Below are 118,091 nucleotides of genomic sequence, written 5' to 3' on the forward strand. Positions count from 1 at the left end.
TTTTATGGAAATAGAAATGTCTGCATGCAAGCAAGATGAAAGGATGAGAGCTGCATTCTGCAGCACCTCCTTCTTGCAGGTGTCCAAAAGGTAATGGAGATTGTTAATCCCCAAACCCAAGAAGAAGAAGGAAGTGGAAATCAGGTGACCCATGTGACATCCCACAAGCACAATAGAGATGCATTTACTAGGGAGACCCCCTTATGCTTATGAGACAATGCTGAGTTGACCCCTGACAATTCCAACACTCTTAAAATACAACAAATGATCGCTTATCCCATCTCTTATCTATACACAAATCCTTAAAGCCTCATTGTTTCAGTCCTGATCAGCAAGAGTCCATTAAGGGTTACCATAGATAACATATCTGTTTTAACCTTGATCAAATAAATCAACTTTATATTCCTTCCTTTTACTTTTAACAATCTTGATCTTTGGCCCCTTCAAATAATGACCTAGAATTTGATTCCTGTTCATTTTTTCTTTGTCCCTTCTCACAAAATTCTTCAAAGCTTCAACAAGCCTCTTTTGTAAATCCAATATAGGGAAGTTATCCAGGCCACTCTTTTGGTTTGTTATTTGTGTACACCGTTTAATTATTAAGACATCAGCTGGTTTCTTTTGTATGTCCAGTGTAACATCTTATTCCATATCATTCTTGTAGCCTGTCATTTTTAAATCCACTTTCAAATCAGTCTCAGTCTTGTCTGGTAAAACTTGTTTCTCTTCCAAAACATCTTTTAAACACAGTCTATCTATAGAGGCAGACACTGTTAAAATTAACTTCTGGGTCCATTGTTCAAAAATATCCTTCAGTATGTCCAATGTTAAAATATTTTGCTTCATTCTGTATTAGTAAGTCAAAATTAAGTGTTCTCCTTTAATTGTAATCTTTAGCTCCTTCTGGTTCCCTCTAGCGTCCAACCTTCAAAGTCTCATCCTATCTTTTTAAGAATTCAAAACAAAAGCATTTTCCCATGGGAAGGATTCTTATAACTAATTCCAAAATCTTATTTCAAATCCATCTGGACCCTTAGTCTTTTGTAACTTTCCAAAATCAAATTCTAATGATCCTTTTGCTTTTTATTTTTTAAAAAATTAAGTCCTTAAACTTATATTTAAAACTTCTTTCACTAAGGATTGAAGGAAACTCACCCGGTGTTTTCAGACGTTGATCCAAAGGTTCTTAATAGCTAAAAAGCAGTTAATAAGCAATTTCCAAAAGTGATTAGAAAAGAAAGTATGTGAACCCAGTATCCTTAAAGTTTGAGCAACATAGTATTCCCACATCTCCCAGAGTTCTAAACCTGCCAGAGACCACTGCCTCACAAGGCATGTCTGGAAAGGAATTACGAAGAGCTGGTCTACTCGCCGGCTCTTCATTCTGCTGAGGTCAGTTTGCCATTTCTTCCCCCAAAGGGTAATACTTAATCTATCAAGATTCTTCCCAAGAATCACTGCACTCAGGCAGAATCAGCTCAAATAATGAAATAAACAGTTATGCATTTGGAACTGCAGCTCCTTGCCTCATCTAAATGTATTCTCTACATGACTCACAACTGAAATAATTAATCTCTGTGTATAGCACTTTATGCCAAATGTGGATGGAAAAAAGTAGGTAAATTGCTTACTAGAGGATATCCTATGGCAATATGGGCTCTCCTAGAATTTGATGGAAAGAGTTATCTCTTCAGAGTGTTAATGCTATAAATGATGGGTTTATATTTGGATTTTATATTTATTTATTGCATTTTATATTTGTAATGTGTTTGATTTTTATGAGATTTTAACATTTATTGTTGTAGCTTGATTTTATTGTAAGCCACCCAGAGTCCCTCTTTTGGGGGAGATGGGCAGTAATAAAATTTGAATAATAATAATAATAATAATAATAATAATAAATGCACAAAATCCTATATTTTTTAGCATTATATCATCCTTGCTATGGTTTATTTTATGTTACTAAAGATTATTATTATGAGTAAAAATGCAAAAAGAGTTCTGATGGATCATATAGGAAAATCTTTTAATTTAACATATTTCCCATGGTGACCAAGCCAGATGCCACTGGAAAGCCCTAAGCTGAACAAGACATCAATCCTTTCTCCTGTTATTATTCCTCAACAATTGGTAAATAATCCTTCAAGGCCTAGTATTGCTTAGTCGTTTTCTTTATTCTGCTTAGCCTTGTCTCTGTTGTCATTCTTATTTTATACATATCACTATGCGTAGAACTAAAAATAGCAGCAGCACCAGTGAAAAGCTATTGTGGTTGCTTTTCACCATGATATCAGAAGAAGTAATCAGGCAACATGGTGTCCACAGGGGGTGCAAAGAGGGAGCAGGTGTCATCATGTGTGACATGATGTCATTATGCAAATGAGAAAAAGGGTGTGCTGTGTATCATTCACATCATGCCATGACTGACACAAATAACTTAATTTGTGTTATTTGTGTAGCAAAGCCCTAACACATGTGAAGTCATCTCAATATCTACTGAATGTCCATGGCAGCCAGGAAAGTGATGCATATTGATTACAACGATTATATTCATATAACATAATAAGCCATATACAGTAGTTTATTTGCTTGCAGTTCAATATGCTGTATGAAATCAGCCATATTATGTTACTTAATCTTGATTAAGCAATTCATGCTTTATAAAATATGCGAACAGAATCAAATGAGAAAGAAGGCAATAGTGGATGGGTGCAGAGTTGGTGTTTCCAAACTGTGTTGGAGAAGCAGGATATGTCTGAGATTTTATTTAACTACCAAGAGGTATGGTAGCAATCGACACCTTGTTTAAAAGCAATTGTCTTGGTATTCTCCTTTTAATGACATCCAAATTGATATCTAACAAATATTTGGAAATCACATTTCTGTTGTTGAAATACACACTACACAAAGAAGTATTTTTGCTTGATTTTATACATATTTCATAGAAATATGTAAATTAATTCATAATATAAAAAAGAGAGAATGGTAAAATGCAAAAAGCATGAAGGAGGCCCTAATCATATTGTGACATGGCTGTTAAAAAGTGGAATTAAAACAACACTTATCATCATTCTCCATCATTGCCTAAAGGGGAACGTGCCCCATATATTTGTTCCTACAAGAAATTGCCTGTGAGATTATGTGGAGGAAAAAAAAGAAACCCTAACGGTCTTAAGCACAGTGTTTTTCAACCTTGGGAATACTGGGGAATACTGGGAGTTGATCTCCACATGTCTTAAAGTTGCCAAGGTTGAAAAACACTGGTTTACAAGATTGCTTTAAAGTTTAATCTATGTATGTGAAGCTACCATGTTAAACTATTCATGTAATCAGTGTTTTCCAACCTTGGCAACTTTAAGATGTGTGGACTTCAACTCCCAGCATGCTGGCTAGGAAATTCTGGGAGTTGACGTCCACACATCTTAATGTTGCCAAGTTTGAAAACACTGCTTTAGCATATCAAATCAATGAATTCCTGCTTTTCCAAAGAAAAACTCAGCTTCAGTCGTTCTACCCTTTACCCTCCAATTCCGTTCCCCCCAAAGCAGCAGCCGACATCTGCTTGTTCGAGCACCAGAAAAGACGCGTGCTAATCCTCACGAGCCAATCTGCCCCTCCCTTCCACCAGCGGCGCTCTCAGATTTCAAAGCCGCCGCGCACGTGCGCTTTGTTTTGATGACCACGACAGAGAGAGAGAGAGAGAGAAAGACAGCCGTTGGTGGGGCAGCGCGCCTGCGCACATGGGCAGGCGGCGCCCCGAAGGGCGGAGCAAAAGGGGAGGAGCTACGTGCGCAGGCGTAGAGAGGCACGCTTTCGTGCGGGAGGTTGAAGTCCTCGCCTCCGTCCTCTCTCCTGGGTGCCTGGTTCGAGGGGAAGGGCCAGAGGTGGAGCCTCGGGCTGCGGCCTGACTGAGGCTCGGGCAGGCTCTGTTTCCCGGGCGGCGTCGGGGGCGCTCCCAAAATGTCGCAGACGGCCATGTCCGAGACCTACGGTAGGGAGCGGTCGCCTAGGGTTGGGCTGCGAGGGAGGGAGAGGGGCCGCGAAGGGTCTGCCTTCTTTGCTCCCTAGAGAGCTGCGGGGAGAAAGCTGCCGCAGAAAAACGGGCTCCAGCACTACGCCGTCCGTAACAGCGGAAGATCCTTTCCATTGGCTCGCCGGGGATGTGCTGTGCGTAATAAAGCCGTCCTTCTGCTTTCTGACGAGTGTAAGGTGCTTCCTGTCCGTGAGAGGATCACGCCTGGAGACGCGAAAGCCCAGCGCATCTCTTCCCATGCTCCTCCCCTTTGGGGTGGGATGGGGAAGGGTTTCAGCTCTTCGCTATTAAGCAAGAAGGGAAAAGGTAGAGGGGGCTTGTGGAGACCTTGACTGTTTGTTTGAAACTGGGTTTTCGAAATGGGCGAGACTGTGTGCTTCCTTACATTTTGACCTGTCTGATTTATCACTTCTGCTATCTCCATATTAGGGACAGTTGCTTTCAACCTTTTCTAATAACCCATGATCCAACTTCGACCAAGGATGCATTTAGAGATGAAGCTTTACATTGTATCCATTGTGGTGGTGTTTGGGTTGCAACCCACCTTAGGTTAGAGGTAGACTGTGACCCAATAACAGGTCTCACCTCGTAGTCGAAATTGCTACTATTGCTACTAGTTCAAATGAAAATTGTCACAGTATTAGGTAGTGGTTTGGGCTTTGGGAAAAATAAGGTTGTGAAATATATTTTGTATTTCTGGATGAAGTAGAAATTTCCAGTTAACATAACTAGTTAAAGACTTCCTTTTGCATATGGCTCCTTAAAAATGCTTAATCCTGTATGTATAATAAATGTAGCTATGTAGTAAGCTCTATATCTGTAAAGGAATTTAGAGCTGACCTTGCGGAAGATATGAGAAAGCTGTTAAGGGAGGGGAAGGAAGGAGCTGGCCATTAAGGGGACTTGGAGAAGAGATAACATAGTCCTGAGATAGTGAGAAGTGTGAAAAAAACTTAAAATAGTGGGCCAGAGAGAAAATTGGACAAGCTTTCAAGGTATTATTCTGCCTTACTACAATAAAAGGTATTCCTGGAATCCCTGCCATGCTTGTTCCTTGACCAGACCTACCTCAAAGAACTGACAGTACTGTAAAACTTCTAACCAGTGTCAGTTTATCTGTTCAGGGAAGCTAAATTATCCCAGCTCATAACATTTCTTCTCATTGAACATTTTTAGTTTACATTTCACCACTTGCTTTGTGTTATGTTATGTGATAGGATACAGCCTCTGACCATAACATAAGACCCAAGTTAATTGTTACATGTTTGTAAAGGAGAAAGTAATTTCTGTACAAATGGAAAAATTATTAAATAATGGTAACAGTAGTTTTCAAATGTGGTGTATTATGATCTTGCAGTATCATAAGTTTCAAAATGAAAGAATACTGTGCCTATATAATCAAGAGAATAAGAAAACAAGACTAGGGACTGAGTATTATTCAACTGTATCAGGATACAAAAGTTCAACTGTCTATATAAAATAAGTGCTGCATGTTCCACGTTTTCTTCATTCACTTTCTTGAACAAAACAGTAGTGTAGTTTCATTGCTAAGTGCCAGATATCACCATAGCTCAGTGCTCTCAGCAGTGAAAGTAAGTTGCTGGATGTGCTATTTAGAGAGAACGTTTATTGTATTTTTCTTTTCCTATGTCAACATTCTTCATTAGTATTTGTTCTGTTTATGAGTCAGACAGGATTCTGAGAATTAGTGTCCTTTATTATAGAGGCACAGTTTCTTTGTTTCCTTTCACATCAGTGTGTATAACCCATGTTCTTAAAAATGCATTGAAATTCTAGAGGGTTGAATATTGAGTTGGAATCTGTTAGAGGTGTTCCTGGGTTTTATTATAGCTTGAAGATTTAGAAGAACAAAACCAGTGTCACATAAGCAGACATCAGTTCAATCAGTATGATTTTTACCACTTCTCTTCTTTCTATACAGTGTCCCATACTCAAATCTAGTTTCAGATCTCCAGAGCATGTTTTATGGTTATGTGGGGTCTAAAGTGGAAAAGAGATGTCCTCTTGGTAAAAGGAATTAATTCATTTTGGGAAAGGAACTTTGGGCAGCAACAAAGCACAACAGTGATAATCTATTCTATCCAAAGCTAGCAGAAATTTCTGTTTCCTGGTTTTAAATTTTATTACCTACAAATTAGGTGGAAATAATATACAGAGTTTGTTTTGTTTCAGTTTTCTGTCCTTCCCTGTCTGATTTCTTTCATGAGGCTGCAATCCTGGTGTTTATATCTTCAAAAGTTTTTAGGTGAAATATGTTTATGATTAAGAAAGAATAAAAACCATAAAATTTCTAAGTTTAAGAGAACTGATGACAGACTATATCAGGTAATACATTAGTGAATTATGGTATAAAATGATACTCTTGTTTGATTTATGGTATGTTCATAATTCAAAAACAGCTTTAAACTTTAAATAATGTTGTTAAATTTAATTTTAACATTATGCAGTTATATGTTTAATACTCCTTTCTCTATATTCCAAATAGTATTATTCCAAATATTATGTAAAAGTTTGATGGCTGTATTTTACAAACTTCATATTTCTAAAACATGTTTGTTATGAACACTTGGGTTCTCGGGAAATGATCATACATTCAGCATGCAAAATCCTTCTTGTGAGTTTTTTCCCAGGTCAACAATATCTTGGAACTCAAAGCTTTTTTTTCATTGAGGAAAAAGAGAGAATAAACTTTGTAATGAAATGCCTTTTAGAGCTTTTAGTCCCATGTGGGAAAACAGTTCAGAGTTGAACATTTAAAACTGAAGCAGTAAGTTCTGTGAATTGCTTTCTTTGTCAAGGAACCTATCATCTCTTTTGGAATCAAATAATTTCATTTGGTGGAAATAGCATTTTGTCATGTCGGCCAAATGAAATGCAAGAAAGGCTTCTGGCGAGAGTGACAACAAACATGCCAGAAAGAAAGCACACATTCCTTTTCCTGGTGTCTAGTGGTTCCATGGCAGTGAACCCAGGAAGGATAATAAATTATGGTGCCAAAGTAATTGTTTCACTGGGTGTTTTTAAGATAATGGACTCCCAGAAAATTAAAGTCATAAAAAGAATACAAAAAAAGGCACTGAGAGTTCAAAATTTAGGGCTGTGATCTTACCTACATTAATTTGCCTTTTTTTAAAAAAAAAGTTAAAATGTTTGATGCAAAAATACTTTCTGATATATAATCAATCTTTCAATTTAACTCTCCACTATCTGGCAAAGATGAGTGAAGCTAGAATTAAGGATATTTTAAAAAGCAATGCACAGATACATTCTATGTTTGTTGTTTATTCGTTTAGTCGCTTCCGACTCTTCGTGACTTCATGGACCAGCCCACGCCAGAGCTTCCTGTCGGTCGTCAACACCCCCAGCTCCCCCAGGGACGAGTCCGTCACCTCTAGAATATCATCCATCCATCTTGCCCTTGGTCGGCCCCTCTTCCTTTTGCCTTCCACTCTCCCTAGCATCAGCATCTTCTCCAGGGTGTCCTGTCTTCTCATGATGTGGCCAAAGTATTTCAGTTTTGCCTTTAATATCATTCCCTCAAGTGAGCAGTCTGGCTTGATTTCCTGGAGGATGGACTGGTTGGATCTTCTTGCAGTCCAAGGCACTCTCAGAATTTTCCTCCAACACCACAGTTCAAAAGCATCGATCTTCCTTCGCTCAGCCTTCCTTATGGTCCAGCTCTCACAGCCATATGTTACTACAGGGAACACCATTGCTTTAACTATGCGGGCCTTTGTTGTCAGTGTGATGTCTCTGCTCTTAACTATTTTATCGAGATTTGTCATTGCTCTTCTTCCAAGGATTAAGCGTCTTCTGATTTCCTGACTGCAGTCAGCATCTGCAGTAATCTTTGCACCTAGGAATACAAAGTCTTTCACTGCTTCTACATTTTCTCCCTCTATTTGCCAGTTATCAATCAAGCTGGTTGCCATAATCTTGGTTTTTTTGAGGTTTAGCTGCAAACCAGCTTTTGCACTTTCTTCTTTCACCTTCATCATAAGGCTCCTCAGTTCCTCTTCGCTTTCAGCCATCAAAGTGGTATCATCTGCATATCTGAGATTGTTAATGTTTCTTCCAGAGATTTTAACTCCAGCCTTGGATTCCTCAAGGCCAGCTTGTCGCATGATGTGTTCTGCATACAAGTTGAATAGGTAGGGTGAGAGTATACAGCCCTGCCGTACTCCTTTCCCAATCTTAAACCAGTCTGTTGTTCCGTGGTCTGTTCTTACTGTTGCTACTTGGTCGTTATACAGATTCTTCAGGAGGCATACAAGATGACTTGGTATCCCCATACCACTAAGAACTTGCCACAATTTGTTATGGTCCACACAGTCAAAGGCTTTAGAATAGTCAATAAAACAGAAATAGATGTTTTTCTGAAACTCCCTGGCTTTTTCCATTATCCAGCGGATATTGGCAATTTGGTCTCTAGTTCCTCTGCCTTTTCTAAACCCAGCTTGTACATCTGGCAATTCTCGCTCCATGAACTGCTGAAGTCTACCTTGCAGGATCTTGAGCATTACCTTACTGGCATGTGAAATGAGTGCCACTGTTCGATAGTTTGAACATTCTTTCGTGTTTCCCTTTTTTGGTATGGGGATATAAGTTGATTTTTTCCAGTCTGATGGCCATTCTTGTGTTTTCCAAATTTGCTGGCATATAGCATGCATTACCTTGACAGCATCATCTTGCAAGATTTTGAACAGTTCAGCTGGGATGCCGTCGTCTCCTGTTGCCTTGTTATTAGCAATGCTTCTTAAGGCCCACTCAACCTCACTCTTCAGGATGTCTGGCTCTAGCTCACCGACCACACTGTCAAAGCTATCCCCGATATTGTTATCCTTCCTATACAGGTTTTCTGTATATTCTTGCCACCTTTTCTTGATCTCTTCTTCTTCTGTTAGGTCCTTGCCATCTTTGTTTTTGATCATACCCATTTTTGCCTGGAATTTACCTCCAATGTTTCTAATTTTCTGGAAGAGGTCTCTTGTCCTTCCTATTCTATTGTCTTCTTCCACTTCCGCGCATTGCTTGTTTAAAAATAATTCCTTAGTCCTATAACAATCCATTTAAAATGTTCATACATTCTGAAGGATATTCACTTTATATTTTATGGAACAGATATAATACTGCCAGTCCTGATAAAAGTAATTATTTCCTTCTTTGTTTTTTAAGCACATGAATGTCATCAGATAATTTTTCAAGCAGGGCTAATGATCAAGTCTTACTAAATAATTTTTCAAGTAAAAGATTATCCAAACATTTCCATTAGTGAGCATTAATTAACTTTCACTAAAAGCAGGAAAACATTAAGATTTGTGCTTCGTAACTTTATTCTTTCCATTAAATAAATATATGTATTGTATATATTTGGTATATACAATTCTTACCTAAACTTGGTAAGAATTAAATCCTTTGGTTAGTTATTGCTATCATTTCGTTAAAGACCTTCCTCCAAAATTTTGAATTTTTATCACATTCCCACCAAAAATGGAAGAACATCCCTGTTTGATTACAACCTTCCAGTACCTTGCAGACTATTTATGCAGTGTTCATGAGATTTTTATAGGGGCTGAATGCCTGCAATGTAAGATATATTTCTTACATTGAAGCAGATAAGAATTCTCCAGATTTCCATGGGGGTTGCCATATAACATTCAATTGCTTGCTTCAGTCTGACTTCCAGACTTCTTTCATGCTTAATGTAGGGTTAGTTATATTTATTTCCAACAAAACTGAGTAAATTTTTGATAATGTTCCTTTGGGTTGTATGAAATAGTTGATAATTTTTTGTCAAAATTAGTGAACAGTTAACAATTTCCAGCATCTTCTTAATTCATAGAAATGAATTTGCTTGAGACCAGAGTAGCCATGGCAAATCTTTATTAAAAAATCTCTCATTCTGTATAAACCAGAAATGTAACAAACAAATGCAACAAATAAAAAACAACTTTCCCTGCTTTTATACTAACTCATGTGAGCCTATGACATGTTCTAACATTTCAGTGGTTTTGATAGAGGAAGTTCATTGTAGACAAGATTGTTATCTAAATTAGGCAACAACTAGTTCTCACAGTAACCCGATATACTAGCCCTTCAAAATGAGAAATGACAAAATAGTTTATAATCAGGATATATGAATGTATTTTTTAAAAAAATCTGTGCCCCTGTTAATTTTTAGCCTGTGCAAATATAAATCCATGTTTGCATTTTACAACAAGCTTTTGATTGATTATATGCCATCAACTGTCAACGCTTAGTGACCATTTAGGTAGATTTTCTTCATGCGGATCTTTCCTTAACCTGGTTATTCAGGTCTTCCAACAGTGCGCTCAACACCTCTGTAATTGAGTCCATCCACTTTGCTGCTGGTTGTCTTCTTCTCTTTCCTTCCATCTTTTCCGGTATTGGTTAAGGAGCTGGGTCTTCACATAATGTGTCTGAAGTCAGATAATTTCAGCCTGGTCATTTGTGCCTCAAGTGAGAACTCTGGGTTGATTAGTTCAATAATCCACTGGTTTGGTTTTTTGGCTGTCCACGGTATTCTTAGGAGTCTTCTCCAGCACCAGAGTTCAAAGGCATCAGTTCTCTTCCTTTCCTGCTTTTTCAAGTCCAACTTTTGATTCCATAAAATTTCACAGGGAATACCATGGCTTGCATGATTCTGGTCTTTATAGGTATAGACACATGATAGTGTTTGAATATCTTTTCCAAAGCCTTCATGGCTGCTCTACCAAATGCTAGTCTGTGGCGTCATCAGCATAGTGCTGAATATATATTGAGAAAAGCTGGATTGGAAGAAGATGCCTGTGGTTTTAAAATTGGAGAAAGAAACATCAATACAGGTAGTCCTCACTTAGTGACCACAATTGGGACCGGCAGCTTGGTCACTAAGCTCCAAATCACGTGACCGCAACTTAGATTTTACTTTTGCCTTCTCCATTCTGATTGTTGCAAGCCTATTGCAAAGCACATAAATGGTAATTGCGGGATGCTGCAGCAGACATAAAAATGAGGATTGGTTGCAAGTTGTCTTTTTTTTTGCTGTCGTAACTTCAAATGGTCACTGCATGGGGCCCAATTCCAGTCCCAATTATACTGTTGTTACCCGAGGACCACCTGTATAGCTTAAGTTTTCAGATTATGTCAATTCTTATATATCAGATATTGTACTTCATGGATTTAAAATAAATGTATCTTCCAGCTGTTTAATTTTGTGCTAGAGTACTGTGATATCTATTGAGTATAAATATTGATTATTTCAATATTTATTGATTACTGTTGTAGTGTCTTTATGAATGAGCTACTGAATTACAGCTAAACAGATTTTCTGTTCTGCATCCTTTTGATATACCTTTAAGACAAAATAAAATATCAGTTATAGAATGGTTCTATATTTAAAGATACTAATTTAGGTACTCTTTATTTACAGATTTCCTGTTTAAGTTTTTGGTCATTGGAAACGCTGGAACTGGCAAATCCTGTTTGCTTCATCAGTTCATTGAGAAGAAATGTAAGTAAAATTGCATTGTTTTGCAGCAAAATCCTATCCACATTGGAATTTGTAGGTAGTAGCATTTACTAATCTTCATATGATGACATTTTTTAAAAGTGTTACTAATTAAGTATGCCATAAATCTATGAACATGGTTGTAGAAGGGTATGATTTATTCCAATTAGTTTCTTTTTGACCATGTGAGGTCATCTAGAACTCACTCTCATGTCTTCATTATGAAATCAGGATATATGACCTTACAAGTCAAAACAATCTGTGGAGGTATATCCAAAGGAATGTAGGACAGTCCACGCACTTCATTTTTGTATCATTGTGACTTGCAGTTAAAGCACGATAGAGGTGATTTTAAGTAATGGGTTGGCTAAATTTAGAAACTCTGTAAAAATGTCTTAAGACAAAAAAAAATTCAGATATTGAAACTCCTTACCACCCAAGATGAGACATGATGTGTAGTGGGGGACTTTAGTTGCTCCAATATTTGTTGGGAGAGAAACTTGGCCAAGCATGACCTTTCCAAGAATGTCCTCCCCTGTCTTGCTAACAGCTTTCTCCTTCAGAAAGTAGAGGGAGCCCCAAGAGCATCAGCCATTCTTGACTTAATGCTAAATAACAGGGAAGTCTTGACAAGATCAAGTGGCAGAAATGTTTGAAGAAAATGGCTGTGTTTTGTTGGAGTTTGTGATGGTGAAAGAAACTAAAACTGTGTAATGAACACTGTCTTGGACTTGAAGAAAGCAGGTAGATTAGGCAGAGAGAGAGTGACTTAACTTCTAGCAAGGACCCTTATGGCTAGGGTTTTTTTTTCTTGTCATTCAATCATGTCCGATTCTCGGCAACTGCATGGACTAGTCTCTGCAGTTTTCTTGGCAAGATTTCAGAAGTGGCTGGCCACTGCCTCCTTCCTAGGGCTGAGAGAGAGTGACTGGCCCAAGGTCACCCAGCAAGTTTTGTGCCTAAGGCGGGACTAGACCTCATGGTCTCCCAGTTTCTAGCCTGATGCCTTAACCACTACACCAAACTGGCTCTCTTATGGCAGATTTGAATTTGGTCTCTTGGACCACATCTTAACACTACAACACACCAGTTTACTTCTGTGTCAAAACTTGTTTCACTCTAAGCAAGTGGACAGAATTCAGTATGATAAAATGGATTATAAGCAGCAGAAATGACTGATAGCAAATGTGATAGCTCAGAAAGTGAACTGATCAGACAGTGTTTGTTTCTTTTAATAAAATCATCTTTCAATTAATAGCTCAGAAGTTAAAAAATACTGGTCTATTATGATTTATTATATATTCTGTCCAGAATGCTTACAGATTTAATGTCTTACTATTCATATTTTCTTCTGATTTTTAGCTTTTAATACCTTGGCAAAACAAAGATGTTCTATTTCTTAGAGTTCATAGTCACTTCTGACTTAATTCAGTTTCCAAGCATCTAATTACTGTATAAATAAAATCACCATGGTGACTTTATGAGCATTCCAACTTTTATGTAATGCATTTTATATTCTGACAATAACACAATGAATTTAAATTTGTATAGGTGTTTTTTTTAAGTATTTCAGGTTTTCCATTTATTCTTTTTCCTGGCTTCAAAAGTTCCATAATGTTTGCATCTCTACACTGAAGACAATAAACTGTAATGTAACTTGTTTGGGTCCTTAAGTTATATGTAATTTAAATCTACCATACTTTAGTTCTTCATTAAATGATCAAATGTACTGTTTTGAGTGAAATAAGTAATATTTTATAGCTGCCATTATTTATAAAGATTTAAACTATGACCCTTGCCTTTTAACCGGAGTTGAGTACTAATTAAGACTTTTTCTGTTATAGTCAAAGATGACTCAAATCATACCATAGGAGTGGAGTTTGGTTCAAAGATAATAAATGTTGGAGGCAAATATGTAAAATTACAGATATGGGATACAGCTGGACAAGAACGGTTCAGGTATAATTTCATGTTAATTAAGTAAGGAAAAACAATTTCAAGATATATGTATTTTCAATATTTCTGTTAAAGTGAAGGCTAATTTCCTTCTTGTGACCTTATAACACTTTTATTGTCAACCAAGCGTAGTTGTGCCAATAGAACAGTAACAAGAATAGGCTTTATGTCACCTCAGCAGTGGCTGAATAACAGTAGAAAATGCTGTAACTAACAAGTAGCATCCTAGTTGTGTTGCAATTATCTGAGTAATTCTGACCCAGTCCAGCTAAAAGGAAACACATCTGGAAAGTTAATCATACTCTTACTGAAATGGTGCAGTACGTAGATGTTTAACTCTAGTTTTGTCCTGCAAGTGCAAACCTAAGCAAGCACTATAGTTTTTGCTTGCAATTTTAGCACTGCATCGTAGAACTCAAATTACTGTCATTTTAAGTACTGTGATTTTTTTTCTTTCTTTACAGATCTGTAACACGAAGCTATTACAGAGGTGCTGCAGGTGCTTTACTTGTTTATGACATCACCAGGTAAAAGGAAAATACTAGAGAAATCTTAGATACAACTAAAATCTGTGTAGTCCTTTCATATTCTTTGGGGGATATGGAATTTTCTTACAGCTGATATGTATTCTGCACATATATCAAGGGAGCGGACACTGTCTCCATACCTTCTCTCTAAGTTAATTTCACAAATGTCCATAAAGTAACTTCACTCAAATCTGCTCCCTCCCCCAATGCTTTTGACAATTAGCGATACAGGTACTAATCTATAATATGGAAGTCTGTTTAAAACTTCCTATGTATCTAACTGCATGCATGCATGCATCTGATGATGAGAGCGAGTTTGGTTTAGTGGTTAAGGTGCTGGGCTAGAAACCGAGTCTGAGTTCTAGTCCCGCCTTAGGCATGAAAGCTGGCTGGGTGACCTTGAGCCAGTCTTACACACACAGCCCAACTCACCTCACAGGGTGGTTGTTGTGGGGAAAATAGGAGAAGGAAGGAGTATTAGGTATGTTCACCACCTTGAGTTATTTATAAAAATAATAAAGGCGGGATAAAAATTAAATCTGTCTGGACTGGTTAGTCAAATAGATAAAAACATCTATGGATTATGTTTTATCTATTTTTGAGAATTTTTCTTCGATGTGACTCCTCACCAGAAACTTCCTCAGCTCTTTGATCCTACAAATGCTTCTCAGAATGCTGAGATCTTCCTGGGAATTGAATACAAAATATATATCCAGGAATCATAGCTGAAAGCATTGGATCAACATTCAGTTACTTGCTTTCTGATCTAAGCTCTTCTGGCTATCTTGCCGTTATCATAGTTTCAGCTCCCATAATGCATTAATCTAGGTCTCGATGTAAGAGTAACACTGAATATTTTTGTGACATCTGCAAATGCTGCAGTCTACCCTCAGCTGTACCTGGAAATACTTTACAGCTTTGTATCTTGTTGTTGTACAATAGCTTCTTTGCAGACTCCTACCAGATACATATACAAGTACAGTGAAATATTACTATGAGGGTATTGTGGGTTGTAAATATTAATACAAAATAATTTTGCATTTGATTTAGTCGAGAAACCTACAATGCACTTACCAACTGGCTTACAGATGCAAGGATGTTAGCAAGTCAGAATATTGTAATAATATTATGTGGGAACAAAAAGGATCTTGATGGAGATAGGGAAGTCACTTTCCTAGAAGCATCCAGGTTTGCTCAAGAAAATGGTAAGTAGTTTTCATGATTTCCAATATTTTCCTGATAAAGGACTGTAATGAAATCCCCCCCATACACACACAGAAATGTTCAGGGTGAAATGGAGGCTTTAGGGAAGAAATTTTTTAAGTCTTCCTTGTTTACTTTTTCCACATGTTGCTTGTTTTCAGGTACTATTTTCCAGTCTGCTTGAATGTGTCTTTTTTGTTTAAAACAACACAGCCAGTCTGAGTGATCATATAGGATTTTGGCTTGTGCCTTGGTGCATATACTGTTCTAACTGCTTAGTCATATGCTTGTTATATTGTTATGCGCTCGTTACCCTATAATTGGACTCTTGATTCAAGGCTATAGCTGAAAGCCTCCAGGGTTAAAAAGTAGGAAATTAAATCTAGTTAGCAGCAGGATTCTATGGAGAGAACTGCACTACTTGAAAACATTTATATTCTTTGTGCTGTTGCTCCCCAATTCTTTACACTGGAAACTTGGAATCAGAGCTGTTCCTGCTGTGCTCCAGCTGGTGTGTAGCAAATTCAGCTCTATTCTGAATGTGTCATGCTTTCCCAGACAGAGGAATGAGCCATATTACACCAATGCCACACTTGAAAGGGCTTTAGCTGCTTTATGTAATTTCTTCCTCAGTGAGGAAGAAGTAAGCATAGCATAGCATAATCTGACACTGTCTCTGTAATGGCTGCCTATTCTGACAAACTCAGTCTCACAAGCAGGTGCTTAAAGGTAACTGATTTATTGAAAGAATAGTGTGCAAATACAAAGAAAGCTGAGAATGAGCAAAAGCGCGCCAAATACAAGCTAAAAACCCTCGCTTCAAACCCGGTTCCACCCTGCTAGCAACCGTTGCCCACATCGGCCTGAGAAAGTAACCTTGAACACATTCCATAACCCAAACATACATTCCACAGTTACAGCAAGGAGATTACAGCCTGGCACGGCTGGAAATCTCCACCCAGCAAACACGGATCAGGAAAGTGACATGCGAAACGTTACGATGTATTCAGAACATTGGAACGATGAACATGACATACCGCCCCCCTTAAAAAACAACAAATTAAGGAGCAGGTTTAGCAGGATATGCAGCATGAAAACGGGCAACTAAAACAGGGGAGTGAACATCGCGGGCAGCAACCCATTCTGGATGAGGGAAATGTTTCCATCGGACCAGGTATTGCAAAGTAGAACGAAGGCGTAGAGAATCAAGAATCTCCTGGACATCGAAGTGTTGCTGCCCATCAATCATAATGGGAGCAGGTGGTGAGGGTTGTGGGTGCCAGCGATCAGATTGGTGGAAAGGCTTGAGCAAGCTGCAATGAAAAACGGGATGCAAACGTTTAAGATTATGAGGCAAATCTAATTTAAAAGTAACAGGATTAATTTGAGCCACAATAGGAAAGGGACCCACGAATTTTGGTGCCAACTTTTTAGACGGTTGGGGTGATTTAATGAACTTCGTGGAGAGGTAAACTTTATCCCCAACTTTGAAGGGTGGCTGAGGTGCCCGTTTGGTGTCAGCATGGCGTTTGTAAGCAGCTTGGGCATCGACTAGAGCCTGTTTGATTTGAGGCCAGGAGTCCCCCAGATGTGCTGCCCAGTCTGTAGGGGAAGATGGAGGAGACGTTGGTCGCGGCAGCTCTGGGATGGGCACAAAATCCCGACCAAAGACAATGTGAAATGGCGCCTGACCAGTGCTCTGATGCACTGCATTGTTGTAGGCGACTTCAGCAAAGGGCAGGAGATTGACCCAATTGTCTTGTTGATAGTTAACAAAAGCACGCAGATATTGCTCCAGTGTGGAATTAAGCGCCTCTGTAGATCCGTCAGTCTCAGGATGCGACGCAGTGGAGAGCGCTTGTTTGGTACCCACCAATTTCATAAAAGCCTGCCAAAACTGGGAGGTAAATTGTGTGCCTCTGTCAGTCACCAAACGGGAGGGGCTCCCGTGGAGCCTGTACACGTGTACAAAAAAGAGGCGGGCGAGCTGCTGGGCTGAGGGAATGGAAGCGCATGGAATGAAATGGGCTTGTTTCGAGAAAAAGTCCTTCACAACCCAAATCACAGTTTTCCTCTGGCTTGGAGGTAAAGCAACGATAAAATCCATAGAGATCTCCTCCCAAGGGTGAGAGGGACTGGCCACTGGCTGGAGCAACCCCTGGGGCTTACCAACCTTCCGTTTTGAGCCAGCGCAGACAGGGCAGGAAGCAATATATTCCTTAACATCTCGCCTTAGTGTTGGCCACCAGAATTGGCGTCTAACCAAGTGGAGTGTTTTCACAAACCCAAAATGTCCAGCCAGTTTGTCATCATGGCAACGGAGTAAAATGTCTTTGCGTAAAGTCTCAGGTACATAGAGACGATCGTTTTTCCAGGCAAAATCACGGTCAAAAGTAAGTGTGTGTAAATTTGCTTGCAACCAAGTGTCATATTTCAATTGGGAAAGAAACTGTTGTTGGAAGTCTGAGGGAACTGGCAAACGTCCGGGATGGGGTGAAATTGAAGCGTCTGGCTGTTGCGCGCGAGTCTGGCTGCGGGTCCGTCCACAGTGTACCAACTACATCAGGTACAGTGCTGGAATCCTGGGGTCTGCGGGAAAGTGCATCAGCCAGAAAGTTTTTCCTTCCCGGAATAAATTTCAACTTAAAATCAAAACGGCTGAAGAATTGAGCCCATCTGATTTGCTTTGGGTTGAGCTTACGAGGTGCACTGAGTGCTTCGAGGTGCTTGTGATCAGTCCAAACCTCGAAAGGGTGGGTAGCCCCCTCCAACAAATGGCGCCAAGTGTCTAAAGCCGCCTTGACAGCAAAAGCCTCTTTCTCCCAAACGTGCCACCGCCTTTCAGTCTCAGAGAATTTACGGGAGAGATAAGCACAAGGCTTCAAACATCCCGACTCATCTGCTTGTAGCAGGAGCGCTCCAGTGGAGAAATCAGAAGCATCCACTTGCACCACAAATGGCTTGCTAGGATCGGGATGCTGTAGAATGGGTTCTGCTGTGAATAGCTTTTTAAGCTGGTCAAAAGCCACCTGGCATGCGGGCGTCCATTTCAACAACGCCCCAGAATTCTTTGCCCTCTGTGTATCCCCCTGCCCTTTAGTGTTTAGGAGCTCAGTGAGGGGCAACACTATCCCCACGGACCCCTGGATAAACTGGCGATAATAGTTCATGAATCCGAGGAAACTTTGGAGCTGCCGACGCGTGCGTGGTGGCTCCCATGCTAGAATGGCTTCAGTCTTAGCTGGATCCATTTCAATACACTTGTCTGAAATTCTATAGCCCAAATAGTCAATTTGAGATTTATGAAAAGCACATTTGGACAATTTAGAATTTCAGACAAGCTTTATGTAATGGCTGCCTATTCTGACAAACTCAGTCTCACAAGCAGGTGCTTAAAGATAACTGATTTATTGAAAGAATAGTATGCAGATACAAAGAAAGCTGAGAATGAGCAAAAGCGCGCCAAATACAAGCTAAAAACCCTCGCTTCAAACCCGGTTCCACCCTCGCTCGCGCTTAGCAACCACCCCCTCCCAGGTGCTAGCAACCGTTGCCCACATCGGCCTGAGAAAGTAACCTTGAACACATTCCTTAACCCAAACATACATTCCACAGTTACAGCAAGGAGATTACAGCCTGGCACGGCTGGAAATCTCCACCCAGCAAACACGGATCAGGAAAGTGACATGCGAAACGTTACGATGTATTCAGAACATTGGAACGATGAACATGACACTCTTAGTCTTTTCATACAATATTAATTTTTGTGCTTTTTGAGTTTTTTGTTTTTTTTAAATGGGCTGTACGCTGTCCAGAGTCATGTCATGTGAGATGGGTGGCCATATAAATATGATAAATAGCAAAGCAGAGTTGCATTGGAATGTTCTCCAGATACAATGCAAGCAAGTGCAGCTATTTGCAATGTTGGTTATATTTTCTCTGGGGAAAACGTTGTGCTTGCAAGAGTCCAGTCTGAGAATACGTAAATATGGTTCTTAGTCCTCTTGGCTGCATACTGTCTTCCCCCTTTTGGTGCACAGCAGTGTTCCACTTGAAGATATTTCATGTAGGTTAGGGTACTGGAATATCCAGTACATGTGAACCTTGCTGTAAGTGATAAAGAGAAGATTTTGGATGGGAGCATCGCTTTAGGGAGGGGTTCTTGTTCAAGGACTAGCAGCTAGATCTTCCCTATCTATGTTCTAGGATCCTCTTAGTTTGAGGAATGGAAGATATTTTCCTGGTTAGAATTTTCTCCTAAATCTGTTTTGTTTCCTCCAATGTAGGCTGCAGTATTTGGATGCTCTTCTCTGGGAATCAGTCCTGTTGAATTTAGTGGGGTTTACTGCTAAGTAAACATAGATAGACTTGTCTTAGGGATCTACAATAAGTAGAATTGATAAAAATTGGTCAGGGAAACCTTGTATGGGGAGAATGTGATAACGTATATAAATACATGGCGTTTAAAGATGAAAGAGCATTACTGAGTCATTTTGAACAATGATCAAACAAATTTTATCTAATTTTTACTGTTACAGAGTTGATGTTTTTGGAAACAAGTGCATTGACAGGGGAGAATGTTGAAGAAGCCTTTGTACAATGTGCAAGAAAGATACTTAATAAGATTGAGTCAGGTAATCATAATCCAAGTTTCTGTTATCATTAAAATATTTTTACCTAGGATTAAACAAGATTTCTGAAATGATAAAATGCTCCTGGATTAAGTGTGCTTTTTCTTTGTTGTAAAATTCTACTTGACCATAACCTGTGTCTTGTCAAAGATGTTAAGGAAGGTAAGCTTACCCAAGTAATAAATTTAATTCCTGGTCATATTTAATGCTTTCTGTTGAAGCCATGCCCTCAGTTATTTTCCGAGCAGAAAGTGTATAGATTCGTTATGAGACCTTGTATAAAGGGATTTGTCATAAGAAAGAAAAATCCTTTAGTCAATATAAATCTTTTGACAGATTGACAGATGTGATTTTTTTAACACATTGCTGGCAGCTTTTCTATGTAGCATCTGAAAACATTTACAAACAATATTTCTGAACCAACTGTTGCATAAAACATTAAGACCTGGTGCCAAGGCAAGCAGTCTTAGATTCTAATCTCCCACCCCCACTATCATGTGCTGCCCCTTTCTCTGTATCTCTCAACTAAGGAAGGAAAGCCCTTTCACTTTGTGTGATAGATCAGGCTAGTGAATATTATTAAACAGCAGTTAACCAAAAAAATACCCCAAATTCATTAACATAAATTACAGTTATGGAGAAAAATGTATATGTTTTAAAAGTAAAATGCAAGCTTTGTGTGTCATTGCTTTATATAATGCTCCTTAAGTGTGATGGATATCTTCTTAAAATTTAAGTTAAATTCAACATGGTTTTTAATCTTGTGTATGGTTTATGACCTATATAAGAAAAAGAAATTGTATTTTGTTTTATCAGGTGAACTGGATCCTGAAAGGATGGGCTCAGGAATTCAGTATGGAGATGCTGCTTTGAGACAGCTAAGATCTCCACGGAGAGCCCAGGCTCAGAGTGTTCAAGAATGTGGCTGTTAAAAGCAAGCAACGGAGAAACTTCTTGTTCTATGGGGAAAAGGTTAGTATTACCTTTGCTTCAGTTTAGTACAATAAAGAATAGTTTGTAATCAATACTAAAAATCTTTGAAAAGCTATCATAAAGCATTCACATACATTTGCTTGCAATGCAGGAATTAATTTCAGTGCCTCTTATTATTTCAGTTGAAACTGGTTCATAAGTTCTTCCAGAAATCTTAGGAAGGGTCATTCTTTCTGGCAGTTTTGTACTTAATACTTTTTTGACAATTTCATATATCTGTGTATAATTAACTAAAAAGAGAAAAATCATCCTTAACTACAAAAAAGTTGAGACTGAAGTTTTCAAGCCATTATTTAGTATTAGTGTAGGCTCCACAGTTGAGAACAGTCAATCCAGAAGGAATTTGCTTTGAGGTTACCATTTTAATCCAGTTGAGATTCAAAGTCAGCAATGTTTCAGGTTTGTCTTCCATCTCTTATCCATCTTTCCATTCATTTTAGTATGTGTCACTTTTGAACTTAATAACTGAAATAATAACTTAATAACTTCAAGTAATAATTAGTCCAAAATCTCTCTGTTAAAAACATCAATAAGTGAGATGAACTCGTTAATGTAAAAATCCTGTAATTTTATTCCTACTCTGTCTGGACATTTTGAATATAGACTTAGTATGAATATAGAATGTTGGTAAGAGTGCTTTATTTTTGTGTTAAAAATGACTTCAGCGTTGCAGTTACGATCAGCATTGAACTATAATCTCTATAAGATTCTTACCTGAGAAACTTAGTTTTATAAGACGTTTATCTCCACTTTCCAGAAGAATGTGTCCAAGTAGTTGAAAACAATATAAAATAAATAGCTACATAAAATGTATTACAATTTTAAAACAGTGGTTAACCAACATAAAAGAACTTGAAGATTCAGTAAGATCACAGTACATGTTATTTCCCACAAGGAAGAGTATACCCTTTGTCATTTGAAGTATCCATCACATTTCTGTGTCACCTTTTCCCTATCATGCTATCTTCCTGAAAGTAAATTTTGATGGGTTGAGTATTAGGTGAAGAAATAATAACCAGTCCAAAATCATCCAGTGAACTTCATTCACTGTCTTTTGATTTTTTTTTTCCTCTATTGATTAATGAGTTACACAGCTGATATAATTTCTGATATATTTTTCAGTAATGCTGAAGGATTATCACCTTGATCTAAAATGTGCTGTTCTTGAAATAATAATTATTCCTAGAATATTTACATAATCACCTACAGTGATTTTAGGTACACCTAGACATAGTATACAATATGTTAAGCCTCATGTGGTGCAGAGTGGTAGGTGGCAGTATTGCAACCGGGAACTCTCCCCATGACCCAAGTTTGATCCCAGCGGAAGCTGGATTCTTTCTCGGGTAGCTGGCTCAGGTCGACTCAGACTTCCGTCCTTCCGAGGTCGGTAAAATGAGTACCCAGCTTGCTGGGGAAGGTGACGGCTGGGGAAGGCAGTGGCAAACCACCCCGCTCTATAGTCTGCCAAGAAAATGTCATGAAAGCGGTGTCCCCTCAAAGGGTCAGACATGACTCGGTGCTTGCACAGGGGACCTTTCACCTTCACACATAGTATATACATAACATATAAACACTTGACAGTGACTCAATGGAAACGTGGAGAATGGCATACTGTCAACACATAGCACAGCCCGCCTCCATTTTTCTAATTTTAAAGACAAGTCTTTAAAAGGTTCCCTTTTTGCACCAATAAAAGAGGGTCATGCCTTAAGCATGAAAGACAGCTGAATGATTTTGGACCAGTCGCTCCCTCTTAGCCCTAGGAAGAAGGCGATGGCAGACCCCTTCTGAAAATACTGCCTTAAAAACTACAGATAGTCCTTGCTTAACATCCATTCATTCAGTGACTATTCACAGTTTACGACAGTGCTGAAAAAATGGGCTTGCAACCAGTCCTTACGACTGTTGCAGTGCTCCGGTGGCCACATGATAACAATTCAAGCCCGCCTGCATTTATGATCGCTGCCCCGCTACCTCCCCAGCTGACCTTCATCATCTTCGCCAGCCTCCCTTCTGCTGGGCTTACCATCCCAGCCACATGCAGGGAGGTGCTGCGGCTTGGGGCCTTCTTGCCATGGCTCGGGGGCTTCTTGCACCCTCCCCCATCTGGCAGGAATCATCCCCAGCCCTGCCGTGCCTTGCCTTGCCAGCCACCCATGCACCCTCCCCAGCCCCTCTGTGTTGCACCTCACCAACCACCCGTATACCCTCCCCAGACCCTTGGCGCTCACACTGTGCCTCGCTGGCCCCCGCACACACCCTCCCCCAGACCCTCTGCACTCACGCCTTGCTGGCCCCTGCACACACCCTCCCCCACCCAGCAGCAACCACTTGCCTGCCTGCCTGCCAGCCTGCTTGTGAGCTGCCTGGGACTTGCATCCTCATGCCAGCTTCCCCACTGACTTGTCTGAAGCTGGCAGAAAGTTGTGAGGAGGTCCTCGCTTAATGATCTACAATCCTCACTTAACGATGGCAATGGGGACTGGAGGGATTGCCATCACAAAGTGACACAGTCATGTGATGTCATGTTTTATAGCCTCATCACTTAGCAATGGAAATTCCAGTCCCAATTACCGTTGTTGACCAAGGACTACCTGTACTTGGATTTGTCCGTATAGTTATCAAGAGTGAAAGGCAAAAAAAAAATGCCCTTCCTAAAATGCAATTTACTTATTAATTTTAGTAGTGTAATTTAGGGGATCTCTGGGCTTTACAAAAATGTGACCTGGAGAATCACGTGAGGCTCCAGATTGCCCACTCTATTTAGGAGATAAAGTTATGTACAAATGCATACATTAGTTATCTTAACCTTGATTACACTTGCCAGCCTTTCCCTCTAAATTTAAACCTTTTAACATTGAAATACTGTTTATTTTTCAGCTGTCCATTCAGATGATTAATGAAAAACTGCCATTGCTGCCAGGCTCTGCATTTTTAAAACTCCTTTTTGATTCAACAAAACATACGGTATTTTTTAAAAAAAAGTACAGTGGAATGGCAGAGCGAGACTGCAAAAAAGAACGTTTGGTAATACAGTGGACAATACTGAGACTTATACCTGTACGTAAATATTTTCTGTTACATCTTTGTGTTTCTTATTGTTACTTAAAAACACTGGTGTATCACGTGTATATACAATGTTGTCATTAAATTTCCAAAGCATGATATACTGACATGATATTGCACTAACACTGGTTTTTGTTTTTTTTTAAATGAGCTAAAATTTTAACTCTGGTAGGCATTATCATGTTTCAGGGTGTTTTTTTTTTCTTTACAAAAGCTTCTATTTATGAGTTGACATTGAAAGCTACTGGCATTGACTGCCAGTGTTTTATTTGCCACTTTCTACAGGGGCTTACGTGAACTATTTTTTGAAAACTGTTAGGTCATATGTTTACTAATCTGCATACTGAAAAGATTTTTTTTTTACTGAAGCATAATTGTTCTTGTTTCTTGAAATTCTTAAATGTATTACCACTTTGTCAAATGTAAGCTATAAATACAATTGTGAACTCAGAGCTTGCTGCTGTCTGAACTTCACTGGGGAAATTATTTTTTTCTACATTTTAGACTAACTAAGAATTGTAGTTTCAAGTGAAAAGATAATGCCTACTTGTTTTGCCACTCCAGAGAAGTGTTTGAAGTTGTCAATCACCATTATTTGATTTTTTAAAAATTTAAATCATTTCTATACATAAGTCTGTTCAGGTTATACTCAGTTAAAAAATAATTTTTCACGAAAAATAGGATAGTTACCCCTGAGAGGGAATTGCTTCAGTACTTATGCCTCTTACAAACTGTAGGTTTGTGGAAGTTTAATCTAGAAATGCAACATGGACTAGACAAAGTTATCCATTTATGTACTAACCCTGCACAAAGCTCCACCTTCTCATGCAAATCTTTCTGTGCCGCTGTGAAAGAAAAACATTTTGCTTTCATAGTAGAGAAGTGGACATTTCTTAGAATCACCTGAAAATATGAAATTTTGACTTTTCTGAAGGGGCTGTAAAAATGGCCTCTTTGAATATTCCTGTCATATCTGAAGAGCAACATTTCTGGTTTTGAGAACTGAAACAGCATATGAGATTTCTGGGTAACTGAAGGTTTTGGTGTGTTTGAGCAAGGAAGAAAGTTCTGTTGGTTCTATATCATCAACTAAAAAAGCAGCCTTTCAGCTGCCTCATACCTGAAAGAATGTAGATGTTAATATTGATGTCAGCTAAAAATCTTACTGCCTTAGAGCCAAAATGGATGAATCCACATGGACATTCTTTGTATGGATATTTGAAATGCAGCCATAATGAGGCGGTGAGTGTGATTAATGCTGTGGGTCATTTTCAGTGGTTGCTGGTTAGCCAACAAGGAAAGATTTAAGCACTTTTCACTTATCAGCTGTTTTGTTTGAAATTTATTTAATAGAAATATTAGTATGTTGCTTTCCCATCCTCATACCATCCAGGGCATTTTATAACAAAAAACAACTTGAAAAAAACTCTTAGTGAAAGTCCTAAAAACTCCATTCCATTGCTATGAAATATTTCAAGAGCTGCAACGTCTAGCAGCCAGATGTTAAGTCTAAAGTGGATATTAAATACTTTAATCATTATGGTTATTGTTATAAAACAGTACAGGAAAATTAAACTGAGTACCAAAATAATAGGCATAATTAGGCAGATTTTGCCTGGTACCTAAAATAAAATAAAAGTAGCATTAAATTGATCCCTGTTAGGAATAAGTTCCATAATCAGTATGCATCCATAGCACAGATCACCCAGTAACCTTCTGGTTTATAATTTAAGGCATTATTCAGATGAAACGTTCAAATATACCTTTACTTGTAGAGAGATTTGTACCTGTCCATCAAATTTATAGTCCCTTTGTGGTTGCAGTTCAGTAACATAGCTCCCGGGAGCTCATGATTTTTTAATGGGCATCTGGGTGAATTTGGTTTTGATCTTTGTGGTCAAGCTGAATTGATTATACAGGTTACAAACAAGTTAGTCACTAGAGCAGCCTTTCTCAACCTTTTAATCCTGGAGGAACCCCTGAAATATTTTTCAGGCCTCGGGGAACCCCTGCACATTCAGGCTCAAATATAGGCCACAAGTTACAAAAGTAATATATTTGTTTCATGGGTAGGCCTGTATATATGCATTAACAGTGTTCTTAAACTAAAGAATGAAACTGACCTCTTTAATGTGAAGTTGCCTGAATTTGAAATAATTTTTTAAATCGTGATCTCCCCAGGAACGCCTAGTGACCTCTCACAGAATCTTAGGGTTCCTTAGAACCCTGGTTGAGAAACCCTGCACTAGAGTATAAAATGGCTGTTATAGTGCTTTGAGATAAATGGGAATCTTCACTTGTAGCGATTCATTTTTCAAAAAATTAATGTCAGCAAGAGTAAAGTGTGCTGATGTAAGAAAAATAATTCACATCACAAGAGTATGTTCCTCTGGAACAAAACTTGAATTCTGGCACTTACCAATTTAAAGAAACAAAAGCAAAATTTACTAGCATGCAGTATCTGTATTGATGTATATTTAGTTCATAGCATGAGTTCATACAGCATGGATGTTTTAAATGGCTTTCAGGAAGCACTTTTTGTCTCCCCTTTTTATTGTGGATTTGCTAATGCTACAGTTCCTAATGTAAAAAAAGAAGAATCCAAAGAAGATTGGAAATAGTCTCCATCTAAGGGGATCTCCTGATCAGTCTATTATGTATCATGGGAAGTCCTCTCTTTCCCTCTTTAGAACTATTGTAAAGCAACATTGTGTTTTTAAATTTCAGCGAAGTGCAGAACCAGGTCTTGGCTATTCTGAAGTTGTTATGGGCATTCTTGTAGTCTTCCTACACATTGCTGTTACACTTTTTTTCCTCTGAACATTCACATGCTGTAATGTTTTTTTAAAACATTATGCAGAATAAGTACAATAATGTTTTCTTTCAGTCTTAACGCTGGGTAGCCTATGAAATGAAACTCTTGCAAAGAGTGGGGGAAGATAGTGAAAATAGGACAAGAAGTGTTGAGGGTTCCTGTCATTACTATGCAGAAATGAATGTCCTTTCCTATTGTTAGCAGTGTTTGTGATGGAGACCTTGCATCATGGCTTATACTCATATAGGGATGCTGTGGGTGGGTGTTCCTTTCTTTCCTTTTTTTCCCCTCCCCCCTCCCCTACTTGCAAGTGCAGAAGCAGTCGTGATGATCTCTTACTCTTTTTTCCTCAGTTAATTTAATAAATGACATTTCACAAACTCTAATGTTGCTTGCTTAGATAAGAACTTCAGTTCCTTTGGGGCTAAAGTTAGCTTGGTACCACTAGCTGGCTACTTGCTGCAGTTCTGAAAGCACTGCTTCTTTTCGTATTGATATGCTACAGACCTGCTTATATGGAAATCAGCTATACTTCTGCAAGTTAATCTAAATGCAGAGGTGAGAGGAAGCTCTAGGGCAAGGTACAATATGATCCATCCTTTTTCATGCCCACAAATTCTCCCTAAATCCCTTCATTTTTTTTCTTATAACTAGAATTTTTTTTTGTTTTAGACAGAGGAAGAAACTAGCTGGATAAGGATTAAAACTCCCAATTATCAGCTTTCCATTGCATATGCTTTTCTTTCTTCCTTTGGAAATTTTATTTCTTTAGTTAGTTAGTTAAACATTTTATATAGCCACCCATCTTGAACCAAACTCTGGGTGACTCACAACCCAGAAATAAAACTGTATCTATATCTACAGTAAAAAAAAAAATGTTAAACAAAGACCTGGCACCAGAGCTACACTTTCCCATGCAGCCCACAACAAGTTCATCCCACCAGCCTCACCCTATCCCAGCACTTGGGGGAAAGGCCAGGTCTTAAGTGCTTTTTGGGAGGTTAAAGCGGTGGGGGCCTGCTGGACCTCTGGGGAAGGGTGTGCCATAGAGCAGTGGCTGACACGGAAAAGGCACACTTCCTAGATCCCGTAGATTGGCGACATTTAAGGGGAGGGACTAGGAGCATGCCTGCCCAATCCAATCTGGTAGGATGGGCAGATGTGCTAAGGGAGAGGTGGTCCCCCAAATAACCTGGTCCTGTGACATATAGGGCTTTAAGGGTAATAACCAGCACCTTGAATTGTACCCAGAAGGAAACTGGGAGCCAGACAATAAAGTATGGCATTGAAAAATCCTGTGCTTCCCTTGTATATAATTCCCCACTCAAGAGTTTAAAAATGGCAGTTGAATTCAGCACCGAGTTTCACATATTGGAATACTGTAGGTTTTTAATGCAATTCAAGGGTGCTGAATTGCTACCTCTGTTAGCTTAGTTCCAGAAATAGGAACTTCAGGAGTTTCAGCATTGTTATATTTGAGCTCAAGACAGTATGTACTTGGCATTTGTGTCTAAAAATAAAAGTGCATTTACATAGTATACATAAAAAATGCATGGTTCCTAAGCTATAAAGATTTTACTGTGCTGCTTAATGTCATTAGAGGAATGTTACTCAAAAGAAATACAAAGTTTTGTTTAAATTTATTAATGTGGGCTTATTTGGGGGAGGGTATGGATCAAGAATTTTATTTCCTAGCTAATCAGGCTTTTCATATCTCCATTGTGCAACACGTGCCTTCACTTGCTGTAACTGAACACTCGGTTAAATTTTCCTGAATTTAATTCCTGTTTAGAGTACTTTCTCAATATGTAAAAATGACATGCTTTACTATATTTATTGAACAGTCCCATATAGCAATTGCAGATTTCAAACCATGACTTAAGTCAAAGGGCTTTGGCAAAACCTGACAACTAGGAAGACAAGTGCAATACTGCAGACAATGATTCTGTGTCCTTTGCTATAATTACATAGAATGGATCTGTTTTACCAAAGGTTTGTCCTTATTAATGTGATTTCTAGATACTAATATTTCAGCTTTCTTTTTTGTTAATTCAGAATCCAATCTTAGAGTGGTTTTTTTTCCTTTAGTAGAACAATCACATCAGTTTCCTTGGGGAATGCAAAAAAAAATAAAGAGTGGTGGGTTTTTTTTGTTTTTTGGGCACCATAGCATGTTCCTGAAAACTGAAAAGGAGTTTTCTTTAAAAACTTTCATACAACTTACTGTGTGTCTGTGGTTGGTCAGCCCAGCCACAAAAAGCATGTGAACTGATGAATAAATACAGCTTTAATGGACTTTTTTCTGTCATGTAGGAAGAAAAACAATGCTAAATTAAAATTAGTACATTGTTTTATTTTAGAAGACAAAAGAGGTAACATGAGAATATGGTACAAATACTGAATTCTAACCAATATAATTTTCTCTTGGAAAGTATTGGCAATTTTGATAAACTGCATATTGTCTATTAAGTATAAACTTTCTGAATATTAGATTATTATTGAACTCAGCATATAGTGAAAACTCAATACAATGGACTTTGCATGCAGTGAACCCCATTTCCTTGGCAATTTGTGTAATCATGTCATCATGCAAATGATGCAATATGCACCATTTGCATGTTATGCAATATGCACTATTTGCATGTTATGCAAATGATGTCATTTGCATTATGACAATTGATACAAAATAAATACTGCAATGATATACTTTGTGGGACAAGCTAAATCATCTGCTAACATCTATGCATGCAGCCTATTGTCATTTGAATGTGGATCATTGTTCCTAGTCTGAAAATAAACATGGAACCATTTGATGAAGATTTATCTGGTCTATTTTACCTTTTAATAGTTGAATTACATATACGTCACATATATTTCTAATAAAATTGAGATGAGCCTACTAAAAGGAGAAGTGAGTGAAGAAAGGTATCTGATCTCTAAAATTTCTGAAGTCTTGCACATTTTTTTCTCAACTGTTTAGTCTCATAGTTGATTTCATATATGTAATTTAAAATAGCCATGTGATTTATTAAGAGATTGTCAGAATTATTTTTTCAAGTCAGTTTTATTCACATATTCAAAGTCATGGCTAATACAGTTATAAAGAACACAAAAATATTAGAAAAACATACCATGTAGAAACATATTCCAAGTCACATATTGCTTCAAGCTTAATTTTTCCAGGCTTTAAAGTGATTTCAGTGCTCTCAATAATTGAGAAAACTTTTACCTCTGATTTCTAACCTCCCCCCTTCCCCCCCCGCTTTTTAAATTGATTGCACATGGGGACAGTGACTGTTGAGTTTATGGCTTTGCAGCCAAGTACCCTCGCTTTGATCAGCAATTCCTAGGACTCAGGAACCAGCCCCTCACTACAGACCAGTTTGACTTCGAGCTATGCTTCCTGAAGAATTATGCTATTACCTTGGTCCAGTTAATCTTAAATCACAACCTGATACAGCCCATATATCATTCCTCCCAATGTTGATATTACTTGGAAAAGTGTCCTAACAGTCAGAAATCACGCTGAGACGAGGAGTAGGTCTCTAGTGTTTATTACTGCTACATAAAACAATCCTAACAAACTGAAGAAGCGTGGGAAAAAACCCAGATAGATAAACCCCAAAAGTTAAGGCGGGTCTGATCTGTGTCTCTTTGAATGGCTGCTTAACTCCTCAGTACTACACATGCATTTTCCCCCCTGGATAGAGGCCCCCTCCTGCTCGCCATCAGTACTCATGACATAAGGAGTGATATCAGTACAGTATATGCTGTACTTCCATGAGCCAATACAGAATGCTGTGTCTCAGACAAGATTACTTTCTCTGTGCACCTAGAGAAAAAACAGACGGGTCATCTTTAATGCCATTCTGGAATAAACAAAGGTTCCAGTAGATACCTAGATTTCACTTTAAATGCATTTCCTAATATTAGTGGTTTCCAAGTGAAGCAGGCACCACTGCTGGGGTGGGGAGGATGCACCTAGCAAGGAAGATTTTGTAGCAGTTTTGAGGAGAATGCCTGTGTTTCAAACACCAGGGATACTGTGGTACATCCACTGTTATTTTTCTGCTGGTATTAAGGTTGGCACAAGAGGAAACTTCTAGACACCTAAAATCTGAATAATTTACTACCTGTACTGTATTTTAACCCTCCAACACTAATCTTAGTGCTCTAGTCTATATGTACATATGTATATATTATGGCTTACCAGAGCATAAATGATAAATATAAAACTTCATGCAAGAAGCTGGAGAGAGAAAACAACTTTAATCATTTGTTAAAGACATTCACTCTTTAACAAAGAGTAAAGAGAGAGAAAAAATCAGAGCATTCATTCGTGGTCAGTTGCTCCAGTTAGGGAAGACTTCACTCTTCAAAAGTGACTAAGAAATGCATTAAATAAAAGGATGATTGTTCAACTGAAATATGGGAAAATATTTGGACACAGGAACATACAAAGGCAAATAGCTATACTGCACGTTATATTAAAGTACATGTCAAATTGGAATAGTTGATATATACACTTCTGGAAATACTAAAGTGTCATTTGCAAGTTCCATGCATTTGTCAACTGAAAGCCACACACTGTTCAGAAGAACCACAATTGCATAAATCAACCTTTAAGTGTAGGTAGAGAGAAAAAATTACATACTTTATTTTATGACTGTTCCCATACTAAAGCTTAGTAAACAAAAATAATCCATCTAATCAGCAGATTGAAACATTGTTCAAGCTGGGCCCCGATGTTCTGTTTTTCCAGATATTTTTTTCCTTCTGTTCCCACTTCTTCCTAATCAACAGTGCATAGTTACAGAACATGCTCTGTTCTCAAAGAGCTTGTGTTGAAGATGCCCTTTGGGGTGTGGTTTTTGTGATATTTTTGCAAATCTTAGGATTCTAGTCATTTCCTAGCCTCTCTGTGGTGCATGAGTGATACTGTTTTGGCAAAATATAAACTTGAACTTTAGACCCAGTCATTTTATGTTGAAGCCACATACAGTTCAAATTCATTAATTTGGTACACTGAAGGGATACTATAAAGACTGAGGAAACAAATTACCGTTCCAACAAAAAGCCCAACTAAATCTACCTAAAGCTGGAAATAAAGCTACATGCATACAACTATAGAAGAGGTAAAATGACACTAGTGGTATAGTGGTTGAAGTGTTGGACTAGAAATCAGTTTCAATTCCCCCATCATTGGAAGCGCACTGGATTACTTTGAGCCTGTCAGTGTCTCTCAGCCCCTCACCCACAGGGTGATTCACAGGAAAAAATAGAAAGACAATGCTATGAATGCAGGCTTTTTCTTAGATCCTGGAGAAAAGGCAAGATTTTGAATAATGAATAAATATATCTGTCCTATTCTTCAGAACGAAGAATTTGTTCTAAGCAAAAAAGAGTTGAAAAATGAGCTATTAAAAGTCTTACTGTTGGTGATTAGTGTCAGTTGTACAAAGATCTGCCCTTGCTATATCTCTAAAGCCAAAATATTTCAAGATCTGAGGAAATAGTTACTGTGACTGAAAAAACTTTTATTTCAAAGTTAAAAACCACAGGTAGTCTCACTCTGTGTGGTACAGTCTGTCATATTTGTTGTATTCTCATGATTGCCAATGGCTTCTTCCTCTAAATTATAGAAAATCACTTTTAAAAAACCAGAAATATGTGATACATTTGAGTACAGCAAAATTCGCAATGTCACCTGAGTCTTGAAGTGGAATATATACCCCAGCTTGATTAGACAGGCAAATGAAACAAATTCAGAGTTCTAATTTTGTAAAAGTCACTGTGCAGAAGCCTTATCTAACAAAACTGTTCACTGAATTCATTTAAGACCACCCAAAAGGAAGCATTTTACTACTACAAAAAAAAGTTTAAATAACAAAGCCATGTTACTTTCTACAAACTAATTGGCCCATCATAGTTAATGATTGTCTTTATCTGTCATTTGGTACAATGGGTTCATGATAGCAAATGTTTCAAAACACAGTCACAGGATAGATAATCTATTGCGCCAAAATATCTAATTTCGTATAGTCACAACATCTACAACAGAAATGTAAACCCCAAAGGTCACTATACATTTATCAAAAGGGAAGAATTTCCTATATTCTAAAAATGCTTCTAGCATTTCCAGGTCTAGGTCCTTGACAGATGATCTCTGCAAGAGCCCATATACTCATGTCTTTTAGTCTTCCTTGTGATTTATTAAGTCAGGTAAATGACAACCTCATTTTTGCAGCTCCAGAGAAAGAACAAGTTGTCTAAGGAATCCAGTGGTCAGCCCCCATAAAGCATTGTTCTTTACTTGCTAGTTTGTAAAGTGTGCAGTCCTGATATAAATTATTGCCAATCAGCTCATTCATAATTTAATGAGACCTTCATTTGTCCAGAAAAAACAAATTGCTGTCAAGTTTTCATGAGATTTTTTACAATAAATTGCATTGAAAGTTGGATGCTTTCAATGTAACTCTAGTGCAACCACTTTTCTATTGGCACAAGATTGGTATATTCAGTAACTGTAGGGAAAAAAGCATTTTCCAGAAAATATTGAATTACTTTATTTAAAAGTTTATTGTTAATTTTAGTTTTTCAGCAGAAGGTCAATTCTTGACACTTTCCTTAATAAATAAATAAATAAATAATGCTAGTAAGGGAGCTATATTGGTAAACATAGTTCCCATCAATATGGATCCTTTTTTTCTCTTCTACTGCAAAGGTTAAGTAGTCAAAATATAAATAAACGTAACAAACTGCTGGAAAAAACCCTTTTGTAAAAAATGAGAAACCCTTGCATAATAGTTGGAGTTTTCTACTGGTGTCCCAGTTGTTTTCCAATGCGCTCTGAATTTTTAAAAAGGAGAAGTCTAATTATGGTTTGAATCACCGAGCTCGTGCTGAGTAACACCTCATGTATTCTGTCATCCATGGATTGTCTGGACCTGAAGGTTTGGTTCTCCATGTTCTTTCTACTTCTACTGTGTGTATCTGTCTCTGTGATAGCTTCCTTTTTTCCACTTGTCTTCTGTTCTTTGCTCTTAATGCAGATTCATGTATCTGCAGAGATAGTTTAAAAGTTAGTTTTTTGCAGAAAATACAGCTTTGAAACCATTTGATGAAAGTCACCCCCACAACAGCCTTTCTAAACACTAATTTGGAATTCCATTACATCAGTGTTTTTCAAACTTTGCACCTTTAAGATGTGTGGACTTCAACTTCCAGAATTCCCCAGCGAGTATGCCCACACATCTTAAAGTTGCCAAGTTTGAAAAACACTGCATTATATAGATGTGTTATATACATACATACATACATACATACAATAGATGCATTATATAGCTTATATAGATATAGATGTGGCTTATAAAATTAAATGGTTACGCCTACTTAATATCATCTGCACAGAACAAAGAAATTGTCAATATATGCAAATATAATGTATCCCTATTCTGCTTTTGAACTTTGTGAATGATTATCCCTGGAGTTACCAATAGCTATTCTGTGCTAGGATTTCTTTTAATATTTACAAGTATTGCCAAGATGTCCTATATCATGTGCATGCAATATAGTTAAGACTATCAAAAGTGTTTGCAATAGGATTATTTTACCATAATTGATAATTTTAGCTACATTCTGAGAGGATCTAACCAGATAAATAAAAGAACTGTTTATTCCAGAAGCTCAGGAATCATAGAAATAAACATGCTGAATAGATACTTTCCTAAAATAAAGTTAAAATTTAAAACCATTGTATTAATAGGTAAATAATGCCTATAAATTAGCATTGGAATATACTAAGTAATGGACAGACGTACTTAATATACAAGCACACAGAAATTATGGTTTAATTTTGTATATATTACGTGTGACATTATGAAGTAACAGAATACCATTAAAAAAACGTATATGCTATGGTGCTTGTTTTAACGCCCTTGCCTTAACAGGGATTTATTCTCACTGGGAGCAAAAATAACTCCAGGAGAGACCTTCCTTCTGTCTTAAGTCCAAACATTTTCTTCCTTGATCAAAATAAACAAAAAGCAGTTAGCATCGTGCACTTGCCAAACAATTCAGTTGTGTTAGCCATTTCCATGAGAAAACAAGGTTGCTTTTGCTTCTTGTTTTAAAAAAAAAACAGTCTTGTAGGAGATAGATGCACTTTAAAGTGCTGAACTCAGGATTAATGATTTGTTTTTACAACTCTACAGAAAATAACACTGTACTCCAAGGTACTCACAAACTTCATCCAGTTACCTTGTGCATGTTCCAACTATTCTTTTCATATGCTAGATTCTGCTTGAATTGTAAATCATACTAGTTTATATTTTTAATATTGGAGATGCTGAAGTCCTTCACTAGAATACCAGAGCTATTTTTGGATCTACATACAAGGAAGGAATATAATTTGCAGAACAATCAATATTTTCACATGGCCAAAACTGTGTGTCTAAATCTAATAACAAATTTGCTGAATCCCCTTTTATCAATATGAGTTGCCTTTTCACCAGCTTGGATTTCAGTCACCTGCTAACAAATCAAACCAAAAGTTGCAACATTCTTGATAATACAGGTAGTCCTTGACTTACGACCATTTGTTCAGCAAACATTTGAAGTTACGATGGCACTAAATGAAGGTACTTATGACCAGTCCCTGAAGTTACGGCCATTGCAGCACCCCCATGGTCACGTGATCAAAATGTAGGTGTTTGGCAGCCCACCCACTGGTCGCACACAGCAGTTTCCTCACAAAACCTGGGGAAGATGACCTCACATGGCCAGCAGCTGCCTCGCGAAGGATCAGGGCAGGCACGCCTCATCAGCAGTGGCAGCAAGAAGATGGCAAAGGTCAGCTGGGGCAACAGCACAGGGTGGCAGGGGCCTCGGAGTGCTGAGTGGTGAGGGTAACGGTGGCTGGGACTGGGCTAGGGCGGCTGAGGCTTCCCAGGATGCAGCACTTTGCACCGCACTGTTGTGTCTTTGCACCAGGCTGCTGGGGCTGGGCTTTGCGCTGTGGCTTGGGCTTTTTGCAGCCCCAGAACCTCAGCACACCAGGAAGTTCCTTTGCGCCATGCTGCTGGGCTGGGCTGGGCTGGGCTGGGCTGGGCTTCACACTGCAGCTCAGGGCCATTTTGCAGCCCCAGAACTGCAGCATGCCAAGAAGCCCCCAAGCCGCAGCCTATTCTTTTGATGGCCTTCCTGAGCTCACACTGCATCACAGCACCCCCTCCCCCAACTCGTGCGCCAGCCCTCCCAGATCTCCCCCACCCACTGTGGCAGCCCCATGCTCCTTATCTGGGAGTCCTGCTTCTTCCCGCATAATGACCCACAATAGCAACTGGGATTGCCAGGGATTGCCATCACTAAGCGATGCGGTCATATGACATCGCACTTTACAACCACATCGCTTAATGACAGAAATTCTGGTCCCAGTTGTGATTGTAAGTTGAGGACTACCTGTAGAAAGCATACATAAGTTGTTAGCAGTTGTAAGAAAAATAATTGGGGTGGAAAAGTGGTAACTGTGATCTATGTTCGCAAATTGTCTCTACATTTTAATCCTTAAAGTTGCAGAACTCTGTAGGAGAACAGTGTGCTCCTGAATCCACCCTGAAGTTTCAGGTATCATTCTCTGGACACTTGGCTTTCACAGGTTAGGAAGTGGGGAGGGGGCTTTCCTGCCTTGTATTCAAGTTACAACTTCCTTGGTAGACTATTTCCCTTGTAATTATTCTTATTTAAGGTTGAGCTCTGGATCACAAACATATACGAGCTTTTCACATAGTTATGAACATGTGACATCGGCAATCTATGAGACGTTGCTCAAATAAGATCAACTGATATTCTAAGGGTATGCAAAAGGTCTTAGTTGTGGATAGCTCTGCTTCTATTCAGGCAGTAAGATGTTTTAGAGACAAATACTATATTTTGCATGCTTGGATAATCATATTTCAGCTTAATAAGTCAAAATATGAATGTCTTTTCATCCATATATCTGCTTCTTGGTATAAGCCAACTACCAACCAAGGAACTCGTCTGTTAACAGCAGTTATTGCCCTATGTTTTTCCAAACCAGGAAATTATGGTTAATGGCTACAGAACAAGACAATATAGTCAACTAACTTCAAACTCATTGAACATTCCCTCTTATTTCCAAGCTATTAATAGTTTCCTGATTTGGACAGAATGAAAAAATACAGGTATTAGAAGATGCCCTAGTCGGCAGGCTAGCTCATGTAAAAGGAAGAACAAAGAGACAACAAGCTCCTTTATAATTCAACCTATGAAGCTGAAATATGGTTTGCTGAATTCCTTCCGTTTTGTACAAATACCTTATCGGTTCATAAGGATGAGAATACTCCTCTGTCAAACCAGAGTCTCTCACATCCTCAGTGCCTACCTCCTGAAAAATCCTTACTATAGGTACCATTTCTTTCACTTGAGTAGAAATTGCCATTATGTCACAAGGACTTTTGGAAATTCATTCAAGTTAATTTATACCTAATCTTTACCTAATCAGTTTGCTGTTATTAATGTTAGTTGATTAAGCTAGCCTACATAGAAGTTTAATCAGTATATAGTTGCTGCTAGTTTTTTCTGCTCTTTTTCCTCCACAGTGCTCTCAGAAGTACAACAAGCTTCTTAACATTTCACAGATCAGCATCATTTTGCAAGAACTTACAGCTTCTCAGTGTCACTCAAGTTCCTATCATGGTGGCGTCCTCAGCACTTCAACCTTTTGTGCCATTCCTAAACTTGAGCTCATCCTGTCTTTGGACACTGACTGCTGTTTTATATATATCTTATGCTGATTTTGATAGGGGCTAAGTCATAATTCTAGCATCGAGAATTCCTTCCACAGCGGCACTGAAATGGCAGCCAAAAATAAAAAAAACAAAACAAAACTTTGCATTAAACCAGAATCAGCAGCAACCGATTAGCAAAAAATAAGGATTTAGACCCACTTTGTAACCAGTTTATAACTAACCCAGAAATGGAATCGCCCAAGGAAACAATCCATGTCTACAGAGTGAATCCTCTAGGGAAGACAGTCCCTGCTGTATTAAGCACCTGTAAAGATAGGCTTCCAGATACTGCTTGCTGGTTTTCCGTGGGCATTGGATTGTCACTGTGGGAAGTGGAATTAGATAGGCTTGGATGTGACCCAGCAAGGCTGTTATTTCCAAACTACGCTGGAGAAGCTCTTTTAAAAGGCACCATAATTTAAAAATAAATAAAGACAGATTTAGATGAAGGAAACTTTTTGGCTCCAAAATAAAGTTGGAGGAACGCCACCATCATATCATCCACATTGAGATCTACCCTTTACAGGAAAACAAGCTTGGCACAGGAAATCTTGGCTCCATAATCAGGCAATAGGTTCCCAATTCCATACCCTACTCAAAACATTTCTATGGGCCTGGGAAGCGAGGGTCTTTACTTCAAATTGTGGACACTTCAAAAGCAGCGGCAGTCTTAACAGCACAAAAAGATAGGCAGCCTGGAATAACGGGCCAGCAGAAATATAACATGGGCCTTGCTACTCTCATGCAAGTGCACAGGCAGCGAACAAGTAACTGTCTGGGTCAAAGAGACAGGCAAAACATGGCATCCCAAAGAGTTTTCCATCTCCTGGTGTGTCTTTGACAAAGGTGGGCCTGCTCTTATAGAGCAGATGCACAGAAATGGCTTCATACATGTGGTCCTCAATATGAGGGACACAATCCAAAACCTGCCCATAATCCTAGTAAAGTAAAATAAAAGCCAAGTCTACTCTTGACTGTTTAGCATGCTCAGCATCCCATGGCAGGGAAGCAGCAAAACGTTAGTTCATCTTGGATCACACACACCCCATCTAACCCAGGGCTAGCATAAGGCCAAAGATTTAGACCCGTTTTTTTCAAACTTGGCAACTTTAAGGTGTGTGGACTTCAATGCCCAGAATTCCCCAGCCAGCATCTTGATTTAGACAAAACACTTTTAAAGAGCATACTTCTTTAGCTTACTTCATTTACTGAAGCAGATGCACGGACATTGTGCGTCTTCTGACTGCCTGTATCAGTCTGCTTTTCACCCCAGCCATACAAAGCAAATGGGTGTTTTATGCCCAATGTTGTTTCTGTCCTGTGTGGGCTTTTCGCTCCTTTTCTGTCACGTTGCCCACCCGAGGCACTCCTCTGACTCAAAGGCTGTCTTTGCGGACAACTTGTTGAACTGTCGATTCCTTTCCCTGCTGGTTTCCTTTCATCTTTCTCGACCACAGCCTTCCCTTCGGATTTTTCTTGGCCATCTCCCTCTGGGAAGAAAATCACAAGTGACCTTTGCTTTAGCCTGCTAAAACTGCACACAGTAAATTCAGCCTAGTTTTGCAGCATAACTCTTTCAATTTATTTGGATTTGCAAGAAACAGCTCCCTCTTCATGTGGCATTGTAGACTTAGAAGACAAGATGGACCTCCCATTTTAGCTCTCTCTTATGCCACAATTGCACCTTAGGAGAACTAGCTCTTTGCATCCTGTTCATTCATTTAATTTCCCTTTCCAAAGGAGACAATAGCATGGTCATCCCTCCTTTTTTTTTCCTTCCCAACAATCCTGTGAGATAGGCGAGTCTGAGAGAGATTGCTCGTCCAAGCTTCATGGCTGAATGGAGATGTGAACCAGAGCTAGATCTGGTTCAAAACCAAACAGTAAGACTGTAGCAGCAAAGGAAGGGCATCAGGAAATAGCTATACAATGTTCCAGTCCTTTCCCCAGTCAGATAGCAGATCAGGAGGGGTCACAGAGTGTGTCTTGGGGGGGGGGGAGTGCATCTTCCATCTTGGCTGCTGCCATTGGGGCTGTGTTATGGTTCCTACAAAAGTCTGCAAAAATTCTGCTTATCTTTCACTGGCGACTAAAAGCTTACGCAACTTTTAAAATGCATGCTACCATGGCAATGACTTACATAAGCAGCTAGCTGTGTTTCAGTTAGAAAATCACCAATCCTATTTGAGAACTAACTGCACATGTTGAATATATGTTGTGTAAATGTGATTCTTACTACTCAAAGACTATGGGGAAGGCTATACTTCCTCCACATAATTAGTAGCAGCCAAAACTCATAATGTCCATGGAATCAGTTTGACATCAGCAAGATTACTAAGGGTCATCTAAGCCAGTATTGTATTTGTGACTTTTGTTTCTGCCTAAAATAGGTAAGGGCCATCCCCATTAGACTTCCACAGCTTTATTTAGGAACATCATCAACCTTAAATAATTAGCAAAATTGTATTGAAAATTTGCCCAACATCAAATTATCCTGCCAGCTATTTGTTAATTTTTATCCCACCTTTATTATTTTTATAAATAACCCAAGGTAGCAAACATACCTAATACTACTTCCTCCTATTTTCCCCACAACAGCAGCCCTGTGAGGTGGGTTGGGCTGAGAGAGAATGACTGGGGCCAGGTCACCCAGCCAGCTTTCATGCCTAAGGCAGGACTAGAGCTCACAGTCTCCTGGTTTCTAGCCCATTGCCTGAACCACTAGACCAAACTGGCTATCTTTATTTATAACCATACAACATATGTCAATTGTAGATGTGTCTTCCATTTGTTCTATTTACAGATCCTATGGAAACAGTCATTTTTCATACCATTAGGATTTCAGTGCCTATTTGTAAAATTGGTTTCTATCTGCCAGCAAAGTCAGTGCCAGTCTCCCCAATGTATTTCACAAATGGACTGAAGCTAGACTTCGAGTGGACCTATTGCACTCAATGTGATAGCTAATTTAAGTCCAAGTGATCCAGAAAATGTACCTGTGCCCCATCAAGGGGGCAGGATTTATGTTTATAAAACCAATGAAAAATGGGTTTGAGAACACGGTGAACAATATTTTGGCAGCCAGGGGACACACTGAATTATTTTAGGGGAAAGAGCTGAGGCATGCATAAGGTTGATTGAGGGATGTTTAAGTTATGTTAAGCATATTAAGGGCTACAGTTCACTATGTTTCCCATCTCAAAAGCAGGAAATCGTGCTGCCAATTTGCAAACCATGGAGATGGTTTCAGAGGCTATACATTCCCTAGTCTAAGGCAGGCTGTCACAGTCTGGCTTTGTCAGGAACATGAGGTACAAAAATTGATAAATACTCAGCTCTTCCGCTAACTTCCTTGAAGTTGTCTATCCCTGTACATGAAGGATGGCCAAGAACAGTCACTTGGCTGAGTTTCAGAATAAGATACTTTATTACTATTACCTATTTATTCTTTTCATGATACTACTATGCTGGCTTTGAAAACATCAGTTTCAAATGGCTTTCAGGTGTTCTGATGAAGCATGTTGGACTGAAATATCTTTCAAATTAATTGCAGGTACTTGTTTATGAAATATGTGGTTTTACATTATGATGTTTAAATCCAGCTGTGGGTGTATTGATCACATTTGTTGTAAGCTGCCCTGAGAAGATTTTGTCCTGAAATGGCAGTGTTAAAAGATATAAAGTAAATAAGGCATACCTCAATCTAGCATTGGCATTTCAGTCTAGCATCTGTAACAAAACCAGTGGGAACAACTGCTTTCTTGTTAAGCATTCTAAAGATCACAGGAGACCTTTCAAAACCTGATCTGCACCCAGCTTTGCATCAGAGCAGTCAGTCTGTTGTGTTAGTATGGTTAGTTTGTGGTTTAGAGAAAACAGGGAGCTTACCTTTTATTTACCTTTAAAGGAACTTGTTTTACCACTCAAATAAGGCCATTTTACAGTGTTTAATCTACAAAGCACAGAGAAGTTATGCTGAAGAAAAATCTTAAGTTCAGGAAGGTGCTGAAATACATAGCAACAAATACAGGGCCAGAACTGATATACCCGCACATTCTCCTCCCACCGGGAGGAGAGAGATAAATGGATGCTAATTAGGTTTAAAGCTCATAAAATGAAGGGTGAAAGGAAATAAAGTTTAGCAGTTCATCCCTGGGTGATCAGATTTCAAAACCAGCCGGTTGCCACCTTGCAATAAGGTCACCCAAGCAATAGGGATTAAGCTTTCCTACACAATCTCGCAGGCAAAAGCAGACTTTTCTTTCCACTCCTCCCACCAGTCGGGTTTCTGCAGGTGGGGTGTTGAAGCAATGTCCTGCTGCCGCTCAGAAAAAAAAAAAAAGGCAGATCCGCCTTCGCCTGTTCCCTGCCAGATGGTTTCGTTAGGAGACTCGGCCATATCCGTGCTTAGTGGCAAAAGATAGACGTCAAGACTGCAGGAGCGCCTGCCGGGTCCTTGCGCCTGCCGGTTTCCTATCAGCGAGATGCATGAAAGGGTTAAAAGCGGTAAATCAAGCCAAAACCTCTGCGCTCCTCGCAATTCGGTTGATTTAAAAGTTCAGCAGGCGCACGTGCGCTCCCGCTTTAGACAGACGTCCAGCTCCGCTACACGAAGGAGACTACTCAAAGCGAGTCCTCGGGCCAGCTGGTTTCCAGCGCCCCCATTCACAGGCAAACCGACTGCCGCCGCCTATCTTCCCGAGGCAAACGGCCTAGCGATTCGCTCAAGGTCATTGCAGAGTCTTAAGGAGGGCTCCCTGGGCCCTCCTCATCCCCGTCCGCTACAGAGCAAGAGGCTACATCCGAGTCGGCAGAGCTGTCCTGGTGTCCGGGCCGTGCACGCACAAACTGGTCTCGGGGAGGAGGGGGAGCGGCGACGGATCGGGTACTCTCCAGAGGCGCGGCGGCGCCGCAGGAGGTTGCATTAGGACTGCAAAAATCCGGATAAATTCCGGCCGGAAATGAAGTGTCAGGTTTTTTTGTATCTCTTTGCTGTCACATACACTACTTGTTTTCTAAATCAGTTCGCGCCGAGCCTGTCTGCGGCTCGCTTCCACCTGCCGCGGCGCTCCGACCCACCGCGCTGGTTGCCCTAGGCAAACGCTGGGTTCCTCGAGGGACAAAGGTCGACTCTGCTGTGGGTCGCGGCTTTGTTTTTTGTTTTGCTTCTGTTACTGACTGGGCCTGCGGAGCCCAAGCTCAGCCCCATTGCCTCGACTATATTAACGCCACTGAGTCACTCCAAGAGACTGTTACTCTACCCACCCCCGGCCCATCCTTCACTCCCCAGGCACTAGAACACATACCGGGTCCGCTGGGGGGCTCCGCCGGCGCCGGACTGGAAGCCTCACCATCTCCAGGCGCACTGACCCCGTCGAGACCAAGGTCGCCGCTGGGTACTTCCGTTCCCCCCGCCGGACCTGCCGCTTCCTCTTCTTGCTGTCGGACAACTGGAGGGCTGGAAGTGCCCAGGGACGATGGGGAGCTCCCGCTGCCGCCGCTTCCGCTCAGGCTGCTATCCTGTTCCCAATCATCCCAAAACCAAGGCCGATGCGCCTGTTCTAAGAGGCGTCGGCTCAGGCGATAGCGCAATAACTCCTGGTAGCAGGGGCCGCATGCCTCCCATTTCGGTTCCTTAAAGCGCTTCATGTATTCGCTCTTCACGCACCGCGACGGCACCATCGCGAATCGCCCTTCAATTCAACCCGTTCCGCGGGGTCGCTCTTCAACCGGGGAATTGATCACCACCCGAAAAAGCACTCCTATTTCATGCTCCTCCCCCCACCCTCCCGCTGGAACGTTTAAACACAAACAGCAGCGTCCTGTGTCCGCCTCCGCTCCCTTTAGCCAATCGGCCCACGAGTTGGAGGTTCTGTGATACGTCACAAGCAAGCTTTTAGGCTCTTTGAAAACATCAAAGGCGGTAACGTCCTGCTTCTTGGCATTTTAATAGAGGGGAGTGGGGGAAGAGACGCTCTAATTAAAGAGAAAGGTAGCAACAGCAGTTCTCTTCGATTTAATTTCGGAAAGAGAACATACCCTCTTAATCCCCAGATTTGAACCACTCACCAGTGCAGCTGGTCCTGTAAAAGATGCCTCTGGTATCTGTATCGCACGTGATCAAGGCCATAATGCAGCCAGTTGTTATGGCCCTTTCTACACTAGTGGCTTAAAGCATCACCACGGGTCGTTGTGTCAGCCCAGAAGTAGTATTGTCATAAATGGTTGTCTAGGTATTTGATTGCATCCTAGCATTATAGCAGGTTCCTCCTTAATTCTGTTGTTTTTACCTGGGATGCTAATACATCTCCCTCCTCTTCTCTGGTATTTCCCCCCTTGCCTGCTGTAAACTGGCATCTGCTGGCCAGAAACAGTCACAAACCAGGGTACCATAACAAGCAATAGCAGGGCTGCAGTTTACCTGGGCACCTTTGCACCTTTGCACCACTTTTTCACTTTGTACCTACCCTGGGGAAGGTAATGGCAACCCACCCCAGTATTCTTGCCATGAAAACTAAATGGATCAGTACAACCAGAGTTATGTCGGTATACCATCAGAAGATGAGACCCCCAGGTCGGAAGTTGGTCAAAATGCTACTGGGGAGGAACAAAGGATGAGTTCAACTAGCCCCAGACGTGATGACTCAGCTAGCTCAAAGCCGAAAGGACGGCTAGCGGCCGGCGGTGCTGGTGGTGAACAGCAAATCCGATGTTCTAAGGATCAACACACCATTGGAACCTGGAATGTAAGATCTATGAGCCAGGGCAAATTGGATGTGTTTATTGGTGAGATGTCAAGATTAAAGATAGACATTTTGGGCGTCAGTGAACTGAAATGGACTGGAATGGGCCACCTCACATCAAATGACCACCAGATCTTCTACTGTGGACAAGAGGACCACAGAAGAAATGGAGTAGCCTTCATAATTAATAATAAAGTGGCTAAAGCAGTGCTTGGATATAATCCAAAAAACAATAGAATGATCTCAATTTGAATTCAGGGCAAGCCATCTAACATCACAGTGATCCAAATATTCGCCCCAACCACAGATGCTGAAGAATCTGAAGCAGATCAGTTCTTATTTCACATGCCAGTAAGGTAATGCTCAAGATCCTGCAAGGTAGACTCCAGCAATTCATGGAGAGAGAATTGCCAGATGTACAAGCTGGATTTAGAAAAGGCAGAGGAACTTGGAACCAAATTGCCAATATCCACTGTATAATGGAAAAAGCCAGGGAGTTTCAGAAAAACATCTATTTCTGTTTTATTGACTATTCTAAAGCCTTTGCTGTGTGGACCATAACAAATTGTGGCAAGTTCTTAGTGGTATGGGGATACCAAGTCATCTTGTCTGCCTCCTGAAGAATCTGTATAATGACCAAGTAGCAACAGTAAGAACAGGCCATGGAACAATGGACTGGTTTAAGATTGGGAAAGGAGTACGGCAGGGCTGTATACTCTCAGCCTACCTATTCAACTTGTACGCAGAACACATCATGCGACATGCTGGGCTTGAGGAATCCAAGGCTGGAGTTAAAATTGCTGGAAGAAACATTAACAATCTCAGATATGCAGATGATACCACTTGGATGGCTGAAAGCGAAGAGGAACTGAGGAGCCTTATGATGAAGGTGAAAGAAGAAAGTGCAAAAGCTGGCTTGCAGCTAAACCTCAAAAAAACCAAGATTATGGCAACCAGCTTGATTGATAACTGGCAAATAGAGGGAGAAAACGTAGAGGCAGTGACAGACTTTGTATTCCTAGGCGCAAAGATTACTGCAGACACTGACTGCAGCCAGGAAATCAGAAGACGTTTAATTCTTGGGAGGAGAGCTATGACAAATCTCAATAAAATAGTTAAGAGCAGAGATATCACACTGACAACAAAGGTCCACATAGTTAAAGCAATGGTGTTCCCTGTAGTAACATATGGCTGCGAGAGCTGGACCATAAGGAAGGCTGAGCGAAGGAAGATCGATGCTTTTGAACTGTGGTGTTGGAGGAAAATTCTGAGAGTGCCTTGGACTGCAAGAAGATCAAACCAGTCCATCCTCCAGGAAATAAAGCCAGACTGCTCACTTGAGGGAATGATATTAAAGGCAAAACTGAAGTACTTTGGCCACATAATGAGAAGACAGGACCCCCTGGAGAAGATGCTGATGCTAGGGAAAGTGGAAGGCAAAAGGAAGAGGAGCAGACCAAGGGCAAGATGGATGGATGACATTCTAGAGGTGACGGACTCATCCTTGGAGGAGCTGGGGGTGGTGATGACCGACAGGAAGCTCTGGCATGGCCTGGTCCATGAAGTCACGAAGAGTCGGAAGTGAATGAATGAATAAACAACAACAAAAAACCAGGTTAGCTTTGGCAAATATATTTTCTGCTCATAATTTACCCTGAAAGTCATCACCCTTCTTTGGAATGCCTCTTCCTCATTGCATTTTGGGGTGGGGGAGAATGTCAGGAGATGTTGGGCCAAAAGACTTGAACAATCATCTGGAAGGATAAACAACTAGATCACATTAAGGAAGACTTTTGACACTAACAAGGCATCCTTGGGGATTTGGAAATACCTCTCTCTTTCTCAGTTCCTCAAGTCTACACCTCATTCCTTGGTAAAAGTATCTCATGGAAGATGGTGATAATATACTGCAGGGTTTCTCAACCAGGGTTCCATGGAACCCTAGGGTTCCATGAGACATCACTAGGGGTTCCTGGGGAGATCATGATTTATTTAAAAAATCATTTCAAATTTGGGCAACTTCACATTAAAGAGGTAAATTTCTTTATTTTGAGTTTAAGAACACTGTTAACACATGTATACAGGCCTACACATGAAACAGATATAATATTTTTGTAACTTGTGGCCTATATTTGAGCTTGAATGTACAGGGGCTCTCTGATGCCTGAAAAATATTTCAAGGATTCCTCCAGGGTCAAAAGGTTGAGAAAGGCTGTACTATAGCATAAATTTAAATATCTCCCTTAAACTTCTACTTGCTATAACACAATGCCTGGATGTTAACTAAATCATGGAATGGTGTATGTTTAATGCTGTCTGATTAATGGCATTCCAAATCCTCATCCAATCAAAAAAGAAAGCATTGGTTTTCCCCAATGTCCAGTTATGAAAGCTGGACATTGAGAAAGAAGATAAACATCTCTGAATTATGGATCTGGAGACAGTAAGGGTATTGTGCAAATAAATAAATAAATAAATAAATAAGTGTGTGTGTGTGTGTGTATGTGTGTATGTATGTATGTATGTATATATATATATATATATATATATATATATTCATTCATTCATTCATTCATTCATTCATTCCAGGATATATCTATCTATCTATCCTGGAATAAAATAAAGACTGACTGGTTTCTTGAGGTGATGATTAGCAAACAGAAGTTCACATTATGGGGCATGTGAAGCAAGCAGAAGTTGGACTAATAAAAATGGCTGCTTGACATGGTTGAAGGCAGTAAAGGAAGAAGAAACAACAGCTGCAGATTGTCCCCAGGACAAGTTAAGATGGAGGGCATTGGTCCATGCAGTCACCAGGACTCAGGGTGGGCCTCACTAAATGGCAACGAACTGTTGTTTCTAACACAGAAATCTAAAGCATGCTCCATAAGAAAAATAGCAAATATTATGAACAAGAGTAATACATGCAAATGTCAAAGGTAGGTTGATTGCTTGATTATTTTAGCTTTTCAGCTAAAACCATACTACTGTTTACCACTTAGCCCATCCCATTAAAATACTGTAGATTAAAATATGATTTATTGTAGAAAGTAAGGGCTTTCCACTTTTTAAAACTCAGAAGTCAAAGCATCTCTGGAGAGCAGAACTATAGGACAAGGATTAGATTTCTGATCTTTACTATTTGCTTTTTTCATGCACTTATGACTAACATGCAATCAAAACAAATACCAGCCGGAGAGAAACCCCCAACGAAGTTGCCATTTCTCTGATGGGAAAAGAGTTTTATGAAGTAAAAGGTTCTGGGTAATTTCCCACTTCCAACAGAAGGAAGTGGGCACCAGGTTTTTCAGGATGGATTTTTGGAACTAGATCCTTTAATCCTGAATGAAAATCCTTCATCGGTCCTACTGAAGGAGAGTTTAGGCCCCTAGGAACTTCACTGGAAAGATTTTCTTCACAAGGTAGCAATTATCCAACCTTGGCTAATCCTGAGGAAGTTAAGCAACATGAGCCCTGGTTAGTACTTTGTACTAGATTAGGCTAAACTGGGAAGTCAGAAAATGTCCTGGAGGTAGGGAACAGCAAACTACTTCCATAGTGCTCCTGAGGAAATTGCAGGAATGCAGTCACCAGGCACCATACTGACAGCATTTTCTCTTCTTTAGAGCAGTCTGGTGGCTTTTGCTCTGCAGCAGAAGTAAAGGAAAGTTCTGCTTCAATGACCCTACATTTGAGATACTTCCATACTAGGCGTTTAGTATGTGTATGTGCCATATCTTCTTAACTTATCCATATAATGCTATGTCCTGTTATATGTTCTTTGTCATCTTATTTCCTATGATCTTCTATTTTTTTCTGAGAGTAATATATAGACCAGCGTTTCTCAACCTTGGCGACTAAGATTTGTTCAACTCCCAGAATTCCTCAGCCAGCACGCTAGTACTGACGTTCCAACTTATTTCAGAACAAAACACTAACACAATACTGCCAGGTATCTTTAGCACTATTCTGTCGTGTTTGGTAAGCATGACTGGGTACTGTTGTACCAGGCTTATGAATATTGAAGTCTGAGCCACATTTGTTAAAAAGTATCACATTTTAATGGTACCATTAATTTTACAATCCTTATATCAAATGAAATGCAATTAAATATGATCATCACAAAAGAACCCAAATTTAACTTGCTGGGTTGTATCTAAATGGTGTCCCCAGAGTCTCCCCTACAGCAGTGTTTCTCAACCTCAGCAACTTTAAGAGGTGTGGACTTTAAGATGTATGGCATGCTAGCTGGGGAATTCTGGGAGTTGAAGTCCATGCATTGTAAAATTGCCGAGGTTGAGAAACACTGCCCTAGAGAATCCCAGACTCTTTGGAGATGATTTGAAAAGTGTGGAAGAGAGGACGAAGAAATTCATTCCACACAATATTGGATATAGCCCATTTTATTTTAAGATAAATTGGATTCTTTTTATTTCAGTGCTTGGAATTAGCAAATTCAATAAACAAACACAAATAGATTTTTATTATAGCATAAAATGATTAGTGTATTCACAACAAACAAATAACAAATTATATTTTGATACTGACATTTCATTTGTTATGGAATTAACATTTTTCCCTACAAGTCTTCACCTGTAGGAGATTATGCTGTTTTCTCCAATACATTGTAATTTATTTAACTTCCTGTAAATAAATAGATCCTGGGACTTGTTTATAAACAACATATTTTCACCTCATCTGTTTCTTTCAAGTAGACAGCAGCACCCAAAGATTCATCTACTTGGTCTTCAATGAACTTTCTGTGGTAAGAAAAACAGTCTAGGTTTCAAGTGGAGTACTATGAAGTTTAGATTCCTTGTAAAAGTCCCTGCATGAAGCAGCTCGATTGCCCAATGCCAAACTGATCTGGAAGCTTTTGAAATCTCCTAGATCAAATCAGATAGGTCAAGATTGTCTGTGTCCCAGGACCATTTCTAAATTTGCCCACTGGAGGTCCTCTTGAGACTTCAGTTTAATTTTCTTCCCCAAAGGATCTTTGCCTTAAAGACTGAGTAATGCTGCCTGGTCTTCAGCAGTCACCAGCATATGCAGAACATAAAACCAAGTATCTTTTTCTCTGCTGGGCTTATGAAATGACTCACTTAGCCTAAATCAACCGCTCATTGTTTATTTATTAATAAGCCTTTCAGACAACTTGGATGCTTTAGCCTGGTAAATGACAGCAACAATGTTTACTTCTGTTAACATTACTTTTAAGATTTTCTAATTATTTTTATTATGCCAGGTAGGACTTAGCCCTGAGAGAGTTTTCCGGTTGACAATGGGCAGATCATCTTTCCCTGTCTCGATAAAGATCAAGGTGACCAGATCTGGGCTGCAAAGATCCAGGTGATCAATAGATGGCAGCAAACAGAGCAATTCCAAATTCTTTGCAGCCATCTAACTGTTATCTGATGCTTTAGAGCTCAGCTGGCCCAAATGAAATGTCTCACGGCAGCAATACTGACCTATTTATTTGTTAGGCTAGTAGTCATATTTAGTATTTGGGTGCCACAAGATCTTTCTTGTCTTTGCTTGCATCATATTAATATAGTTATCCCTATGGAAATACTTGCAACTTCAGTTACCTCCAAGCTGTCAATAGAATTAAAAAGATTTTTATGAAAGAACGTAATTTGTGTGTGATAATTATATGGAAGATTTAAGCACGTCTGTATATATTTGGTTTTCAGATTAGACATATTACAGAACGGTTGGATAACGCAGTTCTGTACTGTACTCAATTACATGGAAGTAAATCCTTTGAACTGAGTAGGAATTGGACTTATGTTGCATATGTTTGTGCTGCTAGATAAATACATTAATATGCTTGAAAAAATATTTTTTATTATTTTTATTTATTATTCAAAATTTGTTACCACCCATCTCCCCCAAGAGGAACTCTTAATTAAATGCACAGCAGGATCTTCCTCTAGTAATCTTGTTCATAAATTTGGTAATTTGTTAATCAGCTTAAAGAATGGTCTTTATGAATGGGATAAATTCACTACATACAGGACAGTGAACAGACATTCATGCTTTATTAAGGAAATCTCATTTTAAAAAGCAACCAGCCAGTGTTTTCTAACACTATGTATACTGAATATTATTTATTGTCCTTGAGAGAGTTATTTTGGATTTTTTCCAAAATAATATTTAAAAACGGAAAGCTATCTTGGCTTTCCTTCATGAAATTATGGTATATAGCCTCTCTTGACTCCAAAATAATCTTGTTATCTTATCTAAAAGAGGAAAATTAGAACAGTTACAATTGTTACTCACCCTAACTAGTACAACATACATTTTACAAAACCTGAATGGCTTAAGAAATCTGGCAGATGTTTAACTGTATGATCCTATACATGGAGACCAATATCTGTCCCTTTAAACTCAGTAAAACATATTCTAATATACACAGTATCTGTATAGAATTTTACTTTAGGTTGCAATTTTGTTTATGCTTTTTTTATAATAAGTCCAGTTAAACTCTTCTGAAAAGATATGCATAATATTGGACAATTAATAATTTGCATGGTTGATAGATTTTCCTTGGAATCACACATTTCATGACTATGTGCAACCATATCCAAGTGCAATTTTGGCCATGCTGGGTGGAGGTTTTAGTTTGATACTTTCAGAAGTCATCAGGTTGGGGAAGCTATGCTAAATAAATGCCTGGGAAATTACGAATTGCAAAACCAGTGTTGTAAACCAAGTACAAAAAGGGGAAAGCAAAGGAATTATAAGAGCACCAAGAAAGGGGGGTGTATGGGTTTTTTGTAATACGGATTTTAATTTTGTAAGCCACCCAGAGTCATCATGTGTGAGTTGGGTGGCTACATAAATTTGTTTAATTAATTAATAGAACTTCCTTTCCGCCCCTAATTATAACAGCCTGTAAGACTCAGCATAAGAGCCAAACTTAACCCCTCTTAAAACAAAATCACATGGCAAGAGAAAACAAGCGTGGAGATCATTTTTCTCTAAGTCATAAATTTCTAGGAAGGCTCAGTGTCACCATGGAAAGATTATATTTGTGCCCATGATAATTTACTGCTGTGACCCACTCTATTTATTGCAATCCAGTGTGATAAAGAGATGACAACAGCTGGGCACTGTGGACACTAGTGAGGGAGGGGGAGTACAAAATTATGTGTCAGTGTGATTTCGTAAGCTGTGGGCTACTTCTATGTCAACATCGGAAAGGAATTCGTGCATGGGCTAAAATAGGGAAGAGGGGCTGCTGAACAGCTATCTTAAAGTAAGTTCAAGTAAGAACAAGCTGTAAGATGTGAAACTGCTCAGGTTCCACTGAGATCATGGTGATTTGTGGATCTTCTGTACTCTCTGGACTATATCCAATATCTTACAGTGTTAGAAAAACTAGATAAAAAGCCATGAAGACTTGTGAGCCATTGACTAGATTTTGACAGTAATTTTTTTAGAACTGAAATGGAAGAGTCATAATAATAATCTCCTAGAAATATTTGGGGTGGGAGGTGTAATCAAGAGCAGATCTGGGATCCTTAACTTCTCCCTGTGGATTTCTAATCTCAATATCTAGAAATAGTGGGTTCGATCAGATTAGGTCATGTTTACAAAAAAACTTACTGTACGTAAATCCGTGGATAAAATCTTCAAGATTTCTACATCAACAACCCATTTGCTTCCAGCCAAATGCTAATGAATAAATTTTCCCAGTGAAGAAAACTTAGATGTATCCTAAGAGTGTTTGCAAAGTTACCATAAGGTAGGAACTTGGCAATGATAGTGAGTTTGGATTTTCATTGGGAAAATAATATGGAGAGATCAGTAAAACAGTTCCTACTTTAGTTCCATGGTCAGAGTTGAAGATGCCCCCAATGTTCACTATCACTTAAAAAAAATACATTCTAATCAAAGAGCCTCCTCCTTTATGATGTTACATTTTCCCCTAAGAGGATTACAAGTAGTAGTATGGCGTCATGATTTCCCAGACATAGATATTTCTTTTTGTCCTACCACAGTCAAAGCTGCAGATTTGTGTAGCATTGCAACCCCCCATATAGCTATCTAGAGACAACTGTGAGAAAAGCATGTGTACAAAGCAGCAGCAATGAGTCCATCGTATTCGACTCTCTTAAAAAGTGTTTGTCTCTGTCTTCATAGAGTGCCATTTATACCACCTAACACTGTTTCTAATTCTGTCACTGGAGAACCATCTGCTCTTTCCTTGAGTGGAATGCCAGCACTCCATTTTAACTCTAGCTTGCCACTTTTTTCCTGCTTCATTTCAGCAGCTTAATTTGCAGCAATTAAGCAGGTAAAGCTTTTCCTAACATGGAGATGTATTGGTGGGGAAAAACCCTTCTATGAAGACCTAGGAGCGAGGCAGGTAAGAGTTGGCAGTCCTACTTTCATTCCCAAATCCTGAACTCGGACTTTCTACTGAAAGGCTGGATAGATATTTCTAAAAGAGTTCCTGCCAATGAAAAGAAGATTGGGAAGAAACTTTGCATGAGGAATCAGATCACTTTAATACAGAGCCATGCCTATAGAGAATCTGCACAGATCTGTTGGAACTAAATATAAGATCTGTTGGGACTAATATGAGCCAATCATTCCAACTGACAGGAAAAGGAAAACCACCATCCAGATGTTCCATAGACTGAATCAATGGCTCCTTTAATGGATCGTCCTCCAGTGGTTTTCAAATGATGTTATGTTCAGCAAGTGAAAGAATGCTACCAATATTCTTCAACACATGTAAAAAGTTGGGTGTCCATGGGTACTATGTGTCTGCACGTGTAATACAACCCAGCAATCTGTCATCCAGGTGTAAAACTGGATCTATGGTTCAGATTCTTTTGATGTAATTGAGAACATTGTTTGGCTCACTGTTGGCAGACAGAAATGCGCCGTTAGCTAATCTAAGCCTGGCGTATTCTAAGAACAGCTACTTGTCAATAGGTTTTTTTGACACACACCTGCTTTCTCTTTGGTTCTGTTGAAGACCATTAAATGCTGGGCTGCAAAATTATGTTCAATGTCTTAAAGTAAAATCTGGGAAGATCAGTCTCTCTCTTTTTCAATATATTCTTCTATATAAGATGAACAAACTGAATTATTCAGTTTTACACTTTGTTTTTCAATTTGTTGTCATAACTGCTGACAGAAGATAAGGAAAAAGGAATACTTACTATACTAGAAATAAATGAAATCAAGGTAAGACACCAGATAACTATAGGAAATCAGAGAATATTTCAAGGACACTTTGTTTCTGCCAAGTTAGAAAGGATCTTAAAGCTATTCCTAAACAGCACTGGGTTTGGAGTATATACTAAACAGCATCAGGTCATCTGTTCATAGTATCTTCTATGCAATGGAAAGAGGCATTTTATTTAAATAATTATTTAATTATTTAAATAATAATACCTTTAAAATGTATGTCTACATACAGAAATTAGCACATGCAACACTGCACGCGTCCTCTTTTCTCCCCTTTTGCTGATGATGTGAGTTTTGTTTTAGGAATATCCAGGCGTTACTACCCTATCAGGCAAAGGAGTCATATTCCCTGAAGCCATGATTGTCTGAAAGCTTGGCATTAGCCAAGCAAAGGAAAGACAGTAATTTCTCCTAAATCTAAAGGGAGGGCACAGGAGACCACCTAAACAGAAAGTTTACAGTTGGTTCACCAAATTTCCAGTTATCCTCCAGCAAATATATGTTGCACCTGGGTTACTTCCCATTTGTTTTGCTTCAGCACTGGAGGTAAGAAAACAACTTGGAAGTGCCATCTTGCAGGTGAGAATCAGTGATGCAAAAGGGAGTATCTCTCTGATTCTCCTTTACAAGTCCTCCCCAGAACTCTGCATTTGAATCTCCTCTTGTTTTAAATGGGTGTTATCTTTATAGGATTTAATTTTTAGAATACCTTATATTGTTTGTTATAAAGGTATTTTAGCTATGCCTGGTTGAATTTTATATAATAAATTGCCATTGTTTTCATTTATTAAATGTCATAATCCAAAACCAAATGGATAAAAGTTACTTTCTCTTCCAGGCACTTAGCAAAATTGTCACTTAGTAGCTACCTGTGGTTTCTACCTGTGATCCTTTCTGAGTCAGAGCCTCTTCAGCATCCTTGGGTCAGCCCCTTGAGGATGTATTTATTTAATGCATTTGTTAGATCTATATTGTGCCTTTTCTGCAGGAGTACAAGGCAGCTTGCAGAACCTGAAGCAAAGGATGCCTTTCTTATCTCCCTCCTCCTCTGCCAAGTAGAAGACAAGACAAACTGGTCTCCCCTGTGTTCATTCTTGGTTTATGATTAATACAGGTTATGTAACAGCATTTCTAACCAGCATTGGAGTCTGCCTGTTTGTTGCCCTAATTTCTACAGCTCCTGTTCAGTATAACTGAACTTTTCTCAGGAAGAATATTTTGGCTGTCTGTGACATTCCCAGGATGAATGTGACCATTTTGGAACTGTTCCATTCCATATGATGCCATAATCACCACAGAGCCTAATCCTTGCTGCTCTTTCTTCCTACAGTCTTTAGCAAATTTACTAAACACAATGTGAGCAAACATAACATAACCCAACAACAACAACAACAAAATGCACAGTTTCTAAATACAGCAGCAAACATCTGAACATGTACATCCAACGAGTAAGTCGCTTTCATCTCTTCAAGTCAGTTCCTGGAATGAATTACTCTACAAAAATGCATGGAATACCTGTATATAGCAATAGGATTCTGCATTCCTGATGAGATTTTCCTTGCCTTTGGTGGAGATCTGCCTTGATAGATACTTTAGAAATATCCAAGGAGCACATTTCATTTGCATTCTCTTATAACATTCAGATTACTGAAGAAGACCTGTGCCTAGCTCCAAAGATAGAAGAGAGTGCAAATGCAAGGGTTCCCCCACCCCGGTTTTGCTTGGCTAATTATCCTCATAATTCCTAAATCATAACAATAGCCACATAAGGGTTTTTCTTCTCCTTTGAACAAATCAGATCACCACCCTTTATTTAGAGTATGTGTGGGATTGTCTTTCTATATGTAGCAGGAAAATTTGGGATGGAGATTCTAAGTCCCCACAAAGCCAGAGGTGGTGGGATTAGACAAATGCCTGTGTTCTTAGATGTGCCCGTGAAGCAGTAAGCAGTCCAAGAGATGCCTTTCTAGGTGCCCTTCAGTGCCTACTATCCAAGATTTATAAAAATCATACTTCAGAATATCTAGGAGGCAAAAGACTGCGAAAAACTAAGACGTGGTAACTCTAGCACTGTATGCTCAACTTGCTCGCTATGCACAGGGCCTAGATGAGATGAGCCAGAATAGTTCCATGGTTTGCATCGCAAGAATAGACACATCCACAAATGTAACTGGACTAAAGGCTTTTTTAAAGTGTTTCTGTGTTCTTTCTTTCTTTCTTTAATTCCATTTCGAGGCCACCCAATTCCTTAACCACTCAGCACCTTACGATTAAAAGCCAAAAACAACACAAGTAGAAACAAATTGCAACTGCTCGGAACACAACACACTGCAATAAAAATAATATTGTAATAATGTTATAAAAGCCAAAACCATGGGGACTCTGTGACTACCTATCCCAAGGCCTGGGAGAACAACCACATTTTTAATGATTTTTCTGAATGTCATTACGGTGGGAGCTGTATAAATCTCAGGGAGATGTCATTCTGGAGGGCAGGCACCACAACTGAAGGCAATTGGATTGGGCCACAACATTTTGCAATCCCATACTGTTACATCCTAGGAACTGGGTAATGATGGCTACTGGTAGCAGTTATGCCCCTGAAGTATCATAGAGGGTATCTAGGCAAACCCCTAGATTGCACACAGTTGAACCTCAGCCAAGTGGTATGAGCCATTTGTTGGCATGCTCTAAAAACGTCAAGCAATCTAGTCCTCTTTGGGACAGAAGAGACACCTGCTGTATATCTTTTCTTCCAAGGTCACAAACAGCGAGGTTGAACAGACCTTCTAGCAAGCAGTGTGTGTGAAAACTAAAAGAAGATAATCTCCCATCATATGCATTCTAGGCTTTGATTTATTTACTTAGAAAGACTGGTTTTGGATTTCACAAATACAGTTTTAGACGCCATCTTTTTCCAACAGGGAACTGATCTTTGCCAGACAGTTGAGCATTTACTCCAGGGAACAGCAGAAATAAAGAGGGATCCACTGATAAAGGGTGACTGATTTGTTATAGATTGTCAAGGATTTTTGATTCCCAATTGTCTAATACCAGCAAGAACAACTTTTTCAGCCCTTAATTTTACTGATGCAAAAGATCACTCGGGGAAAAACTAGGACTGGATTTTTGTGTGAAAGGACTTATAATCTTTGAACTGGTGCTGTCCACACATTTGTGGGCTAAACATGTACAGTCATCATGTTCTTTAATTCTTAGCAGATGTCTGCCTATATAAGCTACTGTGTTACAAACTAGATCCCATAAGCCTGAGGTCTGCCCATGTCTGATATTTCTGTCTCTTTAAGGAAAAATGTAGAGAGATGACTATCTTAGCATGAAGTACAGTATAATGTAGTAATTTTGGCCTCATGAGCAAAATGTGGAATAAAACAGGCCACTAAAGGTTGCCTAAGAACATTGGAGAGTTTTACACAAACAATTTGTACAACACAACATTTGAGGGTTACAATTAAAAAGTGACTTGGTACAATAACTAATGGCTTATAAACGTGGATGTGACAGTTCTTTATTTAGGTTAATGTATCAATACTGAAAGGTAGACTTGTTTGCTGTCATGATGGGCATCCATCGGGAGGGGAAGAAGGGGATAAGTAACATCATGTATGTTATAACATCATCGGGACTTCTTCTGGAGGCCTGTGGCTATCATACTGGAACTACTTTGAAATAAAGTTGCTTTGATAGTATGTTTGGTTGAAGTGGAACTGTGTAAAAAAATGTAGTCTTATGGTAATCCATCATCAACTGGGACAGTGCTTGAGAAAGACATGTAACAGAGAACATCTAGTAATCCTCAGATATCTGTGTGTATGTGTCTACTTGAAAGCTTGATCAACACCCAGATTTTCTGGATCAGAATGATAGCTTTACAGTATCCCTGGGGAGAATTTTTTGCATATACATAATCTTGTACAAATTCTAGATCTCCCATTACAGGGATTCAGTCCCAACTTCAAAGGCTCTGAGCCTTTGTATGTGGTAAATCCCTTTTATCCATGCTAATATTTCAGCACATCCTTTAGTTTTAATTTAAGACTCTTGTGTTTCCATGGGAATATTTCTCTAATCTGTAGGCTGAGAGTGGGTGCTGATTTGATTTCAAATGCATTCATGCATTAGCTAACTGGAGTCTCCAATCCTAGATATTACAAGCAGCAAGTTCTTGTTAATTAACTAATCCTGCTTGGATGGAACCCAGGACTTTCTGACTGCACTGTATGTGCTCTGCTACATAAGCTGTGGGCTTCTCATTAATGTGGGATGGCAACATAATTCAGAGTATCTTCCTTCAGTCAATCATCGCTTCAAAAGAATTGTTCATTACATTATTCTAAGAGACCTGTGCTAAGAATGGACTAAGAAAGCATGGTTTGGTGCTTAGTTATCTGCAGAACCTCATTCTCCTATTGGAATCAGCCTGATCAGTTCAATCTATCAGAGAGAAATGGCTTGTGGTGCCCCACTTTAGGGAGGTGAAGGGAGCTGAGGCTCGTGGGGCTGCTTATCAGTGGCTACACTGGTCCTTTGGACCAGTCTACCTTCTGGTAGACATCTAGCTGACTCCCATCCTGATTTCCTTTTGGAAGTTGCCAGAATAGAGCTCTTCTGGAAAGCAGTTGGGACTTGACTCCATCTTGGTTCACTTATAATTTGGTTTTTTTAATTAAATTTTATTCTATTTTTTCATTGGCTTGTGGACCTTTTATATGAGTGCCTTTTTTGTAAATAGTTTTGTGACAGCGTATCTTGTAAGCTGCTGAGAGTCCTTAGGGATTCAACAGTCTATAAATATAATAACTACCTAAATAATGCTTTTTGCTTCCAACATATGGAATGATTATTGAACAAACTAGATACAGCACATAGCAGCAGGGATTTAAAAATAGAGAAGCCTGGTTTGCAGATCATGAAATATGACTCACAAGGAAAGCTGCCAGGGGATATTCAGTTATTCTACAACTACTGTTGTTGTCACACTTTTTAGACAAAATCATTGCATAAACAGTTCCAGCAATTAAAATAGAGAGATTGCTATTGTAGCAATCAAGGTACTATGGGAATTAAGGCAATCAAGGTACTAAGGGAACTAAGGGAACAAGGTACTAAGTCAAAGTACAGAAGGAAATTTGTATGGCCACCCATCTCAACATCATGCCTCTGGGTGGCTAACAACAGTTAAAAAACAATATCAAAACAAAATCACAATAAATACAAATTGGCAGCCAAGGTAAAAAACCACCATAACCATCAGCACAACCATCCCAGAGGTCCTGCCATACTCCCAACCTCCATGTCCATTAACCAAACTAAGTCTTCAAGGTCTTACAAAAGGCTACCAGGGTTGGGGCCAATCTGGTTTCTGGGAATATAGTCAAATGATCACACCTTTACTGTTATGATTCTTCTAGGCAACAGGAAGTGAAGCCTCTCAGGATCCTTTGGTCCTTCGGACAAAACTCCTGTCTTATGGTAACTCAGTTCACACAACCCCTAAATGTTGCTATAGAATTGTGTGAAATTGGTTTTGCTTAGTAAGATATGATATATACTAATGGATAAGCCCATCCATGGATAAGCCAACCTTCGAAATTTTCCTATGTTTCAATTTTCACAATTGGCTTATCAATTATTAAATTACAACTATTACATTGAAATGAATTAATTAATTAATGGGGAGATCTAAATTAGGACCGTGGTTCAGAAAATGGGGTCAAACCTTCCTCCAAAAACATTTTCCTGACAAAAGTGGCCTCTTTCTGAAGGTGCTATTTGTTCCAAAGAAAGTATTTATTAAAGTATTAAAGTCTCATACTGTTTTCACATATTTTGCTTGATCCTTAGAATACTTTTTCATCATATAGATAGTTCATATATCAATTAAAATCAGAAATGTAGCTCACATTTTCTTTCCACAGATGCTTAGGCAGATAGGTAGGTAGATGGATGCTGAAAGTTTGTGACACATTAGTCTTTACTCACTCAGAAATCATTCTCAAGCTTTCTTTGCTCAAAGGCACACAGTAAACAAAAACATTGTAACAGGAAAAATCATAACCCGAAGCAAAAGTAAATAAGTATCCATTCATTTTCAAACAGAAATCAGTTTTCATTCTTTCCCCAGTCAGTATGACATCTTCTGCTTTTGAGCCATGACCTCCACTAATGTAACCCAAGTACCTCACTTCTGTTCCTTGGTTGACATTTATGTTCTTTAATTAATTAAGACCATTATCTGTGCTGATTAAAACTGAAATCTGTCATGTTGCTTTCTGAGAAGTTGCTGCTAGCTGAAAATGTCTCCTGCATAAATCCCTTTGTGTTCTGAGTATTTATTTATTTATCAATCAATTTTTTATTACCGCCCATCTCCCCCACAAAGGAGGGACTCTGGGTGGTTTACAAAAACAGAATTAAAATTCAGTATCAATATAAATATAATAAATATACAATAAGAGTAAAATATAATAAAATATAGTAAAATCCTGACAGCTAAGTGGTGTTTCAGTCTGTGACTAAAAGTCATCCTAGGGTGCTAGCCATCCCCACTAATGGCCGTTCCCCAGCCTGCTCCAGGCATGATGACAAAACCAAGTTTTTAGCTTTTTGCGGAAGTCCAGGAGCGAGGGGGCCTGTCTCACCTCTGGGGGAAGGATATTCCAGAGGGCGGGAGCTACTGCAGAGAAGGCCCGTTTCCTGGACCACGTCAGATGGAATTCCTTTACGGATGGGGTCCGTAGCATGCCCTCTCTGCATAACTGGGTATTTCCTGCACAAATACCAGTAAATGCAACTTGCTACCTGTTCAGTGCAATCTGTGGGGTTTACTCTGGACAAGCCTCAGCCAAACTAACTTGTAGTTAATACAGCAGCTTTAACTGCTCCCCTATTGTTGAAAAGTATGTGACAGACATGAAGCGTTACGAAAGTATCCTATTTCCAACTTCGCCCCTGGACATCTGTTGTGTGCAGCATTTGCAGGATGGCATTCCAGAGAGTTGGTTGGTTAATTATTAAACATCATGACCTAGGCTTGTTTGACTAAACGCCTCCTTGTGTTAGTCTCCGTTGGCACAGGCCGATGGTTTGCACCTGCTGTCTGCTGTTGACACACCATAGCTATGCAAAGAACAGTCTGTTTGCCCTGGAAGGAGAATGAATGCTAAGACTCAGCCAGCCCAGCTTTCAAAGGAGGGAGAAATGAGGGAGTGTGTTCTGAGGATGGAAATGGTTGGTGGACAAGGGACACAGAAAGTGGCTGACAAAGGGGTTAGCAAATTACCAAAAAAAGCATATTGGAGATGAAGTCTCAGAGGGCTAAGTTGTAAGAAGGTCAAAAAGCAATTTCCCTTTAGTACAGCCAAGAGTGTCAGTAATACTCTGAGGTGGGAGGGTCTAATATCAACTGAGAGTCCTTGGCATATGGAAAAGCTCATTCAGCTAAATGACCTTCACTTCCTACCCATGGACTACAGTAATTGGAAGAAGCTGATGCAATTCCTTCAGCAGGAAAAGCTAAAAAGAAAAGTGAGAGAAAAATGGCAACAGCTGAGGGCCGAGAGTCTCTTCACAGCACAAGACTTCAGCGCTAATCTGCTTTGACCTCTGAGGTATTTTAGATCCTTGGCTCAGCTAAGGTTGACAGCCAGTAACTGAAGAAGGGGCTGGAGCTGAGTGGCAGAGCACATGTTTCCAAGATGTAGCAGTGCAGGTTAAGCACTAGTTAAGGGCTCTTACATAGCAGGGCTCAGACAGACCTTGGGCTCATCCCTGGACAGTTGGCAGAGCCAGGAGAGAACTCAGTCCAAATCCTCCTGAGAGTATCTTTATCAAGGAAGTTTCACTGGTAAGGAAAATTCAGGGTCACTTAGGAATATCTGTATTATGCATGTTTGGTGATTTTTGTAAAATCATGACTGTAGCCACACAAACCTTGACATTTGTCTTACTGAAGAAAATCCTCCGGAGTGTGAGATCTGAACTGAAATCCCTGCTCACTTACGAACTCACTGGGTGACCTGGGACAAATAACTCCACCGTCTTTCCCATCTGTCATAGGAATGATAAATGTATGTTAACCCTGTTCCATTGCATTTATGGAAATGTGTATGTGTTGAGGATTACCGTCAAGGCCTATACATGGTGTGCCACTGCTATGTACTACCACCCCTTTTACCTCCTAACCCTTTCATGCGTACTGATCTTACTTGAGCAGGAAATATTACAACCCAAAACATTCCAGAGTAATAAATCACACCAAAGCCAGCTGTGTTGGGGCATGACAGAATGACTGATGATTTAATGCTTCTTGAAAGATTTTTTTTTGTTTCCTTCCACAGGGCATGGTTTGAGAAATAACAAAATGAGGTAAAATAAGTTAATTTTATGTACACTTTACAAACACTCAGTGTCACATGGCGTCTGCAGCAACCGTCATAAAGACATTGGTATAAAATTGATCATTAATGTGGCTTGGGCAGGTGTTCAACAGCCTGCACTTCACAATGTCGTCATCCTGAGAGTAGTTACCAAGTAATAATAATAGTGATCTTTTCTGTAAACATGTTTAGAAGCATTTACGGTGGACAATGGATGGGCCGGCTTCATCGTATTCCTGTTTTGTGATCCACATCTGCTGGAAGGTGGACAGGGAAGCCAAAATGGAGCCACCGATCCAGACAGAGTACTTACGCTCTGGGGGGGCAATGATCTGAAAGAGGCAAATGGAATGATTTAGCTGACACAGAAAAAACAACAACAAAGCAAGAGATGCTTAATTAACAAAAGCAGAACCCCACAAAAGGGATTCCATATAGACAATGAAGCAGCATTAGGTCCCATCACTGGGGCACTGGTCATGTGACTCAAGTGTAAGAGGGCTAAGCTTGATTAATATTATTCATCCAATCCTTTGCCAAAAAAAAACAAAAAACCCCACAGCTTTCTGCATCTTATATCGTGAATTCCTGCCAACCATGGTAAATTAGTTGGGATGATTTGCATTACATATTTTCAAACAGAGAAATAGGTGAAAAGCAAGGTAGGACATTCAACAAAACATGTAGGTGACTTAAGTCAACTACAGGGATCAGTTAACTGTTTTATCTGAATTCTGAAAGGATTCAGAAAGCGTCAGAAGGGAAGTGTAAGGGTACAATCTGGAAATGCTAGTTCAAATGAAATGCCACTGAAAAAACTGAAGAGGAACATACCCAAAGCTAATTCAAATCCATACCAATTGATAATAATTCTGCATGATTAGGCCCATTTATAGTACTTTGAACTGATTTAACTCATTTTTCAGAGTGGACTCATTGCCATCAGTGGTATTACAATGATGGTTTTCACTGGGTCTATTTCAAGAATGGTGTGGACCAATTCATCTTCTAGGCATACAGTTCTTGAAACAAAGAAGCCTTCTCTTTCCACTATCTATGCATTGGGATTCTGTGAAGCACTACAATGCACAGATGCACTGTAATGCATAGTGCTATTTATGGTACCATCCTCTGCCATATTCCATTGCATATTAGTAATTTGTATAATTAAAGCCCACCTTGATCTTCATTGTGCTGGGAGCCAGAGCAGTGATTTCCTTCTGCATACGGTCAGCAATACCGGGATACATGGTGGTGCCACCAGACATGACATTGTTGGCATACAGGTCCTTTCTGATGTCAATATCACACTTCATGATGCTGTTGTAGGTTGTCTCATGAATACCGGCAGATTCCATACCTGGTGGCATTGAGAAAATAGAGGAATGAAAAGAGGAATAGAGCAACTCCAAGCATATGAACGCTCCACAGGAAAAGGATCACAAGATGGGAAATGCTGGAGAAACATACCAATGAAGGAGGGCTGGAAAAGGGTCTCTGGGCAACGGAAACGTTCATTGCCGATGGTGATGACCTGCCCATCAGGCAATTCATAGCTCTTCTCCAGGGAGGAAGAGGAGGCAGCAGTTGCCATCTCATTCTCGAAGTCCAGAGCCACATAACACAGCTTTTCCTTGATGTCACGGACAATCTCACGTTCAGCTGTGGGAGGGAAGAAGTATTTAGGAGTTAGCCAAAGAAAAGCCCTCCCAGAATGGAAGAAAGGGGGGGGGGGAATCAGGCCAGCACAGTAAGGAGGGAAGAATGCTGGCAGCTGGTGAATAACCCTGAAGCTTGATTTTAAAAAGCATATACAGATCTGCCAGTAGCGAGAAAGCAATGCTCACACCCTGTTTTCTGGTTGTGATGGAAGAGCATGAAATGCACAGCCTGTGGGGTCTGGACTATGCAGTGCTGAAGAGCTTGGAAGCATCAGCCAAATTTTTCTGCATTTGTGTCCAAGTTACACTCACTCTGGGTTTTGGTGAATGTAACCCAGTGCCTGTGAGACCTTTCCCCACTTCCACCTAACTAAGGCAGAAACATGCCCTGACCACATTTTTTCCCATGTCCTCATGGCATTACCTTAATCTCATCCCCAGCTAATGTGGGAGACCAGCTTAAGCTGACATCCACCTTATCAGTATTAAAACTATTTTATTTGTTAATTTATATCCTGTTTTTCCTCCCAAAGGTCAGGGTGGCATACACTGTATTCTCTTCTATTTTTTCCCATAACAACCATCTTGTGATATCCCATGGTTGGACAGACAGAGACTAACTGGTCCAAAGCTATCCAGCAAGCTTCCATTGCTAAGGGTGGACAAGAACCTAGGTGGCATTTTCCCCTTATTCTACCAAAAAAAAAAATCCTCAAGAGGCATCTGTTGTTGTCACAAAGAGCTAAGGGGCAATTAGACAGCAGAATTGCTGGTGAGAAGAAGGCCTTTCCCATTCTAAATACGGACAAGCCATTTAGGAATAGCCAAGAACTAGAGTGACAGCAGAGGGCTGGGAGGTGGCATCATTACCAGTGGTGACAAAAGAGTAGCCTCTCTCAGTCAGGATCTTCATCAGGTAGTCAGTGAGATCCCGACCAGCCAAGTCCAAACGCATGATGGCATGGGGCAGGGCATAACCCTCATAGATGGGCACGTTGTGGGTGACACCATCGCCAGAGTCCAGCACAATACCTACAGAAAAAAGGAAGAGATACCACTTTTAGTGATGGAGGCTACAAAACCTGGTTTCACCAACTTGCAGGTCTAGGTTGATAAAGGACACACAGCAACAGGGAGGAAAGGAGAGAGAACATGGCTAGATAAGTCATAAGGGATTCCCAATAATCTCACAGGTAAAGTATTCCTTTTCCTTAGTGAGCATTCCAGAAAAGGCTAGATGTGGAGACATTGTACATTCTGCTGGGTAAAACTTCAGTCATGCCAATAGTTGGGTTTTTCATTCTCTTAGTGGGCTGACAAAGCCTTACTGCCTAGAATGGACCAGGAATATAGAGAGCCGGTGAAGATATGAAGAGGATATACTCTGCAAGAGTTAAACAGTCCATTCTATAAAGAAGTAGAGAAGATCAGAAAACTTCTATCTGAAACCCTGCAGAGCCACTGCTAGTAAATGTAAACCACCCTTTCGCAACCAGGATATTTTCAGATCTATTGGAGTGCAATCTCTGTAATCTCTAGTCAGCCAACTTAATCCAAAGTATCAGGAATACGTTAGGCTGATGAACAGTTTACTGAACTAGATGGACTTAATATAAGGCAGTTCAGTTTTCTATGTTCCTAAGCCCATGCCAGTGACAGGGTATCTCCTAGCCTAGTTGGATTATGACTAGCTTATTCTTTGAAAGAGAGGTAGTTGGTGGGAACCTAGCCTTCTGCTTTTCTATTCCTGGCATCAGCACTCACCAGTAGTACGGCCAGAGGCATAGAGGGACAGCACAGCCTGGATGGCCACATACATGGCTGGGACGTTGAAGGTCTCAAACATGATCTGGGTCATCTTTTCACGATTGGCCTTGGGGTTAAGAGGGGCCTCGGTGAGCAGGGTGGGGTGCTCCTCAGGGGCAACACGGAGCTCATTGTAGAAAGTATGATGCCAGATCTTCTCCATGTCATCCCAGTTGGTGATGATGCCATGTTCAATGGGGTACTTCAGGGTCAGGATACCTCTTTTGCTCTGGGCTTCATCCCCTACGTAGGAGTCTTTTTGACCCATACCCACCATGACACCCTGGGAAGAAAGAGGGAGACCTCTTAGCAATTGCTAATGGCTATTCTCTATCCTACACACTACACATTAATGAGTACTCTCTACACTAACCAAAGGTGTATCAGGCTCTTCTTATTAAGGCTTTGAGTCCTTCACAAAGCAGAGAGCAAATTGTAGGACAAATAAAGGAAGTGCCAAGCAGCAGCTACACTAAGGAGATCAGGTAACTCAGAGATTATTTATACAACATTATGATCGTCTCTAAGAATGGCCAATTCATTACCTTTTACTCTTTAGTTGAAAAACTGTAGACTCTTGGGCTATGATGGACATTCCCCTTTTCAAAATAATGATGGCCTGGGGAGTTCCAGAAAATGGACCTCACAGCTGTCTCAGAGCCCTTTAAGTAACTCAGTTCTATGCATGATCCCTGAATAGTAGATCTTACAAAGTTCAATGGGATTTATATTGTCATGGCAATTTTAGTAGCTTCAGATGGAGCCATCTGAGTCTTAAGAAGATCAGCAAGAGTGGGAAAAGGAAAGAAATACAATGGGTCATCTGACCTACTAATTCCTCACCCTCAGTCATGGTCCAGGCCTTCCCAATACAGTAAGACTTAAACCAATGTATGCTGCATCTTTCAATCTGCCTACTCTTGAAGAGAAGCAGTGCTGGTGAAAAGGGAAAAATACCTGATGACGTGGGCGGCCAACAATGGAGGGAAACACAGCCCTGGGGGCATCATCCCCGGCAAAGCCAGCCTTCACCAAGCCGGAGCCGTTGTCGCATACAAGTGCGGTGGTCTCATCCTCATCACACATGGTGTCGGCTTTCTAAGAATGGAGGAAAAACAAGAAAGGTCACAAGAGATACCAGGAAGCTATGCGAGTTCACAAGACAGAGACCACAGGAAGACTTTCAACCTCAAGAAATTCAATAGGTTTCCCCCACTGGGGGAAAGGACATGGTGAAATAGTTTAGCCCTACAACTGTCCTTTTCCTTAATAAGTGAGACAACTCAGGGGAAATAATCCATATTAAAAACACATATAGCTCATTCTCTGCTTATCTACTGATTCTATTGATCATAAAAAGCTGCAGACTAAAATATCAAATAACAAGGAAGGCAAATTAAAGTACTTGGTTCATTTGAGGAGCTTAACCACGTTTATTCAGAATTAAGTCCTGTTTGTTTCAATAGGGCTTACTTCAAAAGTAAATAGGGTTTCAGCTGCAGCTTTATAGTGGAATCAAAGGGAGGTCTATTTAAAATAGTCACTCCTTAATATATGTTTAGGGTTGCAATCTTAGCCTCTCTGTAAAAACAAATTAGATCTAAAGTCAATTGTCTCCTAAAGGAATTGCATATTGACCACTAACAAGTACATTACCATATTACATTGTTCATGTGTAAATATTACACATGGACACTGCAATGAAGCCTATTCACTTCGGTGGTACTATCTGGCAGGTAAGTGTGTGTGAGAAGAATACTGCACTTGATGCACAGCTGAAGTGGCCAGAATGTCAGAAGATGGCATAAAGAGACTGAAGTTGGTCCATTTTGTTTTTAAGTCATTAACTCGCTAGGGATGATTTTCCTTTCCTCAAAATGATGTCCTCCAAGTGGGCTGGACTACAACTTCCCTAACACCCTGTTACTACTGCGAATTGTTGGTTGAGGAATAGAGGAACAGTTGTCCAACACATCCAAGGGCACCTATTTGAGCAAGATCCAAAATATGGGCTATTTCTCCAGGCGGAATATACAATTTTCAAGAAAAAAAATTGAAGACTTGACTTCTTAAAACGCAGAAGAAAGACCAGTTTTGAAGGGTGGCACATGAATTTTGAAAAGAAAATCATCAAATAAGAGTATTAAGCCACATTTCCCAGCACACTAGGCACACTGACTTGCAGAGGTGCAGCAAGTAACTTGTTCTGAGGATATCTTTCTTTCTTCAACCTGCCAGGTACCCAATCCAACCAGGAACGACAAAGGCTGACAGCTGATTAGACTTTAATGTTAGGAACTAAAGAGATATGAGCCATGAATAAACCCAATCAGATCTCAGCCTACAAATACTGAATAAAACTTGGGTGTTTCCAGCAACAATCTGATTGGTTCATTCTGGCATTTACACTTTCCAGCAATCAGTTTTAGGTTTGGGTGCTGTCCATTTACAATTCATCCTAAACTACTAATGGTGATTTGTCTAAAACTATGCTGGGTTCCACAGCAGACTTGAGCCTACATTTTCTGGACCATTATTTCATGTCTCCACTGACTTAAGTTTTGAGTAATTAAATGTCACCATATGTAACTTGCTTCATTAATAGTTCTGCCTGCTTAGAAATGTACCCCCATGTTTTCAACAGACTGGTTTATTTATTTATTAGATTTATATTGCCACCCCTCTCCCCCAATGGTTGTTCCAGCAAAAGGCAAGATCTTCCTTCTTGCCATAAAATAGTAGTAAAATCAGGAGAACAGGCTTGGAGGCAACTGCTTCCACCTGTCCCTGAAAAGCAGCAAAGCTGTTTCAGGATTTGGTGATTTGTTGAGCTTAAGCTGAATAGGTTGAGCTTGTATTCCACCCCCCCACCCTTCCTACTATCTAGTCTAGTGTTTCTCAACCTTGGCCACTTGAAGATGTGGACTTCAACTCCCAGAATTCCCCAGCTGGGGATGCTGGCTGGGGAGTTCTGGGGGTTGAAATCCACACATCTTCAAGTGGCCAAGGTTGAGAAACACTGATCTAGTCTCAGCCTCCAGTCCCAAGAGCTGCCGCTGTAAGAAGTTGGTCCTCCGTCCCCGGCGTCCTGACTCTGCCGGCCAGCCAGCCAACCAGGCACCCGCCCTCTCGCTGCCGGCCTCGCTCACCTTGCGGTTGGTTCCTGGCTCTCAGCTCTGGTTGCCGCTTCTTCCCAGCTCTGCTGGTCGGTGGGCTTGCGAAAGCCCGGCGGGTTTTATATAGGCCCCGGCTGGCTTCTCCCCTCCCCTGTCGCCGACCCACAGGAATGTCTCCATATTTGGGTGCTGGGCATCGAGACTGGCCAGGCGGCCTGACCGGAGCCCCCCAGGCCCCTTGCTCGGCCGCGGGGCTGCCCAAAGAAGGAGCGCCTGGCCCAGACCCAGGTAACGCGGGCCGGGCCGTATAAGGACTGTCTGCCGGAGCCCCCCTCCCGGCCAGAGGGCTCCCTTCCCAAATAATCTCCCGAGCCATCATGCCCGGAAAGGAGACAAAAGCCCCGGGAACGGGCGGGGGGCATCCCTGCCCGGCCGCGGAAAGAAGGAAGAAGGAAGCTGTAGGGGCAGAGGGCGGGGAAAGGCGCAGCGGAGTTGGCGAGGCCGTGGCCCGCCCCCCTCATCGGCGCTCGGCCGCCGGCCGGCCCCGACTGCGCGGTCCCGCTCGCCGCGGCGCTCTGCTCCTCCTCGCCTGGCGCTGCGGGGTGGGAAAGGCGAGCGGGTAGCCCGCGACTGGCCAAGCGCTTGAGAGGTTTCCGGCAGTTAGCCTGGATTGCAAAGTGAGCGGGCACGAGCGCGCGGGCTTCGGCTCGATTAATTCTGATTTTATTTGAACTGCCATCCTTTGAGCATCGGTTTAGGAGGACTGGAATACGTCTTCCTAGACAAGTACATCGCCGTAGTGAGCACAAAAACGCCGTTTCGTAAAGCAACCCCACCCCGACCCCGACCCCGACCCCGACCCCGAGTCTGGTCTCTCGAGTTGATCTTTGCCTATGATCCAGGACACCACCAGGATTTGCGGGGCCTTCGGCAGGACTGCTGACCAAAAGGCCCATTTTGAGAGGGGCAATGGGAGTTTTAAATGGTGCAATTAGTGCCTTAGACAAATGCGAGACTCACAGACCCCACCCATTTTGCCCCTTGAAAAAGCACACCAATTGCCCCCCAAAAAACTCCCACTAAAACTTTTTTACCCTATATATTCTTTTAAAGTTACTAAAAGGATGCCAGTGGGGTGTGATGGTCCCAAGCTTTACTTAGATATCCCTGTTCTGAGGTTCAACCGTAGACTCTCATCCCCTTGCCCTAATTTAAGGCAAAACCATTAGCACAATTTTGCTAGGATGCAACCTAAAGTGGTGATGCCAACTATGTGAAACCTTTGGATTTCTGCACATAACATGCACTCTTTTTGTCTCTTCAATCAACTTCAAAATAACTGCTATAGTATAGGCTGCTAATAAAACATTTTCAGAAGAAAATCTGTTTAAAGCAAAGCAATTTGCTACCAAGTGTTAAGGATCGGGTTCACGACACAGTTAAACATTTTATGTAGTCACAATTCAGATGATTAAAACTGGCCAAAGCCTGATTATGTCACAATTAGCTCACATTCACAGTTTTGAACATTCTCTTGTGCCCTATTTGCAAAGTTTTTAAAAAAATTGTTACATTTATTATGTTGTGCAATATTTTTGTAACATGAACATGCTTGCCCTGGACAATCATGGCTGAGGAATATCCATCCAGGACTGTGGCTTCTGGCCAAAAACACCAGTTCTCAGAACAGTTGTCTGTTAAAGGAGCGGTCAAGATCAGAGCACATGGAGCAACATTTCTGGAGTATTATTTGTATGAGAAAAAGAGTTGGGTTGTGGCTGGACTGCCAACCACCATGAAGGAACATTTTAAATGCACTTTAAAATGCTGTGCAAAATCAGTTTTATATATAGATGATGATAAATACTGAAGGTCCTGGCTGGATGCCAACCACATTGAAGAGTTACCATACACCATGCGTTCGCCGTACTTTATGCTATTTATACTACATGGGTACGCTGACTTTAAAAGAAAAAAATCTAAAGCAATTCACATCTAGTTATGGTCATGGAGGAGGTTAATGGCAGTTTTGGGATTGGAGAAAGGGTGGAAGTAAAAGTCCCCTTTTGGATGGGCAATGACACCAGCCAATTATGGAGAAGATGAGATTGAAATGATACCCTTGGAGAGCCTTCTCCAACTTGGTACTTGCCAGATATATTTGGACTGCAATTCCCAGGATTCTCAATCATGCTGACTGGGAATTCTGGGAGCTGTAGTCTTGGCATACTTGGAGGCATGCACTGTGAATTGGACAGGAGGTTGGACTAGATGATAATCTAAGATCCCTTCTAATCCTTTATGACTCTAGTTGGAAAAAGACAATGGAGATGCATTCCTAAAAGAAAGTTAATGTATTTGAGCAAATGTAGCAAACACTTTCAGCAACCTCATAGGCAGGTCTAAACAGAATAGTGTATCTTGCATATGCAGCATTAGACCCTCTTCCACCGACCATGGAAATGAACAAGACCTAGCCCCACTTAGCTCTTACTGAACACATCTGGCTTGAGGTTTCATGACCTGTTGTCCAAGCACATTCATGTTATTTTCAAAAATGTGGATTGGAATTTTGGTTAGGTACTCCATGCTACTGAAGCTGAGGAGTCATAGGGCTGCATCATAAAACCAGTACTACAATCTGTCTTTGAGTAACATAATCATAGACTAAAAACAGTTCTTTCTTCAAGCATGATGCGGTGGAATTAGTGGGGTGTGTTTTAGTATTGATCAAATAGTGTGCATTGACACTAGTGAAGGTTTAATGAGCTTAACTGTTAGGATTATGTAGCACTTTGGATTCTATTGGAAAAGGTGCTTTAGCATGTCAAGAAGCACAAACATAGCACCAGTCTACAACTCCTTAAAGCAGTTGCATGCAATCCCAGGAAACGATGCAACTGCCCAAAGGACCTGTTTCTGCTTCTACAAGTTCTGAAGCATTTTTTGGAGAGCTAAGCACTCTGTAGCCCTTTTAGCTTTAATGGATTAATTCTAGCTGTGGATAGTAATTCCTTTATACAGGAGCTTGAAGACTCCCAAACTGAAATGTATATAAAGGACTAATGATGACTGATTAAATGTATATTATATATTTAATTGCTTTAAGCTCAACAAACCCTTGAGGCTCCATTCCAGCATTTTTAGAATGGGAACAGGCATCCAAAGATGAACAAGTAATGCTGAAGTGAAAGGAAAGCTTGTTCTCAACATTTAGTATCACATTTGTGTTAAAAATAAGTGAACGAAGAACCAAACTTTGGATATAGTGTCATGTTCCTCTTTAAAGGCATTCTGTGAAATCTAGCATTTTCAGAATATCAGATTAGTACTACTGCAAAACTAGTAAGTAAATGTACATCAAATTAATCTGTAAAATTAAACTCCTTATCAATTTACACTTCATAATTTACATTTTCATTAAGGAGTATGTGAATGGCAAATTGTATAAACCAAACCAGTACCTAATATAAGCATAACTTTATACCTTTATAATTTCATGAAGTTACGCAGACATGTTAGTGCTGTGTTTATGATAAGATTATTTTGTAGTCCTCCAAGTCATTATCAATACAAACTTTTAAGTAACTTTTTTCCTGATTAAGCAAGCAGTTATTTGCTCTATAACCATGGTTGGGAATTATGGCTGCAGGACTTATGACTCCATAAAAGACTTAGTAGTAACAGAGACAAATCCCATCAAATTGAAGCAATTAGAGAAGGGTAAGTGTAAAGCTCATCATAGGAGAAATCACTGTAGTTTCTCAGGTCTCTGCCAGTACAAGTAACAACTTTACACCTTTGTCTATTCAAAATCATCCTGTGGTTTCGTATGTGTCACTTAGACACTAAAATATTCCTTTTTAAATTAACGGATGTGTTTATTAGGAGTGAAATTAGTCTCTCCACCTAGAGTTTTCATTAACTGGGAAGTACAGTAGAAATTCTCTTTTCCATTGCAGTAGAGTTGAACAGAATGACAGAAGTGTTAATAAATTAACATACTGTAATTCTTACAAATGCTGCCTCTTTTGTAAGTTTAAATAACTGCGGAGGAATAAATATGCATAGATTTTATATATTTATATGCCATCTTCCATTCAGGAATCCAAAGTGATGCATGTAGTGCTGACTCCTGTTTTTCTTACAACCACCACGTGAGGTAACAACTCTCCAGTGAAAGGAACTCACAGCAATTATTGCAAGATATTCTATGAATACATTCAATTGACCCATTTTCTCATTAAACCAACCCAGTGCTTGCAACAAAACAAATACATCTACTGAAACCATAGCACATTTGTATGTTTTCACATATTGCAGACAGACAGATTTAGGTGATTCCCTGCCATTTTCCAGGGAAAAAATCAATTACTAGTTTCTGTATTTTGTAGTTCTATTAGTAGATAGAGAGGCTTAACAATATGTAGTTGAAACACTGAATTCCAGTGCATACAGATATACTAACACAAAATAGAATCGAGACTGTTAACTACATATGCAGAGGAATATAGAAATTAAAACTTCATTATCCCATTTATGCTGTCATCAATTTAACATCTAACACTCATTTCCATGTCAATACATTCCATTATGTTTAATGTTATAAATATGCAACAGCTATACAATTTAATATGTAATTTTTAAAAATAAAAATAGTACTATTTTGGAATGAAATTGCCAGCCATAAGTATCTGTATCTGCATTTGTACCTGTACCATTCCAGAGGCTGCTCATTAAGGGAAATAATTTTCCAGATTTCGTGTTTTACATTCATACCACTACATGCTTCCATGGGAATACATTCTATTGAACTCACTGAGATGAGCTCCTTAGTAAACTGGCAGAGATAGGGCTATATTTTCTCATAAAACCCTTAACAAATGTTTGGATAACATATTTTCATATACCCAGAAGCTGCTATTCATTCTGAATAGAGGGAAGCCGTCTTAGCTTTGGGGAAAATGTTAATAGCAATAAAGAATTTCTAGGAGATTCAGATTATGTAGCACTTTACATATCAAAATAAAGCAGATTAGAATTTAGACAGAAATGAAAAGCTCCAGGATAACTTTCATCAGACCAGAGCACTTTTCACTGCTTTTTAGTTGAGAAAGCAGGATAAAAATGTGATCTTTTATCAGCCTTATTTCATTCCTATGTTTCAGCCTTTTAGCTTTGTATTAATAGCATGACATAGCCTGTTCCTTTTGCTATCTCATATTCTGAAGATCCCAACGTACTTCAAATATTTTGTTTAATCTTCCAGTATTAGTAGTATGTTTCTTTTCTACAGTGGTTTGAACATTTTGAGGTATATTCTTCCATCTGTTTTCAGCCCTTCCATTCTTAGAGCTCTATTAGCACAGCAAGAAAGGAAGCCATGGAATGGTAGTTGTACTTTTAAAACTAGGCATGGGATTCTCTTCAACTGATTTAACTTGTGACCTTCTCAGCTGTTGGATCAAATCCTAGAGGCATCTAGCCAAGACATAAAGAGGTAAGACGATGCAAGTTGGTTTTGCAGTTACTCTGCATATGTTGAGCAAGCTGTAGGAACAATTCTGCTATGATGTTTGTCAGATTAAAGAACTAAGCGGATTTATATTAGTCCATCTGTTCTTTATGCATTAGCATGGTGAAATGTTGTGGATTGTAAATTATCAAAACCAACCTAATATCAAGTAGAGAAGAGAAATTTCCAGGAGAAGCACTTGGAGAACTACTTCCTAGCCTTCGTGTCATTACCTAGATTGTAGTAGAACATCATTATGTGGTGAGCACTTGAATTCAGTCATTTATATATTAAAAAAATGTAAGTGTGTATTGTAAGATGAATAGTCAACATTTCTCAGATTAAAAGGCAACACTGCATGAACAATTATATTCACCCACAGAACAGCAGCACAAGTAAGAAACTGGATTATTAGTGTGTTTGGAAACATACTGTTTATAGAACAGAATAATTTTTAATGCTTCGTTCAACTTCCTTTTTTATATGATGAGACCACCACCTTCTTCATACTATTCCAGTTCTTAATCATTGTGAAAACAGACATATTATTGTTTAGAATTGACTTTATTGCAAAAACAATGTACAATATATAAAAAAGAAGCTGGCTTACTAAAATTCAAAATTCCTCATGCCTGGTCTCTCAAAACATACAATTCATAATTTGCTTTCAGAACAAATTCAAAGTAAGGATTGTGTTTTAAATGTCCAAGTTCATCTGACTGCATCAAATCCTTCACCTCAGGCAGATACTCACTGAGCTGAACTCCTACAATGGAAACAGTTGTTAGATACTGTAGATGTTTGGGAACTATGGAAATCTATACTTAGTTTCAGTATAACTTATTTAAGGCAGGAATAATGATTTTCCCCTCTAACATTATGGTTACATTGCATGTTAAAGCTATATATGGTAATTCTCTTCTGCCACCTTTAATTTGGTCAGCTGTATACTGAAATCATGGCTGTTAATACTATTTTCTGTATCTTACATATGTCTGATATCTGCGTGCTAATTTTTAAGCAGGGGACTCAAATTATGTTTCTGAATATATTTCAATAAAATATACCTTCTTTTATCAGCTTTTGTAGTATTTTCACAAATATACTGTCTTTAGATGCTTCAATGGGATCATCTTTGCCTTCCGAACTGGACCAGCTATAACCGCAAAGTGTAAAAGAATCAAAACAAATATATTTTAAAGACTGATAATAGACAATGTGTTGATCTAAATTTCCACTTTTTTCCCCCGTTTATATTTCTTATTTTCATTTGTAATTTTTTTGCACCCTCTGTTTTCTTCAAATTTCAGCAAGTATTACATTTGTTATTTCAGTGCAGTATTATGAATATAAAAAGACTTAAGTTTCATAATTCAAGGAAAAAAATAATTACAGATAGACTTTTGAAAAAGGTTTGGGAACTATACAACTAGAATCTTCTACCAGAGGAAAAGTATTCATCAAGAAACTCATTTCTCTTAGCCCCCATCTGTACAGAAGGCTGGAGCAGACTACAATGGAGAGGGAAAGGCAGGGTGGAAATCTACTTAAGCAACATTAAATCACCATCCACGTATTTCATTATAAATAATAATCATGCATAACTTTGTGAAACATATGGATGGAGGAGCTAGAGTAAGACTGGCCTCTGTACTATAGGATTGGCAGGGAAAAAACAGTAGTCTTTTCTTCAAATCAGTAGTGATCTGAAATTGAAATAATCAACTTTTTGATGTCAAATTATTTAATATGTCTGGTTGCTCGCATTATTCCAACATGACTAGGAAGTCTAGTCTATGCCCTAAATTCTTAATATGTACATTCTGTCATTGGCAATTTAACTGAACCTATTGCCTAAACTTTCCCCAGGAGAAGGTAGCCTTACCGGATGCTAAAGCAAGAAAATGCTGACATTATATTCTGAATTTGAATTCAGAATCAATGAAAGTCCCTAGCAAGAAAGAGGCCTCTGTTCAGTAATATATTTTTAAGTGCATTTTTAAACACAGTTTTTTTCTTAATGCATTTATTATAATTTTTAATGTAGCTGACTCTAACCTGCATTAAACAAGGAATTCTGGGTGAAGTGATACACATTCTTTCATAACATCCTTCATTGCTATTCACTTCTCCTGAAGGTGAAATAGTGAATAGAACAAATGAGAGAAACAAAATCCATTACCTTGTTAGGAAGGCACTGTGCGTTCCCCACAAGCCTCGGGTTCTACCCAACAATTCCATTGCCATATAAAGTTATGGAGCAGGGCAGCATAAGGAAATTATGCACATCCCTATAGGGCAGGTAGTTTGGTGTATCTGATTCAGAGATTTGAAGATGCCTTGATAATGAGGGGGACATCTGAATAAGGATAATGTTTGTATAGCTATTTATTCTAAAGGTTCATCAACTGGACAAACTAAAATGGTGGTGGCATTCAAATGAGGATCAATACTTAGCACATTTTGGGATTAAGCCTGGACATAATATTCATGATTTCCTCCCTCAGTTTAACATGTATCAATAGTAAACTTTTCTCAGGAAATATGTTAACCTTGAAATGGATTTACTGGTAAGAAGTCCTAATGAATGAAAGGATTCTTACTTTAAACAAATTGTTCTTGAACCATATTCATGGATTTCTGTCAATGGACTTGTTTGGAGTAAGTATTTTACACAATCCCTCAAAATTCTGAGGGGAGTCACTGCAGTTCAGTTTTATAACCAGTTTTATAACCAGTTTTTTCATCATCCATTCCTCTCCTCTTTCAAAATTTAGAAAATAAATATGAGTAGTTCAGAAAGTGAGTGGCTTCTGAGAAGGGGAGAGGAGGGGAGGAAAAGAGATTCTATTCTGGAATGATCTTCAAATAGGTAAATTTTAAGCAAACTCTGAAGAGCAACATTTAGCTGTATGAACGTATGAAGACTGAAGGAAAAAAGGGGGACAATGGTATAATGGTTAAGAGCTAACAGTTGAGAAGTTAGGCATATCTTGATTGGAAGACAAATTGCTATGCTTTATTGAATCCCCAGTTTGTAATGGGATAATTCTAGCCCTCACAATAGCATAATTGTTAAGTATTACCAAAAATGTATCCTTGCACAGCCTTTCACTATGCCTGAGGAATCCCTAATATTCTATCAATTTGCCCTTTCTATAAAGGAAATTTCTTCTTGGCAGTGGTGCCCTGCTTTTGGAATGTTTTCAGTTCTAAAAATGAAAGTATTGAGTTTGATATTAGAAATTGGAGGAGATTGGAAGGACACTTCAACAAAGTTTTAATTGAAATCAAAGTTGGCCTCAAAAGTGGAAGAAAAGATGGAGAGCAGAGCCAATCCATGAACTCTGCTACAAGACTTAACCTCATTTGGCTCCACCTCTCCAGGAACTACTTAATTCAGCCTGTTGTATTATAACTGTAAGAACTGGTGTCCAAATCTATCTGTTTTCCATTACCTCTCATCCCTTGTCATATCTTTTGGAAATGAAGACAAAAAGATAGATTATCTCATTTGCTAACTGATTTCATGGAAGCTGCTCTAGGAATTGTTTTGCTTAAGTAGAGGTACAAATGTGGTCCATGAACACATTAAATACATTAAACACATTAAATTGTTTTACCTACCCGTCTCTCAGGAGAGCTTTACAAAGTATTTTAAGTTTAAGATGATTTGTGTCCACTTGCTCAGCCTTTATTTAAAAAAAAGAAATAATGTTCAATTGCATTTGAAATTTCAGGAAAGGAATTGTAACTATATCTGAATTTGGTTGATCACTTATGCTAAAAACAAGGTAGTAAAATAATGGTGTGTTTTAAAGAGTGTATTTCAGAAAACTATATGCCGAGGAAACTCTGAAGGGATGTGATTTGACGGGGGGAGGAAGGGGAAACTAAGGGACAGGCTACATAACAGCTTTATGTGTGTTACCAAAGGAAAGGGCAATGCTATCTGATAAATCTGAATGGTATGGCAAGTGGACTATGAAACAGCAGACTAGCTAGAGACTGGGTGCACAGAAACTTGTGCAAAATGCCACTTCTCTTAGTGTTCTACAGGAACTAGAACAGTAAAGAACAGTTGGATTTTAAGAAAAGAGATTTTTCTCAGAGATGAACTAAACTGACTTGATTAAATTCTTGACTTCAGGTTATGGGTGATGTTCTTTTGCCAAGCTTCATACAGTTAATTATTTAAATGTTGTTTCAGGAACGGCCCTTTACAATCCATCCTCTCACACACAGGCAGGATTCAGCCATCCTGGTTCTCTGTGTGGCTCTACAGACAATGTCTATACAGTGCAACCTCTGATTACTTAAGCAGTGTGTATGTATGTGTCAATTATCAGGTGAGATTAAGCCTCTTTTACTGTGCATCAGTGAGAGAGTATGATGTACTGGCTAAGGAGTCAGATCAGGAGAGGGGAAACCCAGATTCTAGTCTACCTTAGCCACAGAAGCTCCTGGTGATTTGGGGCCACTCTTGGGTCAATCCAATTTACCTCAAAGGTAGTTGTTATAAAGAAAAATTGTAGGAGGGCATGCTGCATACACTAACCTGAGATCCTGGAGGAAAGGTGGAATAAAGCCTGACATATGAAAAAATAATGTCAGCCTCCTGAGTTGGCAGTGAAAAAGGGTTCCTTTTATATTATGTAGAGAAAAAGCTGCACTCTATTTTTTTTTCTCCATGGACAATGCACTGCATTTTTATGGTGTTTGTGAATGGAATATGCATATGTACTCAGGCAAATAGGAAACAATATTTATGTTTAGAGCCAGTGCAGTCATCAGGCTGAAAAAGGTACGTCTGTTTTAGAAAGACGCACACACGCTTTCAAAGTAAATAATAAATCTGGCACAATCTTCAAAGGAGATTCTCCTCTTTGTACCATTAATAGTGGCTTGCTTCTTGATCACAACACAAACATACCTTCGCTGAGATGGCAACTGTCCTGTGAAATAATCTACCCTCTGGAATAAGCCATATCCTAAAGTTGGTGTGTTCAGGTATCTTTTATGTTGGCCTTTCTCAATCCTTTATTATTATTTTACAAAGTTTATTTTGTATTTTTTAAAATACCTTTGTAACCCATTTTGGAAATTCTACAAAGAGGAACTGTCTCAAATACTTTAAATAAATAAATGGCTCGAACAGAAGTTCACAGAATTGTGGATAACAATAATAATAATAATACATTTTCAAGCTGTATCCTCCATTACTAAAATTGGATCTAACAATACTTATCAGCATTAAGTGGTACTTCAATATTCTAGCAGCTGTCAGATAATTTGCATAATCGTTTATACATTCTCTGAAAACCAGTAAAACATAACTGAAACTCATTAATTTTCATACCTGATCAATATACTCAAGTAGATCGAGTGCCTTCTTGAAGTCATACTCATTAGCTTTCCTGTTCTCATCACATATGTATAACTGTTGTATGAAAGAATGAATACAAAAAATAGTTTTAGACTACAAAACATTGTAAACTATCATGTAAAGAACTCACTGTGGGGGGGAAATCACCCTGTATTTTAACTCCTTTTCACAAATATGCCTCAACTCCACTGTCACTTTATTGATTTATTTTCTACCCCACCTTTATTATTTTTATAACTAACTCAAGGTGGCGAACATACCAAATACTCCTTCCCCCTCTTTTCCCCACAACAACAACCCTGTGAGGTGGGTTGGGCTGAGAGAGAGTGACTGGCCCAAGGTCACCTAGCCGATTTTCATGCCTAAGACCAGACTACAACTCTCAGTCTCCTGGTTTCTAGCCCAGTGCCTTAACCAGTAGACCAAACTGGCTCTTTGAGAATAAGGGAGAGGAATAATATTTTAGATATACATTCCATATTATTGTGTGTTAAGACTGATTTATGATAACTTCATTCAATTTGTATGGATGCCTATCTCACCATGGTAAATCTGGGCAGCTAACAACAGTTAAAAAAAATAAAACAACAAAATATATAACTGTTCACCCAAGATAAAAACCAATCAACAAGAGCCAGTTTGGTCTAGTGGTTAAGGTGCTGGGCTAGAAACCAGGAATCTGTGAATTCTAGTCCTGCCTTAGGCATGAAAGCTGGCTGGGTGACCTTGGCCAGTCACTCTCTCTCAGTCCAACTCATCTCCAGGGTTGCTGTTGCAGGGAAAATAGGAGGAGGAAGGAGTATTAGGTATGTTTGCTACCTTGAGTTATTTATAAAAATAATAAAGTGGGATAAAAATTAAATAAATAAATAAACATCACTAACTCACAGGGAGTTTTCTCCTGTAATAACTTGCAAGTATACCTTAACCAATTTAGGATATCTTGAAGGTATTATATATAATACTGTGGAAGTAGCAGCAAGAATTAGTTGTGTGATAAAACTGGGAGCAACAAATTAAGATTTATTCACCCGCAAGATGTTTTGTATTTTGAGTCACATGATGTACACTGCACCAAGTTTTTGTGTGGGGAAAGAGACATTCAAGTGTTCATACAGTCTTGGGCTATTACTCTGAATACATTGATGGTTTTATGAACATGCTGTTAAGAAGTACCTGGAGTTGCACAACTTGTGGGTCATCCTGATTAATGAAAATGTGAGGTTTTCACACAGTACTTGAGGAGTAGTGGGACTTTACTAAGCTGAATTGCTTTGATACAAGGTAAGTAGGCACAACAGCAAGTAAGTAAATAGTAACCTGGAATGTTTCCAAGTTCCAAACAAGCACACAATATTCAAAGCATTGAAAACAATACTGTTCAAGCTTCAAAGTCAGAGATACAGAACAAGTTTTGTACTAGCTTCAACACAAATTCTTTTTAAATGGATTTTAATTCTCAGCATTTTAGAACAATATGTAATTCTTTAGCAAAATATGGTGTTTACACGTTAATATTTCTGCTCTCTTTAAAAAATAGAATTCCCTTTGGATAGACACAAAAATTCAATTAATTAAACAATATGGTAAATACCTCAATGAGCTGGGGGGCACTTAAAACAGGCATTTCATTGAGATTCATCTTTTTCTCTGCCAACAACTGTTCAGGTAGAGTTTCTTGATGCAGTAAAAAACATTCCTGTTCAACAATTTCTTGTATACATGAAAGAAAAAATTAGCATTATCATCATCATTTAGAACAAGTAACTACAAATAAGTTGCGTTCAATATCATTTAATATGTTATGAATAGTTCATGGCTCCAGGAGCCTTTTTTAAAACTGCCAATGTGAAATTATATGAATACAGACCACAGAGGTTATTTATTTGGTATAACAAGAGCTTGCGTATACAAATAAGTGTATTTTAATAAATTTATATAATCAAAAGATGATCCACACAATTATAAATAATTGTGAGTTACAGAGTGTGGCAGCCACTTTTGGGAATATACTAGACAACCTGTGACCTACTGAGTCATCGTTTCACAGTTATTTCCTTACCAGATTCCTCAATGCCTTTAAGTGGCAGAGCTTCTAATGTACTGGAAAAGTTCTTAAAAATTCTGGGAGACATTCAGAGATGTATCTGCCTTGAAAGTAGCCCATGTTGAACTGTAATAGCACAGTCAAACATCAGGAGTTGACCATAGGAAATGTGTTTGACATTTGTATTATGTCATAAAATGTTTTACGATTACTTTTATGTCATAAAGTGTTTTATAAAATTTGCCAAATTTCTATTCCATGGGAGTCATGGGTCCTGGATTCTGAACACATTTTGTAAGTTAGCCCATTTGAGCTACCTTGCTTCAAAAATTGTTGCCCTACAATGCATCGTTTCACCCAGTTAAAGGTTACAAAGTACAGACAGACACAAGAGTTTTAGTAGTATATAGATGGGGTTGAAGATTATGATCTTATTACTTTCTCTGGACATCTACTGTTCTTTTCTGCTGATTATATTTTCAACTGTTTTTAACATTGGATGTTGCCCAGACTTGTTCTGGAGTTAGGTAGCCTTAGCAATTTGATAAATAAATATTTGTGAGAAACAGAAGTATGTTATAAAGAGGACTGCCAGTTCCAAGTCTAATCTTGCAGCTACTCAAACCAATTTCTTCACATATGAAAAATTTCCTTTTCCTTAATCTAATCAATAGCCTAGTCAAACTTACTGTTGTTTTAGATTAACGATTTCATTTAGTAACTTGGTAGGTAGCATTGCACAGCTGTGGGAATGAGATTAAGTGTTAATTTAAAAACAACAGTAAGTTTGGCTAGGCTATTGATTACACTTGGAGCTGGCAGTCCTCACACCATCTCCTGTTCTTAAGGAAGACTCTCCTGCAGTGTCCCTACCTCCCAAAATCATTTCTAGATGGCACTATATAAATGATGATATAAATGCAAAGGAAAAAAAAAATCACCCAAATTAAATAGAGGAAAAGTTCTCATCCTCCAGATTTTTATTTATTTTAGAGATGGGCTGAGGACATTTCAGGGAGGAGGAGGATGAAGATGAAAACTGGTGGCATGAACTACTTTACGCAGACTGTCACTGGATTTTTGCATTGTGATTAAACATTTGCAAGGAAGGAATAAGCCTTTACTTTCAAGCAAGTTAAACATCCCTGTTCTAGAAAGCAGGGAAAAAAGATCAGTAAGTTGGCCTTTGTCCTATACTTTTATTAGTCAATTAAATTCCAAGATCCCAGTAACCATGTAGGTAACAGTATTAAGTTCTCATGGTATGGAGACTGTGTTCCCATTTCATATTTCTACAGTGATATTGGCTATAAAAAGAAACTTTTCAAATGGATAATTTAAAAAGCCTAAGCTGTACTTGCATTACAAGAAAACCAATACTAGAGATGTAGCACCGCATATAACTACAAAAACATACAGTAACTTAATCCAAAACTATAGCATTGTAGATAAGACTATCTTATTTGAACAATATCAGTTCCCATCACTACTTTTTGAGAAATTATTGTAGATATCAGAAGGATGGCAACAGGACTTCAGTGGTAGCATTGAACAGCATAATGGGTTTCTCTGTATATGCACGGTATAGTTTTAAAAGTTAGCTTAAAAAGTACCTTCAATTTTCTCATTTAGCATCACATCTGATATATCGGAAGCTAGCACAGATAGTTTACTTAATCCAAGAAGAGTTTTCTTCTTCGCAAAGTACCTTGTCTCTGTATTTGCTAAATTCTGGAGTGTTCTGTAAGCCTAAGAGTGACCAAAAGAGTTCCAAGTAGAGAAAGCCATGAAAGATTAGTTATGCAAGAACAAAAGAACTTTTATATATACAGAGAACTACATTGCAGTTATTCATAAATACTGATTTCCCAAAGCAGTTGTACTTCAAATTACTATTTCATAATTATATATATTCAAATTCTGAGATAGATGAGGAAAATCCCCACACAAAAAAACCCCCTCAGAGTTACCTGAGGGACCGCCTCTTCCCCGTATCATCAGCCCGTCCCACCCACTCGTGCAGAGAGGGCATGCTGCGGACCCCGTCAATAAGAGAATTCCATCTGGCGGGGTCCAAGAGGCGGGCCTTCTTGGCAGTAGCGCCCGCCATTTGGAACATCTTGCCCCCAGAGGTAAGATTAGCCCCATTGCTTTTAGCCTTCCGGAGGAAGTTGAAGACCTGGCTCTGCCACCAGGCTTGGGGCAGGGAGGAAAATTGACATACTTGGGGTTGGCTGGTGCCTTGAAGTGCTCCTCCTACATGATGGTTGAAGGGATCATAACCATCTGGATTTTATGAGCTGGGGTAGTTAAGAAATTGTTTTGGTTTTAATGGGATTTTATTGGAATTTTATCTTGTATTTATTTGAGTTTTTATTGAATATTTATTCTGTGTTGTAAATCGCCCAGAGTCCCCCCGGTCGGAGGAGATGGGTGGTGACAAATTCGATAAATAGATAAATAAAAATAAATAAATAAAATCCTCTTTTCTGCTGAGCAGTCTCCTATAGTTATTTGTGAACAACATAAAAAAGTTACGAATAAGAGGATAAGAATCTTTAAGATTAAAATAGTCACTGAAAATGGAAAACTATCAAGATAAGACCTATTATGAAAGATACTTAAATTTTAGACATGAGTAATTACTTATATTTTGGTTGCGTTTCTGCACAAAGAGACACCGTAAGTAATGTTTCAAATTACCGGTTTCATAATAAGAATGAAGAACACACTAAAATAATAAGAAAAGTAATACTTCTGTATTTTGGAAGGAGGAGATTAGATACATTTTACAAACCATTTATTCTCTAAGATATCTGGTCCTACAATATGATATTGAATAAGCATATAAGGTTTTTGTTAAAGTTTAAAAGCAAAACTAAACAAGTTAACCAAGTAAATTCAAGGGGAAAAATAGTTGTGCAAAAGTGCTCCTAAGTACTTTTGTTTGGAATAAGTTATACATTACCTTTGTGACAGAGTTTGAAATAATGAAATAATCTCATAGAACCTTCTTGTTCTAAATTTAAATACATAATTCAAACCAAAATTTTTTCTATCTCGTGGGATTAATGAAGAAGAATTTTGGGCTGAATTTTGGTGACATGATTTACAATGAATTTTGGCAACAAACAATGCTGCAAAGTATTGAAGGCAAATTTAAGGCCTATGCAAAGACGCAGCGAATCCACAGTTTGCTTGTTTATGCCTGCATTAACACAAGCAAAGGACTGGACTTTTTTTCTCATGAAAGAAACTTGCTCTCCCTAAATGCAACCCCATTTACAAAAACATTATTTAAAAAAAATGACAATAACCAACCCAAAAATAAGCATGACATACACAAAGGTTCCCACTTGTTCCTTATAGTATAGATTCCCATATGCTTCCCAAGAGGACCAAGGAAGAGGGGAGAAGAGCATTCTTTGTACAAGAGGGCCTTGACTAAGGGAAAAGTAAGCGGTTTGTATTATTTGAAAGCATACCTTATCCATGTCACTACTATTGATGTCATGTAGCCAACTGAGATGCTCATGAGCTTGTAAGAAGCTAGCCAGCTGGCCATGCTGAGCAACTGGCTGTGATAACAGTTTCCCCCTTTTTCCTTTTTCCAAATACCAACGGAACAGAAAGTCTGAAAAATTCTAAAAAATAAAATTACATAAGCATAAGGAACTGATTTACAAAATATGGTCTTCTTGTGAAACTAAAGTATAGATCTCTAAAAATGGAACACACACATCTCCTTCCACTGGAGCAATTTTCAATTTTTGTAGTAAAGAAAAATATATAAATGCTGTCATTCATTTTACACACTTCCCATGTGACTTGTTTTGCTTAATTGGCACATCTGCAAAATGCACATTTGCACCCTAACTTATAATGCACATTACTCCAGTTCAAGTCCTGGAACAGTAGCTTCTGGGATAAAGGTAAGACTGACCATTCTCTCTGTAGCTTAAAAGAATATGGGACAATTTAGACAGAAAATCATTTAGATTAACTACGTGGAAAAAAAGTATAATTTGAAATTAAAATTATGTGATAGGTGTTGAACTTGAATGACCAAATCTCACTATGGTAAACTAGTTATTTTAATACCTTACCTGATCAGCAAACTGGGTCATGTAGCGTTGTAATCTGCTTTGGTTATCAGTCTGTTCACACAGCTGTACCAAAATATCAAAGTCACAATATTTTTCTGCAAGAGCAGCAGCTAGCTGGTATTGCTTGAGTGAAACTGGACAAAAAATCAAACAAAAAGAAAAAACAACAGATCAAACATTTTATCCTGTAATCATTTTTAGATTAAACAATTTTTATTTATTTTTCAAATTTTTATCACCGCCCATCTCCCCCAAAAGGGGGACTCTGGGCGATTTACAATAAAATTAATAATTAAAACCATAAAACATATATAATATAGTACAAACAGCCAAATATAAATAGAAATAAAATAAGTATAAAATCCAAGTAGTGATGAAATCTGGTTCAGTGGGGAGGGCTCTACGGCGCCAGCCCCCCCAGAAAGAACTATTGCCCTTCCCATCCCAGGCGAGGTGGCAGAGCCAGGTCTTCAAATTCTTCCAGAAGGCCAGGAGCGAAGGGGTCTGCCTCACCTCCAGGGGCAGAATGTTCCAGAGGGCGGGCGCCACTGCAGAGAAGGCCCACCTCCTGGACTCCGCCAAGTGGAATTCCCTTACTGACGGGGTCCGTAGCATGCCTTCTCTGCATCACCGGGTGGGATGGGTCGATGTCATGGGGATGAGAAGGTCCTTCAGGTAGCCTGGCCCCATGCCTTGTAGGGCTTTAAATGTGATAACCAACACATTGAATTGGACCCAGAAGCAAACTGGCACCCAGTGCAGCTCACGCAGCAGTGGTGTCACGTGTTGATCTTGGGGCACCAATAACTGCTTGTGCGGCCACATTCTGAACCAGCTGAAGCTTCCGGATACTCTTCAAGGGTAGCCCCACGTAGAGCGCATTGCAATAGTCTATATGGGAGGTGATCAGGGCATGAGTGACTGTTCGGAGGGAATCTCGATCCAGGAAAGGGCATAACTGGCACACAACACAAAGTTGTGCAAAGGTCCTTCTGGCTACAACTGCCACCTGCTCTTCGAGCAGGAGTCATGAGTCCAGAAGGACCCCCAAATTCCGCACTGGGTCTGAATGGGGCAGCGCAACCTCATTCAGAACTAAAGATGACAACTGAGATGCAGAGGAGCCATCAACCCACAGCCACTCCGTCTTACCAGGGTTCAGCTGAAGCCTGTTGTTCCCTGTCCAGACCGATATTGTGAAAGAAAAACATGCTACTTCTTCAGAATACAATTTATGCTCGAAGGGTCTACCAGATGGATAGACATTATGCATCTGGTAGACCCTTCATCTGACCCTTCATTTTTTCCTTTAGCAAGTTCTGGCTTTTATCTGTTTTTATTTATTTATTTAGCAAATTTATATGGATGCCCATTTCGCATAAAGTGACTCTGGACAGCATACAAACAGCAACAATTAAAACAATGTAACCAATCTTAAAACACTGAACATGAATCAAAATAAAACATGAAAAAGTCAAGACTGCTATCAGTACAATACAACAGATTGGTAGACTGATAGTAAACAGAGTGGGTAATTAATAAACATTCAACAACTTTTAGAAATAGAATACATGAGATTGTATATAAACAAGCACTCTCAAGCCATTTTATTTTTTTACAAAGTAGTAATGCAATTTAAAGGAGGAATTCAATTCACTTGTCCTTGTATACCATGAACTATAAAGTGCATTCCCCTGTTGAAAGGAAGCTTTATTATAATCAAGGGAACTGCACAAGCACAAACTTCAAAGTTGGGATTTGGCAAAGGAGCAAGTAATCAGAGTGAATTAAGATGCAGTGAGGGTTCCCTTGCCAAAGCTGAGTTCTTGTCTGTCTGAATCCATTTGTGAAGTATAACCCAAGTTCTAAGAGCTGCATGCACTTTCCAAAAAAGCTAGGTGGAGCTCATAGAGTCCTTCCAAAGTTGGCTACCAAATTGTTACTTTTAATATGAGAGAAGAGGGCAATTATTAGATATGCAGGGAATAATCACATTAAGTAAAAACTACCCCAAGTGAAGTTTGCTGCTAAGTACATATGCATGTCCATCTAGTTTCCTGGCAACAGTATCTAAGTGGTTTGCATTCATTTTCTTCCAGAATGCTTTTTCAAATTCCCAGTCCACCCTTCAACCTGGGGATTTCCCAGTGCTCTCCCATTTAAATGCTAAGCAGACCTTAGCCTGTTGTAGCTTTTTGAAATAGGCCATTTCAAGCTGTAGCTTTTTGAAATAACTCAAATACATGCTGCCATCTGCTGGGCTTTGTCAAGTTACATTTAATTAAATTTAAATAAAACCAAATGCAGTTTCTGCCTATTTTTGGGAATGCAGATCCTGATGTATCACTGCAAATGAGCCATCTATCTGAAAAAACTTGTGCACCTCTGTCCTAATGAAAAAAATTGGGTCTGATAATTATGATTGAATGCAAAATTATATTAGATAATAAGTCTTGTAAATGATTTTCCCCATGATCTCTCTTTTTTTAAAAAAGAGAAAGCAATTTAAAACTTGTCTAGAATAAAAATGTAAGAACTGAAAAGGGAGTAACACCTTGTGAAACTTTGCTTTAGCTTCATATGCCAGATTTTTATTTGGTGCTATACACTTAGAGGTTCATGTCAGGCTCAGCCCAAGAACAATGAAGAGTCAGTCCATTCAAACTCTGGTTCTTTATTTGCTCACATCATACAGATAGAATCTTGCCAGACTAAAGCTACTCTAACTGACCTAAGGGGAAATAACCTAGGAGAGCTCTTGGGTGGGGCTATCCTGAACCTCTTCCATTTTCCCACCATTGCCTCCTGGACTCTGCCTCCGCTTGTCTCCTCCACCTCCTTGGAATATGCTCCCTCCTTCCTGAGAACCAGCGGCACTGCCGAAATCCACCACAGTTCTGCTCTTCTTAACCCTCTGTTTTTTATGCCTTATCATTTTTGTTTCATATTTTGTAAAACTGTAAACCATTATTAGGAATTTAAACATCACTTTGCACAAAAACGGTAGCACTTACGTAGTGGTAACAATAATTCTGATCTTTTCTGTTCATATTCTACATGCAGACTGTTATAACGTTCCTGATGCTCAGGCCGGTCCACAGATTTAAGCTGCGAAACGTAACCATCCAGAAAGCAATCCAGCAATGCCACCAGCTGTTCTGTCACTGTGCTACGAAGCTTACTGTTAGCTTGTGGGTAAACCTTCTTCAGAATGATTTCATGTTGCTGCACTATTGTTGTTCGCACACCAACAGATGCTTGAGAAGACCATAAAAATATTTTAATGACATTTCTACTAGTTGAAACTTTAACACTAACACAGTACATAGATAAATTAAAAGTGAAATGGAAGTGCATATGTGAATGAATTAACTGTTTCTAAAGCAAAGCAGCATTGTTCAATAGAACAACAGGCAGACTTTCCAGCAAGAAGAAGAATGGGCATTAAAAAGAACGGCAGCAGAGAGAAACCTGTGGCTCACAAATGAAAAGAACAATTTCTAGAGCCCCAAAGTATCCACTTATGCTCCCATATTCATTCAAATGAGGTTGATTTAGGTTTCCTGTGCAAATAATTGAATACACTATCAGCATCCTAATATATTTTTGCCCCACCAAATAAATGCTTAGGTTAGGGTGCATGAATAACTGCATTGCTTCCAAGTCATGAATCAAAATGCTGCCAAGTAAATTAATAAGTTAACATTAAACTCCAGGAGGTGGAATTAAGAAATGAAAGCAATTCACATTTTTAAAAAAACATTGGTTTTATCCACAGGAAACCTGTGACAGGCATCACAAACACAGCACTCTAAGTGACTAAATACACAAAATAGAGGGAATTGTTTAAAGGCTAATACAATACTAGGTATGTGTAAGAACTGTATAACTAGGACCATGTTATAAACCAGCAGCAAAACATCATGAATGCCATTTTAATTATTCTCACCTGTCCAAGGTACATACTCAGGTTCAACTTCAGTGGGATCTCTTCTATTATAGAGATAAATTTTAGACTGGCGATCTTGGATAGCAGCTTTTAGCATATCCTTCACAAAGAAAACATGGCAAAGAAAATATAACTTGTCAAAATTAGTTTCATGGAGCATGCCATGTTTTTAATATAAATATAATTCTTAATTATGAACTCATGTAGTCATTTTTGTAAGGATTACAGACCATTGACAAATAAAAGGGAAGTATGCACATGCAAAGATGAACGCCCCTAGACAAAAGCCAAGTAATTTTTAATATCATAAGGGATTCAGAATTTTTTAAAAAATGAGAAAACAGATGGGAAAAGTGTCCTATGGTTTCATATACTGCTCTTGTTTTCAGCAACAGTGCATTCCAGGGTAATTAATACACAGACACACACACACACCATCAGATCGTTTAGGAAAAAGTTTTAAACATTTCTGTTCATAAGATCTTTGGTCCAAAATTAGAAAATCATTCTGCAGGTTTAATCATCCGCAAATGTATTTGATAACTACATAGGCAACCCTTTACTGATAGAATCTTTTTTATATTTCTGTTCATTGTTTTATTAGGTTGCAATTTCATCTACAATACCTGTAGAAGTAACTTTGCATGAACAAATATGAAAACAAAATGTAGTAAGCGGCAAAATCCTAAACACAACCCAATGTAGACTGGCAACTGGATAAGAAAAATAGAGCCTGGGAAGACATATTGAGAATGGTCTTCACTTGAATGGAATGACTGGCCAAAAAATATGAACCAACTCACTGCTTTTAAAAGAAAGGACACTTTGTAATTTCTTAATTTCATTTTGCTATGGAAAATGAGTTTAGCTATTTTTTTTTTTTAAAAAGTGCTATTGAATCTGGTCGATTTCCCCAAAATATGTTCCTTATTTTTTTTCCTTCCACTACAATGTGTTGTAATATGTTGCAGTAGGTAATAGATTGTAGTGGTCGCACCTATAAGAGTAGCTAATAATGTGGAAACTTGAAACAGGAGGTTCTTGGTGATGGCACTCAACTATGGAATCTCCCAGGCACATCATGGTTGGCCTTCACAGTGTCAAGATTTTTGGTAGAAACTATATATGCCTCTTCACCAAGGTGCCTGGCATGGTTATACGTTGCTTTTTGAGCTAGTATCTATTCTGGCTTTTGTGATACATGCTTTCTTTCATGTATTTTAATGTTATATAACACTTCAGTTGACGTCTTCAAAATGACTACAGACTCATCAGATTCCTGCTTTTTAAAATTAATCGCTACATTAAAACAAAATAGTAGACTAAGCAGTTTAAAATTCCACCAATCTCAATACAAGGAATTTAAGCATATGTTTAACTGTCCTACTCAAATCAAAAGATCTAAAGTCATTTTTCTGACCTCAGTAAATCTAAACTTTGCTTGATTTCTGGGTAAAATAAACAAGTAAGGTAAAGGTAAAGGTAAAGGTTTCCCTTGACGTAAAGTCCAGTCGTGTCCGACTCTAGGGGGCGGTGCTCATCTCCGTTTCTAAGCCTTAGAGCCGGCGTTGTCCGTAGACACTTCCGGGTCATGTGGCCAGCATGACTCATGGAACGCCGTTACCTTCCCGCCAAAGCGGTACCTATTGATCTACTCACATTTGCATGTTTTTGAACTGCTAGGTGAGCAGGAGCTGGGACTAGCAATGGGAGCTCACCCCGCTGTGCGGTTTCGAACCTCCGACCTTCCGATCGGCAGCTCAGCGGTTTAACCCGCAGCGAGGCTGCTGGTGAGATTCCCTGAACTTCGCCACACTACACTATTCTGCACACTCCATAAATGTGCTCCAGAGGAGTAAAGAGTCCTTCAGGACACATTTACACAATTACAGAGAGATGGAAAAAATGTTAAGCCTCATTGCATGGATAGAAATTGGTTTACATAACATTAGGTATAATCAACTTTGCTGGTTTCTGTCACAATTATTAATATAGAATATAATACCTTTATGATATTGTTTACATTGATAACTATATCACCCCATTCCTCAGACTGAACTGATGTATCCTTTAAGACTTGTTTTTCCTTTTCCAGTAAGCATTCAAAAATAGTATCTATTTGAGAAACCTGAAAAACAAAAAAGTGTCACACTGGTATTCCACTTGGTGAAGACATCGGGTGCTGAATTTTTTAAAGATTCGCATCAGGGGTAGGCTATCTTGCATATACTGCATAATTTACCCCCCCCCATTTAATTTTCATTATCAAGGCATGATTGTCTTCTATTAACTTTTTGTCTCTGTTCCAAGACATTTGGACTATATCTAGGATGCTTTCAGGATCCTCATATGTTTTAAGGATTATTCATGTAGAAAATCATTGTGATTCTGGCTAGCAAATAATTCTCACCTCTCTAAAAAAAACATCAGCAGGTGTTAGACCTGAAGGAATGTCATCTTCTCTTTTGTTCAAAGCAATCTGTATTGCAGAAGTCACAAGATCTGGCAATCTGTAATGATAGTTCTTGAGAGCAATAGCTGCTGCTAATTTTTCTGCATGTTCACAAAGTAATAATCGCGTTGCCATTGGCACGCCTCTTACTTGAACAGAGTCCAGACGTCCAAAGAGATCAACCTTAGATAGAGATAGTTGTAAATAAAAATGTATGCCACATTGTTATCCATATTTCTATCTGACAGCATTAGGAACTTACCTGGCGAAGAAAATCAATGTACATAGAATGTGCTTGCGATTTATTATCCAGCTGGTGAAGAATAATGATGGATGAGTTGGTAAAATTTGCTGCATCTGGACAAAAATGTGATCGAGAGCATTTAACTTGTTTACTTGTTTTAAATAATCTTTGAAAATGCAATTTTACTTTTCAGTTAACTTAAATATTTGATATACACAATTCTTTCAAAAACTATTTGCCCCCTTTTGGATGTTTGCATATTTTTGTCAGTGTTATATAAAGGGGATCTAACAGCAATGTGTTTCTTTCCTTTGCATCAGGACTGGCTGCAATTTCTGATCAAGAGCTATAAGGATGTCTACTCCAAGAAGTCAACAGAACTCTCTAATCATGAATATATTCATGTTCAATCTATACTGGATGATACAGCAATTTTCTTAAATAGAGGAATGCATAGTATGGAGGTTTTCTGGCTTCAGCTCTATTTTGGAGGCCTTCGCCTATTTCTGCCCACTGTGCATTGTTTCTGAAAAATGCCGATTTGTTCAGGATATGTATGCAATTGAACAACTATCTTTGTTTTGAACATGAAACAAAACATCACGTTTCAGACATTTCATTAAACTGCTTGCGTCAGTCAGTGTTTGGCAGAAAATATACTCGGTACATTTCAGGGGTTCAGAATGTACAAAAATCCGGACAGGGTGAGTGAGGCGAGGCAGGTAGGGGTTGTCATCTTCTTTCCTCACCAGCTCTCAGCATGGCATGTCCACAGGCCTGCCCGCCCCCAATTCTTGCAATGCATTCCTTACTTCTTCAGCCACTGACACTCCTCCATAACCTACCCTGCCAGCAGCCTTCTCAATGCTTTCCCTCCCTTTCCCCTGAGCCATCACTGGTGCTGTAGCAGAGCATATCTCACTGGATGACTTGTCCCTGTACCTTCCCAATGCCCTCCCCTCCCTCCCGGACAGGTACAGGGGAAGGCTGGTCGTGTTCTGGAGCGCGCTCTAGATCAGGGTTTCTCAACCCTGGCCACTTTGAGCTGTGCGGACTCCAACTCACAGAATTCCCCAGCCAGCCCTGAAGTCCACGCAGCTTAAAGTGGCCAAGGCTGAGAAACACTACTCTACATTCATTTCAAGCACCAAGAAAATTCAACAGGATTGGCTATACTTCTGGATTTATACTTAAACACACCAAGAAGGTCCCAGTCAAATAATACTATTGCAGAAGAACTCCTTGGAATATTCTACAATGCACAGGAATTCCTTAGCATCTAAGGCAAAAATAAAAGGGGCTACCTAAAATTCTAGTACTCTGTATTCTCTGCTGTTGTCTCAAGAAGGGAGAAAAACAAAACCTTCCACAGATTGTGATTGTATGTACATAATTGGCATAGGAAGAAAACATTTTTTTCTTCCTAATATGCTTTATTTTTTGCATGTGAAGTTTCCACCCTGGTCCCCAACATAAAGGAATACTTCAAAGCACTCTGACAGATATACAGTAGACAGTGCTAGGCCTTTGTTGATGGCCACTAAAGGATATGCTTTTCAGTTTATGTGGGATGCAGGGCAATCCTGTTGAATTTTCCTGTTGCCTGAAGTGAATGGAGAGTGCGTTCATTCTGGAACATGACCAACACCCTCCTGCACCAAGATATGGGGTGGGAGAGGTGAAGACTAAACAATGGGATATGCCATGCTGGGACATCAGTACTGGCAGCCAAAGGAAGGAGAGGAGAGGAGAGGAGAGGAGAGAAGGAAGGAAAGATGCTAGGAAGATCAGAAAGTGCCAGGCTGGTGGGATATCCTGCACTGGAACACTGGGAGTAGCTGAAGAGCTAAAGAAGCTGGGAAAATTGGGGATAGCTGGGCTGCCATCCTGGGAGATACTGCATGGAGAAGGGATTGCTAGCTTTGCCCTCCCCCCCACCCTCCGGTATTAATTTCCTTGGCACTGCCCCTACTCATCCCAAACCACTTTGCCTGCAACATCCTTACTGTTTCATGCAGGGACCAAAATACCTAGCATGTGTGTTTCAATTCAGGCATAGACCACCAGTAAACAGCTTTTCCATGCATATCCACAATAACATTGCAATGCACCCTTGAAGTACACTTAGGTCCAATATAAACTCATTTATTGTTTCTTCCTTTTATATGCAGGAATCCATACCTTCAGGTACAGATTCAGCCCACCGTGGATCAGATGTAGGATAATCATCTATTAATTCTTCACTGACTTGAGTTACAGCTCTATCAAGATCAGCATCAGGACCTAAATCTGCTTGCTGGGGAAAAAGCTCAGCAACTGTGGCATTTGCACCCTTCACGTCCTTCCTGCAATGAACAAAAAGGCATTGTAGGCTGATCATTATAATGAAATATTAACTAGGGTAGCTTTGTCCATAGTATTCTTTTCTGGTTGAGCTTCCCATTTTAAATACTGCATTAATGAAAAGCTGTGATATTTTGAAGCCCTCAACTGAAATTGCCAGCAATGTCACCCAAAAGACTATTACATCTGCTGCACCAGAAAATTCTACATCCCAAATGTCACACTGCTATCAAACCACAAGGAACGCGTATGCAGATCATCTTTGTTGTTTATGAATTCTTTGACATGTACAACACTTGAGAGCTTTATAAAGATCACATCTATCCAGCTTGCAAAATATAATTCAGAAAGACATATACAATAAACATTTCTGAATGAACAAGAAACTTCCAGGTGATGTGGCCTCCCCTATTTTATTCATCAAGATCTGAATGGGTGCCTCTCCCTATTAGAGCCCTGTCCTGTCTCTAAACTCAGTTTGACTGCAACAAATTGCATCATGCTCCCTAAATGCTCCTTTTGCTGGGAATATGGCAATGGAAGATGAAGCCTGATCTCTGTTTTCACTGCTAGATCACTGACCCAAAGGCACTGACTTTGTTAATTTATATCCCACCTTTTTCAGGAGTTCAAAGTGCTATTCCAACAACTGCTTCCAACAACTCTATGAGCTAGGTTTGGCTGAGAGTGACTGACCCAAAGTTACCAAGGAAGTTTCCATGTCTGAGGGTGGATTTGAACATGTGTCTCCCCAGAGCCAGTTCAATATCTTAAGCATTACACCACGCTGGCTCTCAAGGACACTGCCTGTTGATTTATCTGCCCACCTCAGGTGGCAACTCAGTAAAAGAATGCATAATCAAGCTTTCAGATGTCAAAGCTATAAAATAAAACAAAGATGGGTAAAAATCTCATTTGTTTAGAAATTGGTAAGTACCAATACTTGTCATTTCCTTGTACTAAGAAAAATCTGTGTAACCTTATTGAATTACAGTAAGTTTCTAGCAAATTCTATAAATTTTTGCTGAATTTATTCCAATTAAAAAACACCAGAAGCAATGGAATTGTTGACTGAAATGCAGCTTATGTGAGGGAGATCCATTAATTCATCAATTTCATCCTTATAGTGGTGCTTAAAAGTTCATGAATCCTTTTGAGTTTTCAATATTTCTGCATAAATATGACATATAACATAATCTGTTCTCCACACAAGTCCTACAACTAGATAAAGACAACCCAATTAAACAAATGAGTCAAAAACATTACACTTGTTCATTTATTGAGGACAATGATCTAAAGCTACATATTTATGTGTGGCAAAAGTATGTGAACCTTTGCTTTCAGTAATTGGTATGCCCTCCTTGGGCAGCAATAACTACAACCAAATGTGTCTGATAACAGTTGATCAATCCTGCACATCGGCTTGGAAGAATTTTAGCTCATTCCGCCTTACAAAACAGCTTCAGCTTAGGGATGTTGGTGGGCTTCCTTGTGTGAACTGCCTGCTTCAGGTCCTTCCACATTTCTATAGGATTAAGGTCAGGACTTGGACTTGGCCATTCCAAAACATTAACTTTCTTCTGCTTTAACCAATCTTTGGTCATACAACTTGTGTGTTTTGGGTTGTTGTCTTACTGTATGACTCAGTTTCTTTTGAGCTTCAGTTCATGGACAGATAACCTGACATTTTCCTGTAGAATTTGCTGGTACAATTCAGAATTCATAGTTCCATCAACGATCGCAAGCCATCCTGCTCCAGAGGCAGCAAAGCAGGCCCAAACCATGATACTGCCACCCCCGTGTTTCACAGACAGGATAAAGTTCTTATGCTGGAATGCAGTGTTTGCCTTTCGCCAAACACAATGCTTTTCATTCAAGCCAAAAAGTTCTGTTTTGGTCTCATCTGTCCACAGAACATTCTTCCAACAGCTTCTAGCTTATCCACGTGGTCTTTCACAAACTGTAGATGGGCAGCAATATTCTCTTTGGAGACCAGTGCCCCTCTTCTTGCAACTCTGCCATGAACATCACTGTTGTTCAGTGTTCTCCAGATGGTGGTCTCATGAACACTGACAATAGCCAATGCAAGAGAGGCCTTTAGTTCCTCAGACATTATCCTGGGCTTCTTTGAGACCTCCTAGAGTATTATGCACCTTGCTCTTGGTGTGATCTTGGTTGGTTGACTGCTCCTGGGGACGGTAACAGTGGTGTTGAATTGCCTCTATTTGTACACAACCTACCTGACAATGGAGTGGTGGAGTCCAACCTTTTTGGAAATAGTTTTGTGACCTTTTCCAGCCTGGTGAGCATCAACAACTGTTTTTCGAAGATCCTCAGAAATCTCCTTTGTTTGAGCCATGACACACTTCCACATACTTGTGTTGTGAAGGTCAGAGAGCCTCGTGTGGCGCAGAGTGGCAGGTGGCAGTATTGCAACTGAAACTCCCCACAATCTGAGTTCAATCCCAGCGGAAGCTGGATTCTTGGGTAGCCGGCTCAGGTCGACTCAACCTTCTATCCTTCCGAGGTTGGTAAAATGAGTACCCGGCTTGCTGGGGAAGGTGACAACTGGGGAAGGCAATGGCAAACCACCCTGCTCTATAGTCTTGCCAAGAAAACGTCGCGAAAGCGGCATCACCCCAAAGGGTCAGACATGACTCAGTGCTTGCACAGGGGACCTTTCACCCAGAATTCTGTTCTTTAAATAAGCCAGGACATCCCTCCCTCACACCTGATTATCATCTCATTGATTGAAATACCTGACTCTAATTTCCTCTTCAAATGAACTAATTATCCTAAAGGTTCACATACTTCTGCCACACACAAATATGTAGTTTTGGATCAGTTTCAATAAATAAATGAACAAGTATGTATGAGGATATGTGACCTAGAATATGTTAGAATATTCTAGGAAGAGGATGATATAAGAATATTTTAAGAAATATGTTATATCTGGAATTTCTATTAAAAAGAACAAAAAAATAGGCCAACCTTTTTATCTTGAAAGTTTTGGAAAACAGTTTAGTTCTGATTATCCATTTCTACCAATTGATTGATTTTCACAACCATTTCCAATCTGAATTTTTTTCAATATCAGATCCAAATGCTTTTAAAAACAGTAAGCAGATATCAAGATTTTGAAAGAAAATGCAGTTTATTTTATTATATTAGTGATATCCTGAGGGTTTAAAATTAAATTCTGTAGTTATACCAAATATTTGCCTCAGCAGTTGTGAATACTCTCCACTTCCATATATGTAAAATCTCAGTAGGGGAGAGAATAGTAGACCTTTAATTATTAAAGAGAATCTCCTTGTCTTACTACTCAACACAATGTTACAGATGACAAAATATTTTAAGTTTATGATTTTCAGATAGTTTTTCAAAGCTCCTTAAGTGGTTCAGTAATAGTTTTATTTTTCATATGCCTATAACTAGGCACAATTACAAGTAATAAAACACATAAGCAAAATTTAATCCAACAACTCACTAAATTTTAAATACAAAGCTTCAGAAACCTGAATGGCCAATAACACTTAAGCAAGTATTGAAACCTATATCCAAATACCAATACATTTCTGCATATAATACTAAAACCAGCTTTCACAAAGGCCCATCAAAAAAGAAATTTAATTCTGTTTAAAATCTGGTAAGACTACTCCCCAGACATAATTTTGGTGGAAGATAATTTCTAATGGCTAATTGTGGCTCTCAACCATGATATGGCTATTTTAGTATGAGAAGGTATCAGTCGTTCTTTGCTAGACAACTGGATCGAGCGCACAGATATAAGCAAGAAACAGATTTTCCAAGTAACTAGTGTGTCCATGTGCATGGCCCAATAAGTTAACATCAGCAGCTTGGTAAGAAGGGAGAAGGTACCTTTGGCAAATACTCAGCCAATAGATGGCAGTAGTTCTGGGGAAGCCCAGAACAAAGCAGTGTCCTGTTCTAGACCCACATCAGGGGTGAAGAGAGGTATCAAGTCATCTGGCCAAAAGACTACTGCAATAATCCAGATGTGAGACAATCAGGGCATGAACCAGTTTTGCCCTGACTAGAGTTCTGTGATAAGGAACCAACCGATCCTATGAACATTCAATAAATGGAAGTTACAAGTGTTGATGGTTTTACTGATGAAAGGCTGTAAAGCAAGTCATTCATTGAGTTGGATACCTAGGTTCCCAACCATTGAGGAGGCCTGCAGCTGGAAAACAGAAAGAGAAGGGGTGGGATGATCAGGACAGAACACAATAATCTTCGTCTTGTCCGTGTTCAGTTTAAGATGGATAGAAGGCAGATTTTAGGGTGTAGGTTGATGACTAAGAATATGTCAAAATGCATGGCAACAGTTTAGAAATAAACTTCTGAAGACTATAGAAGGAGAACATGGGTGGCTACAGTGAAAGCAAGGGACTACTACTCCAAAGGAAAAAATATAAACGCCAAGATAAGGGGCTATTATCCTTTCGTCTACTCTGCAAGTGGGAGCTCCTGAAAATTGTGAGTTATGTGTGCTTGCAGGCCTCAACTGCTTCTTAGCAGTTTAACCCTGATTATGGAACATATCCTGTAAATATATGGAACAACAATTATCCTGTAAAACAAAGCTCTAAAAAGTCACCTTTCAGACATAACCTGCTATGAATAATGAGGCTAAGCTTGGGTTAGCAGGGAGGCATGTGGTAAGTAACTGGCGGAGCTGCCAATAAAAGCATAGCAACACAGGACACCTCCCAGGATGTTCGAGAGAGAGGAGGAATTGAAGAGAGGGATTTGGATGGTGTGGGTGGAAGGATGGATCTGAAGGATGCTTACAGTCCTATTTTAGGAAAATTTCTATCTGTCAAGAAGGTGGGCTAAGAATGTAGCTAGTGCCAGTAAAGGCAAGTATTGACAGCCTATTGATACGTTGTAATGTTAAGTAAACCTAGTTATCATCGATTTTAAGTTAAGAAAATTCGTTTCTTTAAATGTTAAGAAAGTAATTGTGTCATCCCATACCTTCCCCATGTTCTACTAATCATGTTACTTCAGAGACACAAAGAAACAAGAAAAGGGTTTGATGGTGGCAGCAAGACAATTAAATCCCATACAGTGTAGGCTATCCCAAAGAATGGAATTTTGCCCTTATTACACACTAAGTAATACATTAAGGTTTTGAGAGTGCAACCTATTAGAACATAAATTGTGGATTTTTAATCCACCACTCATAAACAATGTATCTTCCTAATTAACTTCTTAAGCATACAGGAAATTCAATAAAGGCAATGTTAACATTCTCCTTATACCACTGATGATTTAATTATTTAATATCTTATCTATTTAGTACCTGCAAAACTGTAAGAAAGAAGATTTTAGCATTTTAGTTTTATCTTCTTGAGCTACAATATCCATTCTGGAAGAGCTATCAAAACCAATGCTCTAAAAGAGAAAAGTAGAAAAAAGTGAAAGTTAAAGGATCATTCAACTACAAAAAAACAATAAAAACAATATGGTGTGGCAAAAGATGCTAATAGGAATTAAATGCCAGGCAATACTTTCCCCTCTTTCCCACCCTCTTTCCGAGTTCCAAGCAGTTATTACCTCATCATTGGGCTTAGCTACAGAATAGGCTAAAGAATCCTCAATGTCTTCAGGAAGTAAAGAATTGATTTCCTTGGAACATATAGCTACAAGTCCACTTTTTTGAGCGAAAAAAATGGGAAGCCGAGCAGAAGAACCTGCTCCTAAAATTTTATCACCTAAGATACAAAAATAAATAAATAAAATTGGACACTCATCATCATCATCATCTTGACTGAACTTCAATATGTTTTGGATGGCAATTCATTCTCCTTGAAAGAGCAAAGCCTCAGTCTTTGAGTGTTTCTTGATCCTCAACTGTCACTGGATTTTCAAGCAGTGACTGTGACCAGAAACAAGTTTCCAGAATTATGATTAGTGTGTGAGCTACAACCCTTGCTAACCTGGTCAGTTTGGTCAGTGTTTATCCATGCCTTAGCTATATCCCAACATGACATTGTAATATACAGGTAGTCCTCGCTTAACGACCATTCATTCAGCAACTGCTCGAAGTTATGACAGCACTGAACAAATGCTAGTTACAACCAGTCCTTAAAGCTATGGCTGTTGCAGAGCCCCCCCGCCCCATTATGAGATCAAAATTTGGGCGCTTGGCACCCCACCTGCATTTACGACTGCAGTGTGTGCTTCAGCTCCCCACACCTGCCTATCTCTCCCCATCTTTGCTCTTTTGGCTGCCCTGCACTCTGCTGCTGTCTACCCCTGCCGCCCCCCACTGTCCCCAGCTGACTTCTGCCACCTTCTTTCTCCTGCTGCTGACAAGGTGCACCCAGCCAAGGCAGCTGCTAGCTCTTGGTGAGGCCTTCGGGACAGCTGCCTACCCCCCCCCCCGCCATCTCTGCCATTTTGGCTGCCCTGCACTCTGCCGCTTACCTCTGCCACTCCCAGCTGGCCACCATCTTCTTCCTCCCACTGCTAAGGCATGCCTGGCTGAAGCAGCTCTGGCCCTTCACAAGGCCTCATGGAGGCCTTGTGCAGCCTTGCAAAGGGCCAGCAGCTGCCTTGGCTGGGCGCACCTCATCGGCAGCAGGAGGAAGATAATGACCACAGCTGGGACTATCAGAACTGCTATCACGAATTGGTGTGGTCATGTGATGCTTCACCTAATGACCACTTCGCTTAGCAATGGAAATTCCAGTCCCAATTAGCGTTTTTAAGTGAGGACTACCTGTATTGTACCTTTGGCCACCCTTGAAAACTGCCTGCAAGTTGCAATTGGTGCAAAAAACAGCAGCTAAAACTGCTAACTGGTGCAAACACAGGAATCACATGACGGCTGTACTGAAAAATCTACATTGGTTGCCAATTGCTTATTAGTCTTATTTAAGTCCTGGTATTAACCTTTAAAGGCCTAAGTGGCTTAAGAGTGACTGAAGAACTTCTCTTCTGCTATGAACCCTAAAACATCAACATCTTCAGGTGAAGGTTTCTGAAAATGCCCCCATCATTAGAAACTTGTCCATCTGGCACACAGAAATTTGTCCATCTGACAAAGCTTCTCTTTCTGAATAGCCTGGAAGCAATAAGTGGTTGTCTCCCTCTCCATTGTTTTTGACTTTGATTCATGAAGTTACATATGGTGACATTTAGGAAAAGAAAATTTCATAGTTAACTCCAAAACTTAGTCAATAGTCAATGGTAAGAGAAACAAGAATCTTTGCTGCAGTTCTGGAGAAAGATGGAACACTTTCATTAGCTTGTGTTAAACAGTTTAAATTTGTTAAGATTCTCACCCTGAGCACTGAAAATAATCTTCTCCTGTGGCAAAGAGGTTCTTCCTGTTCCAGTTGAACAAGCAAATACCTCATTTTCAGTATAAAGACAAGCAGAATGGCTGGAAAAATCTGGGACTACTAAATGACACATCAGTTCTTCAGGCTGAAAAATATGGCATTAAGTATTACAAGAAATAACTACAATATTTAGGAATGAAGCATTACTAAAAGCAGCAATACCATCTTCTAGGTATGCCTAACATCTTCTAGGTAGGCCTTCTGTATGTAAATATTAATTGATAAACTTGATGCTTGATGCCTACCAGGACAGGAATGGCAGGTTATAAATTGCAAACCTATAGTTTTCCATAATGATGCACCATTTTTATATTTTTTAAGGTTCTGAGCATTTATTGATATATTGATAAAAATAACGCACACATACTTTTTCCTAATATACATAGAATACAGATTTATGGTAAATCCTTTTCTAGATCACATGAAATACAATCTGATACATATGAGTCATTTTATAGTACATTTCAGTACATATCTATTCAGGATTCTCAAAGAATTTAATATGCAAAGACTTGTAGCATCAATTTCTTGTTTTATAGAGTAAATTAAAGCAGTTACTGGTTCTATTTTTTAAAATCTTTACCTATACTGTTTTTAGCAATTCAGATATTATTTAAGTGACATTATGAGACAACAGGCAACTGGGCAGGAAGAGAAATTTCTTCTGTTTCTATGGATATAGTTCAATCAAACATCATTTTCACCCTCCCAACCAATCACTTGAAATGATATTCTATGGGCATGCTTAAAATCAGAAACATCAAAAAAGCATTTAAGCATAATGCCAATTACCTGAAAAGGTGGGTTATATTGAGTGACCTCTACAACCATGTTATCAGATGTGGGACAACCATTATCTTCTACAGTTATCAAAGTATAGTAAATGAGACAAGGACTGTCACCAAGATGCCAGGCTGCAGCCAAAATAACCAGTCCATCACTACTCATCAGAAAAGACAATTTACATAATTACAAATTGATGTTCAGAAATATTGGGTAATAAAACAGTAATTTTCAAATAAATCAATATTAAGCTGTTTGCTTGTCTCAGAAAATACTATTTTAAGATCTTTACATGGTCCATAAACCCAACTTATTATATTTTTAAATTGTGTTTTGGAGAATTTGGGCAGTATTTTATTTATTAAACCACCAAACTAAAATATATAACAGCTTCTTTTCCTAGCACACCGAACATTATTCAATGCATTCTATAATGTTCATTTTTTTAACAAAAGCAGGTATATAGCAGGGGACCTGCTTACAGTCACTCATGCCCTCCAGATTGGACTACCGCAATGCACTCTACATGGGGCTGCCCTTGAAGAGCATTTGGAAGCTTCAGCTGGGGCAGAATGTGGTGGCACAGGTAGTAAATGGTGCTGGTTTTTTGGTGCAAGCTACACCACTGCTCTACGAGCTGCATTGGCTTCCAGTGTGCTTCCAGGTGCAGTTCAAGATGCTGGTAGTTACCTTTAAAGCCCTGCATGGCTTGGGACCAGGCTACTTATGGGACCATCTCTCCCTAATTGTTTCTACCTGTTCCACCTGGTCTGGGGGGAGGAGCATGCTCCAGGTGCCATCAGCTAAAGAGTGGCGGCTAGCAAGGCTCAGGAGGAGGCCTTCTGCCATGGCACTCACCCTGTGGAACATCATTCCACCAGAGATCAGGTTAGCGCTGACCCTGCTGGCTTTACATAAGGCCCTAAAAACTTGGTTTTGTGCACAAGCCCAGAGCCCCAGAAGTGTGACAGAGCCTGTTTCTTGGCTTTGCTGATGGTTATTTCATGAAGCTTGGCTGCTATGTGTTTTTATTTTATATTATGTATTTTATTATTTTTATTGATTTTATTGTAAGCTGCCCAGTCACATATGTGATTTGGGTGGCTATATAAATCAAATAAATAAATAAATATCAGATGAACATTTAAGGATTTTTTCACTCTTGTTTAGCCAAGTAAACAGTCTTTATTCCTGTGTGTTTAATTATTTTTTTGACTAAATTATCTCTTCCTGATAGTATGGATAAAGGAGAAAAGTATTTTGATAAGAACAGTGTCTGAATTAGTAATAACACTAGAAAAAAGACACAAACTATTTGCAAAATATATACAAGAATTCATAACAGAGCTAACTTTCTAAAAAGGAACTTACGAATTTTGCTGCAAATCCAAATACTGCACATTAATATCTCCCTTAATGTCCCCATAATTACTTTCTGATCCCTGTAAAAATAAAAGGTTGTTAAAAATACCAGGAATAAGGCAAATATATAGTTTTATAGTTCACATATATTGCTTCTTACCCATATTGATTCCATGATATTTTCTTTAAGTACTCTGTTTATATCCCAGCTGAGGACTTGACGCTCTGCATTATCATCTATTTCCCATTTATAAAGACTTGAGCTGGTCACTGCATAAAACCTTGAACCATCTTCATCCCAAAGAACACTAGAAAGCTGAGTTAAATATAAATTAGGGATAAAATACCAGTGTTTGATACACTGCAGTTCTCTGTTTAAAGTTCACATTAAGAAAACAGAAAAGCTTAAACTCCAGTTCAAAAAATGACAAAATACTGTACAGAAACAGAATAAAATAAAAAATAACACACATATGAGTGTATTGCACAGTTGTTCTGACAGTCATGCAATATAGTCTAGACAGCAATCAAAACTATATTAAAATGCAGCATCAATACTGGGAAAATGTGGTATCAAAAATCAGAGTCTAAAAGAAACGTTCTTGCATCAAATATTAATATTGCTACCACTGAAGAAATCTGCAAGTTTATATAATTCTATTAAATAAACTTCAACCCTTGAAAATCGAAAGCTTAATTCATGACACTCATATATATTAATATTATCAGCATATTGATGGGATGCTTTTAGAACTAGAAAACTGGTACTGTAAAACCACGGAAGTTACAGATTGATTTCAAAAGCATCTGCAAATGATCAGTTCAGATCCCAACTGTCAGGCCCAGCCCAAGAACAATGAAGAGTCAGTCCATTCAAACTCCGGTTATTTATTTGCTCACACCGTAGAGACAAAATCTTGCCAGACTAAAGCTACTCTAACTGACCTAAGGGGAAATAACCTGGGAGACTCCAGGGCGGGGCTATCCTGAACTTCTTCGTTTTCCCACTGTGCCTCTGTTTATCTCCTCCATCTCCTTGGAATGTGCTCCCTCCTTCCTGAGAACCAGCGCCACTGCTGAAATCCACATCAACAGCTGTCCACCTCCCAATAACTCACAGAAGAGGGAAGAACAAGCAGTTGAAGGTGGAGGTGGGCTGTTACAATTTGTTATATTTTATTATTGCCACTGTAGTTTTAACTTAGTTGTACAATTGTGCCTCTTCTCATTTTCCCTTGGGTTTTAGAAAAGGACAAGCCTACCTCCATATTTTTCTTCTTTCTTGTTCTTCTACTTTCTCTGCTTTTCCACTGTTACTGTATTCTAATGTATTTTCAACTTTATTGGATCTTCCTTGATCCTGCCACTAAAGAAAATGTCTCTCAGATGGAGCTAAACTAAGCCTGATTTTTGCCTTGACCATAAGCATGTACTGTTTGAATTTCTTCCTATTTACACTTCTCAAGGCTTGTTAAGTACCTAAGACTCAATGAGTAGTGTGGATCCTTATGTCTTGTCTTTGTTTGCTGCTAATGATTCAAATCTCTTGACTGTTGAAACCCATCAGGATGTTCCCTCTGCCACTGTTTCCATAATTTCCTCCTGACTTTCAGATTTACCCATGGACATGAAATACAATTAAAGCCTGTATGAAAATGCTATAAAGGGAGGAAGGGTGTAACAAAGCAAGAGAGAGATGTTCCTGTATTACAATTCTCTGAATTCCAGAATTTAAAGTAAAACTGCCACTGTCTATTGCCCTGTCTGCATGTGCTAATTTTCTTAACACTGTTTACCATCAGCATACAACCCAAATGCTAAACTCTCTAGAACAGAAATAAGGTATCATTTGAAAAACTAGGCCAAGTCAGCTCCTGAACCTCAAAATCCAGTGATGCTGTAACATCACCAGAATTAGTAGGAGTGTGGGCATTATTTTTTAACCCTTTTTCTGATTCTACCCCTCACCCCAGAGGTTTTAAAGATGGGAATAGAAACAGGAGGCCTTTCAGAGGCAAACTGTTACATTTCCATTCTTAAGCTTCCTAATCTGAAAAAATGATCCCTTATTACTGTTCTGGTGCCAAATTCACTTCTGGGAGTGGAGGAAGGTGAGGAGGATTGTTAATGGAACGTTTGCTTCCCAAGACTTCCCACTCCACCTATAAACAACCCTACAAAAGCCTGAATTTGGTCCAATAAAGCAACCTTTGGGGACAGGAGCCAAACATTTCAATTGGCATACTGTTTCTCTTCTCAGCCTTAATTTTGAACAAAAAATACTAGGCAAAGCACTAACATTTGGCCAATTTGTTGTTGCATTTCAGTTGGGGATCTTGAGGTCTGAAGGGACTATACACAGATTGCTGGGGAGCCATAAGCTACCTATAGTTGTCTACCAATTGTTCCAGGGAATTTAGTCTATATTGAGTCCTGTTGTAAAGCATTCCTTTCATGTGAGAGAAATTGGAAAATAAAAATAAAAATTCAGCATTAAAATCAAGATATATTTATTTTTAAGACTTACTTCTTCATCATTACTAGGTGACAGAATCCCAAGCAGTGAAGAAACTTTTCTACCTATTCCAGAAAACATGCCTTGTCCTTGAGGTAAACCATGCTGGTAAATCTTGCCATTACTATCAGGTGTAAGTCGGATAAACTGGCTCCTTGATGAGGATAAAATAAAGCTTCCGCCCTAAAAGAAAGCTCAGTTCAGCTTCTTGGAGAAACTGTATTAGCATTTAGTTTTAAGAAAATACAGACTTGCTAACCCACCTCAAAATTATAATTCTATTTCATTTTATCTATAAATAGTGGGGAAAAAAAGATTTAGAGCTTTTACTAAGTTGTCACAAAGTATCATGTTTACATTCATCTTTAATGTACCTTAACAGCTGTAAGAAAATTACAAAGAGCACTGCCGAAATCCGTGTACGTCTCAGCATAGGAACTTTCATGCACAAGGCTGGGCCAGTAACGTATCGTTCCTTCACAAGTGGCAGCCATTACTGCAAGAGACTTGCAAATATAAAACAACAATATACATGTTAATTCTGTTAATTAATTATCTAATGTTCAACTCAATCTCAAGATCTAGGGTTTGTTGCAGTATAAGGTAACAAGAAATAAATTTCTAGTCTGCTGAGAATTATAAAGTTTTCACCTTAATTTATATCTGTATTGCAATGTCTCCTAACAGATTTTATAGCATATTGTCCTCCATTGAGCCTAAGTAGTTTTTTAATGTTGAAAAACAGATTTTAGATGCATTACAAATTAGAACAACTTTATCAAGATAAAAAAAAACAAAGGAGTTCTTGTCTATGAAAAAATGAAAATATCAAGAAAAACAAGCAAAACTGAATAATTCAGAAATTAGCTACAATGCCCCCTGCCTGCCTGGGAAGAAAGTAACAAAAATAGATCTTATTTTTTTCATTCAGTGATTAGGCCAGCCAAAGTGGAACAATTATCTTCCTTTTTAAATCACTCTGATTTCAGCACTATGAGCAAAGTGCCTTAATTCAGTGGAATTAGACAAATAATCCTGCCCTGAAAACAAATGCCTCAGAATGCAGTATATGTGTATGAAACAATTATCTGTTTTCAACTATTTTATTCCCATTTCAGGAAGAATTCTGATCAGTACTTAATGTAGTAAATTAACAGTCATTATACTTATTTTTTATATTTGTGTTGTTATATTGGACAAAGTCATTCCCCAGCTTTTTATTTAAAATTATGTTTAAAGACTGAACAATTGTACAACTAAGTTGTAAACAAAAATGTGTGGTATACTGACTGTACATAATTTCCAAATGGACCATGAAAATGGCATAAATTGGAGGTATAAACGATGTCTTCAAAGGAAATCTAGATGTTCCGAACCTGTAAAGATGATGTTTCACCAGGAACATTAAGGCAACACACTGCTACTAGGTCTGCACTCCAAATATAGTCACTGGATGGCAACTGTAGTTCTTTGCATATAAACAACTGTAACCCAAAAAAAATTAATGTGTAGCAATGTTTTAATTTAGTGTTCTGCATTTATATTACTCACCGATATCATTTCATGCTTTGAATAAAAGTTTGGATTTCTGAGATCAACTCTAAGTTATTTTTCCTCTAAAAAGCTGACACATATAATCTAAACCATCTTAAATAAGATACTGTATTCAATACTGAGTTCAATGTTTGGAAGAGATATTTTGGATGTCAAAAAACTGCTGTCACTAAAATGTAACTTTTTAAATAATGTGAACCATGTGCAAAAGTTTTACTGTGATGCAAAAAAAAAAAAAAAAAAAGAATAATTTGAAATTTTATCTGCCTAGCACTATGAAGAAATCAATTAAACACATGAATGACACATGAGAACTCTTTCTCAGGTGAGAATTGTTTGTTTTATTGCCAGGGATGCTAACAAGTAAATGTGGATCTTTATTTCACTTTTTAAAGACTTTTTTTGAAAATATTTCAGTATTTTTGAAAATATTACCTTTTTTTTCCAACCTCACTCATGCTGGCTGCAGTCTAAGCAAACTTATTTGGAAGCCTACCACAGCCAAAAAAAGCCTTTTTTCAACTAAGAATGGTTAGACTTGCATAATTACTTTTCTGTTATGATGCACAAGTTAACAAAAATTTACTGAGACTACATCAAGTAGTAACTTATAGGAAGAGCTATTCACTTTGATGACCAGGTATCCAATATAAAATTATTATTTGCAGAACGATGTGGCTTGTTTCCATTCCATTTCACCCCAGAATGTGCCAATTATGTGATGCACTCTTAAAATACTTGGATTGCCCCATTCTAGGAGGGAAAAACAGAACATTGTGTAATGAAGTGAGCTACTCATTAATGTAAAGTCTAAATGTTCTAGAAAAAATGCAGTATAGATGTATTCCAAATTCACATTAATGGAGCCCAGAGAAACACTGCTGATTTGAGGCAGTTCATTTGCCTACATTTTTATTTCGAACATATCCATGATTATAACTAAGCCTACTTAAATACATTTCAACTTACTTTACCTTAGCAACTGATGATTGACCAATCTTCCAAATAATTAGTCTATCTTTATGGACTAGCCAAGCCCATCCACTTTCATCTAGCAGCACACTCAAATGGTCCTCAGCTAGAATACATAACAGATTCAAAATAAATTATAGGTATAAATTTTAAAAAAAAATCTAGGCTTGCCTTTTAATACCTCTGAGGAAGACCTAAATCAGCAAGTAGATTCACAGGGCAGAAAGGATTCCATTAGACACCCAAGGCATGCAGGTCTTTGAATGAATAATGTTAAGAGCGTGGAAAAAATATCAACCAGTGACCATCTTGTAAAACTGATATAATATGTAGTCAATTTCAGAAGACAACTCGATTCTATTTTGTACAGGTAGTCCCCAGGTTATGACCACCTGTTCAGCGACCATTCAAAATTACGATGGCGCTAAGCAAGGGGAACTTTTGACTGGACCACAAAGTTGCAACCGTTGCAACGGCCCCACGGTCAAGTGATTGTGATCCAGGAGCATGGATGCCCAGCTCGCGATTATGTTGCAGCTAGCCGCAGTCATGTGATCGTCACTTGCAACCTTCTCTGCTGGTTTCCCACAAGCAAAGACAATGGGGAAGCTGGCAGAGAAGGCTGCAAGCCGCTCCCACCATTTTTTCTCCCAAGGAGCCCCGCTACAGAGTACAAAATCCCAGGGATCTCATGCGTGGTCTCTGGGTTACAACGGCAACTGGGACTTCCAGGATTGCCATTGCTAAGTGATGCGGTCACCTGACATCATGCTTTACAACTGCATTGCTTAGCAACAGAAATTCTGGTCCCAATTGCTGTCGTAACCCAAGGACTATTATCTGCTGAAACTTCTCAATACTTCTGAAAGGCACCACGTACAATGAATTGCAACAGTTTAACATGGCTGTACTAGAAACAATTTATCACAGCTGATAGAAGGTACTTTCAGGTACAGAATGATCTGAGCCTCAGATCAGTAATAGTAATAATAGTAACAGCAATAATGAGTTAGGGTTTCCAAGCTAAGTATTTTCTCTTCAAGAGAAAATGCAAACCACCCAGGTTAGCTTGAATCACTTTGATTTTATAAGTCACTAAACAGCAATGTTGCTGTCTTGCTCATTTATAGATACTAGCAAAAATCATGTTATTTAATATTCTAAATTCTATTTTTCATCATATAATTATCATTTATTTGTATGACCAAATTAAAAAACTTTTTCATCGTTTATTCGTTCAGTCGCTTCCAACTCTTCATGACTTCATGGACCAGCCCACGCCAGAGCTTCCTGTCAGTCATCGCCACCCCCAGCTCCCCCAAGGTCGAATCCGTCACCTCTAGAATATCATCCATCCACCTTGCCCTTGGTTGGCCCCTCTTCCTTTTGCCTTCCACTCTCCCTAGCATCAGCATCTTCTCCAGGGTGTCCTGTCTTCTCATTATGTGGCCAAAATACTTCAGTTAAAAAAAAACACAACTTACCATCAGCCATTCTCAAGGCCTCCATAACTTTTACTGGCAAAGGTGAGCCAAACTTTTTTACATCATAGTTGATGGTTTCACTTCCTGATGGATGATGTACAACCTTTGTAGGTGTACACCTAAGCAGAAGAAGTTTTAATTAATGATTTAATAATGAAATTAATAGCATTGATTTAAGCTTTGTTACATTCAATATGTTTGAATTCTTTAGCTATCCAACAGTTCAAGTCAAAACAAATTGTATAGATTGTGATTTTACCAGTTCCTACAAAGACCCTTGCTTTTAGTATTTTATTTCATTTCTGTAAGCTTTCCTTCACCATTCTTATAGTTAACAAAAATATTTCACATAGAAACCAAGTACTACTCCTGCCTATTCACATTCCCAAACTGTTGATTTTTGGTAAACACTGAAAAAAAAAGCAACAATATTTGTGATCAAGCTGAGAAAAAATGATCAGGCAAAGTTTAAAATGAGGGAATGGTGTTAATCACAGATAAGAGCAAGTGCCATATATATCTGAAAATGTAACTGTGGCTTGATCACTGCCAGAACATGCTTCCCCACCTCTTTGTTGAAAATGCAGCATGATTAATAATCAAATCATGAGTGCAATTTTGGAAAATTTGGTAGGTGATTATCTAGGGAGAAAGGACTCATTAAGTCAGAAAACATCATTATAATTTTTGTGTTCTTTTCCCTTCCATGTTTCTGATGTTTTTACTATAGATGTTTCTATCTATAGTCTATGAAAAATAAATAATCTAAATGAAAAATTGAGCAAAACCATTAACTAAGAAGTCTACTATAATTCAGTTTGCAAAACAGATTTCTGAACCCTTTTCAATGTCATGGAGACTAAGCTCAACAAAAATTCAAATTAAGTAATTTTTAAATTGTTTTATATCAAGTCAAACCACGGACTAATCTAGCCCTGATCTGACTGGGAGTGCTGCTCCAAGGTCTTAATGGAAGGAAACAGGACACACGCACCTATTAGCGCAATACACACATAGACATTGTTTATTCGTCCAGTCGCTTCCAACTCTTCATGACTTCATGGACCAGCCCACGCCAGAGCTTCCTGTTGGTCGTCAACACCCCCAGCTCCCCCAGGGACGAGTCCGTCACCTCTAGAATATCATCCATCCACCTTGCCCTTGGTCGGCCCCTCTTCCTTTTGCCTTCCACTCTTCCTAGCATCAGCATCTTCTCCAGGGTGTCCTGTCTTCTCATTATGTGGCCAAAGTATTTCAGTTTTGCCTTTAATATCATTCCCTCAAGTGAGCAGTCTGGCTTTATTTCCTGGAGTATGGACTGGTTTGATCTTCTTGCAGTCCAAGGCACTCTCAGAATTTTCCTCCAACACCACAGTTCCAAAGCATTGATCTTCCTTCTCTCAGCCTTCCTCATGGTCCAGCTCTCACAGCCATATGTTACTACGGGGAACACCATTGCTTTAACTATGCGGACCTTTGTTGTCAGTGTGATGTCTCTGCTCTTAACTATTTTATTGAGATTTGTCATTGCTCTTCTCCCAAGGATTAAGCGTCTTCTGATTTCCTGGCTGCAGTCAGCATCTGCAGTAATCTTCGCACCTAGAAATACAAAGTCTTTCACTGCCTCTACGTTTTCTCCCTCTATTTGCCAGTTATCAATCAAGCTGGTTGCCATAAACTTGGTTTTTTTGAGGTTTAGCTGCAAGCCAGCTTTTGCACTTTCTTCTTTCACCTTCATCATAAGGCTCCTCAGTTCCTCTTCGCTTTCAGCCATCGAAGTGGTATCATCTGCATATCTGAGATTGTTAACATTTCTTCCAGCGATTTTAACTCCAGCCTTGGATTCCTCAAGCCCAGCACGTCACATGATGTGTTCTGCATACAAGTTGAATAGGTACGGTGAGAACCCCGCCGTACTCCTTTCCCAATCTTAAACCAGTCCGTTCCGTGGTCTGTTCTTACCGTTACTTGATTGTTAGACAGATTCCTCAGGAGGCAGACAAGATGACTTGGTATCCCCATACCGCTAAGAACTTGCCACAATTTGTTATGGTCCACACAGTCAAAGGCTTTAGAATAGTCAATAAAACAGAAATAGATGTTTTTCTGAATCTCCCTGGTTTTTTCCATTATCCAGCGGATATTGGCAATTTGGTCCCTAGTTCCTCTGCCTTTTCTAAACCCAGCTTGTACAGCTGGCAGCTCTTGCTCCATGAATTGCTGAAGTCACACACCTGTATGTGTGTCTGTGTGTTTGTGTGTGTGTATATATATATATATATATATATATATATAATATGTATATATATATAAAAAATTATTCACTGCCCATGTCACTCAAAGAGCAATTCTGGGCAGTTTACAATAAAACAAGCATATTTTCAGCAAATTTATTGAATTTAGAAGCTGTCATACAATAAACTAAAAGTGAAAATAAATAAAATCATAGATATGCTCAGTACTATAGATAAAATCTGAAAGAAGGGTCAGCCAAACAAAAACATTCCAGAATAAAAGTACCATAGTTTTGGCACATAAAATAGTGATGTTATAATATTCAGTATAAATACTACATTTAATTTTATTAAATAATGGGTTAATCTATCATTTTATAATCTTGAAAATCAGAACTTCATGGACAAAGTTATGTTTCACTGAGCTCCAGAAATACAAATATGAGAACTGCTCACAGGATCAGAATTGATCAATAGGATACCTTTAACTCTCATCCCACAACACCTATCTGTCTCTTGGGTACATTAAGATTTCTTACCGTGCTTCTTAAATGCAAGGAATAAAAGGTACACTTTTATTAACCCTCTGACAAGAAACATCCAGCACCGGAGAAATAAGAATGCAACTTTTTTTTTTTTTGGTTAAATAAGTGGCAGCTTAATGAGCCCAACGTGGGAATAATAGATTGCAGCATGCAAGAGGAAAGCTTAAATCCTTCCTTTCCTCTGAAGGCAGCACTGCATGTGAAAAAACCACGCATCTTCTCCAGGGAACCGAACTTCCCAGGGAACGCCTTCCCCTTGTGCTCCCGCCTCACCTGGGGAGAGGCGCAACATACATTGTTTGCTCATTTGTTATTAAAACAACACCTATGCCTTAATACAAACATGGACGTACAGAGAAGCCATCCCCGACTTCTTCTCCGGACGTCCCTCGCAGTCTTTGCACCAGGCGAGCGGAGGGAAAGCCCGGTCAGGCTCCACCCCCAATGGGCGGGGCAGGGTACTCACCGCGCAGAGAGGGAACCAACGCGCCTCCTCGTCGCCGGCGAGAAGAACGCTGGGGAAGAGGCTGATGGGGCCGTCAGCATTTGGCTCTTCTTACCTCCAGGGCGGAAGCTTCTTCGGCCCGAGCCGCCGCCGCCGCCACCTGGAGTGTGAGGCGAGGTGGGACTGGAAAGGAACATTGCCGCCTCACACGCGAAAAACCGAGCAAAACCGTTACAAAAAGCCCCGCCGCTGTCTCCTTTCTCGTAAAGCTAGAGTGGCGCGTCTAAACGGCGTCACGTTTTTCCTCCAAGGACGGGATTGGTTGAAGGTTTCCCCGCCCCCCTCGGCATGGCCCAATTGGCTCAGAAAGGCGGGAAGCTCTCTTTTTTTATATATGAGCTGGAGGGCAGGACGGTACGGTTGCAATGAGGAAGAAAAGTAGCGGGAGACCCGAGGGGGCTATATTGGATGATACAATATTTTAAAGCATATTTGAAAACGGGCTCAGGCGGAAACTTTCAAAGTGCCAAACTGACCCTGGCGTTATGACAACGTTGTATCTATTGGTGTTTCCTCAGCTCCTAACTGGACCCACGGACGAGTTCGCACGAAGCCGAGTGCGAACTTCCCGATACTTATGCTTTTATTTGATCCATTTCAACAACCACGCAGACGGTTGTCTGGTAAAGCCAAATGTGGTTTGCTTCTGGTTTAGATAATGGCGTGAAGTCTTCTGTCCCGATTGGATCCTTATTGCTTCTGTTCCCAGCTACTCCCAGTCTTCTGTTAGCCAAGACAAAAGTTCTAAGAGACGTTGGATACTTTAGGTACATCTGCAGCAAACGGAGTTTATGTCAAAATGATAAAAGGTGTCATGATATTCCGGTGTAAATTCTACCCCTTAAGTATCTGCATGCAAGTGTCATAAGTTTGGAGGGAGGTGGAGTTTGTGTCATGAACATTTTGTCACTTGTCCTTCAGGTGCCCAAGACTTTGATGCCTGCTTTGGTGCTGGAATAAGTAAGCTACTTTAACAGTAGTACAGGTAGTGCTTGATTAACAAAGGTAATTGGGACGGGAATTTCTGTCGCTAAGCCATGCGGGTGTAAAATGCGATGTCACGTAACTGCGCCACTTAGCAATGGTTGTTCTGGCAGTCTCCAGTTACCGTTGTTAAGCAAGGACCTCACATGATCATGTCTGACTTCCTGACAGCTTTCCCATTGACTTTGCTTGTGGGAAACTGGCAGGGAAGGTTGCTAATCATGATCATGTGACTGGGGGACACTGCGATGGTCAAAAATCTGGGCCAGTTGCTGAGCACCTGGATTGCAAGCACACAACTGAGGGGGTGCTGTGCCGGCTGGAACTTTGAGGACGGGTTGTAACTACCATTTGTTCAGCGCTGTTGCAAGTTCAAACAGTTGCTGAATTAGTGGTCGTTAACTGAGGACCACCTGTATAACTAAGAACAACTTAAATCTTTCTTGCTCATGATCTGTGGACAAGATTTATTTATTTATTTATTACTCAAATTTAGCCCCTGCCCATCTGAAGGCAAAGTCATTTATTTGATTTGAGTTGTATCCCACTGATGGACCAACTCTCGGCAACTTACAAAGAATACTACAATGACAAAGCATCCACATAAAATGACTACATAAATGACAAAATTAGAAGAAAATTGTAATAACTTAAAATGTGCAATAAATAATATTAGAGAGATGCTCTCTGGAATAATTCAGTTTTCAGTAACTTCCAAAAGGACTGCAAGGAGGGGGCAAGTTTGGTCTCCAAAAAGAGGCTATTGCTGAATAAAGTTACGGGAACATGGTAGGAAAAGGATATTGCCATAACGTAAGAGGTGTCTGTGGAGATAAATGGCAAGAACAGCATCATGCTGCAGGCTCCATCCCTTTTAAATATGATGTGTGCACATATAAAGGGGGTGCAGCTTATGGTTTGATGCTTCTGACCCTGCAGATACTTCGCATAGCATGCTTACACTGTGGTTAGATGAATGTCAGGAAACTGGTTTGTAAACCACAAGTTATACTTTAAGATGCGTGGGCTGAGATTATAAGTCAAATTGTTCACAAAAAAATTCTGAAGTTCTGTTTTCTATACTTCTAAAATTATGCTATGGCCTACAATGGGGCTTTTCAAACTGATACAAACTCCTAATTGTTTAATGTAACAGGCTGAAGAGTGCTCTGAAGCCTGTTGACTGCATTATTAATTTGGCTGGAAGGTAACTGCTCTGTCAATGATTTTATTTTTAATAGACCAAACTAACCTCATTGCATCAGAAAATTGCACCTGCCTGTAGTATACATGAGTATTTCCTGGCTAGGTCCACATGCTATACAGAATTGGGAAATGACAAACAGTAACACATTCTAACCGAACGTATTGTTACAAATCCAGCTGGTATGGCTAGCTTGGCTCAGTGTGAAATGTGAGTCTAATAAACTGGGTTGAATGCTTAAATTAACAATTGGAATGTGTTGTACTATATCCTAAAATCTCAGTTCTCCTGACTATCATTCAACAGACTTTGGATCCAAAGGACAAGATTTTACTTTGGACTTCACCCCCAAAGAGTGGACAGCCACCATCATTTCTGAAACTCTGGATAATTGATATAATTTACATCATTTGTCTAAATTTATGTCATTTGCATAGTAGCATAAATGATATAACTTGATGTGTAGCTTGATAAAATGTCAATTACTTCAATGGAAAATTTGTATTTAACAGACATCCTTTCACTCCAAATGATCTATTAAATCCAGTTTTTAATGTAGGATTTGAACGAAGTGAAAAGTACACAGATAAACTCTGGTCAGGCCAACTCTGAAAAATTCTACATCAAGTTTGATGACAATTTTTGAACTTCAGAGATTCTGCTTTAAATGTTGTTACAAATATAGGTGATTTTGTTACCTGGAATTTTAGGCTTCATTAAGGTGATATTAGCCTTTTAGCATGGCATCCATGCCTTCTGAAGTTCAGGAAACCATGCTTTCCTTTTACCCAAAACCATTTCTTTCTTTTACATGCAAAAATTAGCCTTTTCAGCAACTGAACAATAGAGAGTGTATTCTGAAAATCCTTGAATACACTTGCAAGTTTTTAAGAAAGATACAAACCCAGCTGGGAAAGGGAGTGACATAACCCATTGTGGAATGTTGTCTGTAATCAGTCTTGTCTATTGTACAATTCTCATGTAATCAATGTCTTTTATTGTTTGATTAGTTGCTTTCTGATGTATCACATACACCAAATGTTTATACCATTTGTTTCTGTACCCTGTAAGAAGACTTCACCACTTTAATAAATGCTTTTCGCTTTGCCTGAAGTACTTGTGATTCATGTGGTCTGGAGGAGCAAAAAAACCAATTTGCAAGTTAGTCTCTCCCCCAAATTCAGGGATTAGGTTTTTATCAGCTCCATGCCAAACTTGAGGTGCCTGAGTCTCTAGGCAACAATTTCACAATGACTTTTTATTCTTGCGCATCTTCATAAACCCCTGCTTAGGGTCTACTGTAACAGAAAGACAGGTTATTGAACAGTTTGAGGGGGGGAAATGGGAAGATAGGCCAGAGAATAACTGCCAAGGGAACACTGTCTTTTTTGAAAAATGCTAAGCCTACATGCTGCAGCTTGCATATGAATTGTGTTTACATGGATGACATTGCATGTACTGCAATTTTCATATCATCACAGTTTGTTACTGGTACCACTGTATACTCTCCCTTCTGTATTTAATAGCAGAGTGCTTTTTAGGGTAGAATCAATTTAAGTCAGATAATTTATTGGGAACAGTTAATCTCTTCCTCACTGCATTGCAGACCCATCCAAATTATCTCATCTTTGCAGCTATTTGCAGAGGAACAACTCAGAACTCTTGCTGGTCAGAGTTTAGGCAATAAAAGCAAATCTCAATGCCAAATTGTTTCCTATCCCACCGGAATTTATTGCTATTGAGCCAATTAGAAAATGTTATCTGCATTATTTTGTTCTGTTAATATACCTTTGCTTTAGCATACTAATACATGCCTATAAGGGATTAACTGACATGTCCTTGTGGATTACTTTTACTAACTTTTAAACCAAGGCCATCAAAACATTACATTTTCATCATTTACATTAGCAGCTTTGCCACAACTGCCTACAAGGAGGCAATAAGAATTTAATGAAAAATAAGGTTTAATATTTTACAAAAGAATGCTGCTTTATTTATTCCTTATTTAAAAAGGGAAAGATATACCTGAT

The 118,091-nt window shown here is 39.2% G+C and overlaps 4 protein-coding genes across 7 annotated transcripts; 1 reads left to right on the forward strand and 3 right to left on the reverse strand.

Moving 5' to 3' along the window:
* The first annotated feature begins 3,796 nt into the window (after positions 1–3,796).
* On the forward strand, positions 3,797–29,577 carry RAB4A (RAB4A, member RAS oncogene family). 2 transcript variants are annotated; one of them, XM_063306975.1, is made up of 8 exons: positions 3,797–3,991; positions 11,487–11,567; positions 13,409–13,523; positions 13,985–14,047; positions 15,098–15,252; positions 19,789–19,884; positions 20,698–20,853; positions 23,758–29,577. In XM_063306975.1, the coding sequence occupies exons 1-7, from the start codon at positions 3,961–3,963 to the stop codon at positions 20,811–20,813; spliced, it is 657 nt and encodes a 218-aa protein (XP_063163045.1). In that variant the 5' UTR covers positions 3,797–3,960; the 3' UTR covers positions 20,814–20,853; positions 23,758–29,577. The 2 variants fall into 2 exon arrangements, with proteins under 2 accessions (XP_063163045.1, XP_063163036.1); XM_063306966.1 differs by having other exon boundaries at positions 20,698–20,840; positions 23,744–29,577.
* CCSAP (centriole, cilia and spindle associated protein) lies at positions 11,088–43,330 on the reverse strand. Of its 3 annotated transcripts, none has more exons than XR_010068185.1 (4): positions 42,873–43,330; positions 38,767–39,056; positions 33,476–33,820; positions 11,088–11,107 (listed from the first exon to the last, which is right to left on the reverse strand). XR_010068185.1 is itself a non-coding variant. In XM_063306948.1 (3 exons), the coding sequence occupies exons 1-3, from the start codon at positions 43,246–43,248 to the stop codon at positions 33,647–33,649; spliced, it is 840 nt and encodes a 279-aa protein (XP_063163018.1). In that variant the 5' UTR covers positions 43,249–43,330; the 3' UTR covers positions 29,804–33,646. The 3 variants fall into 3 exon arrangements, 1 of the variants encoding a protein (XP_063163018.1); XR_010068186.1 differs by lacking the exon at positions 11,088–11,107 and adding an exon at positions 37,443–37,627 and having other exon boundaries at positions 33,731–33,820; XM_063306948.1 differs by lacking the exon at positions 11,088–11,107 and having other exon boundaries at positions 29,804–33,820.
* An 18,575-nt stretch (positions 43,331–61,905) lies between these two features.
* Positions 61,906–68,665, reverse strand: ACTA1 (actin alpha 1, skeletal muscle). Its single transcript, XM_063306986.1, has 7 exons — positions 68,532–68,665; positions 66,340–66,480; positions 65,341–65,665; positions 64,447–64,608; positions 63,386–63,577; positions 63,094–63,275; positions 61,906–62,247 (listed from the first exon to the last, which is right to left on the reverse strand). The coding sequence occupies exons 2-7, from the start codon at positions 66,466–66,468 to the stop codon at positions 62,104–62,106; spliced, it is 1,134 nt and encodes a 377-aa protein (XP_063163056.1). The 5' UTR covers positions 66,469–66,480; positions 68,532–68,665; the 3' UTR covers positions 61,906–62,103.
* Positions 68,666–74,558: 5,893 nt separating this feature from the next.
* NUP133 (nucleoporin 133) lies at positions 74,559–114,094 on the reverse strand. Its single transcript, XM_063306996.1, has 26 exons — positions 113,835–114,094; positions 110,590–110,708; positions 109,108–109,211; positions 107,956–108,063; positions 106,954–107,085; positions 106,592–106,762; positions 104,225–104,380; positions 104,074–104,144; positions 102,712–102,859; positions 101,860–102,004; positions 100,127–100,284; positions 99,873–99,964; positions 94,379–94,542; positions 92,216–92,310; positions 91,912–92,136; positions 91,507–91,629; positions 89,502–89,601; positions 88,567–88,809; positions 85,553–85,686; positions 84,932–85,090; positions 83,060–83,195; positions 80,994–81,112; positions 79,373–79,453; positions 77,641–77,705; positions 75,081–75,169; positions 74,559–74,779 (listed from the first exon to the last, which is right to left on the reverse strand). Exons 1-26 carry the CDS (start codon positions 114,008–114,010, stop codon positions 74,640–74,642), a joined length of 3,453 nt encoding a protein of 1,150 aa, XP_063163066.1. The 5' UTR covers positions 114,011–114,094; the 3' UTR covers positions 74,559–74,639.
* Between the last annotated feature and the right edge of the window lie 3,997 nt (positions 114,095–118,091).

The sequence above is a fragment of the Candoia aspera genome, chromosome 1 (assembly GCF_035149785.1).
Source record: "Candoia aspera isolate rCanAsp1 chromosome 1, rCanAsp1.hap2, whole genome shotgun sequence".
Classification (NCBI taxonomy): domain Eukaryota; kingdom Metazoa; phylum Chordata; class Lepidosauria; order Squamata; family Boidae; genus Candoia; species Candoia aspera.

What these genes read in the sequence shown, in the direction of transcription:
- NUP133 (XM_063306996.1), bottom strand. Translation starts at nt 114,010, where the DNA reads ATGTTCCTTTCCAGTCCCACCTCGCCTCACACTCCAGGTGGCGGCGGC. An exon ending in ATGTAAACAATATCATAAAG is followed by an intron (nt 89,602 to 91,506) that starts GTATTATATTCT and finishes TTCTTTGTGAAG; the next exon opens with GATATGCTAAAAGCTGCTAT. An exon ending in AGAATTATTGTTACCACTAC is followed by an intron (nt 85,687 to 88,566) that starts GTAAGTGCTACC and finishes TTTTTTGTCCAG; the next exon opens with TTTCACTCAAGCAATACCAG.
- ACTA1 (XM_063306986.1), bottom strand. Translation starts at nt 66,468, where the DNA reads ATGTGTGATGAGGATGAGACCACCGCACTTGTATGCGACAACGGCTCC. An exon ending in TGCCTCTGGCCGTACTACTG is followed by an intron (nt 64,609 to 65,340) that starts GTGAGTGCTGAT and finishes TTTTTTCTGTAG; the next exon opens with GTATTGTGCTGGACTCTGGC. An exon ending in CTACTCTTTTGTCACCACTG is followed by an intron (nt 63,578 to 64,446) that starts GTAATGATGCCA and finishes TCCCTCCCACAG; the next exon opens with CTGAACGTGAGATTGTCCGT.
- RAB4A (XM_063306975.1), top strand. Translation starts at nt 3,961, where the DNA reads ATGTCGCAGACGGCCATGTCCGAGACCTACG. An exon ending in CTTGTTTATGACATCACCAG is followed by an intron (nt 14,048 to 15,097) that starts GTAAAAGGAAAA and finishes CATTTGATTTAG; the next exon opens with TCGAGAAACCTACAATGCAC. An exon ending in CAGGTTTGCTCAAGAAAATG is followed by an intron (nt 15,253 to 19,788) that starts GTAAGTAGTTTT and finishes TTACTGTTACAG; the next exon opens with AGTTGATGTTTTTGGAAACA.
- CCSAP (XM_063306948.1), bottom strand. Translation starts at nt 43,248, where the DNA reads ATGGTGCCGTCGCGGTGCGTGAAGAGCGAATACATGAAGCGCTTTAAG. An exon ending in GGAGCCCCCCAGCGGACCCG is followed by an intron (nt 39,057 to 42,872) that starts GTATGTGTTCTA and finishes TTTTCTTCCCAG; the next exon opens with AGGGAGATGGCCAAGAAAAA. An exon ending in CATCTGCTTCAGTAAATGAA is followed by an intron (nt 33,821 to 38,766) that starts GTAAGCTAAAGA and finishes CTATCTCTGCAG; the next exon opens with ATACATGAATCTGCATTAAG.